The sequence below is a fragment of the Suncus etruscus genome, chromosome 14, assembly GCF_024139225.1.
Source record: "Suncus etruscus isolate mSunEtr1 chromosome 14, mSunEtr1.pri.cur, whole genome shotgun sequence".
Classification (NCBI taxonomy): Eukaryota; Metazoa; Chordata; class Mammalia; order Eulipotyphla; family Soricidae; genus Suncus; species Suncus etruscus.
Window position 1 is genome coordinate 81,700,039 of NC_064861.1, and position 114,183 is coordinate 81,814,221.

The 114,183-nt window shown below is 49.5% G+C and overlaps 6 protein-coding genes across 8 annotated transcripts; 4 read left to right on the plus strand and 2 right to left on the minus strand.

Moving 5' to 3' along the window:
* The first annotated feature begins 4,793 nt into the window (after positions 1-4,793).
* Positions 4,794-55,721, plus strand: WDR62 (WD repeat domain 62). Its single transcript, XM_049787464.1, has 30 exons — positions 4,794-4,973; positions 9,371-9,462; positions 10,670-10,732; positions 13,512-13,569; positions 13,779-13,949; positions 14,548-14,685; positions 14,986-15,168; positions 18,204-18,364; positions 19,560-19,734; positions 30,798-30,935; positions 32,359-32,537; positions 36,133-36,224; positions 38,419-38,544; positions 41,281-41,348; positions 41,435-41,556; positions 42,085-42,160; positions 42,600-42,711; positions 42,800-42,863; positions 43,309-43,431; positions 45,108-45,247; positions 46,369-46,421; positions 49,037-49,258; positions 51,172-51,287; positions 51,440-51,540; positions 52,062-52,184; positions 52,446-52,571; positions 52,720-52,825; positions 52,920-53,686; positions 55,241-55,374; positions 55,455-55,721. The coding sequence occupies exons 1-30, from the start codon at positions 4,794-4,796 to the stop codon at positions 55,719-55,721; spliced, it is 4,476 nt and encodes a 1,491-aa protein (XP_049643421.1).
* A 5,898-nt stretch (positions 55,722-61,619) lies between these two features.
* OVOL3 (ovo like zinc finger 3) lies at positions 61,620-64,106 on the plus strand. The gene is made up of 4 exons (XM_049787465.1): positions 61,620-61,713; positions 61,789-61,851; positions 63,099-63,305; positions 63,871-64,106. Exons 1-4 carry the CDS (start codon positions 61,620-61,622, stop codon positions 64,104-64,106), a joined length of 600 nt encoding a protein of 199 aa, XP_049643422.1.
* A 204-nt stretch (positions 64,107-64,310) lies between these two features.
* POLR2I (RNA polymerase II subunit I) lies at positions 64,311-65,632 on the minus strand. The gene is made up of 6 exons (XM_049786680.1): positions 65,287-65,632; positions 65,150-65,204; positions 64,903-64,976; positions 64,729-64,803; positions 64,593-64,644; positions 64,311-64,461 (listed from the first exon to the last, which is right to left on the minus strand). The coding sequence occupies exons 1-6, from the start codon at positions 65,376-65,378 to the stop codon at positions 64,399-64,401; spliced, it is 411 nt and encodes a 136-aa protein (XP_049642637.1). The 5' UTR covers positions 65,379-65,632; the 3' UTR covers positions 64,311-64,398.
* Positions 65,633-66,084: 452 nt separating this feature from the next.
* Positions 66,085-74,832, plus strand: TBCB (tubulin folding cofactor B). 2 transcript variants are annotated; one of them, XM_049786661.1, is made up of 6 exons: positions 66,087-66,251; positions 66,833-66,976; positions 70,228-70,324; positions 71,670-71,861; positions 74,277-74,349; positions 74,568-74,832. In XM_049786661.1, the coding sequence occupies exons 1-6, from the start codon at positions 66,138-66,140 to the stop codon at positions 74,680-74,682; spliced, it is 735 nt and encodes a 244-aa protein (XP_049642618.1). In that variant the 5' UTR covers positions 66,087-66,137; the 3' UTR covers positions 74,683-74,832. The 2 variants fall into 2 exon arrangements, with proteins under 2 accessions (XP_049642619.1, XP_049642618.1); XM_049786662.1 differs by lacking the exon at positions 66,833-66,976 and having other exon boundaries at positions 66,085-66,251.
* Positions 74,833-89,443: 14,611 nt separating this feature from the next.
* On the plus strand, positions 89,444-97,346 carry CAPNS1 (calpain small subunit 1). 2 transcript variants are annotated; one of them, XM_049786654.1, is made up of 11 exons: positions 89,444-89,504; positions 89,652-89,712; positions 91,383-91,416; positions 91,657-91,746; positions 91,937-91,994; positions 92,088-92,152; positions 93,410-93,478; positions 93,575-93,653; positions 94,192-94,308; positions 97,005-97,063; positions 97,204-97,346. In XM_049786654.1, exons 1-11 carry the CDS (start codon positions 89,459-89,461, stop codon positions 97,228-97,230), a joined length of 705 nt encoding a protein of 234 aa, XP_049642611.1. In that variant the 5' UTR covers positions 89,444-89,458; the 3' UTR covers positions 97,231-97,346. The 2 variants fall into 2 exon arrangements, with proteins under 2 accessions (XP_049642611.1, XP_049642610.1); XM_049786653.1 differs by having other exon boundaries at positions 89,444-89,712.
* A 1,467-nt stretch (positions 97,347-98,813) lies between these two features.
* Positions 98,814-100,432, minus strand: LOC126027687 (cytochrome c oxidase subunit 7A1, mitochondrial). Its single transcript, XM_049786692.1, has 4 exons — positions 100,362-100,432; positions 99,706-99,792; positions 99,514-99,598; positions 98,814-99,001 (listed from the first exon to the last, which is right to left on the minus strand). Exons 1-4 carry the CDS (start codon positions 100,374-100,376, stop codon positions 98,943-98,945), a joined length of 246 nt encoding a protein of 81 aa, XP_049642649.1. The 5' UTR covers positions 100,377-100,432; the 3' UTR covers positions 98,814-98,942.
* Positions 100,433-114,183: the final 13,751 nt, after the last annotated feature.

The following is a 114,183-nucleotide window of genomic DNA, read 5'->3' on the forward strand; positions in this document are numbered from 1 at the left end:
AAGGCACTGTAATTGCCCCCCAGACGGATGTGTTTGGAGGGGAAGAGTCAAAAGAAGGGTTAGTGGGCTAGGTTGGGGGACAGAGGAGCTAAAGGGGCTGGAGTGGTGGCGCAAGCGATAGGGTGTTTGCCTTGCACGCGCTAACCTAGGACGGATCTTGGTTCGATCCCCCGATACACCATATGGTCCTCCAAGAGAGGAGTAATTTCTGAGCACATAGCCAGGAGTAACCCCTGAGCATCATCAGGTAGGGCCCAAAAACAAAAAACAAAAAAAAGGTAAGGTCACAGGTCCAGCCCTCCAGTACTGCTACAAGTGCTGAGTTAGATCCTGGTAGTTCTGCTGGGTTTTTGTGTTGGGGATACTCCTAGTTCAGTGCTAAGGGGATCATGCAGTATAAAGTCATGAGTCCCAGCCCTTTGAGCTTTCTCTCTAGCCCTAGAGACTGCCTTATTTTGAGTATGTGTTATCACGGATCATGGATCGAACCTAGAGCCTCATACATGCAAGGCAAACCCTCTACATTGAGTTACAGGCCTGACAAGTGCTGCTGTGGTCCCTGACAGCTCTGATCTGAAACAGTAGGAGTAGAAGAATGGAGTACTAGGTGAACTAGGAAATCCAATTAATGATTTCAATATCCACCCACTGGAAAAGTAGCCAATCAAAGGAAATGCTGGACAGATAGAGGTGGGGAATAGCAGCAGATAAAAGGAACCCCCAACCAGGCAAGTCTTTGTGCCCTTCTCCTATGCCTGAACAGATGGCAGGACAGCGGGAATTCATGCACTTGGCTGGAGATTAAGGAAAGCCATGGGGACAGGAAGCCACTGGGTACAGTCCTAGAGAGGCCCAGCAGCAGGTTAGAGAGCAGCAGCCCCAACTAGGGGACCCAGAGACGTGGTTACAGCTGCAGATTTCAGCTAGGACAGTCAGTGTACACTGTATGGAGGATGGTATGGGGACATACCCAGGCCTTCAAGCCTGCCAGAAAGAGGTGGGAGTGCAATTAGGCAGAGAAGGGACAACTATGACAATAAGAGTGAGGAATGAGGGCCCGGAGAGATAGCACAGCGGCGTTTGCCTTGCAAGCATGGACCAAAGGTGGTTGGTTCGAATCCCAGTGTCCCATATGGTCCCCCGTGCCTGCCAGGAGCTATTTCTGAGCAGACAGACAGGAGTAACCCCTGAGCACTGCCGGGTGTGACCCAAAAACCAAAAAAAAAAAAAAAAAAGAGTGAGGAATGAGGGGCTGGAGAGATAACATGGAGGTAAGGTGTTTGCCTTGTATGCAGAAGGTCGGTGGTTTGAATCTCGGCATCTCATATGGTCCCCGGAGCCTGCCAGGAGCAATTTCTGAGTGTGGAACCAGGAATGACCCCTGAGCGCTGCCGGGTGTGACCCAAAAACCAAAAACCAAAACAAAACAAAAAAAAGTATTAAGAGTGAGGAATGATCACTCTAGACAAGCACTGGATGCTGAATAGATGTAAAGTGATACACATAATACCCCTTCAGTAAGTATTGCAAACCACAGTGTCTACAAGGAAAAAGGGGGATAAAAAAAGAGGCTGAGAAAAAAAAGTGTCTGCAGGGGCTGGAGAGATATAGCATAGAGGTAGGGCATTTGCCTTGCATGCAGCGGACATGGGAGGGACCTGGTTAGATTCCCGGCATCCCATATGATCCCCCAGCCTGCCAGGGACGATTTCTGAATGCAGAGCTAGGAGTAGCCCCTGAGCACCACTGGGTGTGGCCCAACAACTAATCAATCGATCAATAAAGTTAAAGAAAAAGGAATCTTGTTCCACCTCTCAAATTGAGGAGAAAATAATGGAGGGTACCAAGACGAAAGAGTTGTATGATCACTAAGTAGTAGTAAAAATGATCAGACTTTAACACCAAATCCAAAGCCAATGGCAAAAGAATCGATACCCAATCTACAACAAGCTAGACCAGAGGGGACCACTTATACTAGCAGCCCAGGAGGTAAGGGAGGGGGATATGGGATGCTACCAGGGAACAGGGGTGAAAGGAGAACAACTTTGGTGATGGGAATCCCCTGATTCAATGTTAATATGTACCTAAAATATTACTGTGAAAGATATGTAATCCACTTTGGTCAAAATAAAAATTATTATTATAAAAAAAAAAAAGAAAGAAAAGTGTCTGCTATAGAGGCAGCTTGGGGTGGGGAGATAGGAAGGAAATTGGGGACATCTGTGTCTGGAAGAATACACTGATGAACGGATGAGTATTGGAACATTGTATAACTAAAATTCAACTCTCAACAATTTTGTAACTGTGTATCTCACAGTGTTTTGAAAGTTAAAAAAAGTAACAGAAAAAGAATGGGACCAGAGTGATAGGGAGCTAGGAAGATCTAGATTTAACCACCAGCATCCCATATGGTCCCCAGAGCATGCCAGGAGGAGTTCCTGAGTGCAGAGCCAGGAGTAATCCCTGAGCATCCTCGGGTGTGGCTGAAATAAAGAAGTAAAAGACTAGGCCATCTAAAATTGGAGATAAGGGGATAGAGAGATACAGGGTTTAGGATGCTGTAACTGGACTGGGCATCAAGGGACAGCACAAATGATGTCATATGCAGGTAAAAGGTGAGGCCTGGACATGGGAAAAAAAACTGGACCATCTACTTCAACTGTGCAATAAACCCAAACTTTTTTTTTTTGGATTTTGGACCGCACACGGCAGCGCTCAAGTGCTCCTGGGTGCTCAGAAATCGCTCCTGGCAGGCTTGGGGGACCATAAGGAATGCTGGGGATCAAACCCAGGTCCATCCCTGATCATTTGCATGCAAGCAAACGCCCTATTGCTGTGTTATCATTCTGGCCTCAAACTCAAACTTCTTAAACTTCTGAGTTTGATGTGCAAATCTTTCCTATGATTCTCAAGAATTCATGAGCTCCATAAAAAGTCCATTTTCAGGGCTTGTGTGATAGTGCAGCGGTAGGGTGTTTGCCTTGCACGCGGCAGATCCAGGACGAACCTGGTCCGATCCCCCTAGCTAGGAGCCATCGGCACCCCAGATGGTCTCCCAGAAGTGACGTCTGAGCGCAGAGCCAGCAGTAACCCCTGAGCATTGCTGGGTCTGGCTCAAAATCCAAAAATAATAAATAGATAAACAGATAGATAATAGATAGATAGATAGATAGATAGATAGATAGATAGATAGATAGATAGATAGATAGATAGATGATAGATAAAATGAGGCAGTCATAACGAGAGCCAGTTGAGGCAATCACTGTCTCTTATCAGAGCCCGGACCACCAACCTCACTTCTCCCAAACCATCCTCCCGCCTTCCACTCGACCCGTTCACTACCTGCAGCTAATTCATATTCCCCCTTCTTTTTCTATCTTGGGTACCGCCCTTCATTTTTAGCACCAGGTCCTGGGCCAAACCTTCAGCCTTTAGGATTTTCCAGGGTGTCCTATCCCTATCCTGTACTCCATCCTCTGCACACTTATTTTTGGTTTTTTGTTTGTTTTTTGGGTCACACCCAGCAGCGCTCAGGGGTTACTCCTAGCTCTATGCTCAGAAATCGCTCCTGGCAGGCTCAGGGGACCATATGGGATGCTGGGATTCGAGCCACAGACCTTCTGCATACAAGGCAAATGCCTTACCTCCATTCTGCACATTTTATTTGACACTTTTTCTTCTCTTTTGACGCTTTTTTTTTGGGGGGGTCACATTGGCAGCGCTCAGGGGTTACTCCTGGCTCTGTGCTCAGAAATCGCTCCTGGCAGGCTCAAGGGACCATAAGGGATGCTGGGATTCGAACTACAGACCTTCTGCATGAAAGACAAACGCCTTACCTCCATGTTATCTCTCCGGCCCTCATTTTTTTTTAAAGCTTCTTACTTCTTCTTTTGTATGTCTGCATTTTGCATGTGCGTTATGTATGCAGCTGGAGCGCAGGGACTACCTCCTTTCCAACCCCACACAACTGACAGTTCGACCAAAAGACAGCACAACGGCCAAGATCCTGGATCTCGCCCACGACCACGCCCCACAAGGCCACGCCCACAACCATCATAGCCACGCCTCCAAGACCACGCCCCGTTAGGTCACGCCCCGCTCTCACACTCACTGGTAAAAGCTCACTTGTAGTCGCACCCGGGGTCGGAGCAGTTCGGACCACGAGCCGGGGACGGGGGGAGGAACGCCCACTACAGCAGGCTCTCGCATCGCTACTGCAACTACCACTCCCTCGTCGCGGGCTCTGGGGAAGAAAGCGAACATCCGCGCTTGACTTTATTCACGTGTGGAGAGAGAGCGGCGCCATATTGGCGGTACTGAGCAAGCGCCGTTTGGCCGGCGTCCGATTTTCTTTTTTTTACCCCGCCCTCCCCTCGGCGGGGCCGGTTACATCCGGGTGCCTGTCACAGCCCGAATTAAGTCGCTCTGAAGGGGGGCAGCAAGAGAAAGTGCGGGGAGAGGAAATTTGGGCGTCTGGAAAGGAAAAATCCAGTATTGAAGTTCCAGGAGTGAACGATGGCAACAGATTGAGTTGTGGGTTTTCGAGAACTCAAACGCTCCGCTCCATCAAAACATCCGGGCAACTAGCCACCGCGCTTCCGCACCAAGCCATTGCCCCCGCCCCCTGCGCTGTGATTGGTCCGAGGCACCGCCCGGCCGCTCTGTGATTGGTCAGATCGGCAGCAGCCGCGTCCAATAAGCAGCGGCGCCCGTTTTCCCGCGGCCGTTCGCAGTTCGAGTGGGACTTGGCGACGGCAGTTGAGGCTAACGACCGTCCCGGCTCCGGCGCGACGATGGCGGCGACCTTAGGGCCCGGCGGCTCTGCGCGGAACGACGTCGTGGAGAGGCTGCCGTCCATCCTGGCAGGAGTCCCGGCGCGGAGGGCTCAGAGCTCCCCGCCACCGGCCCCGTCTCTCTGCCTCCGGCGGCGGACGCGCCTCTCAGCGGCGCCCGAGGACACCGTGCAGCACCGGGTAAGGAGCGGGTGACCCGCCCTTCGGTTAGACCTGGCCGCTTCCGCCTCGGGCCGGGTCGATCCCGCCGACGCCACGCCCCCTGGTCACGCCCCTCCGACTAAAGCTCCTCCCAGTTCCCCCTTCATTTTTAGCACCTGGTCCAGGCCAAACACACCTTCAGCTCTGGGGTCGGAGAGAGCATGGAGGTGTGGGGTGTTTGCCTTGCATGCAGAAGGACGGTGGTTCGAATCCCGACATCCCATATGGTCCCCCGAGCCTGCCAGGAGCGATTTCTGAGCATATTTCCAGGATTAGTAACCCCTGAGCGCTGCCGGGTGTGACCCAAGAACAACAGCAAAAAACCTTCAGCCCTTAGGATTTTTCCAGGGTGCCCTCCTGTCCCTATCTTGTATCCCAGCCTCTGGGCGTTTTATTTTTACTTATTACTTCTAGCTCCGCCTTCCCATAATCACTTCTCAGGTCCCTTTCACTGTTTCTTTCCTTCCTTTTCTTCCTTCCTTCCTTCCTTTCTTTTTGCTTTTTGGGCCACACCCGGTGATGCTCTGGGTTTACTCCTGGCTATGCGCCCAGAAATCGCTCCTGGCTTGGGGGGCCATATGGGACACTTGTTTACTCTTCCCTTCAACTCTGTGAATCCCCTTCCCGGCAGCTATCAGTCTGGATTAAATTCTCCTCGACCCATCCACATTTACCTACCTTAGTCATCCTCTTTCCTTCACTCTTAACCAAGGTGGGCCTCTTCGTCCGTGGTGTTATTTTTAATTATGTGAGTAAGGACCACATAGATCAGGTTCAGACGTTTACTTTGCACACACAGACCTTGGCTTGATTCTTTTTTGTTTGTTTGTTTGTTTGTTTTTGGGTCACACCCGGGTGTTCATGGGTTATTCCTGGCTCTGTACATAGAAATTACTCCTAGCAGGCTCAGGGGATTATATGGGATGCCGGAGATCGAAACAGGTCAGCCATGTGTGGTTTGGTTCTTGAAATGACATGTGGTCGCCCAAACACCAACTGTAAGCCATGAACATCAGTGGGGTGTGCTACACCCTACCTAGTATGTGGCTTGTATTTGTAAAATGATTATCATAACAAACACTATTTTCTTGTTTGTATTTTGGGAGTCACACCCGGCAGCACTCAGGAATCGCTCCTGGCTCTACTCAGAAATTGTTCTTGGCATGCTGGGGGGACCACATCGGATGCCAGGAATCAAACCGTTGTGTGTCCTGGGTCCGCCTTGTGCAAGGCAAATGCCCTACCACTGTGCTATCTCTCCGGCCCTAGCATGCTATTTTTAAACTTTTTGTTATGGGGCCACACTCTGTAGTGCCCAGGAACTCCTTGGCTCAGTGTTGGGGAAGAGAACTCTCTCCTTGGTGTTTAGGGGACCATGTTGTGCTGGGGATTGAAAACTGGACCTCCTTCATGCAAAGCAGTTTATAGAGCTCTATCTCCATTTAGCAACCATTTTAAAAACTGTTCAATCCTTAAAGCCACACACTCTCTTTATAAATTGGAGGTGTTGGTTTACAACTTGTTTTACCCAAGACAAAGCTGGCTTTTTTCCCCTTCCTTCCCTTCTTTACATGTCAAAGACCTACCTAAATCGAACTAATTCTTTATGGCCTTTTGTCTACCACTCTCCCTGCCATCCCAGTTGTGGATTGAAAATTTTAATAAAGGACTGCTGGTTTGGCAGGAATAGATCTCCATGAGGTTGAAAGCTCCCCTATGACACACGTTTCACCCTCAAAAAAAATTTTTTTCCCACTGATTGCAGTGGGTGGTGGGCACTGAACTCCAGAGGCTCCAAGTAAAAGGGTGTGGCCTCTGGGTTAGGGGTCATCGAGGAGGGTTGAGGGAAAGAGAAATCTTGATCTTATCTCGACCCCATAGATTTTGAGGTAGAGGGGCTACATATGGTCGAAGGTGGCTATGGGAGATAATAGCCTTACCTTGGAGTTTGAGGGCAGTGCAGATGGAATTTGATTCTGCTCTGGCTTGCAGCTGCAGGCTAATGATGTCAACTTCCCTTGGCTGCAAGATCCCTGGGCCAGTTGGCTCTTCCCTGCCTACCTCTCTGCCGGTTCTTGTTCTCTAAAGGTTTAGTCACACTGGCAGCTATGTTAAGGCGCTTACTTTGCAGGCGCCTGACCCTGATTGGATTCCTGAAAGGACACATGGTTCTCCCCCTTGAAGACTCCAGCTCTTTCTTGCCCCCCCTTCCAGTGTGGTTAAAGAAAGTACTTAATAAGAATTGCGGTTTTGGTGGGCAGCTCTCTTCACAAGGTTGAAAGCTCTCCTGACCACACATATTTTACCCTCCTCAGCTTGGCCTGGTTTATTTCTCATGACATCCCCCACTCCAGACCCCTCTTTCTGGGGTTGGATTACGGTATGTGAAGCCCCACAAGGGCTTACTTCTGGCTCTGCTCTCAGGGATCATTTCTGGTGCACTTTGGATCATACAAGATGCAAGGGATGAAACCCGGATTCTCTGCAAGGAAAGCACCCCCCAACCCACTGTACTATCCTTCCTACCCAATGTCATGTTTTGTTTTGCTTCTTATTTGGTGGCACAAAAAAATCATCTGGCTTGTGAAAATCCTAGTGTAAAAAAAAAAAAATCACCGTTTAACTAATTCCCAGCAGTATTTGTTTATTCCTAGACAGGCAGCCCCTCACTACCAACCTTCTGTTAATTTGATTGAGAATTGATGACAGGGTTATTATTGTGAGCATTAAATAAATAAACACAGTTACAGGCATTCAGGGGACAGCTTCTAGTAATAGACAATAAAACTTTAGCTTCCAGAGACCGGAGCAATATCACAGTGGTAGGTAGGGTGTTTGCCTTGCACGTGGCTGACCCAGGACAGACCTGGGTTCAATCCCCGGCATCCCATATGATTCCCACGCCAGGAGCAATTTCTGAGTGCAGAGCTAGGAGTAACCCCTGAATGTCACAGGGTGTGACCCAAAAACAAACAAAGAAAACCTTTAGCTTCCCCTCCAACACTGCTGCCCTTGCTGAGACAGGCATGAATCCCAGGACACATGCCCAGTCCAGGATTTTTTTTTTTTTTTTTTAGTTTTTGGGTCACACCCGGCATCACTCGGGTTATTTCTGGCTCCAAGCTCAGAAATCGCTCCTGGCAGACACAGGGGACCAGATGGGATACCGGGATTTGAACCACCATCCTACTGCATGAAAGGCAAACGCCTTACCTCCATGCTATCTCTTTGGCCCCCAGTCCAGGATTGATATAAATGGGGGTCTCTCATGATTCTCATCTGTCCAGCAAGGCCAGTGGTTTAATGCAGAGACCCAAGGAGATTGTGCTGTTCAGGTCTTGCATTTCCAGGACCCCCAGAGCCACCTTGGCAGTTTTCATAGACTACCAAGGCTACCACCAGTGGTGTTCTTCAGGAAATTTTAGGGCTACATTGGTATTGCTTGGGGGACCCCATAATGCCAGGGGTCAGACACAAGTCCTGGACTATTTCCTCAGGTCCAACATTGACTATAATATTTGTATGTGACTATTCTCTTTCTGTTGTAGTTTTTTGGGGGGAGTGGGCCACTCCTGGCTTTGTGCTTGCGGATACTCTTGGAGATACTTGGTGGATGGACTAGTTGGTGCCAGGATAGATGACAGGCATTCGTTCAGCCTTTTGAGCTGTCTTGCTTAATAGTGTTTATGATATTTAGAAAGTAATGTTCTTAGAATATGAAAATACTACGATTCTGTCAGTTCAGACTTTAAATGGTCAAGTTAGCTATGATAGCCACTGGTCCATTTCACTTTGCTTTGAGAGTTGTCAAGTTTCTTGTGATGGTTCCATTTTTCTGTGTTGACTAACATGGGTGAGGGAAATGGGTGTCCACTTACCTCCTGGCTGTGTTTCCCTTGCAGGCCGCAGGTGCTGACTTTTGAGTCACTACCTGGGCTTGCAACCTACTTCCAGCTCTACTGGTAAGGGACTCCAGGCCTTCCTGTCCTCTGTGGACTGGAGGTGATTACAGTGTCTTTCATTGTGTGGAGGTGGATCTTCAAGTCTTCCCTCCATATCAGATAATGCAGAAAAGTCCACAGAGGTGACCATCTTCCTTTCCCTGTCCTACCAGCCCCTCTTTTTTCCATTTCTAGCATCACCTGATCTCTTTACTACATTTTTCTGTCATTTTTGTGTCTTATGTCCTCTCCTTGCCAGGATGTAGGCTCCAGAGGGCAGGAATTCTGGGCAGTTTTTCCCACCACACTCCGTCTTCACAGAGACCTGGGTACAGGGAAAGCGGACTTGGCCGCTGGCTGCCTGGCTGCACAATACAAGAGTGTTGAGTGGGGCCTGCTGGGTAGGTGCTTCTGACTTGGACCTTTTCCCCACAGGTTTCCCTCGAGAAGGTGCTTGGCATCACAGCCCAGAACAGCAGTGGCATTACATGTGACCCTGGCACGGGCCACCTGGCCTACCTGGCAGGGTGAGTGAGCGGGGTGAGCCTCTGCCTCTCCATACTGCCCAGAGCTCAGAGTCGATCAGGCATGGCCAGGGACTCTGGGCTACAGCTTGTAGGTGATGCTCTTAGTGTGATAGACAGACAGAAACCCCTGGCTCTTTGAGAACAGGACCTAGCATGGAACGAGTGCTCTGAAAGCCTTCCTGTGCCTTTCTGTGATTGTGGAGTGACAGGCTGTGAGGATTCCTCTTGTGTGGGGTGTGTCATGTCCTCATCCCACCATGTGCCCCTCTCAATTCTCTATTCTGTGTCTGGCCATAACATAACTGCCGCTAGCCTCCTTTGGAGTAGCTGAGGGACCGAAGAGCATCCTACCACTTTGTTTGGTCCTGCTGATCTAGCGTGGCACTGGGCAGGTGCAAAGGGACTGCAGGCAAGAGACCCATAGTCACTCCTGATAGCAGTAGCTGTTATTAGGTTTTTGGGAAGATGCCCAGATGGGGACCATGGTGAGCTCCTTGGACCTGACAGGATGTATTCATATCCTCATTCTGCCTTTGACCTGCTGAGTGACGCTGGACAAAGGACTTGCCCTCTCTGGGCTTCAGTTTCCTCATCTATAAAATGGGACTGTGATTCATGATCTTACCTGGCTGTGATGAGAATTTAAGGAAACTTTGCACATAGTCTTTAGTAGATCAGGACTTTAGCAGACCAGGACCTTAGTAGACCAGCGCGAAACAGAATCACAGTCATTCCATCATGGAGGTTCATTCAGGTTTTCATTTAAGAATATATTCATAGGACTAAAGTGATAGTATAGTGGGTAGGGCATTTACCTTGCATGTGGCTGACCTGAGATCCCCAGCATCTCATCTGGTCCTCCTAAACTCATCAGGAGTAATACCTTATCATCACTGGGTTGGCCCAAAAACCTTAAAAGAATTTTATGCTGGGGCTGGAGAGATTAGGGTACTTGCCTTGCACATGGCCAAACCACATTTGATCCCCAGCATTACAAATGGTCCCTTAAGCACCGTCAGGAATAATCTTTGAGCAATGCCAGGTGTGGCTCCAAGAAAATAAAAGGCAAAAAGAATATATTTATGCTGCTACTACTAATGTGGTTTTTGGCTTAGACTTTGGACTGGGGTAGTCCCCAGTGGAAGTGGAATTGGCCCTTGACCTCGGTGCACTGTTCAGTTTGTGCATATTTTTTCTTTTTCCCTAGCTGTGTGGTGGTGATTTTGGACCCCAAGGAGAACAAACAGCAGCACATTTTAAATACTGCCAGGTAAGTTGTGGCCCAGACCCAGGCTTGGGGTAGCCCAGGGTACATGTTCCCTCCCCAAGGGCCTGCTGACTTTCAAAATTAGTTGACTCACACCTTCACTCAGCTGTCAGTGACACTCACCACAGGTCTGACCTTCACTGGGTATTGTCTATCCAGATGCTGGGGACATGGCAGTGAAGGCAAGACAAGAACCTTTGCTCTCACAGAGCTGACAGCTAGCTGAATGAGGGAGACAGAGGACACCAGTCAGCAGAAGACTAGCCCAGTCGTTATTATTGTGGGCGAAACTGGGGAAAAACTCTGGAAGAGATCTAGGGAAGGTGTCCCTAAGGATGATACCTGAAGGAAGCGAGGAACCAACTCCAGACTAAGAAGAACATGAGCAAAGATCCTATAGGGGTTAAGAATCTTAGATGGGTCTCATCTAACATCATGTACGAAGGTAAAATCCAAATGGATTAAAGACCTCGATATCAGCCCCAAAACCATAAGATATATAGAACAATACGTAGGTAAAACACTCCAGGACATTGAGGCTAAAGGCATCTTCAAGGAAGAAACTGCACTCTCCAAGCAAGTGAAAGCAGAAATTAACAGATGGGAATATATTAAGCTGAGAAGCTTCTGCACCTCAAAGGAAATAGTGCCCAAGATACAAGAGCCACCCACTGAGCGGGAGAAACTATTCACCCAATACCCATCAGATAAGGGGCTAATCTCCAAAATATACAAGGCACTGACAGAACTTTACAAGAAAAAAACATCTAATCCCATCAAAAAATGGGGAGAAGAAATGAACACTTTGACAAAGAAGAAATACAGATGGCCAAAAGACACATGAAAAAGTGCTCCACATCACTAATCATCAGGGAGATGCAAATCAAAACAACGATGAGATACCACCTCACACCACAGAGAATGGCACACATCACAAAGAATGAGAATCAACAGTGTTGGCGGGGATGTGGAGAGAAAGGAACTCTTATCTACTGCTGGTGGGAATGCCGTCTAGTTCAACCTTTATGGAAAGCGATATGGAGATTCCTCCAAAAACTGGAAATCGAGCTCCCATACGATCCAGCTATACCACTCCTAGGAATATACCCTAGGAACACAAAAATACAATACAAAAACCCCTTCCTTACACCTATATTCATTGCAGCTCTATTTACCATAGCAAGACTCTGGAAACAACCAAGATGCCCTTCAACAGACGAATGGCTAAAGAAACTGTGGTACATATACACAATGGAATATTATGCAGCTGTCAGGAGAGATGAAGTTATGAAATTTTTTTTTTTTGGTTTTTGGGCCACACCCGGTGACGCTCAGGGGTTACTCCTGGCTATGCGCTCAGAAGTCGCTCCTGGCTTGGGGGACCATATGGGACGCCGGGGGATCGAACCGCGGTCCGTCTCCTAGGCTAGCGCAGGTAAGGCAGGCACCTTACCTCGAGCGCCACCGCCCGGCCCCATGAAATTTTCCTATACATGGATGTACACGGAATCTATTATGCTGAGTGAAATAAGTCAGAGAGAGAGAAAAACGCAGAATGGTCTCACACATTTATGGGTTTTAAGAAAAATGAAAGACATTCTTGCAATAATAACTTTCAGACACAAAAGAGAAAAGAGCTGGAAGTTCCAGCTCACCTCAGGAAGCTCATCACAAAGAGTGATGAGTTTAGTTGGATAAATAACTACATTTTGAACTGTCCTAATAATGAGAATGTATGAGGGAAATTGAGAACCTGTTTAGAGTACAGGCGGGGGTCGGGTGGGGAGGAGGGAGACTTGGGACATTGGTGATGGGAATGTTGCACTGGTGATGGGTGGTGTTAAGAAAAAAAAATATTGTTATTCAATAATGGAATACAATGTATATACAATATATTATTATATACAATACATTGCATTATAAAAAAAAAAGAAAGAAATAAGGAAGGAAGGAAGGAAGGAAGGAAGGAAGGAAGGAAGGAAGGAAGAAAAAAAAAAGAATCTTAGATGGGGGGCTGGAGTAATAGTACTGCAGGTAGGGATTTTGCCTTGTGCACAGCTGACTTGGGTTCTATCCCCCTGTTTGAGCCTGCCAGGAGTGATCCCTGAGCACTGTTGGGTATAGCTCCCAAACCAAACCACCCCCAAAAAATCTTAGATAGGGTCAGGGAGAGAGCTAAAAGGTGTAAAGCATGTGCCCTTCCGGGATTGCCTCCAGCACTGCCGTATCTGAACAGCACCTCATTGCAGACCCAAGCATGAAATGACTTGTCCCCAGTCATCAGATGATGGGAGTGACCATCAGGGCCCCAGCACCACATGGAAGGCTCTTGTTGAAAAAAGGAAGAAGAATCTTGGGGCCATTGTGATAGACAGCAAGTAGGGTGTATGTATGGGTGTCTGCTTTGCATGTAGCTGCCACACTATTTGGAATGGCTGCATGCAATGCAGACCCCTCCCCACTGTGCTATGGCTCCAGTGCCATCCTGCACCTGTGCTTCTGAAAGTGTGGTTGTCTCAGATTCCCTTAGCCTATTTCTGCAGAGGGAAAGTAAGGGAGTCCTCATAAAGTGGATCTGGGTTCTTAGGGTACCTTCTAGCAGCAGGAAAGGCTTAAAAAAAACAGGCTGTGCAGATTACAGAAGTAGCACTGGTAGCTGAGGAGCTCACCCCTTTTGGTCTCCTTTAAGGCCTGGAGTCAGGGTAAAACTACTGGTTGCATAGTCATGGCAGTTACCTGCCCCTCAGTGGAACCAGTGATCAACCTCATTCCTTACCTCCAGGAAGTCCCTGAGTGCTCTGGCCTTCTCCCCCGATGGCAAGTACATAGTAACAGGAGAGGTGAGATGTGATCCTGATTGAGTGTGGGGTGGGAAGGTGGTCATGGGGTCATTCCTTCTGTCCCTAGCAGGCCCAGGGAGTCACTGGGCTGGAGAAATCCCTTGGTAAATGGGGAGGTTTACCCTGGGTGGTGCCAGCTTGAACCCGACAGCCCCTCTAGCCCTGCTTGGTGCTGAACCCTGCAGCGGTAATGGTGCCCCCTTCCCCAGAACGGTCACAGACCTGCCGTGCGCATCTGGGATGTGGATGAGAAGAATCAAGTGGCAGAGATGCTGGGCCACAAGTATGGTGTGGCCTGTGTGGCCTTCTCCCCCAATATGAAGCACATCGTGTCCATGGGCTACCAGCATGACATGGTCCTCAATGTCTGGGACTGGAAGGTGAGGCTTCTGGTGTGGGTGAGAGTTGAGGGGCAGCCACCTGCTTCTAGAGAACCCTGAGTCAACCAGGTGCTGGGAAACCTGAAAGAGACTCCAGCTCACGTGCTCCTTCATCCAGCAGATGTTTATTGAGCACTTGGCTCATGCCAGTCCCTGTTCTAGTGCTGGGAGGGCATTTGATAGCGCCCAACTTGTTCTGCTACATAATGGCTTCACAGCAGTCCAGGCACTGAGCAAGACTCTGAATCTCTCCTCTGTAAAGTCGATGGAATCATACCTGCTTCATTGAGTTTTAACAGTTTGATGCGCTTATAGGCACTGACAGGCAAGGGAGGACTTGGTGTCTCTGTCCGTAACTGATTTTGAACATCTCCCTCTGGGCCTGGCAGATAGGAAAGAAGCACCTTCCTTATAGTACTGTTGAGGGGGGACTCCTGGTTAGGCCCTAAGGTCCAGAGTGAATCATCTCTGTATCCAAGGGCTGGGTCCCCCTGCCTCCCAGCCAGAGCTGCCACCACCACCACATACAGTGCTTCGGTTGCAACATGAGCAGCCACACAGTCCCGCTGCTGTGAGCTTCTCTCACTGGTTCTTCCAGAAAGACATCGTGGTAGCCTCCAACAAGGTGTCATGCAGGGTCATCGCCCTCTCCTTCTCTGAAGACAGCAGCTATTTCGTCACTGTGGGAAACCGGCATGTGAAGTTCTGGTTCCTGGAAGTCTCCACGGAAACAAAAGTAAGTTTCTGGCCCTAGCCCTCAGCGCCCCAGGGAGGAAACAGCCAGGGAATCAGCTCCATCTTCACTTAGGCAGGCGAGGTAGTTGCAGACTGCGGGCTCAGGCTGGCTGACCGCTGGAGTCTGACTCTCCACTGACTGAGCCACCCCTGGTTCTGGAGCATTGTCTTCAGCCTTTCTACCCAGGAACATGCTTTCTGTTGGCTCTGAGTTGTCATTGCCTCTGATGAGGAGAGGCCTAATGTAACCTAAGTCCAGGCTGTGTGGACGGTGTTTCAGTATGTCCTGCCTTGCCTTCAGGTGACAGGCACAGTGCCCCTCATAGGACGTTCTGGCATCCTGGGGGAACTGCACAACAATGTCTTCTGTGGTGTGGCCTGCGGCCGGGGCCAGACAGCAGGCAGCACTTTCTGTGTATCCTACTCGGGCCTCCTGTGCCAATTCAACGAGAAGAGAGTGCTGGAGAAGTGGATCAACCTGAAGGTACTCACCCTTCCTCTATACCGTCCCCAGGGTGACTGTCACAGATTTGATCAGGGAGCCGTATGAGAGAATATCCAGTCCTGCCTGTAACTTAGTAAGGGAATCCAGATTGCAGCTGCTTCCTTATCTGTTCTGGGCCATTGTTTCTCTTGACTGAGCACTGTTAGTTGGTGGGAGGACTGCATTTGTGTAGGTGCCACACCCCAAATGCTGGGGAAAGCCGGGACTACACTCCCTATAGTGTCCAGGTGAGTTGGGGGCTTAATGCTGGGGATTAAGTGCAGGGCCTCCTGTGTGCTGGTATGTGCTCTACCACCTGCAATCTTTCATGCCCAACACTTTTTAAACATTGAATAATTTACTTGTTTATTTTTTCATTTAGACATCGTGATTTAGAATATTGTTAATATTTTCAGGGTTATAGTGTTGTAAACTCCCCCCAACTCCTAGAGCATCCCTTTCCCTTTCCCACTGTCTCTATGTTTCTCCCTCTTTCCTCACCCCCAAATTAGCAGATTCAGTTTTATAGGCAGACTTTCAGATGTTATCATTGACCATCCTAATTTTCTTCCCTCCCTCCCTCCCTCTCTCTCTTCTTGCCAATGTTCAGGGATTACTCCTCTCTCTGATGCTAGAAAATGAATTCAAATCAACCATGTGCAAAGCAAGTGCCCTCCCTAGTGTAATATTATTTCAGCCCCCCCTTTTTTTTTTTTGTTTCTTTTGGGTCACACCCAGTGGCTTCAGGGGTTACTGCTGGCTCTACGCTCAGAAATCACTCCTGACAGGCTCGGAGACCATATGGGATGCCGGGATTTGAACCACTGTCCTTCTGCATGCAAGGCAAATGCCTTACCTCCATACTATCTCCCCAGTCCCTATTTTTTTTTTTTTTTTTTTTTTTTTGGTTTTTGGGCCACACCCGTTTGACGCTCAGGGGATACTCCTGGCTAAGCGCTCAGAAATTGCCCCTGGCTTGGGGGAACCATATGGGACGCCGGGGGATCGAACCGCGGTCCGTTCCTTGGCTAGCGCTTACAAGGCAGACACCTTATCTCTAGCGCCACCTTCCCGGCCCCCCTATTTTATTATTTTAAGTCATTTTTTTTTAATGAAGTTACAAATTTTTTTCTTTTGATGTTTTTTCTTTTTGATGTTTGGGCCACAACCTAATGGTGCTCAGGGGTTACTCCTAGTTCTGAACTCAGAAATCTTTCCAGCCAAGCTTTTTGGGGATCTTACAGGATGTTAGGAATTGAATCCGGGTTGACCATGTGCAAAGCAATTGCTCTACTCACTGTGCTGTTGCTTTGACTCAACAAAGTTATTTTTAAGTACCTCACTAAAATAAAATAAAAACAAAAGTTAACAGGACCGGAGAGATAGCACAGCAGTAGGGTGTTTGTCTTGCAAGCAGCTGACCCAGAACCAACATTGGTTCAAATCCTGGCATCCCATATGGTCCCCTGTGCCTGCCAGGAGCGATTTCTGAGGATAGCACAGCAGTAGGGTGTTTGTCTTGCAAGCAGCTGACCCAGAACCAAAATCCTGGCATCCCATATGGTCCCCTGTGCCTGCCAGGAGCGATTTCTGAGCAGAGAGCAGGAGTAACCCCTGAGAGCCGCCAGATGTGGCCCAAAAACAAAAAACAAAAGTTAAGTGGCTGGAGCAGTGGCATTGTGATAGGGCCTTGCACACGGCTGACCCAGGATGGACCATAGTTCTACACACACAAACACACATAGTGGTAGGGCATTTGCCTTGCACACAGCTGACCCAGGATGGACCACAGTTAAACACACATGTGTGCCATACACACACACCTGTGAGACAGACACACACACACACAGCTGACCCAGGATGGACCACAGTTACACATACACACACACACACACACACACACACACACACACACACACACACACACACACACACACACACACGCCCATGTCCCATATGGTTCCCCAAACCAAGAGCAGTTTCTGAGCCACCAGGAATAACCCCTGAGCATCACCGGGTGTGGCCCAAAAACCAAAACAAAAAAAAGCTTTGGTTGTGGCCTCAATTTTAAGAAGCTGACCTGGGTCAGATCCCCAGTACCCTCTATGGACCCATCTGGAGTTGTCTGTGACTCAAAACAAAAAAGGTCTCAGGGCCGGAGAGATAGCATGGAGGTAAGGCGTTTGCCTTTCATGCGAAGGTCATCAGTTCGAATCCCGGCATCCCATATGGTTCCCCGTGCCTGCCAGGAGCAATTTCTGAGCATGGAGCCAGGAGTATCCCCTGAGCACTGCCGGGTGTGACCCAAAAACCACAAAAAATAAAAAAATTAAAAAATAAGGTCTCAAGTTTAACTGTCTGCTACAGGGAACCTACCTGAAACCAGATTCTGCTGTGCCAATAATTTGCACGCACACCTGAGTTCTCTGCAGACAGCAAAAACAGTTCTGCCCTGAGCCATACCTTTGCCTGCCTGCTGGGGCAGTTCTTCAGCAGTTGTTGCTATATTCCCATTTCTTTTTTTTTTTTTTTTTTTTTTTTTTGTGGTTTTTGGGTCACACCCGGCAGTGCTCAGGGGTTACTCCTGGCTCCATGCTCAGAAATTGTTCCTAGCAGGCACGGGGGACCATATGGGACGCTGGGATTCGAACCGATGACCTCTTGCATGAAAGGCAAACGCCTTACCTTATCTCTCCAGCCCCTCTTTTTTTTTTTTTTTTTTTTAATTTTTTTTTTTTTTATGGTTTTTGGGCCACACCTGGTGACGCTCAGGGATTACTCCTGGCTATGCACTCAGAAGTTGCTCCTGGCTTGGGGGATCGAACCACAGTCTATCCTACGCTAGCGCTGGCAAGGCAGACACCTTACCTCTAGCGCCACCACGCCGGCCCCTATATTCCCATTTCTAGGATCTGAAAGTGGGTAGCTTAGTCTGGGAGCTGCTCAGGCTCTTGGGAGGTCATGTTTGCAGCCCTCACTGCCCTTTGCTTGACCACATGAGTGCCAAATTCTTTAGGGTCTTCTTTGCCCCACAGGTCTCCCTGTCTTCCTGCCTCTGTGTCAGCCAAGAACTCATCTTCTGTGGCTGCACAGATGGGATAGTCCGCGTCTTCCAGGCTCACAACCTGCACTACCTCACCAACCTGCCCAAGCCACACTACCTCGGGGTGGATGTGGCCCAGGGCCTGGAACCCAGGTACTACTTGGTGGGAGGAGGAGATGGAACAGAACTGAAGTTTGCTGGCATCTATTCCCATCCATGCTTTCAAACACTTCTACCTATCTGCGCAGCCCTGACCTGTAGCAGGAGTCAGATATGAGGAGACAGCAAGTGCACGAGGTCTGCGGTATAATCAGGCTCTTAGACACAAACAAGGACACCTGGCAGAGCCTTTCCAATAGGCCTAAGTGCATATGTGATATCAAGCAAGGGACCCAGGAAGACAAGACTCGTAATGGGGTGGACACTCTTGATTGAAAGGCCCAGGGAAGGTGAAATGAAGGTGTGGGAAACTAGTGTGAACAGCAAGTGTACAGGCTTAAGCAGCTAGTATACTGAGTGTGTTATAGGAGGGGCTGGAGGCTATGTGACTGGAGCCCAGTGTGCTGGAGAGGAGGGGAGGACGCCGTGTCTGGACATAAAAGAAGCACTTAGGAGATCCTGTCCCTATGGAGATCAGCAGGCCATCTCAGTCCCTGTGAGATGCTCTTGTCTATTCAGCTGTCATCTTCTCTGGGTTGTGAGACTTTCTGGTGGGCTCTGGTGGAGGCCTCTTTGTACATTACTGGACACCAGCCCCTGCTGCTTTTTTCTCAGCATGAGCCTAAAGAAATGTTCCAAAGGGATAGGAAGGAGATAATCAGGGAACCCACAGACTATTAGGGCAGGCTGGCTGCCACCCTGCTACCTTCTCTGTGCTGGGTGGCATCTTCCATGTTCCCTTTCAGGCACTATTATCATGTTTACCTCTCCTAGTGATAGAGGGGATTCAGTCAGTGCCTCTAAAAGTCTCACTGTGGTTTACAGTAAAGTGTAGTGTTTGTAGCAGAGGCTCCAGACCCACAGAGGACTCCTAACCCCCATGCACAGGGTTTTGTTTGTTTTTTTAATCATGTAGGGGTTGGCTCAAGGAGACTGGAAAGCCAGAAGTATGTGGCCCTTATGCTCAGGGAGAGGAAGGACAGAGCCTGGATCTGGTGGAATGAGGGCAAAGAGATGTTCACAGGAGCCCAGAATTCACATGTTCTCCAAGGCCAGGCAGTCTTAGAGAGGAGGGAGGAGAGAGGAGGACCATCATGGGATTGCCAGATAGACACTGTGCATGTCACTGCTCGGAGGGACATTGATAGTGATCATGACCCATGTGACCTTGTCACTACCTCTACCACAGGAAGGCTGATGCGGTCTACCCAGATACTGTGGCGATGACCTTCGACCCCCTTCACGAGCAGCTGTCCTGCGTTTACAAGGACCACAGCATCTACGTCTGGGATGTCAAAGACATCAACAATGTGGACAGGTTGTGGTCAGAGCTCTTCCATAGTTCCTATGTCTGGAACGTGGAGGTGAGTGCTCTCTGCGCAGCCTGTAGGGCTCAGTTGAGGGAGCTGCTGTAGTATTTGGGGAACCCATTCAGCCAGTTCTTCAGAGATGCTTACTGCTTTATTCCAGGTGCTTTTGCAGGTACTGGGGCACAGCTGGGAAGGAAAGAGGCTCAAGAATCCTATCTAAGTAAAAGCAGATTGGGGGCTCTGGGTGTAGATAATAGAGTGGTCTGGCAGGGCCACTACAAGTACTTAACAATCAAGCAGAAACCGTCAGGTAGTGAGAAGAGCAAGAGCAAAGATGAGCCTCCCAGGGTGCCCTTTGTGGGATTGTGGTGTCATTAATTGAGGTGTTAGTATTGGAGAAGTTTGTATTTTCTGAGAATGTAGCATGCTTTTATTTTATTTATTTTTATTTACTTCTTTTTTTGGGGGGGTTGATTTTTGGGTCACACCCGGCAGTGCTCAGGGGTTAGTCCTGGCTCTATGCTCAGAAATTGCTCCAGGCAGGCTCGGGGGACATATGGGATGCAAGGATTCGAACCACCTCCTTCTGCATGGTCCTGGATCGGCTGCTTGCAAGGCAAATGCCGCTGTGCTATCTCTCCGGGCCCGATGGTTGGCAATGTGTAAGAACCAAGGTTCCCCGCTAAATCCATGATAAGGACCTTTAGACTAAGATAATCCCTACCTCCATGCTATCTCTCCAGCCCCTATATTATTTCTTTTTTTTTCTTTTTTATTCTTCTAAGAATGTTTTAACTCTGTTCTAAGTACTCCTTGCATCTGAGATGAGTGAAGAAAAAATCTCGTTTTTATGAAATTTTTTTAGTACTACTACTACTACTACTGCTGTAGTATGTCTTAGCAAAACTACATTCATCTCATTCAGAATTGAAAGGAAAAATATTGAACATTTGTTTGTTTTTGTTTTTGTTTTTTGGTCACATCCAGTGGCGTGCAGGGGTTCCTCCTGGCTATGCATTCAGAAATTGCTTCTGAGTTGGGGGACCATATGGGACACCAGGAGATTGAACTGCTGTCCGTTCTAGGCTAGCGCGCGCAAGGCAGACAGACGCCTTTCCTCTAGCGCCACCACTCCGGCCCCTGAACATTTCAATAAGCACCTGCCTTCATGAGTCTGGTGATTCTCTTGATAGCACCTTTCTTTTAACAAGAGTGCTTTCAAGTAACTTTTTTTTTTTTTTGGTTTTTGGGCCACACCCAGTAATGCTCAGGGGTTACTCCTGGCTATGCGCTCAGAAGTCGCTCCTGACTTGGGGAACCATATGGGATGCCAGGGGATCAAACCGAGGTCGTCCTAGGCTAGCGCTTGGCAAGGCAGACACCTTACCTCTAGCGCCACCGCGCTGGCCCCTCAAGTAACTTTTTAAAGTTTGCATTGGGGGGCCAGAGTGATAGCACAGACAGTAGGGCATTTGCCTTGCATGCAACCAACCTGGGATCGATCCCCAACATCCCATATGATCCCCGAGCCTGCCAAGAGTGATTTCTGAGCTCAGAGCCAGGAGTATCTCCTGAGTGTCACTAAGTGTGGCCTCCGATAAAAATTAGTTTGTGTTTAGTGTACATTGAATACATTCACAGAAAAGGTGAAATATTATAGATAGGCTGAGATCTATTCTGAGTCCTTTTCTGTTCCTTTTTCTGTCATCCTCACCTGTTATCAATTCTGTATTGTTCCAGTTTCTTTCCTTTGTCATCTGCCTGTTGTCTTTTTTTTTTCTTTTTTTGGGAGGGGTGTTGGGTCACACCCAGTGGTGCTCAGGGGGTACTCCTGGCTCTGTGCTCCTCAGAAATCACTTCTGGCAGGCTCCAGGGACCTTATGGGATGCTGGGAATCGAGCCGGGTCCATCCTGGGTTGGCTTCGTGCAAGGCAAACACCTTACTGCAGGGGTCTCAAACTTACGGCCCTCCGTAAAACATTTTGTGGCCCTGCCCTAGAGGAATCTTTTTTTGCTTTGTTTTGTTTTAGTTGTTTGGGTCACACCCCTCAATGTTCAAGGCTTACTACTGACTTTGCACTCAGGATCACCCCGACTTTGCCTCCTGCGGCCCCCAGGTAAATTGAGTTTGAGACCCCTGCCCTACTGATTTCCCTCCAGCCCTGCCTGTTAGAGTCTTAATAAGGATAGCTAGAATGAATCTTTTTTATCAGTTTTACCATTTAATACTTGCCTTTACCATTCTGTCTTCTTTGCTAACTAATGTCTTGTTTTTCTCTAGCCTTCAAATTTAAGAAACTCCAAGGAAAACCATACTCCCAAAATAGTGATATCAGTTATTGATAGCAGCTGCTAAAATTCAATGTATAGATTCATGTGTCATTGGGGTTTGCAATATGGTGATATTCTATTTCTATTATTTCTTTTGATTAGTTAGACTACTTACATGAAGGGCCACTTGTCCTCGACATTTGGTCTCAGTGGTACACTTCATGTAGGAAAGGCAGAACATATGCTTGATTATTTCCTCTTGTCAGTTCTCAAGATAATGAATTGGTTTGCTGTCATCTAACGATAATTAGTTTATTTTATGAATATCATTATAAACTCATCTGTTGGCTGTGTTCTGATCCTTTGCAATTATTGACATTTTTGTTCTTTTTGTTTTTGGGCCACACCCGGTGACGTTCAGGGGTTACTCCTGGCTATGTGCTCAGAAATCGCTCCTGGCTTGGGGGACCGTATTGGACGTCAGAGGATTGAACCACAGTCTGGGTTACTCCTGGCTCTGCGCTCAGAACTCACTCCTGGCAGGCTCAGGGGACCATCTAGAATGCCGGATTCCTTTGCAAGGCAAACGCCCTACCTCTGTGCTATCGCTTAGGCCTCCTATTTTATTTTTTTAAGTTATGGCTTTTGTTCTGTTTGTGAAGTTTACATACCACATTGTGTTTTGTGTTTCTAAATTTATTGCGGTGGGGGGAAGAAATCTCCAAGCACTGCTTAGGAGTCCAAAAATGTCTCCAGGTGATACTGAACCCACCTTTGGGAGCTGAATTTTCAGGGATTGATCTGGCAGCACTGGAGGCACCAGGATTACACCCAGCATGCTGGGGCAGAAGAGCCTATGGTGCTGGCACCAGACTGGGCATCTTGTATTTTCCATGCTTGTGATTCATCTTTTACTGTATCTCCTAGCATGCCATATTGTAGGTTGCTTCCTGTTTTGTTGGCAGTGGTTTGTTGGTGGATTCTGGTTTTGGTAATAATCAAGGGACCATGCAATCCCAGGGAATAAATTTAGGGTTCCCACATACAAGGCATGCATCCTAGCCCGTTGAGCTATGGGCCTAACCCTTAATGTTGTTTTACAATGTTGTTTGGTTTGATAAAACTCATTTTCTCAATTACCTGGGTTTTTTCCTTGAGTTTCTTTCATCTTTGGTATCATAGCTAAGAAGCCATTGCCAAACTTACAATCATGAGGTTTTTCTCTGAGTTTTTTGTTTTTGTGCTATCTTTGAATTCTTCTGAGTTAATTTTATATTTGATGTGAGGTAAGAGTTCAAAGTCATTGTTTACTATATGGTGGTCTGTAATCCCAGCACCATTTAAGCCATTTTATTTAAAGTAATTTTATGGTAAGCTTACTCTTGGAATTTTTCTATTGTGTTTTTTCTGTGCATTCTTTAATTCCTCTATGGCTTCCTTTTGTGTTTAATTCACTTTTTATAGTGTTCTGTTTGGAATCTTTCTCATGCCATCTTTGTATATTTTATTTTTAAATCGGGTGGGGTAGTTTTGGACAATAACCAGTGGTGCTCAGAACTTACTCTTTGGCTCTGTGCTCAGGAATCACTCCTGGCAGGACTTGGGGGACCATATAGGATGCTGGAGATTGAAACTGGGTCAACAACATACAAGACAAGTGCCCTACCCGCTATCTTTCTGGCCCCTTTATACATTTTAAAGCTAATTTGTTGTTATTTGGGGGCTACTACACCTGGTGTAGTGCTCAGGGGGACCACATGGGATGCCGAGTTTTGAAACCTAGGTCAACTGTGTACAGGGCAAACACCCTAACACTATACTATTGCTCCAGGCCCTAAAACTAATTTTATTAATAGAAGATTATAGGATGTATGTTGAATTTATAACAAACTAGTTTAAAGTAACATCAAGTTAGGCGAGGAATAGAGATAAACCAAAAAAATACAGTAATACTATCATAATTACCTGTATAATTACCTTTACCAGTATCAAGAGTATATTTTTTCTCATATAGCATCAAGTTAACTTTCTTGGGTTCTTTTACTTCTCCTCAAAGGATGACCTTTATCTTATTTATTTATTCAAATTCAGAAGAGATTTTATTTAGAAGGACAGAAATGAGGCAGGGCTGAAGAAATAGTACAATGTGTAGGGTATTTGCCTCATGTAGTTGGCCTGGATTAAATCCTCAAAACCCCGTATTGTTCCCTGGGTCCTATCAGGAGTGCTTCCTGAGCACAAAGTCAAAAATAACCACTGAATGTGGCCCTGGTTAAAAAATAACCTAAAAACGGGGCATGGATTTGTCTTGCATGTAGAAGGACGGTGGTTTGAATCCCGGCATCCCATATGGTCCCCTGAGCCTGCCAGGAGTGATTTCTGAGCTTAGAGCTAGGAGTGGCACCTAAGAGCTGCCGTGTGACCCCCCCACAACAACAACAAAAAAAAAAGAACTAAAAACAAAATAAAGCAAAAATCAAAAGATTAGTAGGAAGTGGGAAGAGCAGGAAGGCTGCTGAGTAGGATTTCAGAGACAAACAGGAGCTGTGCTCCTTTCCTGTATTTCTATTAAGGAAGTGAGCAAACCTGTAAAAGTGAGGGGTTTGTGCAGTAAGACAAAAGGCAGGGAAGAGCAGAAGGTTGAGATGATTATTATTTTCAGATTGTCTTGTGTATCAGCCTCACCCTAGCACACCACCTGACACACCAGTCTAATCTTGTTCCACCCCATTTTCTTCTCCCTCTATCAGAATAGACAGTGTGAAGGGAGTGAGGCTGCCTCAGTGCTTCCACCTCTGCTCGGCCCACCTCAGCCACCTGGGGAAAGGCCTGGCTTGGGTCAGGACTGGGAAAGTCCACTACGTGACAACAGACACTCATGTCCTGCCAGCTGGCAAGCAGTGCCTGGAATCCATTTGTTCTATACTTCCTGGGAGATGATCCTGTGACCTGATTTTTCTGGGAGCCGTGGACTCAGCTTGAGTGTTGAATTGTTCTTTGCAGGAAAGGAAAAGTCTTAACCTTAGCACAGGCAGTCCAGGCCCATCACCTTCCCTTGCAGAAAAAGAATTTCAAGGGCTGGACTGATAGCACAGCAGTAGGGTATTTGCTTTGCACCCGGCCAACCCAGGACAGACCCAGGTTTGATTCCCATTATCCCATATGATATGGTCCCCCAAGCTTGCCAAGAGTGATTTCTGAGCACAGAGCCAGGAGTAATTATTCTGAGTGCCACCTTGTGTAGCCCAAAAATAAAAACAAAAAAAGAATTTCAGGAGGTTTTTTGTTTGTTTGTTTCTTTTTGGCTTTTGCTTTTAGGACCTCACTGGTGATGCTCAGAGGTTTCTCCTGACTATGCACTCAGAAATTACTCCTGGCTTGGGGGACCATATGGGATGCTGGGGGATCAAACCACTGTCCGTCCTGGGTCAGCCGCCTGCAAGGCAAATGCTCCACCGTTGAGCTATCGCTCCAGCCCCGCAAAATAGTTTTGATTGGAAAACATTTTACTTAGAAAGACATAGGAGGGGGGCCGGAGAGATAGCATGGAGGTAAGGTGTTTGCCTTTCATGCAGAAGGTCGGTGGTTCGAATTCCGGCATCCCGTATCCCTGCCAGAAGCAATTTCTGAACGTAGAGCCAGGAGTAACCTTGAGGGCTTTGGGTGTGACCCCCAAAAAAAAGAAAGAAAGAGGGGGGGGGGAGGGAGGGAGGGAGGGAAGGAAGGAAGGAGGAAGGGAAGGAAGGAAGGACGGACATAGTAGTATGGGGGAAAAATATGTGTTCAAGAGAGAGAACAGGAGTTTCTCCGGAGAGAAAGAACCAACAAACAATGAGAGAGGGAAGGAGGGGGAGATATGTTCAGGGGAAAACAAAGGCTTGAAAGAGCAAGCCAAAGGAGGATGCCCTTTAATGGTTCCTGTAGGACAGGAATTCATTGTCTGCTGACAATGAATTTCTTCAATTTGTTTTGACCAACTTGTTTGCCAGCTACAGAACTGTTGATTTTTTTTTTTTTAATAATGTACTTATTTTGCTTTGCTGAGGAACAGTTGAAAGTGTTGGTTTTAGGGGCCGGTGAGGTGGCGCTAGAGGTAAGGAGTCTGCCTTGCAAGTGCTAGCCAAGGAAGGACCATGGTTCGATCCCTGGTGTCCCATATGGTCCCCCCAAGCCAGGGGCGATTTCTGAGTGCTTAGCCAGGAGTAACCCCTGAGCATCAAATGGGTGTGGCCCAAAAAAAACAAAAAAGAAAGTGTTGGTTTTACCTGCGTCATATCCCTGTACCACTCCCAGCAGTACTTAACCATTGGGGGCTAACAGTGCTAGGATACAAAGATAGCCCTACAGAGTTCGGGACCACCAGGGACACCGTAGCAATAACACGAAGGGCTAAACTTGGTGATACTCGTGGTTCTAGGGATTGAACCGGGGTTACGGTTCTGTACCCTGACCCTTGTAACTTTTGGAACCACACCCAGCAGTATTTAGGGCTCAGGGATCACTCCTGGCTCTGCACTCAGGAGACTAACTGGGGTACCCAGGCTCAAACCCAGGTCAGCTGGGTGCAAGGCAAGTGGCCCTGCCTGCTGTCCTATTTCTGCAGCGCTCAACTATTAATTTCCTTTTTTGTTTTTGAGCCACACTCAGTGGCACATTGGGGTTACTCCTGGCTCTGCGCTCAGAAATCACTCCTGACTCGGGGACCATGGGATGCTGGGAATCGAACACGCGTTTGTCCTGGGTCAGCCGTATGCAAGGCAAACGCCCTACCACTGTGCTATGGCTCCAGCCCTCAACTGTAATTTTTTCTCTTTTTTTGTGGGTTTTGTGGGGTTTTTTTATTTTTATTTTTGTTTTGTTTTGTTTTGTTTTTTGTTTTTGAGCCACACCCAACGATGCTCAGGGGTTACTCCTGGCTGTCTGCTCAGAAATAGCTCCTGGCAGGCTCGGGGGACCATATGGGACACCGGGATTCGAACCAACCACCTTTGGTCCTGGATCGGCTGCTTGCAAGGCAAACGCTGCTGTGCTATCTCTCCGGGCCCTATTTTTATTTTTTTTTTAAGTCGTACCCAGCAGCCCTCAGGAGTTACTCCTGACTTTTATGCTCAGAAATCGCTCCTGGAAAGCTCCAGGGACCATATGGGATGCCGGGATTCGAACCACTGTCCTTCTGCATGAAAGGCAAATGCCTTTTGTCCATGCTCTCTCTCCAGCCCCTCAACTGTTAATTTTTGTTTTGTTTTGTTTTTTTGGGCCACACCTGTTTGATGCTCAGGGGTTACTCCTGGCTAAGCACTCAGAAATTGCCCCTGGCTTGGGGGGACCATATGGGACGTTGGGGGATCGAACCACTGTCCTTCCTTGGCTAGCACTTGCAAGGCAGACACCTTACCTCCCCAACTGTTAATTTCTTAAGAATCTTTTGTACAGGGCCGGGAGAGATAGCACAGCGGTGTTTGCCTTGCAAGCAGCCGATCCAGGTCCTAAGGTGGTTGGTTCGAATCCCAGTGTCCCATATGGTCCCCCGTGCCTGCCAGGAGCTATTTCTGAGCAGACAGCCAGGAGTAACCCCGGAGCACCGCCAAGTGTGGCCCAAAAAAAAAAAAAAATCTTTTGTACAGAGCAAATTGCTTATCTCTCTGCTTTCAAGATTATTTCATTGACTTTTTTAGGAGTGGAGGGGGCGGGGTGTGGCATGAAGGGAGGGAGGGAGAGCAACTTTGATTTTCAATAATGTATCATGTCTCTATGTTTGTCTCTATGTTTATTCTAACTTGGAACTTTATTGTTTTGAGCTTGAACATGTTGATTTACATCTTTCATCAAGTTTATAACTTTTCATTTTCTTTGTTATGTTTTGGGTCCCTGGACTCTTAAATCTGCAAACAACTGTTGCTTCTCCTTATGTTGATATCTAGTTATTATTAAGCTCAATCTGAAAATTTACTTTTTTTCCTCCTGGCTCTATGCTCAAAAATCGCTCCTGGCAGGCCGGGATGCCGGGATTCGAATCACCGACCTCTTGCATGCAAGGCACCATGCTATCTTGCCGGCCCAGTGTCTTTCCCTTTTAAAGCATTTTTTGGGTCAGGTGAGAGAAATAATGCATCTGATAGGGTGTGTGCTTTGCACGGAGGAAGGTCAGATTTGATCCCCAGGTTCACATTGTCCCGCAGGAAACACTGAGAGAAACCCTAAAGTACCGCCAGATGTGACCCAGAAGCCAGAACACACGCATGTACACACACAGATTAACACACTACCACTTGTTGACTTCATTTTATATTTTAGAAGCTGAAGGGAATATTTTTTCCTAATTTTAATTGGTCTTTTTGTTTGGTTTGGGAGCCAACCCAACAATGCTCAGAGGTTTTCTGGTTTTGCACTCAGAAATTACTCCTGGCAGGTTCGGGGGACCATATGAAATGATCAAACCTGGGTCCATTACATAAAAGCAAATGCCCTATTTGCTGTGGCCTCGTGATCTTTTTGCTTTTTGGTAGCCACATCTGGTAATGCTCGGGGCTTACAGTTTGCGCTCGGGGATCACTCCTGGGTGCTGAGGATTGAGCTTGGGTTCACTAGATGCAAGGCAAGTATTCTTATCTACTTTACTATTGCTCCAGTCCCTAAGAAATTAATCTTGGTGTAGGCTTTTATATTTTGAATTTTCTATTAGATCATTTGTGTTTTATATTCCCTTGATTTTTTTTTTCTTTATGGATTCCTATTATTTGAGTGTTGAATCATCACTGCCTACCTTTAATATATATTTGGGGATTTTTTTCTACATCCTTTAACCTGAATGGTTTATCATTAAAAAAAATTGTTGTTTGGGGCTGGAGAGATAATAATGCAGGTGGGGCATTTGCCTTGCATGCAGAGGATGGTGGTTCGAATCCCAGTATCCCATATGACGCCCCCAGCCCCCAGGAGCCATTTCTGAGCACAGAGCCAGGAGTAACCCCTGAGTGCTGCCAGGTGCAACCAAGAAAACAAAGAAAGGGACTGGAGAGATAGCGTGGAGGTAAGGCATTTGCCGTGCATGCTGAAGGACAGTGGTTCGAATCCTAGCATTTTATATGGTCCCCCAAGTCCCCAGGATTAATTTCTGAGCATAGAGCCAGGAGTAACCCCTGAGCACTGTCTGGTGTGACCCAAAAAAAAAAAAATCTTGTTTAGGGGCTGGAGAGATAGCACAGCAGCATTTGCCTTGCAAGCAGTCGACCCAGGACCTAAGGTGGTTGGTTTGAATCCCGGTGTCCCATATGGTCCCCCGTGCCTGCCAAGAGTAATTTCTGAGTGTAGAGCCAGGAGTAACCCCTGAGCGCCACCAGGTGTGATTCAAAAACCAAAAAAAAAAAAAAAAAAAAAAAAAAAAATCTTGTTTATTCTTTGTTTTGGGGTCATAGCCAGCAGCACTCAGGAGTTACACCTGGCTTTGCACTCTGCACCAGGGATCACTCCTAATGGTGCTCAGGATCCATAGAAGGATCAAACCCAGGTCAGCTGAGTGCAAGGCATACAGATCCTACACACTGCTATTGCTCTATCCCCTCAGTTGTACTTTTATCTGTTTTATGGAAATGCATTTCTGTGTGCTTTTTTATTTTTTGGCTTTAAAAGCATAACTTTGGGATTTAGCCTTGTTCCTTTCTATTGTTCATTTCTTTGGTGATTCTAGTTTTTTCCTGAATATTTTAGAAGTTTGTATGGTTTGGGAAAGGTTTACACACTTGACAGAAAACCACTTCATCTTCTGTTTTGTTAATTCTTTTCAAAGTTATGATACATCACTTTCAGTGAAGTTCCACATTCACCCTTAACAGCCTTTCCTCATGGGGGACTTTTGCTCTGGAAAAAGTCCCCAGCAGGTCAGTTTTTTGTTTTTGTTTTTACTTTGGGGCCACTCAGGGATCACTCCTGGCGGAGGTCTAGGGACCATATGTGGTGCTGGAGATCGAACCTGGGTTTGCTGCATGCAAGGCAAGCACCCTTCCTACTGTACTGTCTGTCACTTTAGCCTCCCAACAGGTCAATTTGAGAGGCCACAGGGAAGACCCTAACTGCTTAACCACTTCCGGATCATACTACCGAACACTTTCGCTCAGTTCCTGTAGGAGTGAGTCAGAACCCTTCCTTTTTTGACTGCTGCTCAGTTTGACTCTGTACTTCCCTTTCTTTTTTGTGGTATTAGGGGTTGAATCCAGGGCCTCTCACATGCAAAGCATATATGCTCTGCCACTGCACCACATTTCTATCCCCCCCCCACTTAAAGATTTCTTTTATTTTTCCAACACACTCTATTTATAATGTCTGATACTGCTAGTATTTAGAGCTGTACACTCTTCCTGCTGCTTCTTGCTTATAGTACCTTATTTCCTTTTGTGCTTAGTGATTCTTTTTTTAAAAATTGGCTGCCCATTCTAGTGGAAATTTATTTGTAGAGATGTTTTTATAACTCCCAGAAGATGGAATATAAACAATCATGACAGCACTTTGTCTTTTCCCTTATTTATTTATTTATTTATTTATTTATTTATTTATTTATTTATTTATTTTTGGTTTTTGGGTCACACCCGGTAGCACTCAGGGGTTACTCCTGGCTCTATGCTCAGAAATCGCCCCTGGCAGGCACAGGGGACCATATGGGATGCCGGGATTCGAACCCACTGTCCTTCTGCATGCAAGGCAAATGCCTTATCTCCATGCTATCTCTCCGGCCCCATCTTTTCCCTTATTTTTAACATAGATGGCATTTTATAACTTTTTTCACCCAAATGTCACAGAAATATTGAGTGGTTGTAATAAATCTTCCTTTGCTTGTTCTCTGGGAACCACAGGTGTATCCTGAGTTTGAAGACCAGAGAGCTTGTCTGCCATCCGGATCATTTCTGACTTGTTCCTCAGACAACACCATACGCTTCTGGAACATGGGAAGCAGACCTGACTCTCACTGGCAACAAAACATTTTCAGTAATGTGAGTGGCTTCATGTGAATATTTTAGGAAAAAAAAATAGAGTTCTACTTTAAGCCTGGACCTGAGGACATAATGGAGTACCCTCTCTTTTTTTTTTTTTTAAGGACTCAGCACTTGCTTTGTATTTGGGAGTCCTAGCTTAGATCCTCAGCACTACATACCGTATTTTCCGGCGTATTTTGAAACAAAAAAAGTCAACCAAAAATCAGGGGTCGTCTTATATGCCGAGTATATCCCGAAAAATGTTTCAATATGCCGCTAAACGAAAATTGTCTGAATATTGCCACAAAACGAATTTTCCAACTTGATCCTGCACCAATCACTGCCAGGCTGCTCGGACTACCTCTGTAACTCAGCCAATCCAAGCAGGCTTTATATGCATGCAAATTAGACAATGTTCTGGACCCGAATCTATACTGTAAAAAGCCTGCTCAGATTGGCCAGAGTCAGAGAGAAAGTCTATTACAGTAGAACCTTTGAACCTTTTCTTGTTGTGATTGGCTCACTGTGGAAGATACAGTTGCAGCACAGGAACATTCTGTCTTATACAGCAAATATAGGCCTAAACCTATGTTTTAACTGTAAAATTAGGGGGTCGTCTTATATGCCGGAAAATACGGTAATTGCTTAACACTGCCAGATGTGGGGCCAGAGTGGTAGCGCTAGAGGTAAGGCATTTGCCTTGCAAGTCTAGCCTAGGACTGACCACAGTTCGATCCCCCAGCATCCCATATGGTCCCCCCCAAGCCAGGAACAATTTCTGAGCACATAGCCAGGAGTAACCCCTGAGTGTCAATGAGTGTGTCACAAAAAAAAAAAAAAAACACTGCCAGATGTACCCTTCACATACACAGAATAGCGTGCACACACACTATATATATATTTTGGTTGGTTGGTTGGATGGATGGCTTTTTTGGTTTTTAGACCTCACCTGGCAGAGCTCAAGAGTTATCCTGGCTCTGCGCTCAGGAATCACTCCTGGCAGGCTTGGGGAACCATATAGGATGCTGGGAATTGAACCTGGGGTAGACGCATATAAGGTAAAGCCCTTCCTGCTGTGCTGTTTCTGGATCTTGTTTGTTTTTTTTATATATACCTCCAGCTGCTTTCCCTTATGGGGGGACATTTGTCTGGAAAAAGTCCCCAGGACATCAGTTTTTTGTTTCTGTTTTATGTTTTTTTTCTTTTCTCTTTTTTTTTTTGGGGGGGGGCACATTGGCTGTGCTGAGCATTGAATCCTGGTCAGTCATGGCCAGCAAGCAGGCCTTGCAAGGCAAATTTCCTACCCTCTGTCCTATGGCTCTAGCCTCAGCATAAGCATTTTTTTGAAGTAGCATTGTGCTACTAATGAAGAAGGAGAGACTCAGGAGACAGCACTGCAGGGAGTCTCCAAGCTCCTCGCAACACCCACGTCCTCTTCCAGACCCTGCTGAAGGTCGTGTATATAGAGAATGACATCCAACACCTGCAGGACCTGTCACACTTCCCAGACCGGGGCAGCGAGAGTGCCACACCCATGGAGGTGAAAGCTGGGGTGCGAGTCATGCAGGTCAGTCCTGACGGCCAGCACTTGGCTTCAGGCGACCGAAGTGGAAATCTGAGGCAAGTGGGCACCTCTCCCACTGGGTTCGGGTCATGGTGACAATGATAGATTCAGGCTGTGTCCCCATTGGGAATTAGTGGTGGTGTGTAGTCTTTTACAACCGGCCCCTTTCGGTCAGCTAGGAAGGAGCTTCCAGAAGGCTGGGTAGGGTATCTGGCAGGATCACCATGCTGGGCAGGGGTCATGACAACAGTGGATGGGCAAGAGAATGTGACACTCTTTAGACCCAGGTATCCCCAATGAGGCCTCAGAGAAGATGCCAGTAGGAGCTTGGAGAACCCAGTGGTCTCAGGGAGGTGCTAAGAGGATGGGGCATTTGAAAGCTAAGACTAAGACTCTGCTTACCAGAGAATTAAGGTGAGGTTTTTGTGCTTTGCTCGCAGTTAGGACCACACCTGGGAGAGGTGAAAGGGCATGGGGGCATGAGGAGTGAACCCAGACATGCACATGTGTTCCACCACTCGAACCCTCTGCATGGGCTTTGCAGATCAGAGGAATTTGGTTTTTGAAGGTTTTTGTTTTGGCTTTGTTTCCAGCTCTCTGGGGTTACTATGGGGGTTGTTCTGATGATAGTCAAGGGGCCATGCAGTACCCCATACCTCTTGCATTAAGAATGTGGTCTGGGGGGCCGGGAAGGTGGCGCTAGAGGTAAGGTGTCTGCCTTACAAGCGCTAGCGTAGGACGGACCGCGGTTCGATCCCCCGGCGTCCCATATGGTCTCCCCAAGCCAGGGGCGATTTCTGAGCTCATAGCCAGGAGTAACCCCTGAGTATCAAACGGGTGTGGCCCAAAAACCAGAAAAAAAAAAAAAAGAATGTGGTCTGGGCCCGGAGAGAGAGCACAGCGGCGTTTGCCTTGCAAGCAGCCGATCCAGGACCAAAGGTGGTTGGTTCGAATCCCGGTGTCCCATATGGTCCCCCGTGCCTGCCAGGAGCTGTTTCTGAGCAAACAGCCAGGAGTAACCCCTGAGCACCGCCGGGTGTGACCCAAAAACCAAAAAAATAAATAAATAAAAAGAATTAGTCTTTTGGGGCCCGGAGAGATAGCACAGCGGTGTTTGCCTTGCAAGCAGCCCATCCAGGACCAAAGGTGGTTGGTTCGAATCCCGGTGTCCCATATGGTCCCCGAGCACCGCCTGATGTGGCCAAAAAAAAAAAAAGAATGTGGTCTGACCCAAATGGTAACAGTGATGGTGTGGTATCTGCAGTGACCAGCCTTCGCTCAGCAGGCTCACATTGCTCAAGGCTGCTCAGGTTGCAGTGCTGCTGAGGTTTGCCGTTTGTGTGTGCTGCTCCAATGCCTCAGGTGTAGCTGTAGTGCTCACTGAAAGTCTCACTCTAATGTTGTGTCTGGGATCCTGAATGGCAGTGCTTGGCTGATGGACATGTGGGGTGATGCCGGAGAGATCAAAGCCTTGTGCTTGCAGAGCAAGGGCTAGATCACTCGGCTTTACTGGGGCCCTGCAGTAATCTTTCATGTTATCCCCAAATTTGGGGCCCGAGTGATAGAACAGTGGTAGGGCATTTGGCCTTGCATGTGGCCAACCTGAGGTTGGACCCGGGTTTAATCCCCGGTATTCCATATGGTCCCTGAGCCTGCCAGGAGCAATTTCTGAGTGCAGAGCCAGGAGTAAACTCTGAGCATCACCAGGTATGACCCAAACCCCCCACACTAAAAAAAAATATATATATATATAGCCCCAGCCTGTAAGTGCTGGCCCAGAGACCAGATTAATGATGACATATGACAGCTGTGTGACCCTTTGGATGCTGGGATTTGTGAAGGATGGAGGACCTCCCCTTAAAGAGGCAGCTCCCAAATAGCATTGGGAGTTCAGGATCTAGTTGTCTTATCTTCTGTTGTTTTTTCCTGTGAAATTCTTGAGGGAATGGAGGTTGGTTTGTTTTTTGGGTTTTGGGGCCACATCTGGCGGCGCTTGGGTTACTCCTTACTCTTTTTTGGGGGGGTCACACCTGGCAGTGCTCAGGGGTTACTCTTGGCTCTATGCTCAGAAATCGCTCCTGGCAGGCTCGGGGGACCATATGGGGTGCCAGGATTTGAACCACCGTCCTTCTGCATCTAAGGCAAATGTCTTACTGCTGTGCTATCTCTCCAGCCCCACTCCTTACTCTTTGCTCACAAATTGTTCTTGCAAAAAAAAAAACAAACAAAAATACAGGGGGCTGGAGAGATAGCATGGAGGCAAGGCATTTGCCTTACATATAGAAGATTGGTGGTTCAAATTCTGGCATCCCATATGGTTCCCTGAGATTGCCAGGAGCGATTTCTGAGCATAGAACCAGGAGTAATCCCTGAGCGATGCAGAGTGTGACCCAAAAAACAAAAAAAAAAAAGAAAAAGAAAAAGAAAGAAATTTTTCCTGGCAGACTCAGGGTACCATACCTGATAGCACCATACGGGGATCGAACCCGGGTCTGTCCCAGGTTGGCCACATGCAGTGCAAATGCCCTAAATCTGTTCTATCACTATAGCCCAGACTTGTTTGTTTGGTTTGATTTTGTTTGGTTTGGGGCCATACCCTGCAATGATCAGGGCTTATACTCGTGGCTCAGTATTCAGAAACTAGACTACTTCTGGCAGTATTTAGGGGCCCTTATCCACTGTACTGTCTCTCTGGCCCCTTTTAGTTTTTTATTTGTTTTTTAGCTTTTTTTAATTTGGGGGTTTTTTGGGGGGGGATATTACACCCAGTGGTGCTCAGGAATTATCCCTGGCTCTACACTTGAGGAACTTTATGGGATACTAGGGATCTAATCTCTGTTGGCTACATGTAAGGAAGTGCCCTACCTGCTTTACTATTGCTCCAGCCCTGAAATTCTAATTTTTATCTTTGTATATAAGTGGGTGGGGGGGGGTTGAGCACACCTGCCTGTGCCCAAGGATCATTTTTGGTGCAACTCAGGAGGATTGTCCTGTTTGATGCCCCACTGTACCTCTTTACCCTAGTTGTTCCATCTCTCTGGCCCAAATTCTCGTTTCTGAATGCTGGTGACTGTTCTGCTTATTATTGGCGACATGAGGCCAGTCAGCTGGTGATGCTTTGTCATGAGTGGATACCAGTGAGTGACAGAAACTTGAGTAGCTCGCTCACTCTCGCCAGTTTGTAGGAGTTGTAATGTAATATGATATAATGCACTCTCTGACCTAGTGCTGTCTGTGGTGGGGGTCCCTGTGTTTTCACCTGGGTTCACCAAGGCAGGAGAGACTGTCCGGCAAGGTAAGGAGCTGTTGTGAGTCTCATTCAGTCCTGGTAGTCTGTTGACTGGTCATGTTTGCAGAGAACTAGTGAAGTCTAGGTGGGAGACTCTGGGAATGAGAGATCAGATCACAGCTCAACACCTAAAGTATCACTTTGGACACTTGTCCCCGGTCCCCAGACAACTGACAGGTCATGGATCCTCAAGGTTCTGGGAGCCCCTGAGTACACCCAGGCTTGGTGCTTAGATGAGACACCCCTGACAAGCTGCTCTTGGGTTTTCCAAACTGCCTGCCTGGCCTCTCTGATCTTTCCTAGTATTGGGGCTAAGGGCTGGGGACTCCGGGCGGGGAACAGTAGGTGCTGTGTGTCTCTAGGATCCATGAGCTGCACTTCATGGACAAGCTGATCAAGGTGGAGGCCCATGATGCTGAGATTCTGTGCCTGGAGTACTCCAAGCCTGAGACAGGTGAGCTACTGCTGGGCAATGCCAGGGCGCTAGGGTGATGGCCTGGCAGAGCCACAAATCAAGGCTGACTGGCTGAGCTTGGATGACAGCTGGAGTTCTGGTTAGTGAGGTACCTGGGCCCAGGGGACTGATTGGGCTCCAGGGAGCATAGCACCTAAGGTAGGACAGTTCGGCATATTACTTAGCAGAGATTGGCACCTCCAGCAAAATTGCAAGAATAGTAGGCAGGGAGCAGAGTGATAATATAGCAGGGAGGGTATAATGCCTTGCACTCAGCCAACCAGGATTTGATTCCTTGCACCCCATATGGTCCTTCAAGCACCACCAGGAGTGGTCCCGTGCAGAGCCAGAACACCATCTCTCCCACCCTGGATTTCCTTCCTCCTTGCTTCTTTTTTTTCCTTGCAGTTCCAGAGATTGAACCTAAGACTTTATGCATGAAAGGAAAGTGTTCTGCTACTAAGTTACAGCTCTACAGCTCTGATTCTTTCCCCTCTGTTTTCCTTTACCCCAACATTTATACACCAAATTTTATTGTTTTTGTTTGTTTGTTTGTTTTTTGGCTTTTGGGACATACCCGGCACAGCACCAAGGGGTGACTCCTGGCTCTGCACTCAGAAGTTATGCCTGACAGGCTCAAAGGACCATATAGGATGCCAAGGATCAAACCTGGGACAGATGCAAGCAAGGAAAAACGGTCTTCCCACTGTGCTGTCGCTCTGGTCCTTATTTTATTTTGAGGAACCTATATCTGGTTGTACTCAGGGTCTGTTCTTGGTCTGTGCTCAGGAGCAAGCCCTGGCAGTGCTCAAAATGTGGTATTACCAGGGATTTGAACTGGAATTAGCCACATGCAAAGCCAACACCCTAATTCCTATCTCTCAGGTCCTACTATCAAATTTTCTTGAAATCTCATTTAGGGGCGGGAGTGATAGCACTGCAGTAAGATGTTTGCCTTGCACGCTGCCAACCTGGAATGAGTTTGGGTTAGATCCCTGACATCCCATATGGTCCCCTAAGCCTGCCAGGAGCGATTTCTGAGCACAGAGCCAGGAGTAACCCCAGAGCACCACCAGGTATGGCCCAAAAACAGACAAATAAATCTCTCATTTTGTTTACCTTTCCTGAACTCCCATAGACCTCAGGTCTCATTTTAGGCCTCAAACATAAATATACTAGATATTTGTGTTTTTGTTGTTGGGTTTGTTTTTTGTTTTGTTTTGTTTTTGTTTTTGTTTTGAGTCACACCTAACAGTAGTCAAGGTTTACTTCTGGCTCTGTTCTCAGGGATTACTTATGGTGAGGCTCAGGGGACTAGATGAGGATGAGGTCCTAGGGATTGAACCCAGGCCAGCTATGTGCAAGGCAAACACCTATCCACTGTACTATCTCTTCAGCCTCCTTTTTTTATTTGGCATCATGGTAATTTATAATGCCAATAATGATTGTTTCATTCATAGCACAATCTCTCATCACATCGTCCTATTTTTTTTTCTTTTTTGTATCTGTGATGCCAGGGATCAAATCCAGACAGAGCCTTCTGCATAATTGGCCTCTGCCCTTTTGCAAATCATATCCCCCACCCTCCAAGCCTCAGGAAGTAGCTTCAGGGTCAAGGACTCAGGGAAAGCTGACTGCAGAAGGAAGAATCCATGGGGTCAGTGGGGCCAGTAGTCTAAGCAGAGAGGGATGTGAGGGAGCAGTGTCCTAGAGGACAGATTTCACAGGCCAGGTAAACGGACCTGCAGCCAGCAGTGCTGGGGACTGCAGAGCAAGTACTTCCTGTAGGTGTTAAGATTCTACTCCTCAGGGCCAGAACTATAGCACAGCAGGTAGGCTGTTTGCCTGACACACAGCCAACCCACGTTCAATCTCCAGCATCCCATATGGTCTCCATAGTCTACCAGGAATAATTCCTGAGTGAAGAGCCAGGCGTGACCCCTGAACATTGCTGGGTGTGGCCCCAAAGCAAAAGAATTGGGTCCTCAAGAGTGGTGGCATGGGACATGAGAGGTCCAGGTTTGGAGGCTTGGGGAAGAAGAGACACAGAACAAAGGAGATGTCTCTTCTGGAAACAAGCTGGCTACAGTTCTGGCCCTGGCAATTTTTTTTCTGCAAGGCCTGGAGAGTCAATTATGGGGCCATGGCAGTAAGCATCGTTCCAGGAATCCAAGTCTGTGCTTTGCACCCACAGGACTGACCTTGCTGGCCTCAGCCAGTCGAGACCGACTGATCCACGTGCTGAACGTGGAGAAGAACTACAACCTGGAGCAGACCCTGGATGACCACTCGTCCTCCATCACCGCCATCAAGTTTGCTGGTAAGCTCCTGCCACCTTTGCTGCTGCAGAGAACAGCAAGATTTCCATTTCACTTAAACAAGGCTCCAAAGAGTCGACTTTGGCATTATAGTGCTCCCACACAGGATTTCACAGGATTATTACTCACAGGATTTCATGGTGCCAGAGGGATGAGATTTGTCCTCATTCCTTCAAAGACCAGAGAGTTAGTACAGCTGTGGCCGACCTCTCCTGGTCCAAGCCTTCAGCACTGCTAGGAGTGAACCCTGAGCACTGCTGAGTGCAACCCAAAATGAAATCTTTTTTTTTTTTTTGGTTTTTGGGCCACACCTGGTGATGCTCAGGGGTTACTCCTGGCTATGTGCTCAGAAGTCGCTCCTGGCTTGGAGGACCATATGGGATGCCAGGGGATGGAACTGCGGTCCGTCCTAGGCTAGCGCTGGCAAGGCAGGCACCTTACCTCTGCGCCACCTCCCGGCCCCTAAACCTTTTATTTTTATTTTTTATTTATTTTTTTGTTTTTTTTTTAGGCCACACCCATTTGGTGCTCAGGGGTTACTTCTGGCTAAGACACCTTACCTCTAGCACCACTGTGCTGGCCCCCCAAAATAAAATCTTAAGAACTATATTCATGGGGCCGGGAAGATAGCATGGAGGTAGAGTGTTTGCCTTGCATGCAGATGGATGGTGGTTTGAATCTTGACATTCAGTGTGATCCCCTAGCCTGCTAGGGGCGATTTCTGAGCATAGAGCCAAGAGTAACCCCTGGGTGCTGCCGGGTGTAAACCCCCCCCCCCAAAATTATATTCATGGTCGGAACGGTGGTGCAAGCGATAGGGCATTTGCCTTGCATGCACTGACCTAGGATAGACTACTGTTTGATCCCCTGGCATCCCATATGGTCCCCCAAGCCAGAAGCAATTTCTTTTTTCTGTTTTGTTTTGTTTTTTGGGCCATACCCGGTAATGCTCAGGGGTTACTCCTGGCTATGCACTCAGAAGTTGCTCCTGGCTTGGGGGACCATATGGGACACCAGGGGATTGAACCACGGTCCGTCCAAGGCTAGCGCAGGCAAGGCAGGCACCTTAACCTCTAGCGCCACCGCCCGGCCTATTTCTAAGCGCATAGCCAGGAGTAAGCCCTGAGCGTCACCGGGTATGGCCCAAAAAGCAAAAGCAAAAACAAAAACAAACAAACAAAAAAAAAACCAAACACACATATATTTAGGCAGCGTCTTCATGGATAGAATATATTAGGAAAGTTTGTCACATTGTTGATGTGGATTGACTCAGTGAGCATCATTTTCCTCTTTCCTGGCCTGCCTTAGCTGAGGCTAAGGAAGCATGATTTGATGTGTTTCTGTGTGTTTTGGGCCATCTCCAGCAGTGTTCAAGAGTTCCCAGCTCAGTGGTAGGGACCATGTGGTGTTAGAGATGGTACCCGGGTCTAAGCTGGGCCCTCCGAGCCATCACACTGGCCCAGTTTGAATGATGTGCCTTCCTCAGAGCCGTGGGCAGATACACACAGTCTGTATACCCTGCAGTGCCAGGCTGTCTCTGCCAGAGCACTGGTTATGTAAACTGGGCTCCTGAGCGCCATCTCTTAGCCTGTGTGGTGCTGCCTGCTAAGGAAGGAAAACAGCCCATCATTCTGATCTGCAAACTACAGAGGAAGACAAGACCTCTGTATCAGAGTCAGCAAAGGAGGTGTGACTTGAGCCTCATGCCCTTACTCATTGGAAGCTCTTCTGATTGCTCTGTTCCTCACTCCCATTCAGCCATTATTATTATTATTGATATATAAGATTCTGCTGGGTCCCTCCCTGGACACCCTCAACCATGCCAGACTCTCCTATAATGACCTGTCTCATTTATTTTTGGGGGGCGCAGGGGGCACAACCAATTATATTAAGGGTTTACTCCTGGCTCTACACTCAGGGATCACTCCTGGCTGGTTTGAGAGACAATATGGGATACTGGGAATTGAACCCAGGGTTGACCACTTGCAAGGCAAGCAAACTTCACAGTACTATACTATTGTACTGGTTCAGGAGCTTTTTTTTTTTTTAATGAAGAAAGAAAATTGATAGGGTCAGAGAGATGGCTCAAAGGGCTAGAGTTGGTGTGTGGCATGCAGAAGCTGGGGGTTTAATTTTTGGTGCTGTGGGGGCCACCAGCATTGCTGGGAGCAGCCCTCAAGCACCCAAAAATCAAAAGAAGAAAAGGGCTGGAGTCTTAAGTCTTCAGTACTGCGGGGAGATTGCCTTGTATGTTGCCAATCTTCTGCATTCGATGTGATTCTCCTGTCACCACCAGGAGTAATTCCTAAGTGTAGAGTAACCCCCTGAGCATGGCCAGGTATGTCCCAAAAATCAAAAAAAGAAAAGGGGGTGCCAGAGATATATCATGGAGGTAAGGCGTTTGCCTTTCATGCAGAAGGACGGTGGTTCGAATCCCGGCATCCCTTATGGTCCCCTGTGCCTGCCAGGGGCGATTTCTGAGTACAGAGCCAGGAGTAACCCGTGAGTGGTACCAGGTGTGACCAAAAACCAAAAAAAAAAAAAAAAAAAGAAAAGAAAAGGGAATCCAAAGCAGGGGCATTGCTGGCCTTCAGCGATGATAGCAGTGGCAGTGCAGGCACTACTTTTGGGCTTTATGCAAACCTCTGGCCTGTTGTACATGTGCAGATTTCCATCCTCGTTCAGGCCCGGCATGGTTCAGCCCTGCCTGAGGTTCAGCTCTGCCTCTTCTTCTGCAGGCACCAGAGACATCCAGATGATCAGCTGTGGGGCCGACAAGAGCATTTACTTCCGAAGTGCCCAGAGGGTAGAGCAGGGTGAACTGGGGGGTGGAGGGGTGCGGAACTTAGGGCTCATCTGGGGTGTCCTCTGAGGCCCTGCCTACCATGCTAGTCCTCAGATGGTCTGCACTTTGTGCGCACCCACCACGTGGCCGAGAAGACCACCTTGTATGACATGGACATTGACATCACACAGAAGTACGTGGCTGTGGCCTGCCAGGACCGCAATGTGAGGTGAGTAGAAGCCCCTCACTCAAGCTGGCCTCCTCTGCTCTCTGTTAATTCAACAGGCCTCACCTCCTGCCATCAGAGAGTTCCTGCCAGTTCCCTGTGGCCTGGGGGTGGGGGGTTTGTGACTGGTGTCGGTGACTCAGACTCATCCATCTCTTCAGTTGCATTCCTGGAACCACCCCTCTGCAGGCCCAGTGCAGGGGTCCCCAAGGAAGCAAGGCAGTGACAGCAGGTGTGCTCAATGGGATAGGGGAGCCCAGGAGGACTCAGGGATCCTGGAAGACAGGAGCCTGTTGGGGATCCCTGGTGCATAGGATATCTGAACAGACAGAAAAGATCAGGGGGAGAAGAGGGGAGGTGTTTCTCTGTTTCCATTTGCCCATTAACTGGGTATGTCATTCAGTCTGCACTGCCAAATCATGCTCTGAAGGGAAACCAGGTATTTGGGGAAGGAGTAGGAGTAGTAGGGGAATTCTGGGACTGAGGGTGGTGTAGCCAAGGCCCTGGGCCCACATTTGTACTCCCTCCCAGGGTCTACAACACCGTGAATGGGAAGCAAAAGAAGTGCTATAAGGGTTCCCAAGGTGATGATGGGTCCCTGCTGAAGGTGAGCGGAGGTCCCTCCCCTACTGTCTGCCACCCATGGGCCACCTGGAACTGTGTCTTTATCAAAAAGCCACACTGCGGCGCACCCCCATGGGCCTCACTGATAAGGCTGTATGAGAATAGGGAGAGCCCTTCCATGTTAGTGATTTCAAGACAGGCCAGACCTCCTCAAATCCAGGGTCAAAGCCCTTCTCTGTCTCGGAAGTGGCAGCTCCTTTTGAATCTGTTTTGTGGACTGTCAAACGCACATAGCGGGACTGAGCTCCGGCACGGCAGAGCTTAGCACATAGCTCTGTGCTGTCACCAAGGCCTGGCCGTGCTTGCAGGCTTCCCCTGGAGAATGGGCCAGACCTTTTAGTTGGGCCAAGCTCCAGGCAATAGCATTGCCTGGAGAGGGAGAAGATGGTGTTCCGGGTGGCCTTGACCCCTCTCTTTGTCAGGTCCACATTGACCCCTCAGGCACCTTCTTGGCCACAAGCTGCTCGGACAAAAGCATCTCAGTGATTGACTTTTACTCGGGCGAGTGTGTTGCAAAGATGTTTGGCCATTCAGGTGGGTATACCTCCTGCTTGTAGGCCCCTGCTCCCCCTGCCACCCCACATAGTCTTCTCACCAACCAGCACCTCTGCTCTGCTTGCAGAAATCATCACTGGCATGAAGTTCACCTATGACTGTCGTCACCTGATCACAGTGTCCGGAGACAGGTGGGCCCAGCTTCCTCTGGGGCTGTGGGTGAGGAACAGTCCCCATGCCTGCTGGGAACCCCGAGTTCAGACCTGCCACCTGTATTTCCTCTCAAAGGGAGGTGACACCAAGGAAACGTGGGTGAGAATCAGGGGAGGCAAGACAGCTACGGGACTTCAGATTTACCTTCGTCTCCCTCTCCGAGCCCACGGTTCTTCACACACCACTTCCGTTAGGTCTAGAGGTCTTCAGAACAGGCTTAGGTTTGCAGGGTACTCTGGCCTTCTCCCAGAGTGTCAGATGGGCAGACTTTGGAGTCCCAGTGTTAGGCTTTGTACGTGGTGTTCTCCAGGAGGGCCAGGGATTGGGGAGGGCCCTGATTGCGCTGACCCAAGTGACACCAATCCAATTAGATGGCTTCTCTAACACACTTTGTCACCCTTCTTTTACTCCTGGTCTCTGTAGCTGTGTGTTTGTCTGGCACCTGGGCCCGGAGATCACCAACTGCATGAAGCAGCACTTGCTGGAGATCGACCATCAGGAGCAGCATCAGAGCACTAAGAACTGGAAGTGGAGCAGCCAGCCCAGGTTCCTACACCCCTGTCCTGACTAGCCCTGCCCCTCCACCCTAGGTGGGAGACAGGCTTGGTGTAGAAAATGTTGATAATACATGAAAAGGGCTTTGACATGGCAGAGTGGAGTGTGGGGAGTCTGGGAGAACCTAGTGTTCTGTGAGCACCAAGGAGCCCTTCAGGGATGGGGCAATGGTTGGGTAGGTTCCAGGAGTGAAGATGTCTTCTTACTTGTTATTCGTGAAGTGAAAGCTACTCACCCTGGTTTGAGTCTAACTGACTTTTTTCTTAATTATTTATTAGTGGGGCCGAAGCGATAGCATGGAGGCAGGGCATTTACCTTGCATACAGAAGGACGGTGGTTCAAATCCCGGCATCCTATATGGTCCCCCGAGCCTGCCAGGAGCAATTTCTGAGTGTAGAGCCAGGAGTAACCTTTGAGCGCTGCAGGGTGTGACCCAAAAAACAAACAAATATTTATCAGTGAGGCTGAAGACATAGTATAGGGGGTAGGGTGTTTGCCTTACACACAGCCAATCCATGTTTGATCCCTGATGCCTCATAGGATCTCCTAAGTACAGAACCAGGAGTAACCACTGAGCATTGTTGGATGTGGCCCAAAAACAAATAAAACTTGTAACTCACTTATATAAGTCAGTTCCAAAAAACAAATAGCAGCTACCCTTGGGCTTTGTTGAGGGCAATATTTGTTCCTGACATATTTCTTGGGTTTTTTAATTGAATCACAGTGAGATTTACAGTTACAAAGTTGATGATGATTGTTCTAACACCCATCTCTTGACCAATTCACACTTCCCACCACCAGTGTCCCCAGTTTCACTCGCATCCCCACCTCTACCCCAACCTGCTTCTATGGCAGACACTTTTCCTCTCTTTTTTCCTTTTAGTTACCATGGTTTACAAACTGTCACTGAAATAGTATCATGCTTTACCTCCTTTCAGCTGCCAGTTCTTGTTTAGAGTGAGTGTTTTCAACTCTCATTGTCATAAAGGATCTAGCCACACTCCTCCCATCTTTATGGCAAGCTTCCTATCATGGGTCAGTTCACCTCACCCTCATCTCTCTTGTCTTTGGATATTATTACCATACTATCTTTTGTTTGTTTGTTTTATTTTTCTGAACCCCAGCAGCATGGAGGGGTTACTTCTGGCTCAGTGCTCAGAAATTGCTCCTGGCAAACTCAAGGGTCGATATGGGATGCCGGGGATCGAACCCAGGTCGGCTACGTGCAAAGCAAACACCCTCACTTTGCTATTACTGCAGACCCCTACCTTTTGTTTAATACCCAAAAATGATTATGATCATTCTATACCTATCTCTCTTCCTCTGACTCATTTTGCTCAGCATAAAATTCTTTCCATATCTATCCATATATGAACACATTTCATGACTTCATTTTTCCTAACAGCTGCAAAGTATTCCATCGTGTACCATAGTTACTTTATCCACTCATCTGTTCACAGGCACTTGGGTTGTTTCCAAATTCTGACTGTTGTGATTTGTGCTATAATGCCTTCTCTGCATTGTCCAAAGGCCCTTCACCAGCACACATTTCCCACCACCAGTTTTATGGGAGCACTTGAAAGGTGAATTCCCAGGAGCCTCTGAGTAATTCTCTTACTATCTTGCTCTCAAGAACTCTCCTTTTCCCTCTTCATTCCTGGCTGCAGGCAGGCGACCTTTGTGTCTGCGCCCAGCCCCAGCGAGATTGGCTCCTTAAGCCCCGGAGAGCAGACAGAGGATGAGCAGGAGGAAGAATGTGAGCCCGAAGAATCATTGAAGACGCCCTTCAAAGAGAACTTGGACCCAGGTAGACCAAAGGGCCCTTTTGGGGACTTTGTTGGGTGGGGAGCCTTATTGGGATCTGCCTGCTGCTTTGTTTTCAGACCTGCCCCTGTTGAAGTTCAGGACTCCAGATAAGCACTGTAACACCAACCACACACACTCATTGGCTTTAGCCTGAAAATTGGCTAGCTCATCAGTCTGTTGACTCTAGGCATGGCTGGACCCAGGTGGTGCTGAGGGAATTCACTCCTCCCACCCCCATCCCTTAGCTTTTCTCCACGTAGGCAGAGAATGCCCCAGCACCCCTTAGCTTATTAAAAAACAGAGAATGAATGAGAATATGAATCTCTCTGCTCTAGCAGGATAGCAAAGTACTGAGGGTTGAGACTCAGATGCCTGGTATACCTCAGGCTTGTCACTGAGACAGACAGATTTGGCTGCCTCTGGTTATCTCTAAGGCTTAGTCTGCTTCACTGAATCCCCTGGGCCCTTCAAGGATATCCTGAAGGGGGGTATACAGAACCACAACCTAGAACCAGAGCAGAATAGATTATGTTGTTCATGCAAAAGGGAGAGCAGCAGCTCAGTGACCCTAAAAGCCAGGCCCACTTACACATTTTCTTGTTTGTTTTTGTCTTGGGGGGAGGGGGTCACACCCAGCCAGTAAACTCTGAATGATGGACAAAGCTGTGAATTCAGCTCAGCAGGAGAGAGCTCGTTCTGTTGCTTTCCTCGTCTACTTCTTTGTCCTTGGTTTCAGTTGGGCAGGAAGTTCTATAGGTCTTTTCCTCTGTATTGACATGTAGCCTTGTATTTGGAGGAGTATATTTGCATCCCTAAATGATGCTCTCTCCCACACGCTGTTCTGTCTCTTCTCTCACGATAGTTTAACAGCCTGAGGTTGGTGGGTAAAAGCCAAGGCTGGTGCCCCAGAACCTACCACAGCACCACTGATAGTGTCCTATACTTGGGCCAACCACACCTTGTTTTTCCATTTCTGCAAGAAATGTCCTGTCCTGTTGTGTAGTCCACCACTGCCCACTAATTATAGGGCTGCCATATATTGCCTGTATTGCCGCTTGGGATGCTCAGGCATGTTACCTTTTTGTCTGTTGGGTAGTTCAAGAGTTCTGTCTCTCTCTCCAGATCCTCAGTGCCTGCTGACCAATGGCAAGTTGCCACTCTGGGCCAAGCGGCTGGTGAGTCTGCCAGAGAACCCCAAGGGGCCCTCAGAGTAGGGGCGCCTTCCTTCATGATCTTTGTTCTGGGTACCCTTCCTTCCTCACCTCACTTCCCTCCCTGGATGGCTCCCATCATCTTTCCTGTCTCTGTTCAGTCCTTCATACAAACACAGCACGGACTTGCCCTGCCCTGCCTAGCCATTAGATACAGTGAGGTGACCAAAGCCTCTGACTTCATGGGCTCATCTTTAGTGTGGGTGTGGGCACCAGCCAGTCAGCAACTAGACATATCAAATGTGAGAGCTGGTACTATGGATAAGAAAAATAAGGGAGAAGGGGCAGCCATTTTCGAGTAAAAAGAAGAGTGGTACTGAGAAGCCTATTTTTGAGCAGAGATGAAGCAAGTAGGAAATACAGGTACTGGGAAAGAATGTTTCAGGCAGACTAGGTGGAAGGCACAGAGGGTACCAGGGTTGTTGGAAGAAACCCCAGGAGTAGGTGTGAATATGACGCAGTGTACAGGGACAAGGGCCTAAAGCCAGAGTATTACCTTGTTTCACATCCTCCCCACACACAGCACAGTGAGGTTCAGCCAAGGACCCCTCCCTGAGGATGGCTAGAGCTATGCCAGGGAGGAAGTGATCAGATTCTTGATGCATTTGGAAGGTGGGGCCAGATAGCAGATGTTTGTGCAAGAGAGGGACCAAGGTGATGATCCAGTTGGCTGAACTTGGGAAGGTTGAGTTTCTTTGGGAGAGGGGCTTGGAGGAGGTGTTAGAAGCTGGCAGCAGAGTCCTTAGCCCTAGCTTGAGAAGTTTGTCTTAAGAGAAACATGGTAGCTCTGGGAGTATCTGGTGCCTACTCCTCTCTGCAGACCATGTTCTCAGGCCCCACGAGCAGCCCTTCGTGGTTCCTGTCAATGGAGGGAACCTCACTCAGCCAGTCTGCACAGCCTGACTCTCTTCACTCTCTTCCTTCTTTTTACCTGATTGTCATCTTTCAGTCTCGTGAAATTATAGAGCTGTGGCTTTCCCCATTTCACAATGGGGAAACTGAGTTCTACAGAGAAGGAACTGCCTCTGGTCACCCAGCTGGGCCGTTGAGAGTGGAGTCCCTGTCTGGGCAGGACTTGGGTGGGCCCTGAAGAAAGGTGGCTGTGGATGCTTTTGGATGGCAGAGTGACAGCAGGGGCTGGACCACAGGGTGGACTGTGCGGGATGGACGAAGAGCGGAATGAAGGGTGACCCCAAGTGGAAAGAACTGAGGTGGTTGGGGTCGGAGATAGTACAACAGAGAGGGTACAACAGAGAGGGCGCTTGCGTTGCACGCATCCAGTCCAGGTTCCATCCCCAGCACTCCATATAGTCCCCTGAGCACCGCCAGGAGTGATTCCTGAGTGCAGAGCCAGGAGGAAGCCCTGAGCATCTAAGGGTATCCCCCAAAAAATAAATAAAAAGAAAGAGTTGAGGGCCCGGAGAGATAGCACAGCGGTGTTTGCCTTGCAAGCAGCCGATCCAGGACCAAAGGTGGTTGGTTCGAATCCCAGTGTCCCATATGGTCCCCCGTGCCTGCCAGGAGCTATTTCTGAGCAGACAGCCAGGAGTAACCCCTGAGCACTGCCGGGTGTGGCCCAAAAACCAAAAAAAAAAAAAAAAGAAAGAAAGAATTGAGGGGGCAGAGTGGTGACGCAAGCCATAGGGTGTTTGCATTGCAAGTGCTAACCTAGGATGGACCTCAATTCAATCCCCTGGCATCCCATATGATCCCCCAAGCCAGGAGCAATTTCTGAGCACACAGCCAAGAGTATCCCTTGAAGGCCACTGGGTGTGGCCCAAAAATCAAAAAGAAAGAAAGAATTGAGGTTGTTGAAGAGTGGGTGTGGGTTGGTTTGGGATTTGGGGCCATACTTGGCAGTGCTCAGCGAAGTACACTAATTCTATTTTACTTTTGATTTTGGTTGGTTGTTTTTGTGAGTGGTGGGAGGAATTTGGGCCATACTCAGTGGTACTCGGGTTACTCTTAGTTTTGCATTTAGGATTTACTGATGGCTGGTTTGGAGGACTAGGGTGCTAGGGATTAAACCCAGGCCAGCTACATGCACTGACCTGTCTCCAGCCCTCCTGTTATTGGAGGTCCCTCCAGATACTCCTTGAGGAGGGAGCACCTTGTCTTATCAGGATTTGAACATGGGCCTTCTGCATGTGTGGAGCTCACCCTTTGCCCCCTGAACTGGGATGAGCAATTTGGGAGGAAAGGTCAGAGAGTTATTCCCAGCCAGAGCAATCAAGACAGCAGGCGGGATCTTCAGTACCCAAATTGGTCCCCTGAGTACTACCTGGAGTGAGCCCCAAGCACAGAGCAGGGATGAGTAGTGCTTTGTGATAAAATTTAAGGGAACAGGAATGATTTCCAGCATCACAGCTATGACATGTGAGCTGAGCATCATGTCTACACACTCGGTATGGGCAGGTCTCAGGTGGAGGAGAAAGGTGCCAGTAGATGGGTCTCTCTGGAAGCAGTTTCAGAAATGCCATTTCAAGCCGAGCAGTGGGGTGAGGTCTGGGCAGTATTCTAAGCCCCTGTGGGAGCCAGTGAGCTCTTGCCAAGCTGCCTGACTGCTCTGTCACCCTCAGCTAGGAGATGATGACGAAGTGGGAGATGTCTCTGTCTTCCGCACGAAGCGAAGTTACCAGCCACATGGCCGCTGGGCAGAGCGTGCTGACCAGAAGCCCCTTAAGACCATCCTGGATGCCCAGGACCTGGACTGCTACTTTACCCCCATGAAGCCCGAGAACCTTGACGACTCCATTCTGGACACAGTGGAGCCCAAGAACCTGGCAGGCCTCCTGTGTGAGGTAGGTACTACCCACTTGCCAGCCTACTGCTCTAAGGGAAAAAAAAGATTTAAAAATCTTTATTAGGGGTGGCAAAAGAGATAGCACAGTGGTAAAGCATTTACCTTGTATGCCGCCGATTCAGGACAGATGGTGGTTCAAATCCCAGCATTTCATATGGTCCCCCATGTCTGCCAAGAGTGATTTCTGAGCACAGAGCCAGGAGTAACCCCTGAGCACCTCTGGGGTTTTTGGGCGCCAAAAACCAAAAGAAAAAAAATTGTTTTAATAGGGCCAGAGCAGTAGCACAGCGGTAGGGCATTAGCCTTGCATGCAGATCACCCAGGACAGACCCAAGTTCAATCCCCGGCACTCCATATGGTCCCCCGAGCCTGCCGGGAGCAATTTCTGTACGCACATCCAGAAATAATACCTGAGCGCTGTGTTTCAAGGGAAGGATATGAGTTTGGGGTTTTTAGACTTTCTATTTCTGGGCAGTAGAATTTTGTTTGGTTCTGTTTTGTTTTAGGGCTGTACCCAGCAGTACTCAGGGTTTACTCCTGATCCTGCTATTAGATCATTCCTGGTAGGGATCAGGGACGATAAGGGATGCCGGGGATTGAACTGCATTGGCCACATGCTGTATCACTCTAGGTTTTATATTGTTTGTGTTGGTGGTACTCGGGGTTACTTCTGACTGCGCTCAGCGATCACTCTTGTCAGGTTTGGGGGAACTACATAGAATGATGGAGCTTAAATCCATTAGGCCATTTGGAAGGCAAATGCCAAACTGGCTGAACTAGGCCTCTGGGCCCAAAAGAGATCTTCTTTTAATTATCATTAATAAAGCTCTCAGAACTAGAGAGATAACTCAGCACCCAAGTGTGTACTTTGAATGCAAAGACCCTGGTTAGATCCCCTGTAACATACAGTGTCCCAAATATAGATCCAGTAGTAGCCTGAGTACCTCCAGGTGTAACCCCCCAAAACCAATCCAACAAAAGCCTGTGGGAGGCTGGAGATAAGATGTACCATACAGCAAAGTGAGGTGCTTGTCTTGTAGTAGCTGACCCTGGTTTGATCCCCCAGCATTCCCTATGGTCCCCAAGCCTTTCCAAGAGAGATCCCTGAAAACAGAGCTAGGAGTAAGCCCTGAGCACTACTGGATGTGGTCCCAAAATCAAATAAACCAAAAAAGAAGTCTGAGGGAGGGGGACAGGAAGATTGTTCAAGTATTGGAACACATGCTTTGCATTCGGAGGCCTGGGTTCCCCAATCACTTGGTGGGCCCTGCCACCAAAGTTGTCAGGCCCCATGTCTGGGCATGTGGAGAGAGCCCCTGTTGGGAGAGTCCTCAGGGGCCTGACTGGAACCTACTGCCAGCTACCTTAGCTTATATCCTATTGTTTTCCAAGCAGTTTTGTTTTTTTAATTCTGTGGGGGTTTTTTTTGGTTTTTTTGGTTTTTTGGTTTTTGGTTTTTGGGCTACACCCGTTTGATGCTCAGGTGTTACTCCTGGCTACGCACTCAGAAGTCGCTCCTGGCTTGGGGGGACCATATGGGACGCCTGGGGATCAAACCACGGTTCGTCCTACGCTAGTGCTTGCAAGGCAGACACCTTACCTCTAGCATCACCTTCCCGGCCCCTTTAATTCTGTTTTATAAGTTTTCTTTTTTACTTGTCATTGTTTTCTGCCTTGAGTGTGTAGCCTGATGAGTTATTCTCTGTGTACCCACCGCTGAGGTTCAAGTACTGCCTGGAGCCCCTCATGCCTGTCTTGGTCAGCCTCCCACCAAAGCAAGCTGGTGTTTTGGATCGGGCAGCAAGAACGCTCAGGCGCCATTACCCTCTCAGCCATTCTATTCCCCATGAGTGGGCTTCATGTTCCGTAACTATCCTTGAATAAATGTGTTCCCCACTCCCTACCCCGCAGTTCGAGAGCCCCCAGGAAGGAGGCCACAGATGCACCTCCTTCCCGCCCCAAAAGGAGTTGTCTGAGGCCAGTGACATCAGTTTCCCAAAGGAGGTGACAGTTTCAGCAGCAGGCAGGTGAGTGCCCTTACTTGGTTGGAGGAAGAACTGGAAGAACTGCTCTCACTCTTCTTTCCAGATTGGGAGAGGTAAGGAGCAGTGCTCCCCAGGGGCCGGGGGCCCCCTTGACTGGTCTGTCTTTCCCTTGCTCCACCCCACTGGCACTGCAGTGAGTGCCACAAGGAGGCAGAAGGGAAACCCCGAGACCTGCGAGACGACTCATACCTCAGGGCCTCCTCTGTGAACTTCAAGGACCAGAGCCTGCATGAGGGTGAGTGAGGGCTGGTGCCAGGCCCGCCACAGTGATGGGAACCTTGACTCTCAGACATTCTTCACCAAGCTCAGAATCTGGCATGTCCTCTGTGTAACCTTGATGGGTCAGGGCTGGATTTCACAGAGCAGAGGACAGAGAAGAGCCTGGGCCTGCACCACATGCCCCCCAGCACCATTGGTCATGGCCCTACAACTATAAAGGACTGTGGTCTGCAAAGTTAAAAGGGGTATTATAGCCCTCATTCTGAGGGGTAAACTAGAACCCAAATAAATCATCTCCTGGAGGTGGGCGTTTTGCCTTACATGCAGAAGGACGGTGGTTCAAATCCTGGCATCCCGTATGGTCCGATCCCTCGAGCCTACCAGAAGCGATTTCTGAGTGTAGAGCCAGGAGGAACCCCTGAGCGCTGCCGAGTGTGACCCAGAAACCAAAACAAAAGAGAGAAATCATCTCCTGACCTGACTTGCCCAATAATGCCCAGCTTTGGGCCCTTTTGACTTTCAATTCTCTTCCTTCAGATTCAGGGGAGTCAGAGATCGAGCTGGAGAGTAACTTAGGAAGTAGCTCCACTAGCCTTCATTTGTCCCCCCCACTGGTGGAACCGGACGCTCAGTTTCACACCACAGTGACTTCCACCCCAGGTAAGTGGGACATGCAGCCCATGGCTTAGCTGTGACTCCTGGACACAGAAGCACCGGCAGCCACTCAGGAACCCTGCTCTTGGCACCCATTGGGCTGCGGTGTCCCTCTCCAAGGACGGGGAGTGGCCCTGTCTTCTCGCAGGTGGCAGTGGGCGTGTGACAGGCGAGTCCCGCGTCTCTCTCAGGGTGGTGCCATGACTCATGTGTTGATGCTTCTCCCGCCCACCTCCACCTTGCCCTGTGCCCTCCCCGTCTGCCCAGGTACCACAGAAGAGCCCGCCCGGCCCGAGGTGCCAGGCCTGGCCAGCAGCTCCCTGCCCCAGACGCCGGAGCAGGAGAAGTTCCTCCGAAACCACTTCGAGACGCTCACTGACACCCTCCCCCAGGGTAGGGCTGCCCGGAGCCTGGCTGGGCTAGGGACACAGGTTTTTCTTAACTGAGCCCCATTTTCTCTTTTCTTTCCCTGCTCTACTAATATGGGTTTTGTCTTGGGCGTGACGGGAGGGTTTCTGAAGCACCCTGGCGTCTTTCCCAGAGTCCTTCCATGGATCACTGCGAGATGAGCACTGTGACGAGGACTTCTTCAACCCCCGCCTGAGCATATCTGCCCAGTTTCTCTCTCGCCTCCAGAAGACATCCACGTAGGTGCTAGGAAGCGGTGTCACCTCTCCCTTCCAGCTCTGGGTCTCCCAGGCACCCTAAGAAGATGCGCCTATCCCTGCTTCCTCCCCATAGGTTCTCCCACATCTTTCCGAGAAGGCTGCCTCTCCATCTTTTGGAGTCCCCAGATGCCACACCCACAGCCCACAGCAGGAGCCATCCCAGAGCTGAGCCCCTGCAAACAGGTACCAGCTACAACAGCCCTGACAGCAGCGACGTCCTCTCCTCAGTGCTGTCCATAGAGAGGAAGCCTCTGTTACCCGCAGCCGTTCCTGCTTGCAGTGTGGCCCGGACTATCCATACCCCTTCCACCTGTTCTTCCATGGAGGCCACTGCCAGCTTCTGTGTCAAGATGTCACACAGCACATCCCCAGAGGACAGAGAGGCCCCTGTGCTCCCTGAGTTGGCCCCCCAGGGTCCTTCATCCTTGGAAGAACTGCTCCCTCACAGCCAGGAGTACCAGCCCCCTGCCACAGTAGCCCCTGACTCAGATAGTGATGGTCCAGAGCTGCCTCGGCGGGGCAACCACGAGGCTCGTGCCAGCCTGAAACTGACCCTGCCAAGCATCTGTGACAGACTATTGCTGCCCTCTCCTCCCCTGGAGCCACGCCCCACGTGTACCTGGACCTCACAGCCTGTGGACACACAGCCCAATATCACAGACACTGCAGCCCATTTCTCAGCCAGCAGCTCCATGGATGGAAGAACCCCCAACTCTCCTATTTTCTCAAGGCTCCTGGTACCTGAACCCCTCAATTCCCCCGTCTGCCCCAGCACCACCTTGCATTCAGAGGCCAGACCTGGAGCCCCAAGAAGCTCTCCCTCCCTGGAGCCCACCCCTGGTGAGTACCACCCCTGGGATGAGGCTGGGGCCTCTGAGCCCACCTTGTGACCCCACAAGAGTGCTCCAAAACATAGGCATTGGCCTTCCACAGCGGCCTTGTCATTTCCTCACTCATCCACTTTAGCATTTGTGAGCACTTTTTTTGTTTGTTTTATTTTTGTTTTTGGGTCACACCCAGCAGCGCTCAGGTGTTACTCCTGGCTCTACGTTCAGAAATGGCTCCTGGCAGGCGTGAGGACCATATGGGATGCCGGATTTCGAACGATCATCCTTCTGCATGCAAGGCAAACACCCTACCTCCATGGTATCTCTCCAGTCCCTGTGAGCACTTTCTGTGCTCTGGGCTGTCCCAATTCCTTGGGGCCTGGTGATAAACAAAGGCCAGAGAGTTCCCACCATGAGTGGGCAGGATGGGGGGGCTGCCAGGAAACTGTGGAGTGTCTCAGTAACTGGTCTGTGCTCTGGAGAGAAGAAAGAGAAAGTGGTGGTGTAGGTGTAAGGGGGTAGTGAGAGATGACTCCCACATGGGCAGCTCCAGTGTGATATGCACAGCAGCACTCACAAGAAGAAGGGGAGGACGGGGTTTACAGACATGAGAAGTGGGGATTGCAGGCTGCTTTAGACAGCATGAGAACTCATTCCTCAGCCAATGGGCTCAGATCAGCTGAAAACAAAACGATAGGCGCCAGAGTTCAGCCCTTCCCTTGCACTTGACTGACCCACGCTCAATCCCCAGCACTACATGTGGTCCGTTGGGACTGGAGAGATAGCACATCGGTAGAGCATGTGCCTTGCATGCAGCCAATCCAGGACAGATGGAGGTTTGAATCCTGGCATCCCATATGGTCCCCCAAGCCCCTGGGAGTAACCCCTGAGCACCACTGCCAGGCGTGATCCAAAAAGAACCTACATGTGGTCCCTTGAGCACATTACCAGGAGTAAGCCCTGAGCTCTGCCAGGTAAGGCCCCCAGAACAGAAATACCATGAACAGAATGCTGAGAAAGGGTGTCGGGGAAAAGGTAGCCTTTGAGCAGAGATGTAAAAAGAGAATGGGAGGGCTGTAGAGACATCATGGAGGTAAGGCGTTTGTCTTTCATGCAGAAGGACGGTGGTTCGAATCCCAGCATCCCGTATGGTCCCCTGTGCCTGCCAAGGCGATTTCTGAGCATAGAGCCAGGAATAACCCGAGCACTGCCGGGTGTGACCCCCAAGAAAAAACAGAGAGAAGGAGGGAGGGAGGGAGGGAGAGAAGGAGAGGGAGAGGAGGAGAGAGGAGAGGGAGGGGGGAGAGAGAGGGGAGAGAGGAGAGAGAGAGAGAGAGGAGAGAGAGAGAGGAGAGAGAGAGAGAGAGAGAGAGAGAGAGAGAGGAGAGAGAGAGAGAGAGAGAGAGAGAGAGAGAGAGAGAGAGAGAGAGAGAGAGAATGAGAATGAATGAGAAAATGAGAATGAATGAGAATGAATATGGGAGGGTGCAGGACAGCAGATGTTTCAGGCCATGGTTGCAGACAGGTTAGAATGTGGGTCTTCTAATTTCCCCCCACCCTGCTCCAGGTTCACTCGGAATGATCCCTACCAGCCCTGGACACTGCAGGGAGCCCCCCAGTCCCTCGGAGCTGAGCAGTGTGGGGAACGTAGTGCACAGGCTGCAGACGGCCTTCCGGGAAGCACTGACACTCTACCACCGGGTAAGCTCTGCCCCGGCACAGGAGTGGGGAGGAGATAGGTGGGCTACCTGGGGCTGCCTCTCACATCTGGCCCCCCACAGGTGGCCCCAAGGGACCAGGACTGCACCGCTGAGCAGCAGCAGGCATGCACTGAGCTGATGTCCACCTTCCGATGGATCCACAGCCAGTTAGAGACCTACGATGGACTGATGAAGACTAACAGGACCCTAGACCAGGTCCCAATCAACAGGGGCTCCCCATCCCTACCCCTGTTGTGCCCCCTGGCCAGCCCAGACTTACATGCCCTCCTGGAACACTACTCGGAGCTGCTGGTTCAGGCAGTGTGCAGGAAGGCACGGAGGGACTGAAAGAAGGCAGAGCTTCAAACAAATAAACAGACAGCTTAGAGAACAGCCTGGTGCTGGTGCACAACGCCCTTGGGATGGATGCAGGGAACCCATGTTCCCGAGAAGCAGAGCCACAGTGTTGTTACTGCAGGGATGAAGGGATGACATGAGCTAGTATAAAGCAAGTTGGGCATTTGTCTTGCACATGCTGACCCAGATTGGATCCCCAGCACCCCATATGTTCCCCAAGCACCACCAGGAAGGACCCCTGAGCACAGAAGCAGGAGTAAGCCCCAAGACTGCTGAGTATGACCCAAAACAAATATGGGGAGTGACCTAAACAGTTGGGCACAGCTTCACCTACAGTGGGACCTGTCCTTCCTGCCATTTACTGGCCTGCTTGGTGGCATGTGCCAATCACCACAGACTCACACACTGCCCTACCTCTGGTTTCAGGTCCCTTTGTTCCCCTCTGCAACAGGGACACAGGAGAGACGACAGCTTCTAGTCAACAATCCAGCATGCCCTGGCACTTCTTCCTAGTTAATTCACTGGGGTGTCCAACTTCTTACCCTGTGGTCTTAGGCAGCTTGGTCATTCATGTTAAGAAGCTAGCTCACGGGGCTGGAGAGATAGCATGGAGGTAAGGCGTTTGCCTTTCATGCAAAAGGTCATCGGTTCAAATCCCAGCGTCCCATATGGTCCCCCATGCCTGCCAGGAGCAATTTCTGAGCATGGAGCCAGGAGTAACCCCTGAGCACTGCCGGGTGTGGCCCAAAAACCACAAAAAAAAAAAAAAAGAAGCTAGCTCACTTTTGGGACTGGAGAGATAGCATGGAGATAAGGTGTTTGCCTTTCATGCAGCAAGTAATTGGTTCGAATCCCGGCATCCATATGGTCCCCTGAGCCTGCCAGGAGCGATTTCTGAGCGTGGAGCCAGGAGTAACCCCTGAGCTGCCAGGTGTAACCCAAAAACCAAAAAAAAAAAGATCACTTTTGTCTGTGGGTAAAGGGAAGCAAACTTTATTTTCAATGTTAGAGCAGTGTTAGGCAGTGCTTGGTACTTTCCCATTTGTATGCCCAGCCTGGCAGTGGTCAGTACAATGCCAAGATGGAACCCAGGCTGTTTGCATGCCGACTGGTGCTGCTGCTCCAGCCCAGGAGCTCACGCTTGTAATGCAAAAGAAAGGACTGAAGGAGGGCCCGGAGAGATAGTACAGCGGTATTTGCCTTGCAAGCAGCCAATCCAGGACCAAAGGTAGTTGGTTCAAATCTCCGTGTCCCATATGGTCCCCCGTGCCTGCCAGGAGCTATTTCTGAGCAGACAGCCAGGAGTAACCCCTGAGCACTGCCGGGTGTGGCCCAAAAACCAAAAAAAAAAAAAAAAAAAAAAAAGGACTGAAGGAAGCACAGATGGGGAGATTTCACTTGCACAGGTTTGACCTGGGTTAGATCCTTGGCACTGAATATGGTGTCCCAAGTCCCACCAGGAATGAACCCTGAACATAGTCAAATGTGGTCCCTCCACCCCTCAAAAAAAACACTAGCTGAATCAGAGAGGGAAGGAGTTTAGGGATTCTCCACTGTAAGCGCCAGCTCCCCTCCTCCACTCAGTGTGGGTCACATGGCCCTCAAGGCTTGCCTGGTGGCAGGGCAACCCTGTGAGCACTGGAGCCTGCCACCTCCATGATGACCATTGGCTATGCTGCGCACCAGCTGCAACAGTGGAGAATCCCACTGAGGGGAGGGAGGCACTGCAGGCCAGGGCCATTCTTGGGTGATACCTGAGCCTGGAGCTGAGACTTGAGAGGTCACAGGCCCTGGGACACTTCAGAAGTCGCCAGTGCAGTGGCCCAGTGGGGGACTGACTGAACGTCCAGTGGTATCAGGAGGGGCCAAGGGAATAGGCTCATGATGATGAAGTTTGTGGAACATTTACAGCACATTCCGTTGCCAAGCAAAATCCCTGATCTCAATGTTGGCAGACTTTTCTTCCTCAAGGCCCTCTCTTTGTGTCCTGGGCGAAGGGGGGGAGGGGGCAGGAGGTACAACTCTAAGGTGGGGTGCATCTGTCCAGACTCCCCATCTGCCCCTATATGCCACACTCCCTCTCCTGCTTGGCCTGGTTATAGCTAAGAGCCCTGGAGGAAGTCTTGTGTCCAGGTGCCAGGACTGCTGAGGGAGCTGCTGTTACCTCTGGCCCAGAATTCACTCTTGAGGTCAGCCTTCACCTCCACATGTGGCCCAGGCTGCAAGGAGGACTCTCCCTTCAGCTTATTCTCACAGGTGCAGCACCCCCTCATTTGAAGGAGCAAAAGCCCAGAGCCAGCAGGTGCCAGCCTTCACAATGCCTCCCCCTTGGCAGTCCTAGCAGGAATCAGATGGATTTGGAGGGGACAGTCAGCTCTGCCTGGCCAGTACATGCTGCTCAAATAAGATTGGGTTTTTGGCACAAAAGCATCTGCCACTCTGCTGCCCAAGCTCAGCTCTCCTGCCCTGGCAGGACCAGCATTTCCTCACAAGCCAGCTAGTGGAGGGTCAACCCTCACAGGGCTGATTTTAGCACTTGTGCAGGAAAAGGCAGGATAGCCCAGTGCCCCCGCTGTCCTGGGCACAGGCATAAAATAGACCCAAGTTCTGATAGGAGCTGGTGCCCAGGCAACCTTGCGAAGGGTTGAAGGGATACACCACTATTGTGGGGTCCCCCACTAGAGGGCAGGGAAGCACAGGTGATGGCTGTCCCTTTCCAGGACACAGCAGTGGGAAGCAGTACAGAAAGGATTGGTCAGATGCAGGCAGATGCTCTACTGCTTGTGCCACCACTCCGACCCCTCAGCTTCCATTCTTGATATCACATCACACATGCACACATGAACTGCCTAGTTGTGTAGCCTAACGCTGTGAGCTTTGGACCATCTCTAGGATGGCTCTAATAAAGTGGGGTCTGAGAGAGCCCATGATAGGACACCCTCCACCAGGGGTGGCAAACAAGTTCAACACAAAGAGCCAAGATTTCAAACTGAGAGTCAGAGAGCCACACCACACAGTGACCTGCCAAAACAGACAAACCCTCACACAAAAGCATATAATTTTGACAATATGTTTAAACACATTGCATTTTGCCATTTTGAGTGAAGGTAAAAATCCTGCAGTGATGGTGAGGATGTGCTGTGTCCTCCACACTAAGAGCTAACGGCAAGATGTGACACAACATGTGACACACGGGTCCCCTGCTTGCTGGCCCGTGCAGTTGTTTCTGAAGGATGGGAGACGGGATTCCACGCTCAGAGATCTCTCCTCAGAGGTCCTTCCTCAGAAGCAGCAGAACAAAATCCAAACTTGGCAAAAAGCCACAGTATATAAAATAATGGTAAGAGGCAAAGAGCCACATTCATTTTGACCAGGAGCCACCTTTCAATGGCTGTGAAAGCTATTATTAAGCAACTAAAAAAAAAAAATAGACATCCCGTGGTCGCTGCCATTTCAGCTCATTAGACTCAGTTTATTCTCATAAGGGACGTAAGCCAAACTGCAAAAATGTATTGGTACGCCAATCTCACTGATGAAAACTTTGCAGCTCTTTGAGGGGTGACAAAGTGGGAAGGAAGGCAGGCAAAGAATCTGCCCTGCCAAAGCCTTAGAAGCTACATCCACACCCCACAACTGCAGCCATAGCAATGGCTCAACCTCACTGCATTTCCATTGAACTCTGATGAAATACCTAGTAACCACACTTGACTAATAAATCTCCTGAGTTTGGGGCTGAGAACTCTGAGGTCTTGGGAGTGGGAGTGAGCAGCTTCCCTTTGCCCCTCCATACTTCTGGAAGCCCCGACAGCCAAACATGTCCCCCAGCAGCTCATCAGCCCAGCTCCACAGATTGCAGAATTTCTGAAGCCCATTGTCATGTATGCAGCTGTACAACACTTCCAAATTTCTCATTACTGATTCTTCAGCAGGAACATACCAGATTAGAAGTCAGGTTAGCGGGGGCCGGGCGGTGGCGCTAAAGGTAAGGTGCCTGCCTTGCCTGCGCTAGCCTTGGACGGACCGCGGTTCGATCCCCCGGTGTCCCATATGGTCCCCCGAGCCAGGAGCAACTTCTGAGCACATAGCCAGGAGTAACCCCTGAGTGTTACTGGGTGTGGCCCAAAAACCAAAAAAAAAAAAAAAAAAAAGAAGTCAGGTTAGCACAGAAGCCACCCAAAGACAACAAATGAAACGAGTAACACTGAATACTCAAACTAGTACAAAATAACTTCGTAAACCTAGACAATGATTTAATGACTCTACTGTGTGATAAAACAATTTCCACAAATTTTCTTATGAATTTTTTTCAATAATTCCATTGCTATCTGTAACAAGCAATATAAATTACTTCATACCTGTCAAGGGGGCAAACTTGGAGATGGGTGGGGAAAATGGTGCAGGAAATGTTATGCTTTAGTGGTGGGATTGGTGTTGGAACATGGAATGCCAGAAATAAGTATTGGGGCCAGAGTGATGGCACAAGCTGTAGGACGCTGTGGTTTAATTCCCTGGCGTCCCATATAGTCCCCCAGCCAGGAGCGATTTCTGTGTGCATAGCCAGGAATAACCCGAGCTTCACCGTATGTGACCCAAAAACCAAAAAAAAAAAAAAAAAAAAAGAAAGAACTGTATTATGAGTAACTTTGTAAGTCATTGTGTTGAAATGAAGTAAAATAATTTAGAACAAACCCAGAAAAGTGGGCTGGATCCAGTAAGGTACTTAACTTTGCACAGCTAACCCAGTTTTGGTCCAGGGCACCTCATATGGTCCCATGAGCCCAATCAGGAGTGATCCCCGAGTGCAAACCCAGGAGTAAGCCCTGAGCACCTCCAGATGTAAGCCAAAATAAAAAAATAAACCACAAGCTAGAGAGATTGGTAGAGGTTAAGGCATTTGCCTTCCACAGGTCTGAAGGTCTGAATCCTGACCAAATACTTTTTGCCACTGAGCACCACCAGGTGTGTCCCCAAAACAAATTGTCAAGTTTGAGTTTTAAAAGGAAGTAAACGAGAGGTGGAGAGATAGCACAGCAGTAGGGCGTTTGCCTTGCACAAAGACGGACTGTGGTTCAAATCCCAGCATCTCATATGGTCCCCTGAGCCTGCCAGGAGCGATTTTTTTTTTTTGGGGGGGTGGTTTACACCCAGCGGCATTCAGGGGCTACTTCTGCCTGTTGTATGCTCAGAAATCGCTCCTGGCTGGCTCAGGGGACCAGCTGGGATGCCGAGATTCGAATCACCGTTGGTCCTGGGTTGGCCACATGCAAGACAAACACCCTACCGCTGTGCTATCTCTCTGGCCCCAATCAGAAGCAATTTCTTAGTGCAGAGCCAGGAGTAACCCCTGAGTGCCCCCAAATGTGAACCAAAAAGAAAAAGAAGTAAACTTGAACCGGCCTTTGAAGGCACCCTTTTGCAGGCACCCTGGGCCAATCCTGGCCCGGACCCTCCTGCAAGGCTGTGATTTGAATAACCCGAGCTGGCAGCTGCAAGGTGAGTCCTGAGTCTGGGGCGCTGATTTGCTTGGCAAACACACCTGAGCACCTCCCAGGCTGGTACATTAGGGGCACACAAACCCCCTCCCTCCATTATGGTCTGGGTTTGGTTCTTGTTCTCACCCCACAGTTTCCTAGGATCCTACCTCGGGCCACCTGTGGGGGGCCTGGCACTGGTGTGATCCTAGAGAAGGGAGAGCACCTCAATACTGACAGAGTAGGAGGAATAGTGGGACCCCCTGGGACACAGGCACCAGCTCCTCCACCAGGCAGTCCCCGAATTTGCATGGAGAGAGAATGAGGTGCCTCCATATTCGGGCCCTCCCCACCTGGGATCCTCACCAGAGCCTGAGTTGAAAACCAGAGGCGCCCTGCGCAGAGCCTTCAAGAGGTGATGCCCCGTGCCTTTTTGGTCAGGAGTCGGCGCCCGCAGCCCCCCGACTGGGGTCACCTACCTGACCAGCTCCGGGGAGATGCCTATGTCCCAGGTGGGCCCCTTACTGGGCCTGGAAGGAAGGGGCGGGGGAAGAGACCGAACCTCAGCATCTGCCTTCACTCCTCAGACTGCAACAGTCTCCGGGGTCTTCCAGCACACCAGTCGTCCAGCCTGGGGGACTCGTGGGTGGCGGTGAGTATGTTAGATGACCCACTCTAGCTCCCCACTGTGCCTGTTCAGCTGCCCTGGAACCACAATGCTCCCTCTCTGCCCTTCAGCACCTGTGGTCTCTGTAGGGGGTATCTTGCCCTGCTCAAAATTGATCTAGGGAGGTGCCTAAGAGATAGCACAGCGGTAGGGTGTGTGCCTTACACGCAGCTGATCCTTGCACGAAGCTGATCCAGGGCTGCCGAAGGTTCAAATCCCGGTAATCTATATGCTCCCTTGAGCCTGCCAGGAGCGACTTCTGAGCGCAGAGCCAGGAGTAGCCCCTGAGCACTGCCGGGTGTGACCCAAAAATCAAAACAAAAAAGAGCTGAGGGGATTTGGAGAAATAGCACAGCAGTGGGGCGTTTGCCTTGCATGCAACTGACCTGGGATGAACCAGGGTTCAATTCCTGGCATCCCATATGGTCCCCCAAGCCTGCCAGGAGCGTTTTGAATGCAGAGCCAGAAATTACTCCTGAATGTAATAAAAAAAAAAAAAAAAAAAAAAAAAAAAAAAAAAAAAAAAAGCACCTCGGTGCTTATCCAAGCCTCACTTGGGTTTTTTGGGGGTAGCCTCAATTCCTGAGATCTCTGTCAGGACAGAAGAGGATTCGAGCCCCTCAGGTGGATGATTTGCTTTTGCAGGGTCAGATACAGTAGAGAGGGTGGACAGCATTGGGGCAGCTGGAGTTCTTGGGCTGTGCCTGGCCAGGAAGAAGGAATGTGTTGGAGTCAATTCCAGAATTTGAGAACCTAAAATCATTCTAGGTGACAGATATTAAGAGCAAAACAAAAACTCCTTTCTGTCCCTCCGTATTTGGTGGGGGTGAAAAGGATAGGCAATCTAATTAGAAAACTAGTAATCATGTTGCCAGATGGTATGTGAAGAAATACAGATGACCCTTTTGAACTTGGAACTTTGTGAACTTTAGGAACAGCAGTTGGTTTTTCTGTCTGAGGATGTCAGTTAATTTCATCCTCAGACTCAAGGGCCTTGGGTGAGTTGCACTGGTTTCCTGCCACACATAAACATGGACATGCCACCCCATGTTCCAGAATCAAATAAGCACAAGGTAAGGGTGACTGGGGAAGGGTGATGGGGATGAGCCAGGGACTCCTGTGGTGCCATTTGCATGCACAAAGGACAAGCTCCTGATGTGACTAGACCCCCTTGATTCTGGCTACAGACCTATAGCCTGGCCCATCTTCCCCATAACTCCTGTGCCTCCCCACAACCCACGCAGGGTACTCTGGCTGCCACTCTCAGGGGCACAAGGACACTTGGCTGCCCCCTCTGCCCCAAGGCCTTCCCACTGCAGCGCATGCTGACGCGCCATCTCAAGTGCCACAGCCCAGTGCGCCGCCACGTGTGCCGCTACTGTGGCAAAGGCTTCCATGACGCCTTCGACCTCAAGCGTCACATGAGGATTCACACTGGTGAGAACAGGCCGAAGGGGCCTGATTGTACAACTTCTACTGCTTGGGGGGAGGAGGGGGACGACGACAACTAAGTAACCTGGAACTCATTCAGATCCCTGTGAGTGGGCAGAGGGCAGGAGTCTGGAGTGGAAAACGAAGACAGAGGGGCAAAGCAATAGCACCAAGAAAGGGAGTTTGCCTTGCACGCAGTCAACTGAGGTTCAATTCCCGGCATCCATACAGTCTGCCAAGAGTGATTTCTGAGTGCAGAGCCAGGAGTAACCCCTGAATGCTGCTGAGTGTGGCCCAAAAAAAAAAAAAAAAGTGAAGACAGGGCTGGATCCAGGATTCAATAGTCTCCCCTCTTCCAAAGGAAGAAACAGCTGATGGGAAGGATGGGGTACAGAGCACCTCCATGCAGCAAGAATCTGGGCCAGTCTGCAAGGGCTGGGAAATAGCATACAGTGGATTCTAGGTAGAGAAGGATGAGAAGCTCGAAGTAGGAAAGAGAGCAAGCACAATCTTGGGAGTGCAAAGTGAATTGGGGACCACTGTCCTCTCTGTCCCCTCCCTGCCTGCACAGGGATCCGGCCGTTCCGCTGCGGAGCTTGTGGAAAAGCATTTACACAACGCTGCTCGCTAGAAGCGCATCTGGCCAAGGTGCACGGGCAGCCGGCCAGCTATGCCTACCGTGAGCGCAGGGAAAAGCTGCACGTCTGCGAGGACTGCGGCTTCACCAGCGCCAAGCCCGAGGTCTATGCTCAACACTGCGTTCTGCACCGGGCCCCTGGAACCCAGCGCCCCAACTCCTACCCGTGAGCGAGAAATAAACACAAGAGAGGTGTGCACAGGAAGAGCTTTTTTTTTTTTTTTAATTAAAAAAAATTTTTGTTTGTTTGTTTTTGGCGATACCAGTGATGCTCAGGGGTTACTCCTGGCTCTGCGCTCAGAAATCGCTCCTGACTGGGAGAACCATATGGGATGCCAGGGATCAAACCCAGGTTCTTCCTGGGTTGACCACGTACAAGGCAAACACCCAACAGCTGCGCCGTCACTCCAGACCCATAACAGAGCCTTTATGTCACACTAAGGGGAAATGGGTGTAGAGGGTTCATTCAGTCCATCGGTGGCCACAATGAGGGGCTGTGCACACGTAGTACAGGCGCATGGCGTCCTGGCAGAAAGGAGGAAAGGTTAGAAAAGGGGTCACTGTGCTCCACGAGTAAGGGTCCCGCTCAGGCCCGCAGAAGGGGCTCCGTCCATGCAATACCCCCCATGAGGCTTGGCCTTCTTTTTCATTCTCACCTCTGCCCGGGCACTGTGCGACTGGAAGAACACGGCCTCCTTGTGGCCACACCTGCGGGGACGGTTGCTGCTCAGAATCCGCTAAGCCCTTTCTCCTCCCACCCCCATCCCCGCGCCCACGGCCAACTCCGCTCACTTCTGGCACGGGTGGTCCTCGGTCCGCGGCAAGGTGGGGTCCTGGGACACGTCGGCGATGATCTGGGTCAGTTCGCTTAGGGGAGAGAGAGTGGGGGGATCAGACCCGGCCCATGGGGGGTCAAGGCCATCACCACCACCACCACCCTCCCCATGAACTGGTGTCCCCACTCACTCCACTTCGTGCGTGATTTTGTTGACGTAGATGCAGCTGTTGTCGGCTTCCTGCTGGTAATCGCAATTCCTGCACTGCGAGAGAGGAGAGAGAGAAGAGCGGGGTCACGGGTGGAAAGGGGGTGTGTCGGGTCCCCCGATGAGTGGCAGGATGGTGAGGGGCAAGGACCGGCCGTACTGGGGTGGGATGAGGGGTCGGGACCCCGAAGAAAGGGCCAACGGCTGAAGCCCCGGGGGGTTGCACTCACCGCGTAGAGCAGAATGCGGTTCTCCTTGTCTTCTTTGGGGTAAAGCATGTTGTTACTGCGGGGGAGGAAGGTCAGAGGTCAACCCTGGAGTTCCTACCCACACCATCCGCACGCTGGCTTCCCCCCTCCAGTCTCACCATTCTTGGCAGAATCGGATCCCCACGAAGCCCGGCTCGTATGTCCCGTCCGGCTCCATAGCGACGTGCCGCCCGCTGAGCCGAATGCGCATGCTCCGTCGCGCGACGACGGGTCGCGGAAAGGGTCATGCCGAGGAGCTTCGCCAAAAGGGGGCGGAGTTACGCGCATGCGTAGCTTCGAGCTCGGCATGTTGATACTTTTCATCGACCTCTTGATAGACTAGAGTAGCTACTTACTATTTATGGGCCTCGCTCCCTCCGTTTGAAGGATACTTCGGCGCGAAGGCCAGAAATAGGATGCTTTAGGAAATTCACAAGGTGCTCAGCATACACGGGAAACGCCATTGCTCTCCGGCTCGCCGAAGACTAGCCAGTGCGCATGCGTACACGGGGCTCGCTTGCCAGTTCTTCCGCTCGGCTTCAGTCTGCGACCGCCCAGGTCGTTTTCCCATAATACTATTGGAAGAGCGAGGGGAAGGCCTCTTGGGATTGGCTGGGCCGACTCAGGCCCTCTGGAAAAGCGACGGCAGCGACTGGTGAATACTCCTTCCGGGAGGCCTTTGATTGGCTAGAACGATTGAGGGGGCGGAACTAATCTCCCAGAAGCTGCGGCGGCGTCTACGGAGCCGGTGTGAAGCGGCAGACGAAAAGCGACGACGGCGATTGGTGGAGGCTCCTTCCGGGTGGCCGTGGATTGGCTAGAAACAATTGAGAGGGCGGGACTAATCTCCCAGAAGCAGCGGCGGTGGCGTCTGCAGAACCGGGGCGAAGCGGCATACCTGACTGACTGACTGACTTGCGGGTCCGTCCCCCCACCCCCACCCCACCCACCCCCGGCAGGGCGCGGCAAGATGGAGTTAGCCGGGGTGTCGGCGCCCACGGTGACCGTTTTCATCAGCAGCTCTCTCAACAGCTTCCGCTCCGAAAAGCGGTTCAATCGCGGCCTCACGCTGGCGGAGTTCAAGGTGTGGCGGGGGGAGGGGGGGCGTGATCCGGAGAGGGTGGGGCCAGCGGGAGAGGGCGTGGCTTCTATGATTAGGGGCGAAGAGGGCGTGGCTTCTATGATTAGGGTCGGGGTCACGGCAATCGGCGGGTGGTGATTGGCCCTGCGGTCTCGGCGGGGCGGAGCCAACGGGAGCAAGTGGTCGGGGCCAAGGGGGCGGGGCCCTGGAGGGTCTGGGCCGTAGAGAAAGAACCTAATGAATGGGGTTTCTGTTTTTTGGGGGGGGTTGTTTTGAGGCCACACCCGGTGACGCTCAGGGGTTCCTTCTGGCTCTGCGCTCAGAAATAATTGCTTGGGGGGACCCGATGGGACACCCGGGGGATCGAACCCAAGCCCGTCCTAGGCTACGCTTGCAAAGCCAAAGCGCCACCGCTCCAGCCCCCTAATGGGTGTTTTTGATGGCGGCTTTCCTGATGGGGGAAGAAAGGAGCTGGGGATGCTTTGATACAAAGGCACGGAGGGAGCCAAGCCAGAATGCGGGGCCACTGACAGCTTTTCCCCCTATCTCATCTTCCTTCGGTTCCCCCCTTCCTCACCCTTTAGTGTAAACTCGAGCTGATCGTGGGCAGCCCCGCTTCTTGCATGGAACTAGAGCTGTACGGAGTAGACGACAAATTCTTCGGCAAGCTGGATCGGGAGGATGCGCTGTTGGGCTCATACCCTGTAGATGACGGCTGCCGCATCCACGTGAGGCTCTTCCTCGGACATCCTAATCCTTCCTTTCCTAATTTATTCATTTAGAAATGCTCGCTGTCCTTAACTAGTTGTGATAACCAAGATAGATACACACACCCCGACCCACCCTCCTCCCTGCTCCCCCGGTCCAGGATGGAGAGAGATATAAAGCATCAGCAGACAGTAACAGCCAGTGTGTTCTAGACTGGGTTGGAGAAAGCCCAGGGCGTCAGAAGAAGTGCCCCTTGCAGATGGGGATCTTGAGGGAATCCCGAACTGAGACCTGTAGGATGTAGCAAGGGTGCAGAGGTGTGCAAGGTGAGGAAATGGGGGTACAGAAGCTCAGAATGTGATGTAGCTGAAGATGAGCCATGAAGGTAGAAATGTGGAGAGAAGCCAACACAGGATCTTGGTGTTCCTCAGCTCATGACACCCTACTTTTCCCTTTCCCCACCATTCCATAGACACCCCAAAATCATTCCAACTCAGGGCCTTTACATATGCTATCCCCCGCCTGACTGATTTTTTTTTTTGGGTGGGGGCACATCTGTCAAGTCTTAGGAGTGACTCCTGGCTCTGTGCTCAGAAATTGCTCCTGGCTCTGGGAACCATATGGGATGCTAGGAATCAAACCGGGGTCTGTCCTGAGTCAGCCAACATGTAAAGCATACACCCTACCACTGTGCTACCACTCTGGCCCACCTGATTGAGTCTTGTTTTGTGGTGCTGGGAGTCCCTAAATGGTTCTTTTGTTTTGGGGCCACACCTGCTCCTGCTCAGGTGCTATTCCCAGCTCTTCGGGGGACCATGTGCTCAGGTGCTATTCCCAGCTCTGCTCTGCGAGGGACCATGTGATACCAGGGATTGAACTTGGTCCTCCCATATGCAAAGTATAACCTATTGTGCTGTCTCTGTTCCCATGAATGCTATTTATTAGAGGCCCATCAGTCTTTGTTGAATGTGATTTTCCATGGGCTAGTCCTGCTTTGACCTCAGGATACAATTGGAAACGCCTCCCTTTTCTGCGTCGATTTTTGTGCTTGGCTATTATTACCCTGTAACATATTGTGCTTTTTTTTTTTTTTTTTTTGCCCCAGAAACAATTCCTGGCACAGAGATCTCAGTGGATCATTGTTGAATGCTAAGTCTACACCATAAAAGCTTGCCTAATGAAGGCAGTTTTGTAGAATAGGAAGCTTAGTTTCAGGATAGATTTTCACCTTTACCTCAGATAGCATTAATTCCAAAGCTCACTACCTGGAGATCTGGCCCTTTTTTCTTTTTCTTTTCTTTTGTTTTCAGTGTTTCAACTCGAACCCAGGGTCTCACAATGTTCACTGAGCTCCATCCTCAGCCTGAGAGCTGGTTCTCGCATCTCATTTATTTAGTATCTGTTCCTTGAACATCTCTATTATGTCGGATGCAGCTGTGAGCAAGTTGAGAAGGTCGGTGTTGGCTCTGTCCAGTGAATGAGGTCAATGTTGGTTCAGTAGTTACCTGAACAAATGTGGAGTTAGTGAGCTGAAGGTTGTGCAGGAAGAGATCATGTTGCTGGGAGACCCGATGCTCAGGGGGCCTGACCTACCAGGGGTCTGGGAGGACTTCCAGAGAGAAGTGGCTGTGTGAGGAGAAACCTGAAGAAAAAGAAGCAACTCCTGGTGGAGGGAAGCAGGTGCCAGTGAGGACTACACTGGGGGTTCTGGTCTGGCTCGGGTATTCATGGGTCCCTTCAGAGCTGAGCACAGAGAACAGGTGGGGTCCAAGGAGATAGCTTCTCTCATCATTCTGAGATGGAGGCCCAGAAGAAGCTTAAAATCCTCAATGATTGGGGCCAGAGCAATAGTGCAGTGGTATGATGTTTGCCTTGCACGTGGCTGACCCAGGACGGACCTCGGTTCGATCCCTGACATCCCATATCGTTCCCCAAGCCAGTAGCGATTTCTGAGCGCAGAAGTAACCCCTGAGTATCACCAGGTGTGGCCAAAAAAAAAATACCTTCTAGTGCATGTTTTGTATACGGGAGTGCTTGGTCTGATCTCTCTCCCTGTATGTTTCCCCAAGCACTGAGCTGATAGTAACCCCAGAGAGGACTCTACAAAGAAACAAAAAACAACCTAAAAAACAAAAACAGAAAGTGAAGAGGGACTAGGTAGATAGGAGAGCAGATAGGGCACTAGCCTTGCATGCAGTTCATTTGGTTCAATCCCTGTTACCCCATAGGTAACATAGGATCCCCTAAGCCCTTTGGAGTGATTCTGAACACACAACCAGGAATAAGCCCTGAGCACCCATGGATGTGGCCCCAAAACAAAATGAGTTAGGCGACTAGAGAGATTATAAAGGGGATAAGATGCTTGACCTGCATATAGCTGACAAGTATCCAAGTATCCCCTGAGCACAGAGCCAGAGTAGTAAACCCTGGGCATCTCTGGAAATGACCCCAAACCTAAAAATAATAAAAAAAGAATGTCTAGATAGAATGTGGAAGAGGTTGCTTAAAGGGCTAGATGAAGTACATATTCTGCACTCAGGAGGCCCATGTCCATCCCCAGCACTGCAGGGTCCCTCAGATACTCCCAAGTCATCTTTGATAGGTGGGAGTAATCCCTGTGCATTGTCAGATCTGAGCCCCACCGATACCCTCCCACCGAAAATATGTGTTTTTCAGACCAGAGAGAAGATACACTTGCCCTGCATTCTGCCAGCCCCGATTTGAATCCTTGACACCACAATATGGTCCCCAAAGCACCACCAGGGATCACTCCTGAGCACAGAACCGGGATTTACCCTGTCCCCAGCACCTCTGGGTGTGACCCAAAAACAAACAACAACAAAAAATCCAGTAGAGGGGTCAGAGCGGTAGGGCATTTGCCTTGCACTCAGCCAATCCAGGACCAATTGGAGTTCAATTCCCAGCTTTCCATATGGTCTCTCGAGCCTGCCAGGAGCAATTTCTGAGCACAGAGCCAGGAGTAACCCCTAAGCATTGCCGGGTGTGCAATGGCACAAAAACAAAAAGAATCCAGGAGAGGGACTGGTACAATGGGTAAGATGTTTCACATGACTGACCCTTATGGTTCCTCCAGCCCACCAGGAGCAAACCCTGAGTGCAGAGCCGGGGTTAAGCCCTGAGCATTACTGGGAGTGGCACAAAAACACACAAAAAACAAACAGGAGAGGCTTAATTGGCCACCACTTTCTCCCCACTGTCTCGAAGCCTTGTGAGCCACTCCCTCTGCCCACTGACCACCTTCTCACTACAGGTCATCGACCACAGTGGCGCACGCCTGGGCGAATATGAGGACGTGTCCAGGGTAGTGAAATATGACCTCTCACAAGAAGCCTACGACAAGAGGGAAAGTACGGCAGGGTCTGGCTGTCAGGGAAGGGGTGCTGGTGGATCCAGGTTTGGGTGGGGGCTGACAGAGCAATTCTGGGGGAGTCTGGTATGCATGTCGGGGTACAGACAGTCCTGGGAGGAAGGATGGTTGGTGTGTGCCTCCCCCCAGGACTCGAGTGCACAGGGATTGGGGAGCAGACAGAGGCCAGGAAAGATGAAGGGCTTTGGACAGGTGGACACATGGAAAAGTGTGATGGGGTGTGATCGAAGGCGGACCGGGGTGTAGGAAGTGACTGGAGGACAGAAAATTTGTAAAGTTTATTAAGGGAGCAGGGGAGGGGCCGGAGTGGTGGTGCAAGTGGTAGGTCATTTGCCTTGCATGCAACTGACCTAGGACAAACTGGTTTGATCCCCCGGCGTCCTATATGGTCCCCCAAGCCAGGATCGATTTCTGAGCTCATAGCCAGGAGTAACCCAAAAGAAGGGAGCTGTGTAGTGACTACCGGGACTGAGAGAGAGAAGAAAGAAGTAGAAACCAAGTATAGTTTTTATTCCTCTTGGAATCTGAGGCCTGCCACCACTGGTTTCTGAGAGAGAGGGAGAGATAGATGGAAATTCACCAGCAAAATGTGGCCCAGGGTAGGCCTGGGTTCAAAAAAGAAAAGAGGCCAGAGTGATATCACAGTGGTAGGCCGTTTGCACGCAGCCAACTCAGGACAGACCTGGGTTCGATCCCCAGCATCCCATATGGTCCCCCAAACCTGCCAGGAGCAATTTCTGAGAGCAGAGCCAGGAGTAACCCCTGAGCAGCCCTGATTGTTGCCCAAAAGCAAGAAAAGATACAAAGCTGGCAGCAAATCTCCAATGCTTTATCTCTAACACCCTACCCCACCCCATAGACCAGCAGGTGGTGCTCTGGTCACTATTCTGGGCCCCACCCCCTGAAAAGGTCCAAGTTTTTCCTTTTATACCCATCATGACAAGGGAGCATGTCCAGGTTCAACTGTCATTACAGTAGGGGTACCTGAGGAGTGTGTGTCAAGTCCAATTGCCATTACATCAACAAGGCAGGGTGTGGGAATCAGTGGGAATGTGGAGGTAGAGCAGAATGTGCAGTGGACAGGACAGGGTGGAGGGTGTTTGCATAATTGGACCAAGGAATTGAGAAGCTGCTTGTAAGGAAAAGGCTGAGGCGGCGCCTTGTTTACTGGGTGGTAGGAGCCCAGGTGTTATGGGGGAGGCCAGTGCTGCTGTGTATGAGTTGTGAGGAGTAGAAGGGAGCTGTGTATGGTGAAGCCAGAGCGGAAGTGTTTAAATGTGGATCTTGCACGGGTGGAAGGTCATTTGTGCCCCTTGTCCCCCCAGACTCTGCCCGAACCTTCCTGAAGCGCAGCAAGCTGGGCCAGTACAACGAAGAGAAGCGAGCACAGCAGGAGGCCGAGTCATTGCAGCGCCTGGCTGAGGAGAAGGCTCAGGCTAGCACCATCCCCGTGGGCAGCCGCTGTGAGGTGCAGGTGCTTGGGCACCCCCCACGCCGGGGTACCGTCATGTATGTGGGTACGTGTCCACAGGACCTCAAACCCTGCCTTGAACACACTGTGTTGAGGACCCAGCACCCATATCTCCCAGTCCAGCAGGAAATCAGACCCAGCAGTAACGACCTGAGTTCTATCCCCAGCACCGTAGATAGTCCCCAGAGCACAGAGTAAGCCCTGAACATCCTGGGTATGGCCTCTAAACCCATCTATTCCCAAAATAAACCTAGAGGCTAGGAAGCCAATTTAATAATGTAAGCTCAAGCCTCTTATGAAGAAGGTCTGAGTTCAATCCCAGACATCAGATGCTCCTCCAAAGACATTTATGAGTAATCCCAGAGCACTTGAGAGTAGTAGTCTTGAGCACCTCCAAGCGTGATCCCTGAGCACAGAGTGAGATAGGGGTAAACCCTGCGCCTGCCTGGCAGTCCTCAGACTTTTCCTGGCCCTTCACTCCTACTGGTGCAACATGGACCATGTATGGTGCCAGGGATTAAACCACGGTTAGCTACATGCAAGGCAAGAGCCCTGCCTTCTATGCTATCTCTCTGGCCCCTTGTATAAGATTTTGGGGGGACGGGGGATAGCAAATTTTGGGCCACACCTGGCAATGCTCAGATGTTACTTCTGGCTGACTTGAGGACCATTTTGGATGCCAGAGATCAAACCTGGATCAGCCACATAATTCTCTGCTGACCTATCACTTCCACCCCACACCTTATCCTTTTGGAAAAATCCATTCTCGGGGATTTTTTTTTTTTGGGAGGGTCGGGTCACACCCAGCAACGCTCAGGGGTTTCTCCTGGCTCTGTGCTCAGAAGTCGCTCCTGGCAGGCTCGGGGGACCTCATGGAATGCCAGGATTCGAACCAGGGTCCGTCCTGTATTGGCCACGTGCAAGGCAAACACCCTACCTCTGTGCTGTCTCTCCTGCTTCAGGAGTAACTTTAGAAACACATGCAGTGGTGCTCTGGGCTGTTCTGGCTCAGTGCTCAGGGCTAGGTCCAGACCATGCTCTGGAGACCAAGTATGGGGCTGAGGATTTCAGCCAGAGACGAAGCCGCGATAACCACATGCAAGGCAAGTGGTTACCCCTCTGCTGCGTCTCCGACCCTATAAATTCTTATACCTAATACAGTTTTGTTTTATTGCCCTTTAAGTTCTTTATGTATTCTATATGTAGTTTCTGTTTTATTGCCTTATAAATTCTTTATATAGTCTAAATACAGCTCCTGTTTGGTTCCGTTCTGGGACCCCTCCGTAGCATTGGCAGCCGCCCAGCAGTGCTCAGGAAGCTGCTTTTTTGGAGTTCAGGGCTGGAGCCCTGTGCATGCCAGGTGTATGGTCCAGCTCTTTGAGCATCTCTCCCTTTATCAAACACATGATCTGCAGATATTTCTGCCTACCTTATGCAGTGGTTCTGTTCTTTCTTTTTTTCTTTTTCTTTTACTTTCTTGGCTGGGTCCTTTGAAACAGGAGTGTTTCATTCTTACAAAGTCCAATTTAGTGTTTTTCGTGTGCTGCTGAAGCTTTTGGTATTATATCTAAGGAACCACTCACTGCTTAACCTATTTTTTCTTTTTTGAGTTTAAAAATATTGAGCAAGAGGGTCAAAGCGGTGGCGCAGCTATAGGGCTTTTGCCTTACACGCAGCTGATCTAGGACAGACCTCAGTTCGATCCCCCGGCGTTCCATATGGCCCCAAGCCAGGAGTGATTTCTGAGCGCATAGCCAGCAGTAACCCCTGAGTGTCACCAGGTGTGGCCCAAACCCCCCCCCCCCAAATTGAGCAGGGCTGGAACAATAGCACAGCAGTAGCCTTGCATGCAGTCAACTCCGATGGGCCTCAGTTCGATTCCCGGCATCCCATATGGCCCCCCAAGCCTGCCAGGGTCAATTTCTGAGTGCAGAGCTAGGAGTAGCTTTTACCCATACTCCCATCTTGGTGCTGGGGTGAGGGTAGGGGTGCTAGGACTCAAATGCAAAAAATATGCTCCAGCCATTAGGGCCCACCTCCTGGCTGAGTGGAATGTTTGGGACAAGGCCAAGATGACTTATCCTTTAGATTTCTACAAAGACCCTCTAGATTGAGTGAATAAGTGGCAGGAATTGGAGCAGAGAGGCAGCGAAGAGGACTGCTGTAGTTGATGGGCACTACCTGATTTCTCCCAGGACAGGAGAGAAATCCTCAGCAAGAAGTTTCACTTTGGGGGTCGACTGCATGCTGTGGTTTCACTGTGGGGTAACCTCAGATTTTCTTTTCTTTCGCCACTTTGGTTTTTGGACCACACCCAGCAGTGCTCAGGACTTACTCCTGGCTCTGTGCTCAGGGATCAGTCTTGGTGGGGCTTAGTGGACCATATGTGGTACCAGAGATTGAACCTGGCAGGCCCCTTGCAGAGTAGGGCCTTACCCACTGAACTCTGTCTCTGGTCCAGGAACCACAGATTTCAAGCCCGGCTACTGGATTGGCGTCCGCTATGATGAGCCTCTAGGGAAGCATGATGGCAGGTAATAATTCTCCCAGGGAGAGAGAGAGGGAATGAGTGAGAGAGCGGGAAAGATAGTGAGGGGAAGAGAAAGAGAGTATATGTGAAGAATGATGGCAGAGGGGAGAGAGAGAGACAGAGAGAGTGAGTGTGTGTGTATGTTCTGGACTACCTTCTGGGGTGGGGCCACATTGGAACCCCCTCTAATCACTGCCTTTCCCATCCCATCATGCCCTGCAGTGTAAATGGAAAACGCTACTTCGAATGCCAAGCCAAGTACGGCGCCTTTGTCAAGCCATCAAAGGTGACAGTTGGCGACTTCCCCGAAGAAGACTACGGGCTGGATGAGATGTGACAGACAAATGGCCCAAGCCGTCAGCTCCTGCCACACCCTCCCTCCATGCCCCTGGCCCTCTTCCTGTTCTGGGGTTTATTTTATTTCATTTTATTTACATTTTCCTTGCCATGGACTTTTAAGACCCGTGCATTAAATTCTCTAAAAGTGCTGGGAGACTTGATGATCATAATGGGGAAGAGTTAGTGAGGGGAAGGCAGGGCATGGGGCACAGTAGAGGTTGTGCAGGCTGGAATTTTGTGTCACAGTTGATAGCTGGAAGCCCCCCAGACTGTCTCTGAACTTGATTCATTTATATGACCCTGCTGCTGTTCAGTTAAAGTCAGAATTCTGTGACTTAAGGAAATGGAAGTTTACTTGGAATCCCTAACAGACAAGCCTAACAGGTACCGGAGCGATAGCACAGTGGTAGGGTATTTGTCTTGTACATTGCCAACCTGGGTTGGACTCGGGTTTGATTCCCAGCATCCCATATGGTTCCCCCGAGCCTGCTAGGAGTGATTTGTGAGAGCAGAGCCAACAATAACCGCTGGGTATGGCCCAAAAACAAACAAAAAATGACAAGCCTAACAAAGGATTGTCTCCATGGGGCCGGAGAGATAGCACGGAGGTAAGGCGTTTGCCTTTCATGCAGAAGGATGGTGGTTCGAATCCCAGCATCCCATATGGTCCCCGGTGCCTGCCAGGGGTGATTTTCTTTTTTTTTTTTTTTTTTTTTTTTTTTTTTGTGGTTTTTTTGGGTCACACCCGGCAGTGCTCAGGGGTTTTTCCTGGCTCCAGGCTCAGAAATTGCTCCTGGCATGCACGGGGACCATATGGGATGCCGGGATTCGAACCGATGACCTTCTGCATGAAAGGTAAATGCCTTACCTCCATGCTATCTCTCCGGCCCCCCAGGGGTGATTTTCTGAGCATAGAGCCAGGAGTAACCCCTGAGCACTGACTCGTGTGGCCCAAAAACAAACAAAAAAAAGATTTGTCTCCAGCTTTTTTTTTTTTTTTGTCCCCCCCCCTTTTTTTTTAATTATATTGGGAAGTAGGTTTACACAAACTCAGCAGTGCTCAGGCCTTACTCCTGGCACTGAGCTCAGGGATCACTCCAGGTAACACTTGAGAAATCTTTTGGGATGCCAAGGATCAAGCCTGGGTCCAGAGTTGCAAGGCAAGTGCCCTACCTGCTGTAATACCTCTCCAGCCCCAATATTAGCATTTCTTTATGAAAAATGTTGCTGGCCATAAGGGGAGGGCAGAAAGTGTGAGGTGCTGCTGAGCTCCGGAGCCTATTTGAATAGGAACAAAAGAACACAAGGCTTTTAAGCTTGAGGTTATTCCTTTGGTAATTCATTCTCGAAACCTGATCTGTAAACACAAATTTATGCTTAGTTCAACATTGGACCTGGAGGTGAGCCAAAGCACACTCAAGCTGGTGGTTCCTGTGCTAACTGAGGAATGATTCAGTGGATTGGGGGGTAAGAGAGTGGTCAGGAAGCTGGCGAGTAGGTCTGGAGAGAGTGCCTTGCAGGTGAAGACCCTGACTTGACCCAGAACCACATGGAGGCTTCAGCATTGCGAAGAGCCACTCCAGCGTACCGGATGTGGACCCAAACAAAACCTGAGCCAGCTGTACGGTAGTACAGCTATAGGACATTTGCCTTGCATATGGCTGTAACAGAAGCCTTAACTTATAGCCAACCCAGTTTCTATCCTAGGCATCCTGTCTGATCCCCTGAGCACAGCGGAGTAACTCCTGAGCATTGCCAGGTATAGTCTAAAACCAAAAGGCAAGGGATTGGGCCAGAGCAATAGCTAGCACAGCAGGTAGGGTGTTTGCCTTGTACACGCCTTGCAGACACACACACATTCTTGATCGCAGAGACAGGAGTAAGCCCTGAGCACTGTTGGGTGGCCCCAAGCCCCCCGCAAAAAGAGAACAAGAAAACGTATGCATCATCCTTGTCCTGTTGGGAATCTCAGGTTGCCAGGACAACATAGCCAACCGTGTCCTCCGAGTCCTGCGACCCTCGGGCGTCTGAGCTGAGCTGCTCCCAGACAAACACTAACGCTCAGTCGCCGCTTGGGGGCAGCAGCCTGCCGCTCGGAACCTGGATTTGATCCCCAGCTTCCCAGATGGTCCCCAGAGCCTGCCAGGAGCAATTTCTGAGGGCAGAATCTGGAGTAACTCTTGAGTGCAGCTGGGCGTGGCTACAAAACAACAACAAACAAAAACAATGCAAAGTAAGGGACGTATCTAACCCCTGCTGTGACACCGCTTTCTGGGCTAAAACCTCCTTCCTACAAATTGGCCACTGGTGAGCATGAAGTGAGCAAGTATGGTGCTTATATCAGTGCCAGGCAGTAGATAAATGCTAAGTCAATATTAGCTAGTGATTATGTGCACCAGTATTATGCTGGCCCTTCATATATAGGCCTTGCTCCCAGTTTCTTAACCCTTTTCTCTTCCCTTATCTTTCCGGACTCAAATCGGATATCTTGAGGATCAGAGACAGCTAAGAAAGATCTCTCAACCTAAGTGAGCACCTGCTTTGTATGCTGGAAGTTGGGTTCCTTCTCAGCAGCGCATGAAAATCAAAACAAGGGACCGGAGCCATAGTACAACGAATAGGACACTTGCCTTAAACGAGGTGGATCCGGGTTCGAGTTTGATCCTCGACACCCCATATGACCCAAGGAGCCCCCCATCAGGAGTGATCCCTGAGCACAGAGACAGGAGGAAGCCCTGGACTGGTGTGGTCCCAAACCCCAAACCCCCCACCCAAAAAAAGAGAGAAACAAGAAAAAGTCTGCGTCATCCTGTTGGGAATCTCAAGTTGCCAGGACAACAAAGCACCCGCGTCCACGCGACCCTAGGGCGTCAGCAATGCCCCAGACAAGCACTAACGCTCAGCCGCCGCGTGGGGGCAGCAGCTCGCCGCTCGGAACTCAGCTCGCGAACTGCATTGCGGGGCTTGTAGTCCCCGCGCCACTTGGGAGGTAGGTCCAGCCTGGCTTGTAAACTACATTTCCCAGAAAACCATGCGGCAACCTCAGCTTCGCCTCGCTCACGGGAGCGATGGGGATAGTGTGCTTTGCACGCAGCCGACCTAGGAAGGACGGTGGTTCGAATCCCGACATCCCATATGGTCCGCCGTGCCTGCCACGGGTGATTTCTGAGTACAGAGCGAGGAGTAACCTTTGAGTGCCGCTAGCTGTGACCCAAAAAATAACAAAAAAAGAGACTTAAAAAGTGTGGGAGTGGGCCCGGAGAGATAGCACAGCGGCGTTTGCCTTGCAAACAGCCGATCCAGGTCCAAAGGTGGTTGGTTCGAATCCCGGTGTCCCATATGGTCCCCCGTGCCTGCCAGGAGCTATTTCTGAGCAGACAGCCAGGAGTAACCGCTGAGCACCACCGGGTGTGGCTCAAAAACCAAAAAAAAAAAAAAAGTGTGGGAGCAAGTATGGTGCCCCCTCAGCTGAGAAAAATCGTGCAACCCCAGGAGGTGCAAAGCGATCTACGAGCCAGGCCTCTCTACGCGTCAAGGAGGGTTTAGCAGAACTAAAGTAACTGTGGCCTAATAGAATAGAGAGACCTGCACCCCTTAGCATAATGGCCTGCTTCTCCACCCCACCCCAGTCCCACAACTGGCCACAACCACCCCAAGTCCCCTCCGCCCCATTCCTGGCTCTGCATTCATTTCATTTCCCCCCGTTTATTCGCCACACCTGGCAGTGCTCCTCAAGGCTTACTTCAGCTCTGTATTTCAGAGATTACTCCTGGAGGATTTCAGGGGATCATAAGGGGTACCAGATCTCCTGATTGGCAAGCACCCTACCGGCTATATCTGTCTGGCGCTTCAGGTTTTATTTGTTTGTTTTATTTTGTTTTCTTGTTTCTATTTGCAGGAGGAGGTCAGCCCTCGATGCTACCTGGCTCTGTGTTTAGAAGTTACTCCTGGCTGAGAGACCAGGATAGAGACAGCACTTGTATACTATCTCTCCAATCCACCGGATTCATCCTTTAAGGAAAATATATATGCCCCTTTACCGTCTCCTCCGTTAACTTATTCGAAGGGAGGGAGTGAGGGAGGGAAGGAGGGAAGGAGGGAGGGAGGGAGGGAGGGAAGGAAGGAAGGAAGGAAGGAAGGAAGGAAGGAAGGAAGGAAGGAAGGAAGGAAGGAAGGAAGGAGGGAGGGAGGGAGGGAGGGAGGGAGGGAGGGAGGGAGGAAGGAAGGAAGGAAGGAAGGAAGGAAGGAAGGAAGGAAGGAAGGAAGGAAGGAAGGAAGGAAGAAGAAAAGAGAAAGGAAGGAAGGGAGGAAGGAAGGGAGGGAAGGAAGGAAGAGAAAGAAAGAGAAAGGAAAAGAAAGAAAGAAAGAAAGAAAGAAAGAAAGAAAGAAAGAAAGAAAGAAAGAAAGAAAGAAAGAAAGAAAGAAAGAAGGAAGGAAGGAAGGAAGGAAGGAAGGAAGGAAGGAAGGAAGGAAGGAAGGAAGGCCCGGAGAGATAGCACAGCGCCGTTTGCCTTGCAAGCAGCTGATCCAGGACCAAAGGTGGTTGGTTCGAATCCCGGTGTCCCATATAGTCCCCCGTGCCTGCCAGGAGCTATTTCTGAGCAGACAGCCAGGAGTAAGCCCTGAGCACCGCCGGGTGTGGCCCAAAAACCAAAAAAAAAAAAGAAGAAAGAAAGGAAAGAGAAAGAAAGGAAGGAAGGAAGGAAGGAAGGAAGGAAGGAAGGAAGGAAGGAAGGAAGGAAGGAAGGAAGGAAGGAAGGAAGAAAGAAAGAGAAAGAAAGAAAGAAAGAAAGAAAAAGAAAGAAGAAAGAAAGACAGACAGAAAGAAAGAAAGAAAGAAAGAAAGAAAGAAAGAAAGAAAGAAGAAAGAAAGAATGAAAGAAAGAAAATGAAAGAGAGAAAGAGAGAACGAAAGAAAGAAAGGAAGAAAGAAGAAAGAAAGAAAGAAAGAGAAAGAAAGAAAGAAAGAAAGAAAGAAGAAAGAAAGAAAGAAAGAAAGAAAGAAAGAAAGAAAGAAAGAAAGAAAGAAAGAAAGAAAGAAAGAGAATAGAAGCAAAAGAGCTGGAGCGATAACACAGCTAGTAGGTTGTTTGCCTTGCATGCCGCTGACCTGGACCGACCAGTCAATCCCTAACGTCCCACATGATCCCCAGAGCCTGCCAGGAGCCATTTCTGAGCAGAGAACCAGGAATCCCCAAAACAAAAGAAAAAGAAAAGTCTACCCAGCTAGAAAAGCCAGGAAGAAAAGTCTTTGGTGTGGAGGAGTGTGCCTCCTAAGCAGTCTCAGATGGCCGTGGGGTCACTTTCAGCAGTATTTGGGCCAAAGGGACAGATAGTCAGTCCTATGCTTGTCTCTAGTGATACTGTTTCTACACTGTCACCAAGTCTACACTGGCCTTGGAGGCACCATCGCTAAGGCGGTTGGATTTGGACACGTGCCTTGGAGAACCCCACTTAGCAGTTAGACTTAGACACACCCCTTGGATACCCACGTCTGTGATGACTGTTTAACCTGGACACGCCCCCTGGACTCACCCCTTGGATACACTCCTCGTCGTGGCAGGTATAAAAGGAGAAACTTGGACATTGAGGGGGTGGCCCCAGAATAGTGATCAGAGAGCAGTGCCTGCTGGGTCGGAGGTTGGAGGGGTCGGAGGCTGGGTTGGGGTTGAAGGGGACAGAGATAAAGCATCGGATAAATGCTGCCTGCTTTGAATCTATTCGCTTTTCGAATTTTTTTTGATTTATTTTTTTTGTTTGTTTTTGGGTCATACCCGATGGGCGGGCGCTCAGGTGTTACTCCTGGTTCTGCGCTCAGAAATCGCTTCTGGCAGACACGGATGATCATATGGGATGTTGGGATTGAACTATCTTTTGTCCAGGATCTGTTGCGTGCAAGGCAAACGCCCTCCTGCTGTGCTATTTCTCTGACCCCTAGAATCTATTTGCTTTTCTATCTTATTTGAACAGGAGTGTTTCTCCCCCCACCCCACCTTTGGACAGTGTATTTCCATCAAACTCTCTCCCTCTCTCTGACACCCCTGGGCAGCAGCAGACCTCAGACACCAGGAGGAATAAAACATATACTTTGTTTGTTCTCTCCTCTCTCAGTCCCTGGCTTTTGGTCTCTACATGTTGGCGACCCTGGGTGGGCATGAGCCTTGCAGCACTGGGCCCTGGTAGTCTTGGGCCTTTTAGGCTTCTGCATAGTACCACACCCAATGGTGCTAGGGGAATCATGTAGTGCTGGGGATCCAACTAGGGGACTTGAAGGCTTGTGTGTGTGTGCCTGAACTACAACCCAATTTTTTGTTTATTTTGGGGTCACACCCGGCGGCATGCAGGGGTTACTCCTGGCTCTGTGCTCCGAAATCACTCCTGGAAGACTCGGGATACCATATGCCAGGGTTCGGACCACTGACCATCCTAGATCAGCTGAGTTCAAGGCAAACGCCCTACCGCTGTGCTATCTCTCGGACCCCATCTCCCACTTTTTTGCTGTTTTATTTTGGGGTGGCACATAGCAGTGTCATGTATTAGAGCTTACTTGAACTCTGCTTAAGGGTTTCCTGGTTGTGCTCTGGGAACCATAATTGGTTGCTGGATGGGACTGGGATCAACCACCTGCAAAGCAAGTGCCCTAACTCCTTTCCTATCTGGCCTCAAACCTGCCATTTTTCTGAAGTGAGAAAGAGCAAGAGAGGGGACCGGAGAGATAGCACAGTGGTAGGGCATATGCTTTGCATGCAGGATGGACGTGGTTTGAATCCCGGCATCCCATATGGTCCCCCGAGCCTACTAGGAGCAATTTCTGAGCACAGAGCCAGGAGTCACCCAAGCACTGTTGGGTGTGGCTCAAAAACGAAAGGAAGGAAGAAGGAAGGAAGGAAGGAAGGAAGGAAGGAAGGAAGGAAGGAAGGAAGGAAGGAAGGGGGAGGGAGGGAGGAAAGAAAAAGAGGAAGGAAGGAAGGAAGGAAGGAAGAAGGAAGGAAGGAAAGAGAAAGAAAGAAAGAAAGAAAGAAAGAAAGAAAGAAAGAAAGAAAGAAAGAAAGAAAGAAAGAAAGAAAGAAAGAAAGAAAGAAAGAAAGAAAGAAAGAAAGAAAGAAAGAAAGAAAGAAAGAAAGAAAAGAAAAGAAAAGAAAAGAAAGGGGGGCCGGGCGGTGGCGCTAAAGGTAAGGTGCCTGCCTTGCCTGCGCTAGCCTTGGACGGACCATGGTTCGATCCCCCGGTGTCCCATATGGTCCCCCAAGCCAGGAGCAACTTCTGAGCACATAGCCAGGAGTAACCCCTGAGCGTTACCGGGTGTGGCCCAAAAAACCAAAAAAAAAAAAAAAAAGGAAGGAAGGAAGGAAGGAAGGAAGGAAGGAAGGAAGGAAGAAAGAAAGAAAGAAAGAAAGAAAGAAAGAAAGAAAGAAAGAAAGAAAGAAAGAAAGAAAGAAAGAAAGAAAGAAAGAAAGAAAGAAAGAAAGAGAGAAGAGAGAAGAGAGAGAAGAGAGAGAAAGAGAGAAAGAGAGAAAGAGAGAAAGAGAGAAAGAGAGAAAGAAAGAAAGAAAGAAAGAAAGAAAGAAAGAAAGAAAGAAAGAAAGAAAGAAAGAAGAAAGAAAGAAAGAAAGAAAGAAAGAAAGAAAGAAAGAAAGAAAGAAAGAAAGAAAGAAAGAAAGAAAGAAAGAAAGAAAGAAAGAAAGAAGAAAAAGAGAAACTTCTATCTAGTGAGGTAACTGGGTGGCTCCTGATGGGTCTGACACTGAAAATCCACAGGGAAAAGTTTGAAAGTTTCAGCCACAAGTCCAACTGCTGAGTGGAGATGACTCTGGAGCGGAGCAGGAGGTTGGTCTTGCCCGGAGAGGAAGTTTCCAGAACAGGGTGCAGCAGGTGGGTGGGGATATCCATACTGGAGGGTGAATGATACAACCCGCTTCTTCTGCACCCCACTCCACAAACTCTCCACACTAAGGACCCTCAGACATCACCCATGCACTCTCTTTATCTGCTGGTCACCTGCTTCCACTGTCCTTCAAGAAACCGCTGTGTCCTGAGTCCTGTGAGCTGTTCTAGCAAAGGACTTGGACCTGGGGTGGAGGGGAGCACTGGTACCTCAGTATCTGTAGTTGTTTGTTCATAAGCACAAGTGAGCACCTGCTATTTTGTCTATTTGTAAGGGGGCCATACCCAGCTGTGCCCAGGGTTTATTCCTGGTTCTGCACTCAGGGATCACTCCTGATGGTTCTTAGGAGACTATAAAGGATCCTAGGGATCAAACCAGATCAGCTGCATGCAGTGGAAGCATCCTACATGCTGTACTATCTCTCTGATCTGAACTTGGGTTCTTTTCTCTCCTCCCTCCCTCCTTCCCTCCCTCCCTCCCTCCCTCCCTCCCTTCTTTCTTTCTTTCTTTCTTTCTTTCTTTCTTTCTTTCTTTCTTTCTTTCTTTCTTTCTTTCTTTCTTTCTTTCTTTCTTTCTTTCTTTCTTTCTTTCTTTCTTTCTTTCTTTCTTTCTTTCATTTTTTGGTGTTTGGGCCACACCCAGTGATGCTCAGGGGTTACTCCTGGCTATGTGTTCAGAAATCACTCCTGGCTTAGAGGATCATATGGGACGCTGAAGGATCAAACCAAGGTCTGTCCTAGATTAGCACCTGTAAGGTAAATGCCCTACCGTTTGTGCCACAGCTCCAGCCCTGAACCTGGGTTATTTTTTGGTGTGTTCTGGGGCCACACTCAGCAGTGCTGGGGTGTTACACCTAGTATTGTGCTTAGGGATTGCTTCTAACTGTGCTTGAGCGATCAAGTGAGCATCGAATCAACCCTGCTAGTACAGCAAGTAGTTCTAAGAGTACAGCTGGCTTGCCTTGCATGTGGCCGACCCAGGTTCAATCCCGCAACCCAGATAGATGCTCCCCCAATTCCTGCCAGGAGTGATCCTTGATCACCATTAGGTATGGTCACAAAACAAAATACAGTGAAATGTTTCTGGGCACAAGGAGGTGATTCAGGCCTCGCCTGTGGGAGCCCAAGGTTAGAGTTCCATCTCTGGTTCCTAGTGCCACCTGGTTTCCAAAACACTTCCAGGTGAGGCCCCAAACAGAACAAAAAACAGCTCCATAATTGGAGCTGGAGATAATAGCACAGAGGGTAGGGATTGTGTGCCTTGCACACACTGACTAATACGGGTTCTCTCCCCAGCATCCCATAGGATCCCCAGAGCCTGCTAAGAATGATTTCTGAGGGGCCGGGCGGTGGCGCTGGAGGTAAGGTGCCTGCCTTACCTGCGCTAGCCTAGGAGACGGACCGCGGTTCGATCCCCCGGCGTCCCATATGGTCCCCCAAGCCAGGAGCGACTTCTGAGCGCATAGCCAGGAGTAACCCCTGAGCGTTACCGGGTGTGGCCCAAAAACCAAAAAAAAAAAAAAAAAAAAAAAGAATGATTTCTGAGCACAAAGCCAGGAGTAACTCCTGAGCGCCACCTGGTGTGGCCCAAAAACAACAACAACAACAACAACAAAAATCCAACATAATTGTATGGGCCATTTCCTTATAATGAATTTCTTCCTCTCACTTCCCCTGTCTGACTAACTGGCAAACTTTGATTCACCGTCCACAGGCAATAGAGGACAGTCATCCAAATTAGTCATCACATCATCACACAACTATTTGGCACCAACCACTATTTGACTTGCAACCAGGTTCTGCCATGCTCACAGGCAAGCGAGGCCACTTCTGAGAACCTCTTCCTGTCAGCTCCTCTCTCTGAAGGAAGGCGAGGGTTCCCACCTGCAAAACGGTGGCCTAGCCAGGTCCAATGTGCTATCGCTCCAACCCCATGGACTCAAATTTGTGTTTGTTTGTTTGTTTTGCTTTTGGGGCCACACCTGGTGATGTTCAGGGGTTACTCCTGGCTCTGCACTCAGAAATCGCTCCTAGCAGGCACGGGGGACAATATGGGATGACAGGATTTGAACCACCATCTGTCCTGGATCGGCTGCTGCAAGGCAAACTCCCTAAAGCTGTGCTATCTCTCCAGTCCCAATGGGTTCACATTTTAATATTTAACCTTGCTATGTGGTCTCAAATGAATCATCCCATTTCTCTGCTTTCCTTGTGGAAAGAATAACTGGTATAGGCATCAGTTGAAGGATTATGTTTTGGTAACAAGTAGCCCAAGACCTTCATGGACTAAGACCTCAAAAGTCACCTTCTGCCCGGAGAGATAGCACAGTGGCGTTTGCCTTGCAAGCAGCCGATCCAGGACCAAAGGTGGTTGGTTAGAATCCCGGTGTCCCATATGGTCCCCCCGTGCCTGCCAGGAGCTATTTCTGAGCAGACAGCCAGGAGTAACCCCTGAGCAACGCCGGGTGTGGCCCAAACCCCCCCCCAAAAAAAAAGTCACCTTCTAGGGGCCGGAGAGATAGCATGGAGGTAGAGCATTTGCCTTGCATGCAGAAGGGTGGTGGTTCAAATCCAGGCATCCCATATGTTCCCTCGAGCGTGCCAGGAGCGATTTCTGAGCATAGAGCCAAAAGTAGCCCCTGAGTGCTGCTGGTGCTGCTGGGTGTGACTCCAAAACAAAACAAAACAAAACAAAACAAGTCACCGTCTAGGGGCCGAGAAATGGCACAGTGGTAGGGCATTTGCCTTGCATGCAACTAATTCAGTACTGATAGTGGTTCGAATCCCAGCATTCCATATGGTCCCCCGTGCATGCCAGGAGCTATTTTTTGTTTTGTTTTTAGGCCACACCTGGTGACGCTCAGGTTACTCCTGGCTATGCATTCAGAAATTGCTCCTGGCTTGGGGGATCATATGGGATGCAGGGGAATCAAACTGTGGTCTGTCCTAGGTTAGCAAGTGCTGTAGTGCCCTACCTCTTGTGTCACTGCTTGGCCCCAGCTAGGAGCGATTTCTGAGCAGAGAGCATGAGTAACCCCTGAGCCGGGTGTGGCCCCAAACCAAAAACATAAATAAATAAAAAGGTCAAGGAGACAGCTCTAGAAGGCGATGGGTACAATTGGCAGTGACTGTTGGAAAACACTGTGTTACAAGCACTCAACACCATTTATTCTCAGTGTGGGTGAAAAAAGGATGGCTCAGGTGACTCCTGAGCTGACACCCAAAACCTGAATTGAATAGTCAAAAAACCAGGAAGACAGGTACTGGTGGGAGTGTTCCAGGTAGAGGGCAGAGCCTAAGCAAATGTCTTACAGCAAATGATGTCTGGAGGGGACTGAAAACAGAAACTGTTGAGCATGGCAGGAAGGGGTGTGTGAAGAGGAAATCCACATTAATCATCACTTTAAATTTTGACATCAGCCAGGCCCGGGTTTGGACCTGGTTCTGCCACCCTCTTTGACTCCAAGCATGTTGCCCTGCCTTTAAAGTCTCCCTTTCCTTCCTGTTAAGTCCCTGCCTCAGCAACAAGACTGTGCCTACACTGTCTTGGCCGGGCCCCAGCAAGCCCTCAGGAAGCAGAGGCTGTGGTTTTATCTGGGCTGATCTTGTTATTTGAGCTGATAGTCTATTCATTATAGTATGGAAGAATCCATACGGGAGGATAGTGCCAAAGAGTTGAGATGAGGGCGTTTAAATCAGAGACTGTTTGGTAAAGCAGAGAAATTACTCATCTTTCCTCCCACTGGACTGAGGGTGCTTGTGGCTTTTTTATTTTTGAGCCACACCCAACGGTGCTCAGGGTTTATTCCTGGCTCTGTGCTCAGAGATCACTCCTATGTGGTGGTGTTAGAGACTGAATCAGGGTCAATCTCACGAAAGCCTTTTGTTGTTGTTTTTGGGGCCACATCTGGCGGTGCTCAGGGTTTACTCCTAGCTCTCCTGGTTACTGTAACTCAGGAATCACTCCTGGTGACTCAGGCTATGAAATGCTGGGGATCAAACATGGGTCAGCCATAAAAGGCCTAGCCGCTATGCTATCCTTCTGACTCCAACAAAACAAGTTGTTGTTTTTGTTTTGTTTTTTTAGCTCTGTACCTTGGCTGATAGAGAAGATTTAATAACCTGGGAAATTCAGGTGGGCTGTATCACAAAGAGCCAGCGAGGGAGCCAGAGTAAGATAGCACAAGGTGTTTGCCTTGCAAACAGCCAACTCAGGACTTACCTGGCATACTATCTGGTCCCACGAGCCTGCCAGGAACTATTTCTGAGCGCAGAGCCAGTAGTAAACTCTGAGGGTCATCTGGTGTGGCCCAAAACAAAACAAAAAACTCCAGGTACAGACACAGTAGCACAGTACTACTTATTAAATTTTTGTTATCAGTTTAGTCTGCTTTTCCCTTGTTGCCATAAAAGGCAAGGATAAACACACAGGTTGCAGTGCTCATCGATGGGGGGCAGCAGAGGTGAGGGTATCTCTTTCCTCAATCCTGCAAAGCCAGCATCCTAGTTGACAGTTAAGACAGGGGCCTCGGGACCGGAGAGATAGCATGGAGATAAGGCGTTTGTCTCCCATGCAGAAGGTCGGTGGTTCGAATCCTGGCGTCCCATATGGTCTTCCACGCCTGCCAGGAGCGCTTTCTGAGCATAGAGCCAGGAGTAACCCCTGAGCGCTGCTGGGTGTGACCCAAAAACAAACAAACAAACAAACAAAAAGGACAGGGGCCTCGAAGCCAGAGCGATAGTGCAGCGGTAGGCACGGGTCTGACCCAGGACGGGTCTGACCCAGGACGGACATGGGTTCGATCCCCAGCGTCCCATATGGTCCCCCAAGCTGGGAGCGATTTCTGAGCGCATAGCCAGGAGTAACCCCTGAGCATCACCAGGTGTGGCCCTAAAACAAAACAAAACAAAAAAGACAGGGGCCTGGTAAGGGAAGCCTGGGAGCCCTGGACTTGTTTTAGTTTGAAAAGTCGTTGCTCAGTGATCTTCAGTGGGGAGATCCAGAATTCAGACCCCAAGGGCTCTGTGGAGGGCCGGGCTTGGCTTCCTTTGAGAAGTTTTGGTATCAGAAGGGCTCAGGGCTGAGGATGGAACTACGGAGCCAACCAGAAACGTCTAAATCTTCTCTCTGCCCCCCACTCCGCCCTTGCCAGCTTTGCCCGGAGGATTCTTTGGAGACAGCACACTTGTTGAGCCAATGCAGGAAAAGTCAATGCGACTTTGACTGGCGGGTGGGAAGAATACAGCCAGGAGAAAAGTGGGGAGGGGGGCAGAGAAAACCCAGAGGGGCGACGTCCTACCCTGTAATCATCACTAGACTGTTTGCAGGATCCCCGAAAAATTGAGGCTAACCTCAATCTCTGCTACAAGTGGAGGCTTTTGCTACTGAAGTAGCTACTGGGCAAGGCTAGGGAACCCAGCCAACAACTCTGGGGAGAAATTCCATACGTGGGAGCTGGAGAGACAGCACACCGGTAGGGCATTTGCCTTGCACGTGACCAACACAGGACGGACCCGGGTTTGAATCCCAGCATCCCATATGGTTCCAGGAGCCTGCCAGGAGAGACTTCTGTGCGCAGAGCCAGGAATAACTCCTGAGTGCCACCAGGTGTGACCCCTTCAAAAAATTACAGAAGAGAAAGAACGAAAAAGGAAAGGAAGGAAGGAAGGAAGGAAGGAAGGAAGGAAGGAAGGAAGGAAGGAAGGAAGGAAGGAAGGAAGGAAGGAAGGAAGGAAGAAGGGAGGGAAGGAAGGAAGGAAGGAAAGGAAGGAAGGAAAGGAAGGAGAAAGGAAAGAAGAAAGAAGAAAGGAAGAAAGGAAGGAAGAAAGAAAGAAAGAAAGAAAGAAAGAAAGAAAGAAAGAAAGAAAGAAAGAAAGAAAGAAAGAAAGACAGACAGAAAGAAAGAAAGAAGAAAGAAAGAAAAAGGAATTCTAAAAAGAAAAGAAATTCCAAAAATAAATAAATAAATTCCATAGGATCATGCTAGGAGACACCAGCGGGCAGGGCGACTGCCAAGTCACTGGGGAGTTTTCCCCGGGTGACTTCACCTGGGCGGGAAAAGGGCAGGCAGGGGACCTCAGAACAATGCCACAGCACGGCAGGGCAGGACAGGGCAAGGCGTGATTAGCACCCCGGGAGCCTGATTCCCAGCAAGGCGGAGCAGGCCCGAACGGCCGGCCATAAACCCTGAAGGAGAAGGGCCGCAGCGCGCAGGCGCAGTGGACGCAGCTCGGCGCTAGGACCGCGCGGACAGGCCCGGAGGGTCCGGCGGTGCCTCCCGGGCAGCCGCGCCTGAGTCACGGCCCCGCCCTGCCGAACGGGACGCGGCCGGAGGTCCCGAAGCAGCTCGGACCATCGGCCCCGGACGCGTAAGTGGGGCTGCGAGCGAGCGATCGGGGGGCTCGGAGCTCGGCCCCGGAGCACCCCCGACCTGACGGGACCTTAAAGTCTCGGCTTCAGGGATTTCCCCCGCTACCCCAGCCCAGCCCCCCGTTATCCCATCCCGGCCCTAAAAAATGAACCCCGGATTTGGGAGAGGACCGCACACGCTGCGGGGGCCTGCAGCTACAATCGGATTACCGTTACCCGGTCCCGGGGTTCAGACCCACGCCCTCTGATCTTGCGTGACCGGCTCAGGACCCCCCAAGACCAGGCCCGGAGCTCTGGATCTCAGATCGGGGCGGAATTTCAGACTTGGGGTCCCAGAACTCTCCCCAGCAAGGCCAGGACCCATCTGGGGGGATAGACGCCCCCCAGGTCCAATCCTGGGGTTGGATCCCCGCCTGGGGGGGAGTGATCCTCAGATGACTGCGCCACGTCCAGCTGTCGGGGATCCCGACCCCTGACTGACCCTTCTTTCCTCCCCTCTCAGGCATCTTGAGCCTCGACCATGTTCCTGGTTAACTCGTTCCTGAAGGGCGGTGGCGGCGGCGGCGGTGGCGGCGCCGGCGGGGGCCTGGGGAATGTGCTTGGAGGCCTGATCAGCGGCGCCGGTGGCGGCGGGGGAGGCGGCGGGGGCGGAGGGGGCCTGGGCAATGTGATCGGAGGCCTGATCGGCGGTGGCGGTGGCGGTGGCGGCGGAGGAGGCGGCGGTGGTGGCGGAACGGCCATGCGCATCCTGGGCGGTGTCATCAGCGCCATCAGGTAAGGCGGGGCCTTGTTGACAGATAGGCGTGGTCTTTGGGGTCATATGGGCGTGGTCTTGGCTGACTGCCTTGCACTCCTGGGCAAGGTCAGGGGGCGTGGTCTTTGCAGGCAGCCCAGCGCGCATCCTGGGCGGGGTGATGGGAGCAATCTGGTGGGCGTGGCCTCGTTTGTATATGGGCGTGGTTTGAAGGAGGGGCGTGGCCTGAGGGGTAACCCGGGTCTTGTCTGTCCCCTGGGCTGACCTGGATGGAGTCTTCCAAGTCTAGGAGACTGAAGCCGCCAGAGCGATTGTACAACGTGGTAAGGCGTTGGCCTGGCACGCGGTCAATACAGGACAGACCCCGGATCGAATCCCGGTATTCCACATGATCCCCGAGTCTCCTGCCAGGAGCGATTTCTGAGAGCAGAGCCAGGAGTAACCCCTGAGCATCGCCGGGTGTGGCTCAAAAAGCAAAAATAAATAAATAAGCAAGTCTAGGAGCTGGCTTTTTGCGGGCTCAGCTTTTAGGGGTGGAGTTTGACTATTAAGGGTATGAGATCTGGTTGGATCCCGCGAGTTTGGGAAGGTAAGGCTTTCTGGAAGTGAGTGCAGCATGCTCTCCTTGAATAAAGAAGCACCTGCAGAGGGTGGAGCCTTATGAGTCTGGTAGAAAAATAGAGGGGTTAGGGCCAGAAAGATAGCACATCGGTAGGGCATTTGCAGCTACCATGGGACAGAGCAGAGTTCGGTCCTCGGCAGCCCATATGGTCCTCCGAGTCTGTCAGGAGCGATTTCTGAGCTGAGAGCCAGGGTAACCCCTGAGCACTGCCGGGTTGACCGAAAAACAAAAAAAGAAAATGGAAAGAAAAATATAGGGGCTGGAGAGAGAATTCAGGCACTAAGCTACTTGACTTGTACCTATTTGAGCCGTGTTCGATCCCTGGCACTACTGATCCCCCAAACACTGCCAGAAGTGATCCCTGAACACACATCTAGGAGTAAGCCCTAAGCATCGCTAGGTGCAGCCCCAAACCCATATCACTCCTACCACTCCCAAAGCAGAAGGATGCCCTAGTGGAAGTAGGGTGGCCTGTCCAGCGGAGCCTGCTGTCTGCCTTGGCTATGATCACCAGAAGGGCGGACTGATTGTCCTGGAGCGGGATGTAGGGCAGACACGATAATGGGGGGTCGTGAGTAGGTTAGGATGCCAGGCCCTGAGGAGATCAGGCTGAGAAAAATCTGGTGGAGCTGCTCAGAAGGGCGCTCTTGCAGGGATTTGGATCTCTTGTTTTTTGTTTTTGTTTCTGGGCCACTGGCTTCGAAGCTTAGGGCTTATTATTCCTGGTCTGTGCGCTCAGAAATTACTCCTGACAGTGTTCAGGAAATGCCGGGGATTGTACCTGGGTCTACTGCGTGCAAGACAAACACACTACCTGCTGTCCTATCGCTTCTGCACAGGCACTGGGTCTCTTGGGGCATCCGAAGATGTGCTCAGTACATCTGGGTAGAGTGAAGCCTACTACTGGGGGTACAGATCTGTGGGTACAGGTGAAGACAAAGAGTGAGAAGGAGGGCTGAGGTTTAGAGCAGGCCTGGAGGATGCTGGGAGGAGTTGGGGTGTGGGTTCTGGTCCTGACCGTTGGAGACCCCACCCCCTCGTTCTAACGCCCCTTTGTTTCCCCTCCAGCGAGGCGGCTGCCCAGTACAATCCAGAGCCCCCGGTAAGCAGCCCAGCAACGCTCCTCTCACTCTGAGATATTGGGGTACCATCCTTGGCCCTTTGGAGAAACCTCCTCTCTCCCTCTTACCCACTTCCACATTAAGACTCACCCGGCGCTAGGCCTTTGACTTAGCCGAGTCTCAGCCCTGTCCCCTCAGCTCTTAAACCCTTGGCAGTCGACCCCCAGCCTTTTCGGACGTTCCCCCACACCCACCCACTCAGAGATCGCCTCCTTCTGCAGCCCCCACGCACCCATTACTCCAACATTGAGGCCAATGAGAGTGAAGAGGTCCGGCAGTTTCGGAGGCTTTTTGCCCAACTGGCCGGAGATGTAAGTACCTTGGGACCCCCGCCCACGCTCCCCCACTTTTTCCTGCCTCCCCGGGATTGCCCCTGCTCTCACAGATACACCCACTCAGCCTTGGCAATCCCACAATTTCACTCTTCCTTTATGGCACTCCCCACCCCACCCCCCGAACCCCTTTAAGTCATCGCTGACTCAGCCTCTGACCCCCATGCAGGACATGGAGGTCAGCGCCACAGAACTCATGAACATCCTCAACAAGATCGTAACGCGACGTGAGTGATCAGGGCTGACCAGGGTTAAGGGGGGAGGAGGGGCACAGGGTCCTTGTGACTTATGACCTCTGACCTTCCGCCTGCCCCCCACAGATCCGGATCTGAAGACAGATGGTTTTGGCATTGACACATGTCGCAGCATGGTGGCTGTGATGGACGTATCCTTGGCTGTGCTGTGAGGGAGGCCTGGGGTGAAGGAGCTTTGCTTTTTCTTTTCTTTTTTCTTTTCTAATCCTAAAGGGGGGCCTCAGAGATAGCAAGGTTAATAGGTCTCTCATTCCTCAGTTTACCCAGAATCTAACCCAGTATTTTTGGTGGGGAGGACCACACCAGCAGTGCTCAGGGGTTACTCGTGGCTCTAGGCTCAGAAATTACTCCTGGCAAGCTCGGGACCTTATGGGATGCCAGGGGTCAAATCTGGGTTGGCTGCATGCATGGCAAAGGCCCAACCCATTGGTCATTTGGCCCTAACCAAATGACTTTATAGCAATATCTCATTTGAGCTTTATGCCAAAGTTTAGCATAATGTATAACACGTTGTAAATGATGTTTTTGCTACTATTATCTTATTCAGATAGATTTTTTTTTTTTAGTTTTGGTTTCTGGGCCATACCTGGTGATGCTCAGGGGTTACTCCTGGCTATGTGCTAAGAAATTGTTCCTGGCTTGGGGGACCATATGGGACTCCAGGGGATCGAACCACGTTCTGTCCTAGGTAGTGCCGGCAAGGCAATTTACCGCTTGCACTTCCGCTCCGAACCCCCCACCCCCGAAACTTTTCTTTTTTTTTCTTTTTTTTTTTTTTTTTTTTTTTGGTTTTTGGGCCACACCCGGTAACGCTCAGGGGTTACTCCTGGCTATGCGCTCAGAAGTCGCTCCTGGCTTGGGGGACCATATGGGACGCCGGGGGATCGAACCGCGGTCCGTCTCCTAGGCTAGCGCAGGTAAGGCAGGCACCTTACCTCCAGCGCCACCGCCCGGCCCCTTTTTTTTTCTTTTTTTTTTTTTTGTGTGTGTGTGTTTTTTGGGTCACACACGGCAGTGCTCAGGGGTTATTCCTGGCTCCAGGCTCAGAAATTGCTCCTGGCAGGCACGGGGTACCATATGGGGCGCCGGGATTCGAACCGATGACCTCCTGCATGAAAGGCAAACGCCTTACCTCCATGCTATCTCTCCGGCCCCCCGAAACTTTTCTTTTTTTTTTTTTTTTTTTTTTTTTGGTTTTTGGGCCACACCCGGTAATGCTCAGGGGTTACTCCTGGTTATGTGCTCAGAAGTTGCTCCTGGCTTGGGGGACCATATGGGACACCGGGGGATCGAACCACGGTCCGTCCAAGGCTAGTGCAGGCAAGGCAGGCACCTTACCTTTAGCGCCACCACCCGGCCCCCAAAACTTTTCTTAACCCTCCCCCCAGAGCGACACTACAGGCAAGCTGGGTTTTGAGGAATTCAAGTACTTGTGGAACAACATCAAAAAGTGGCAGGTATGTGACATCTGGCACTAGCCCGAGGTTCCCCAAGCCATGTGGTCACCGTCCCTCACAATACTCAGTGGAATCGCGACCTCTTGTTTCCCACAGGCCATATACAAGCAATTTGACACAGACTGTTCTGGGACCATCGGCAGTAGTGAACTCCCAGGGGCCTTTCAGGCAGCAGGTATGACAGATGGCGGAGGGCAGTGTGATTCTTTTATTTATTTATTTATTTATTTATTTGTTTTTTTGGTTTTTGGGTCATACCCAACAGTGCTCATGGATTATTCCTGGCTCTAAGCTCAGAAATTGCTCCTGGCAGACTCAGGGGACCATATGGGATACTGGGGATTGAACCCAGGTCAAATGCGTGCAAGGCAAATGACCTATCATCTGTTGTGCTATCACACTAGCTCAGAATGGGATTCCTGGGACAGCCCCCCAGAGCTGTCTTGCACCTGAATCTTGGGGTCACAAGGAGATTGGGCTGCGAAGCTGCCATACAAGAATCTAAATCTCTTTAGGGTTCCAAGTTGGTTTGTTGTTGTTATTTTGGGGCCACACCCTGTGATACTCAGGGGTTACTCCTGGCTCTGCACTTAGAAATCACTCCTGGCAGGGTTCCAGGGTAGAGACCATATGGAATGCTGGGCATCAAACTGGGGTCGACTGCAAGCAAGGCAAGTTCCTTACCCACTATGCTATCTCTGTGGCCCCTTTAGGATTCCAACTGAATGACCATCTCTACAACATGATCATCCGCCGCTACTCAGATGAAGAAGGGAACATGGATTTTGACAACTTCATCAGCTGCCTTGTCAGGCTAGATGCCATGTTCCGTGAGTTTTTTCAAGCTCTCTTCTTGGCTGGGGATGTGACTAGGGTCACCTGTGAACCTGACCAGGAGCTGGGTAATGTCAGCGGCACAGCAATAACCCCAAAAAGCCCTGTTCCTGCCCTCCCCGTCTTCAGCACAGGAGAGGCAAGTTCCTGCTGGGATGGGATACTAGGAGTTGAGGCAGTGAGAGAAAGGATGGGGTTTGAATTTGGAACTGAAGCCCAGAGGACTAGTTGAACTTTGAAGTCTTGAAGGCACTTGATATATATAGTAAAGGATCAAAGAGTGGTGTTCGAGGAGGCAGGGAGAACCATATGAGATGTCAGGGATCAACCCTGGGTCTACTACTGTGTGGAAGGCAGATCCAGACTTGGCTTTAGTGGTGAAAAGAGGCAGTAACAATGAGCATAACCAGATCATGCAGGGAAGTAAATGTCAAGCTAAGGGATATTCAGACTCTGAAGTCAGTGGAGCGCCTGCAGGTCTGCAGGTTTCTAGAAGGGACATGATTGGGTTTGGTTCTTTTTTTTTTTTTTTTTTTGGTGGCTATACCCACTAAGCCTCAGGGCTTGTTTAATCTTGGCTCTGAACTCAGGATTCACTCCTGGTGGGACTCAAAGGAACATATGAGATTCTGGGGTTTGAACCTGGGTTGACTGCACACAAGGTCATTTCCCTACCCACTGTAGTACTATCCATGCCAGCTTCTTGAATTTAGGTTTAAGGAAATACCCAGAATGAGAATAGAATTAATAAATACTAGGGGCCGAAGAGATAGCATGGGGCCAAAGAGATAGCATGTCAATAGTGCGTTTGCCTTGCACACAGCTGATCCAGGACAGACTATGGTTTGAATCCTGGCATCCCATGCCAGGAGTGATTTCTGAGCACAGAGCCAGGAGCAACCCCTGAGTGATACCAGGTGTAACCCAAAAAACAAAAAAGAAACTCCAAAAAATGATAAATATGTGAACAGGAGCTATGGTTATGACTCAATGGTAGGCATTTACCTTGTATGTGTGAGGCCCTGGATTCAACCCCTGGTACCACAAACCCCCAAAATCCAAGAACAAAATGTGAAAATGGGGGCAAGAGAGGCAGCACAGGAAGTGAGGGGGTGTGCTAGGACGAAGGTAAGTTATGATGAAGAGGCCCAAGAAATGGCCATTAGGTTAACAGCTAGAGGCCCAAATAGCAGGATCATGGGCAGGAGGAGGCAACACAGGCCTTGATCTGTAAAACTACATGGATACACCCCTGAACACCAACTGCATGACTCTGCTGGCTCCCTATACTACTGGGCCTGTACATTGCTGGGACGATAGTCCAGTGGTTAGGGTTCTTAAACACTGCCTGGATGATCTGGGAAATTCTAGGCATTGCAGGGCTCTCATATTGAACCTTTGTTGGTTGTTTTTTGTTTGTTTTGTTTTGTTGTTATTGTTTTTTGGCCATACCAGGTGGTGATCAGGGGTTTATTCATTTCTGGCTTTGTGCTAGGGGTCATTCCTGGCAGTGTTCAGGGGATCACTTGGGATGCCAGGAACTGAACCTGGGTTGGTTGTTTTTCAAGGCAGGTGCCATACCCACTGTGCTATAGCTCTGGCCACATTGAACCTTTGGACTACTGAGTCCTACTGGCTCTTCTGAGCACTGATTGGGAGGCCTCCACTTCCCTTCCCCATAAAGCGCCCATCAGTAACTACATGCTCGCAGATAACAGTATCTGCATCATGTGATGTGTAGGTCTGTGAGATGGTAACTGGGCAAGAGGAAGCAAGGGTTGTCACTCAGTTACTTTAGCTGATTTTAGTTGCCTTTCTGGGCGGAGCAGGAATCACACCAGATTGCAGGCAGGAAGGGGGAGCCTATTGATCCAATTTTGGCTGGAACTGGGGCTTGTGGAAGCTGCTGGAGTCTTGGTTCCAGGGTGATGGAGTGAGGTGGAGCCATCACTTGGCACTTTATTTTATTGGTGGGTATCACACTCAGAGGTCCTGAGGCTCCTGGCTCTGCACCCAGGAATCCCTCCTGGCAGGCTCAGGGGACCATATGGAATTAGAACCTGAGTTGGCCTCCTGCAAGACACACTCTACCCACTGTACTATCTCTGCTATCACTCTGGCCCCACTGAGCACTTTCTTGCTCTGTGACCTGGGGTACCTTAGCTTTGTACCTTGTTTCAGAATGGCACTCGCCTCACATTATTGGATTAAATGAGAACATAGAGAAAACACATCATGCTGAATCAGTACTCAGGGAAGGGCTAGCTTTGGAGAGAGGGAATATAGCACAGGGGTGAAGGCTTGCCCTTCTCTGACCTTGGTTTATCGCTGGCACTACGTGAGGTCCCCCGAGCACCACCAGGGGTCACTGTGGAGCCCAGAGCTAGGAATAGCCCCTGAGCACTTGGGCGTGACTGACTATTATTATCATCATCCCATATATATATCCTATATAGACATATCATCTTTCCACTTTTTTTGGGGGGGGCCACACCCGGTGACGCTCAGGGGTTACTCCTGGCTATGTGCTCAGAAATCGCTCCAGGCTTGGGGGACCATATGGGACATTGGGGGATTGAACTACAGTCCATGCTAGGTCAGCGTGTGCAAGGCAAACGCCCTACCATTTGCACCACCGCTGGGCCCCTCATCTTTCCACTTTAAAAGCTAATCCCTAATTCTTTCTTTTCAGGTGCCTTCAAATCCCTGGACAAAGATGGCAGTGGCCAGATCCAAGTGAACATCCAGGAGGTAAGTACCCCCAAACTGGGCTTCGTCCCAATGAACCAGTTTGGAACATGGGCTCCCTCCAGCATTCCCAGCAGCCCCTGGATGACAGCAGAGGAGCTGGTGTCCTGTCCCTGCTCCTTACAGTGCCTTTTTCTCTGCAGTGGCTACAGCTCACCATGTACTCCTGAATGGATCCCTCCCTGCCTCTTCGTCATCTCGCTAAGGCGTCGCCTGGACCCTTCTGGTCTCTCCCAGAGCTGATCCTGCCTGCAGCCACATCTTACTAAATGCTGTTGAGACTCATCAGCCTTTCCAGCCCTTGGCTGTTGGTAGTCAGGGCCCATCCCTCCCCTACCAGCCCTGTCCCAAGATTCCCCTTTGTCCTCCCCTGCCCCTGTCACACTCCCATTTCCTCTCCCTCCCCTGCACCTGTGCACCTGTGCCAAGCCCTGCCCTGTGTGGCTTCCACACCCTACGGGCCTACCTGCCTCCTTTGGGCTCCCAACAATCACTCCACACCTCGGCACACCCAGTCAGTCCAGGCACCACCCAGGCAGCCCAAAGCTCCAGTCAGTGCCTTTGTATTCTGCTCCGGCCTGCCAGGCGCAGGAGGAAATAAAAGCACCCCAGTTGCTGCTCTTTCTGGAATCTGCTTCTTATTTTTGGGTTGGTTTGTGGCCTCACCCGATGGTTGGTGTTCAGGGGTTACACCTGCCTGTGCTTGGGGGTTGCACCCAGCAGTCCTGGGGAAACTGTAGCCAGAGATTTATCCAAGCTTCCTGCATGCAAAGCATATGAGCAGGTTCATGAGTGACCCACCTCCCCCATCTCTCTATTTCCTTTTCTTTTTTTTTTTTTTTTTTGGGGGGGGGTCATACCCAGCAGCACTCAGGAGTTACTCCTGGCTCTACGTTCAGAAATCAATCACTCCTGGCAGGCTCAGGGGACCATATGGGATGCTGGGATTTGAACCACTGTCCTTCATCTAAGGCAAATGCCCTACCACTGTGCTATCTCTTCGGCCCCTCCATTTCCTTTATTTTTATTGTTTGGGGGAGGCACATGCCTATGGTACTCAGATGTCAGGGTACCCCATAGTGTCAGGGATTGAACCTAGGCCTTACACATGCTTTTGGAGCTATAATCTTGGCCCTTGTCGGTTTTCTTTTTTTGGGTCCCTAATGAGCCTTTCTGCTTTTTTACTGTTGCTCATTTTTTCAGGTCTTGTAGAAGCTGAGGATGAGAAATTACCGCTTCTGTTGCATAGCTAGGCTGGGGGCTGGGGGGGGGTCAGTGCCCCCCTGGTCCTCAGTTTGACCCTTAACTTTAGTCTTGGGTTGAGGCCAGCTTCACTTGCTCTTGGTCTGCCTCCTTTTATTATTTATTTATATTTTGTGGGGAAGGCCACACCCGGTGACACTTGGGGTTACTCCTGGCTATGTGCTCAGAAATCGCTCGTGGCTTGAGGGACCCTGGGGGATCGAACTGCGGTCCGTCCTAGGCTGGCGCGCCTTACAGCTAGTGCCACCGCTCCGGCCCCTGCCTCCTTTATATTATGGACCTTCCCTCAGGCTGTGGGGAGAGGCCCCCATCCCAGAATATCACCCCAGTTCTACCTGAGGGCCCCACCGCAGGTCCCCATCCCCTAAGAGGCAGCTATGGAGCCTTATAGCTTTACACCCTAGCCACAAGCCTGATCCTGCCTAAGAGCAGTTGGTGAAAAAGGGGGCTGGAGGATGTGTGTGTGTGTGCAAGCCAGAAAAGAGCTGGATTCCTGAGGGGCCAGCACATTTATTTATTTTGGGGGTGCTGGAGGTGGAACCCAGAGCTTCAGAATCCTTGCAGTGCCCAGCCCATACTCCAGCATGGGTTCATACTTGTCCTCTGCTCCTGCAGGTTCCTAGCTCTTCTTGTGGGGGAAGGAGGCCCAGCCAAGGAAGTACAAGGTGTAGATGGTACCTAGAGCGGGAGGGGGACAGAGTGAGACCCTAACTGCCTCTCTGAACCCCACCTTTTGCTTTGAAAGCCCCAACAGACTCCCCAACACCCAACTGACTGACCCCGGTCCCAGAATGTCCACCAGTTTCAGTGCCAAAGTATACCTTGGGTAGGGGGATTGGAGACCTCAATCTTTTTTTTTTTGGGGGGGGTTTGGGGTCATACCCAGCAGCGCTTAGGGGCTACTCTTGGCTTTTACGCTCAGAAATCGCTCCTGGCAGGCTCGGGGGACCATATGAGATGCCGGGATTCGAACCACTGTCCTGCATGCATGGCAAACGCCCTACCTCCATGCTATCTCTCCGACCCCGGAGACCTCAATCTTGATTCAGCCCAGGCTATGAGGTTTCACCCAACTCTAATTTGCACCCCGAAGTGGACAAGAACAAGTCCTAGAGGGAGATCTGTTAGATGTCTCCCTTCCCCTAGCTTTGGGAAGTGGGGGGCCGGGGCTGGGGAGGGCCAGTACTCACCCCCTGTGCAAAGCAGCATAGTCAGTCTGTACAGGAGATTGTCCATTCCACCGCCTTTCAAGTGCACGGGGATGTCATTGTCCTCCTAGGTTTAGGGGAGTGGAATGAGAACCAGGAGCCCCCCAGCTGCAGCTACGTGGCCCAGCTCCTGCCCCAGTGACCCAGGGTGCCCTCTCCCTGGCCCAGCCTTACCTGGAAGAGTTTCTGTTTCTCTGCCACTCGGTTCTCAAAGCGGTTCCGGGCGCTGTTGCTGAAGCCTCGAACCAGTGCCTGGGAGATCTGGGGAGAGCAAAGTGGACAGTCGGGTTGGGAAGGGGGAGGGTGTCTGGGGGGGCACCCCAAAATGGGTACAAGAGAATTAGAGTCTCAGATGCCCTGGGGACCATCTAGTTTCTCTCCTAATCCACGGGAGCATCTCAAAAGCAAGTTTGAAATTGCAAGGGGGGGATATGGGGGGACGATACCCCCAATCGTCCCCTGGAGAAGCCCCGAAGGGCAAAGGAGAGAAGGCCTGGCCTTTGGGGCCTATGCTCCAAGACTGTCAAATCTGGCCTTTTAAGGGAGGGAAGATTCTGGTACTAACGGGAATGGCTCAGACAGAGCTTGAATGCAGGGAAGGGGTGCTTAGGGGCCCCCCAGCCTGCCTCAAAAACCCGGGGGAGAGAAAGTGGGTGTTGTATTTCCAGGGCAGGGCCTACATTCCGGAATTAGGGGTGGTGGGAAAAATCAATGTTCAAACCCGGGGCTTTTGTCCTGTTGGGGATCCCTGCTGTCAGGAGGGAACCCCCTTAAGCCAGAGGGAGTCTCGATGCCAAGGTGCCTGAGCCCAGAGATGTGGGGATCCTCACCCGCAAGGCCCTCATTGTGCGTCCTCCTCCGGCCCGATCACCTCCCCTCTCCGCCCAAGGGCAGACAATGACCTCCCAGGCCACGCCCGAGGGTGCTAGGCAGCCAATGAGGGTTTGGCAGGGCGGGGCCAGAGGCGGATCGCGGCCAATCATCTCTCGCCCCACCGCTGCTGGCCGCCCCGCCCCTCTGCGACCTTCGGCAGCTCCTCCCCAGTTCCTGCAAGTCCTGATGAAAAGGGATAAATGAAACAAATTCTAGGACTTTGTTTCTTTGTTTTTGGGGTTGTTGTTTTTTTTTTTGTTGTTGTTGTTGTTTTTTTGCTTTTTGGGCCACACTCGGTGTCGCTCAGGGGTTCCTTCTGGCTCTGCGTTCAGAAATCGCTCCTGGCTTGGGGGACCCTATGGGAGGCCGGGAATCGAACCCAGGTCCGTCCTAGGTTAGGCTACCTCTTGTGCCACCGCTTCGGCCCCTGGGAATTTGTTTTTGTTTTCTTTTGTTGTTTTTTTTTTTGTTTTGTTTTGCACGTTTCTGCGGCGAGATCTACCTGATGTCTCAGATAAACTGGATATTCCTGTCTCTACAATGGGACAACGCTTCTGAGCCTTGGTATCCGTGTTTCTTTTTTTTTTTTTCTTTTTTCTTTTTTTTTTTTTTTTTGGTTTTTGGGCCACACCCGTTTGACGCTCAGGGGTTACTCCTGGCTATGTGCTCACGAACCGCGTCCGTGACACGGACACCTTACCTCTAGCGCCACCTTCCCGGCCCCTGGTATCCGTGTTTCTAAGGGAACTGCTAACCCCAGATCTCCAGCAAAGTTTAAGGACAGCTAGTGACCCTATGTGAGTGCACGAAGGACCGAGCTGTTATTGCGCAAAAGCAAAGCAAAATGGAGCAAAACAAATCCCAAGGGAGTGGACTGATGGGACAACGGCTGGGGCTCTTGCCTTGCACATAGCCAACCTGGGTTTGATCTTTGTCATCATCCCCTATGATCCTCCCCATCCCAGGCCCCACCAGGAGTGATTCCTTAGTGCAGAGTCAAGAGTATAAAGCACCCTGAGTATAGCAGGATGTAACCTCTTCCCACCCCAAAAATAAAACCATGCATGACCAGTACCTTATCCACTCTACTATATCTTTAGCCCCATGACATTTTTTTTAATTTTGAACCAAAATTTAAAACTAAGTGTATTAAATTTAATAACTAATGCGTTATTATCATTTCACTATTTTCAAGCGGTATGTTTCTTTATAGTTATTTTTTGCTTTGGATCATTTCAGACAGAGTTCAGAAGAATGTGTGTGTGTGTGTGTGTGTGTGTGTGTGTGTGTGTGTGTGTGTGTGTGTGTGTGTGTGTGTGTGTTTATTTTAGGGCCAGGCCGCACTCAAGTCTGGTGCTCTGGGTGGTGCCTGGGTCTTTTTTTTTTTTTTTTTTGGTTTTTGGGCCACACCCAGTGGTGCTCAGGGGTTACTCCTGGCTGTCTGCTCAGAAATAGCTCCTGGCAGGCACGGGGGACCATATGGGACACCAGATTCGAACCAACCACCTTTGGTCCTGGATCAGCTGCTTGCAAGGCAAACGCTGCTGTGCTAACTCTCCGGGCCCGGTGCCTGGGTCTTATGTCTAGTACCATCCAATCTTTAAAACGTTATTTATTGAGGGGCTGGAGAAATAATAGCACTGAGGTAGGACATTTGTCTTGTACACAGCCAACCAGGGTGGATCCAGGTTTGATTTCCGGCATCCTATATGGTCCCCCAAGCCTGCCAGGAGCGAATTTTGAGCACAGAGCCAGGAGGAACCCCTGAGCACCAATGGGTATGACCCAAAAAAATTTTTTTTATTTATTGAGTTAGAGGGAGAGGGACAGATATAGAATAATCACACTTGGCCGGAGAGATAGCATGGAGGTAAGGCATTTGCCTTGCATGCAGAAGGATCGTGGTTCAAATCCCGGCATCCCATATGGTCCCGTGAGCCTGCCGGGGGCGATTTCTGAGTGAGCGTGGAGTCAGGAGTAACCCCTGAGCGCTGCCGGGTGTGACACAAAAACCAAAAATAAAATAATAATCACACTTATAAGTGAAGATAGCATGGAGATAAGGTGTTTGCCTTGCATGCAGAAGGATGGTGGTTCGAATCCCGGCATCCCATATGGTCACCTGAGCCTGCCAGAAGCAAGTTCTAAGCGTAGAGCCAGGAGTAATCCCTGAGCGCTGCCGGGTGTGACCCAAAAAAAAAAAAAAAGTAAAACAAGACATTATAATATAAGAATAATACCCAAAGATGACAGAGACAAGAGCCAGGAGGACTGATTCATGGTGGAAAACTTGTAACAAACAGGGGGGAGTGCAGTTAGGGCAGAGAAGGGACCACAATGACAATGATAGCTGGAAGTTATCACTGGACAAAAACTAGATACTGAAAGGAGGTAAAGTTACTATGTGTGTTATCCCTTCAGTAACAATATTGCAAATAAAAAGAGAAAGGAGGACAGAGAGAGAGAGAGAGAGAGAGAGAGAGAGAGAGAGAGAGAGAGAGAGAGAGAGAGAGAGAGAGAGAGAGAGAGAGAGAGAGAACGAGAGAAACTGCCATAGAGGCAAGAAGAAAACTGGGGACATTGGTGTTGGGAAATGCATGATGGCAAATGGGTATTGGAATATTGTATGGCTGAAACTTAACCATCAACAATTTTTAATTGTGTATTTCATGGTGATTCAGTAAAATAAATAAGTTTTTTGGAAAAATTGTTGTTTGGGGCCTGAGCAAGAGTCTTGCAGATACATTTATCCTCATCATCCTATATAGTCCCCCTCAAGCACCACCAGGAGTAATTCCTGAGTGTAGAGTCAGGAGTAACCCCTGACCATTGCTGAGTGTGGCCCACAAATAAACAACCAAGAGAAATTAATGGGGTAGGGCAGAAAATACAGTGAGTAATCACTTGCATGTGTCTGACATGGATTTGATCCTAACATTCCACATGGTCCTTGGAGCCTGCCAAGTGCACAGCAATGAGTAACCCCTGAGCTCTGTTCAGTGTGGTCAAAATTTAAAAAAAAAAATGTCATGGGGCTAAAGATATAGTCAAGTTGGATAAGGTACTGGTCATGCACCAAGCAGAACCAGTTTCTTTCCCAACACCATTTGAACCCCCTGAATACCTCTTAGACAAGTAAAAGGTTTTTGTTTATTGTTTTAGTTTTGGTTTTTGAGTCACACCCGGCAGCTCCTGGCAGGCTGGGGGATCATATGGGATGCCAGGATTTGAACCACCAATCTTCTGCATGAAAGACGAATGCCTTATCTCCATGTTATCTCTCCGGCCCCCAAGCAAAATGTTTTTTGTTTTTTTTTTTTTTTATTTTTGGGCCACACCCGGTAATGCTCAGGGGTTACTCCTGGCTATGTGCTCAGAAGTTGCTCCTGGCTTGGGGGACCATATGGGACACCGGGGGAATCGAACCGCGGTCCGTCCAAGGCTAGCGCAGGCAAGGCAGGCACCTTACCTTTAGCGCCACCGCCCGGCCCCGCAAAATGTTTAAACCAATTTCTTTTTGTTTTTTTCTTTTGGGGGAGGGGGTCACACCTGGCAGAGCTCAGGGGTTACTCCTGGCTCTGCAATCAGAAATCACTCCTGGCAGGCACAGGAGACCATATGGGATGACGGGATTCGAACCACTATCCTTCTTGAGTCGACTGAATGCAAGGCAAATGCCCTACCACTGTGCTATCTCTCTGGCCCCAATTTATTTATTTTTTTTTTAACAAGGAATCATTGCTTTACTTCATTGCATGTCACAGGAGTGATTTTTCACACCTCCTCAAAAATAGGCTGGAGGCCAGGATGTGGCCTAGGCAGTAGAGCTGCTTACCTGAGAGAATTCTCAGTATTTCCAGGAGGGGCTCCTGAGCTCGAGTCAGGAGTAAGCCCAGAGGGACCAGAGCAATAGTTCAGTGGGTAGAGCATTTGCCTTGCACGCTGCCAATTCAGATTTGATCCTTGGCAGCCTATAGGTTCTCCCCAGCCTGCCAGGGGTGATTATTGAGTGAGAGTCAGGAGTAACCCCTGAGGACTGCTAGGTGTATCCCAAAACCCACCCACCTTCCAAAAAACAAACCCAGAAGTAAGCCTTGAGCACTGCTAGGTATGTTCTCCATAAAAAAAAAAAAATGACTCCTCTATAAAGCAACTGACTTCAGTGCTGCTTAGGTTACTCTACCACTTCATCACTCACCCCAGAAAAGTGTGTATGCTCCATTTATCTATTTTCTAATTTATTATTATTATTATTATTATTATTATTGGTTTTAGGTCACACCCAGCAGCGGTCAGGGTTTACTCCTGGCTCTAAGCTCAGAAATCACTCCTGGCAGGCTCGGGAGACCATCTGGGATGCTAGGATTTGAACCACTGTCCTTCTGCATGCAAGGCAAATGCACTACCTCCATGCTATCTCTTATTATTTTGTTTTGTTATGTTTTTGGGTCACACCGGCAATGCTCAGGGGTTAATCCTGGCTCTACATTCAGAAATCCCAATTCCTCCCAGGGGCCGGGAAGGTGTAGAGGTAAGGTGTCTGCTTTGCAAGCGCTAGCGTAAGACGGACTGCGGTTCGGTCCCCTGGCGTCCCATATGGTCCCCCCAAGCCAGGGGCGAATTTTGAGCACATAGCCAGGAGTAACCCCTGAGCGTCAAACGGGTGTGGCCCAACCAAAAAAAGAAAAAAGAAAATCCCTCCTGGCAGGCTCAGGGGACCATATGGTATGCCAGGAATTGAACCGGTGTCCTTGTTAGCCATGTGTAAGGCAAATGCCCTGCCACTATGCTATCGCTCCAGCCCCTAATATTTATTATTTTAAAATAAATTTAAGGGCCCGGAGAGATAGCACAGCGGTGTTTGCCTTGCAAGCAGCCGATCCAGGACCAAAGGTGGTTGGTTCGAATCCCGGTGTCCCATATAGTCCCCTGTGCCTGCCAGGAGCTATTTCTGAGCAGACAGCCAGGAGTAACCCCTGAGCACCGCCAGGTGTGACCCAAAAACCAAAAATAAATAAATAAACAAATAAATTTAAGTTTTTAGGGCTTGGGGCACACTCAGTGGTAAGCAGTTACCCTCCCACTGTCGTATCTCTGCAGTCCCTTATCTCTGTTGACTTTAGATTCTTTTATTCCATTCCGAGCATCTGGTATGTGGGTAGACCTGATAAATATCTGTTGAAGAAATAATATTATCCATATGACACCATCCTATTTACTTCATCCTATTTACACTGGGACTGGAGTGATAGTACAGCAGGTAGGGCACTTGCCTTGCATGCAGCCAACCTGGGTTTGATTCCTGGTATCACATACAGTCCCCCCAAACCTACCAGGAGTGATTGCTGAGCTCAGAAAGCCCTGAGCGCATCCAGCTGTGGCCCAATAACAAAAACCAAAACAATTTAAAAAATGGAAAAAAAATCTTTCTACTTCAGCTGATTTATCTCCTGGGTCTTACTGGGTACAGTAGCAGGAAGAAATAATTAACTTGAATTAGGCTCCAGGTCTCTAATACACGCACTATTGGCCCAATACATCTCACAGGTGTGAATTCAGGGGCCTGGAAGATAGTTGAGGGGTTATGTGCTTGCCTTATTTGCAGTCAAGCTGGGTTCAATCCTGGACACTACATATGATTCCCCAATCCCTGCCAGAAGTCATCTCTGAGCACAGAGCCAGAAAAGCCTGAAAAAAAAAGCCAGAAAGCCCTGGGGCCAGAGTGATTGCACAGCGGTAAGACATTTACCTTGCAAGCTGTTGATCTGGGTTCAATTCCTGGCATCCCATATGGTCCCTTAGCCTGCCAGCAGTGATTTCTGAGTGCAGAGTAACCCCTAAGCACAGCTGCGTGTGTCACAAAAATATAAATAAATAAATAAATATAAAAAATATTTATAGAAGAAAGCCCTGACCACACCACCTCCTAAAAAAACATTCCCACAAATTCAATGATAGCATTATAAGATTTTCTAGATAGTAACACGAGAGATATAGTACAACAAGTTGTCAGAATCTCAAGATTTGATCCCTGGCCTGGTCCCTTAAAATCTCTGGTAATAACTCTGAGTACTGAGTAGTTTTAATTTTTTTTTTTTTTGGTTTTTGGGTCACACCCGGCAGCACTCAGGGGTTACTCCAGGCTCTATGCTCAGAAATCGCTCCTGGCAGCCTCGGGGGACCATATGGGATGCCGGGATTCGAACCACCGTCCTTCTGCATGCAAGGCAAATGCCATACCTCTCCGTTATGCTATCTCTCTGCCCTGTTTTAATTTGTTTTGGTATTTGAGCCACACCCGGAATTAAGCAAGGGTTACTTCTGGCTCTGTGCTTAGGAACTACTCCTGCTTAGGGGACCATAGGAGATGCCAGGACTGAACCCAGTTTGGTCAAGTGCAAGGCAAATGCCCTACATGCTCTCTGAGCTCTGAGCACTGTGTTGAGAGTAGCCACCAAATACTGCCAGGTGTGGTCCCACTAAACCCCCCAAATCTTGGGGCTAGAGAGATAATATGGGGGTTAAGTGCTTATCTTGATGCAACTGACCCTTTTTCAGTCCCCAGAACTGCATAGAGTCCCCTGAGTACCGCCATGGGTCACTCCTGGTCACAGAGCTAGGAATAGTCACTGAACACTCCTGATTTGAGCACCGACACCTCATGGTTTTTGGAGTCCTGAAAGATGGTCCCAGTTGCCCCCCCCCTCCACCTCGAGGGAGATCCAACAAAGGAATCAAAAGGGCCAGAGTGATAGCATAGTGGCTAGGGCATTTGCCTGGCACATAGCCAACTCAGGATCGACTTGGGTTCAATCCTTGTCATCCCATATATTTTCCTGGCCTGCCAGGTACAATTTCTGAGTATAGAGCCAGGAGTAACCCCTGAGCACTGCCAGGTGTGGCCCAAAAAACAAAAACAGAAAAGAAACCAAACAAAAACCAACTAGCCAAATAAAAAGACTTTGCTTCTGTAACAAAAGTGCCCAGAATGTGGGTTAAGAAACATGTGACTTCTATAGCAACCTACCTCAATATGTGGATCTTATTCCGATCTGACTATGAATAAACAATGAAAAAGATTGTCATTGGGAGATAAATTGGGAAATTTAAACCCAAGGTTGACATGTTTCCTTCAATATTTATTATGAGGTACTTCAGAGTTACTGAAAAGGCAAAGGAATTTTGGAGTGAACCCTTGATCTAGCCACTCCAAGGGTTTCAGTTTGCTTCATTTGTGCTAAAAGTATAAGGAGCTATCTCTGCTTTGATCAATCTACGAATCCATGACATTTCAGAGTATTCCCTTACTAGATACATGTGGGCGGCATGTCACTAATCATACAGCTTAGTTATTTATTTTTGTTTGTTTGTTTTTGGGTCACACTCGGCAACACTCAGGGGTTACTCCTGGCTCTGTGCTCAGAAATTGCTCCTGGCAGGCACAGGGGACCATATGGGATGCCGGAAATTGAACCAGGGTCCATCCTGGGTCCGCTGCAAGCAAGACAAATGCCTTACCGCTGTGCTCTCTCCGACTCCTTATTTATTATCTTTAACTTTTTCCTTTTCTTTCTTTCTTTTTTTTTTTTTTTTTTTTTGATTTTGGGCTACACCCAGCGTTGCTCAGGGCTTACTCATGCCTCTTGGCTCACCAGGATCACTCCTGGTGGTGCTCAGGGATGCCTGAGTTAACCAGGGTTAACTGTGTGCAAGGCAAAAACCTTACCTGCTGTATTATCTCTCTGGCCTGGTTTTGGTGTTTTGTTTTTGTTTTGAAACTGGGAATCAAACCTAAGTGCTCATTCATCCCAACACTGTTCTAGGGCCCTGCATCAGTCCTAGCAGCTACCTTTGCTATGCTATGCTGCCATCTTGTGGCAATTCTGGAACAATCACCCCTTTCACCCGAACCTTCTCACATTGTCATGTCTTCTACCAGCCCTTGGAGCTTCTCTCCAGGGAACACTTCTTTTTTTTTTTTTGGTTTTTGGGTCACACCCGGCGGTGCTCAGGGGTTACTCCTGGCTGTCTGCTCAGAAATCGCTCCTGGCAGGCACGGGGGACCATATGGGATACCGGGATTCGAACCAACCACCTTTGGTCCTGGATTGACTGCTTGCAAGGCAAACACCGCTGTGCTATCTCTCCGGGCCCGAACACTTCATTTTTATGTACAAACAACACATATTATATTTTGAAGCATCAAAAAGTACATATAACCCTGAGAGGAACAGTGTCCACTGATCAACTACTAAATTATATTAAAGAATCGCTATTAATTGTTGGTGTGACACAACATTGTCAATTATTTTCATTTATTTAGTTTGGGTAACTCATGAGCACATACTCCTGGCTCTGCACTCGAGGATCACTCTTGGCTGGCTTGGGGAAACTTAGGGAGTATGGGGGATCAAACTCAGGTTAAACAGGTGCCTGTTGGGCTGTTGCTCCAGCTTCTACCCTGTTGCTGTAATGAAGGCAGCTCAGTACTGACTGAATGAAAAGGGATGCTTGAGGGTTCAGATCTGGTGAATTGAGCCATGCTAATCCCAGAACCGGTCTTCATCCAGCCTGCCTCAGCAGCCCAGAGCACCTCACAGCTACTTACCGCCCCCTCCTTGCTTTTCCTTCCCCCCTCTTTCTTTCTCCTTTCTCTGTGATTTACACCAAGTTGTTAGTAATAGTCATTTCATGCATTAAATAATCAAATGCCAATTGATTACCAGTGTGACCTTTCCTCCACCACTGTCTCATTTCCCAGCCACTACCCTAGTCTGCCTCCGTGCAGGCACAAACAAATTTATTTCATGTTGTTTGGTACAACACAAAGGCAAATAGAATTTCCAAAACTTAGATCAATAAGTCCATTTGAAATGATTGATCTCTCTCTCCACGGTGTTACTAAAGCCAGTGTCTGACGATGATTTATCTGGCTGTGGTTGGTGCTAGTTGAATCTTGTTACTGTTTAGACCAGGGGTCCTCAAGCTTTTTAAACAGGGGGCCAGTTCATAGTCCCTCAGACCATTAGAGGGTCTGACTAAGCTAAAAAAAAAACTATGAACAAATTCCTATGCACACTGCACATATCTTACTTTGAAGTAAGAAATCAAAATGGAAGCAAATACAGTATTGAAAATGAAGAGCAAGTAAAGTTGAATCAACAAAATAATCAGTTTGGGGGTTCTTAGTTTGAGGACCTCTGCCTGAAACTGAGAGGAGGAGTTGAGAGAGAAGTTGAGAGGCAGAGAAGAATGGAGTCAGAGAGTGCGGTGCACTGTGGGCCAGGGATGAGTTGGCTGCTAAGCAGGACAGATAGCTGCAGTAAAAATACCCAGAGGGCTGAATAAATGTCTTCAGTGGGCCACATATGGCCTGTAGACCATAGTTTGGGGACTCTAGGTTTGACTCACTGAGCTTGGTGTTCTTCTATGTAACTTACCCATAAGGTTTCCTGTGATCCTATGGAACTGACATTACCATGAAATTTTTGAGATTGTGCAGCTGCTTTGGCCTAGGATCAAATTTAGTGACTTGGCAATTTGATAAGGTTAAGTTGTGGGGCTGGGGACCGTAGTGTTAGCACAGTGATAAGGCATTTGTCTTGCACGTAGCCAACCCATGATGGACAGGGTTCGATTCCCGGCATCCTATATGGTCCTCTAAGCCACCAGGTGTGACCCAAAAACCAAAAAAAAAAAAAAAAAGTTGTGAAGCTGGGTTGTTTCTGTTGGAGACTATAAGGTGTGGTGCTAGGCTGCTTTGGTTCATGCAGAAAGGGGAATCTGTCTTTTCTAACCCCCTCAATTCTGAGAAGGCCCCAGAGGGATCAGCTCAGACAGACTGCCTGGAAGAAACCAGGATTCATCGTTTTGTCAGAACTCAGCAGAAGAGCTGGGCCGTTTATCTGGTGGGAAGATGCGGGTGTGGGTGAAGGCAATTTCCCTTTCTTAGGTTTGTGAACTATTTATTGTCCTGTTTCCTGCTTCTAACCATTGATATCTTATTTTTCTCTTTAAAGGTTGCCCTATGAATAGTATTTATCATTCTTCTTCCTGCTCCTAGCTATTTATAAGTTGTTTTTCCTCTAAAAAGGTTGTACTGTAAGCAGTAGCTATTATTTTATTTCCTGTTCTCAGCTGTTTCTATTTCTTTGGAAAGTTCACCCTGGATGGTAGGGAAAGTTTCTCCAGATATGATATGAATTGTCCTTTGTTGTTATAGAGGAAATTGAATAACAGAGGTTCCTTGGCTCATATTCACTTGTTAAAAACATTTTTTTGAGAACTGGAGATGCACCCCTGGCTTGTGTTTATGGCTTGGTTCCATGTCCAGGGATCACGCACTCCTAGCAGTGTTACGATCTATCTGGAGGGGCCGGAGAGATAGCATGAAGGTAAGGTGTTTGCCTTGCATGCAGAAGGACAGTGGTTCGAATCCCGGCATCCCATATGGTCCCGAGCCTGCCAGGAGCGATTTCTGAGTGTAGAGCCAGGAGGAACCCCAAAACCCAAAAAAAAAAAAAAAAAAAAAAGATCTATGTGGTGCCAAGGATTGAGCCAGAGTGTGCCACACACAGTGCCTTAAGTCATATATTATCTAAAAATATTTTATTCTATTGGTTGGTTTTAAATTCTCATAAATGTATACAGTTGATTCTTTTGATTTTATTTCTTTGGGCCACACCCAATGACACTCAGGGGTTACTCCTAGCTATGTGCTTAGAAATCACTCGTGGCTTGCAGGACCATATGGGATGCTGGGAGATTGAACCGTGGTTCTAGTGCGGGCAAGGCAGACGCTCTACCGCTTGTGCCAGCCCCTACAGTTGATTTTTGTTATCATTTTTTGGGGGTACACCTGCTGGTACTGGGGGTCGATGCTACCTCCTGCAGTACTCAAGGGACCATATGGTACTCAGTTAATTCCATATGGCATGGAAGTAACTTCCCATGTACAAAGCATGTGCTCCTGCTCTCTGAGCTTCCTGAATCCCCTTTCATAGTTTTTTGTTTTTTGTTTTTTGGATATCGGTTTTTGTTTTGGGGCTACATCTGGAGGTGCTCAGGGGTTACTCTTGACTCTGTACTCAGAAATTATTCCTGGCAGGCTCGAGGGATATATATATATAGGATGTCAGGGATCGAACCTAGTTGGCTGCATGCAAAAGGTAAACACCGGGCCGGGAAGGTGGCGCTAGAGGTAAGGTGTCTGCCTTACAAGCGCTAGCCAAGGAACGGACCGCGGTTCGATCCCCCGGCGTCCCATATGGTCCCCCCAAGCCAGGGGCGATTTCTGAGCACATAGCCAGGAGTAACCCCTGAGCGTCAAATGGGTGTGGCCCAAAAACCAAAAAAAAAAAAAAAAAAGGTAAACACCATACCCCACTGTGCCATCATTTTTTAGCAGACATGGGCTTGATCTCCAGCATCCTATATGGTTCTCTTGGCATGCCAAGACTGCTTCCTGAGTGTAGAGCCAGGAGTAACACCTGAGCATGGTTGGGTGTGGGACCACCTAAAAAATAACTGAAGTGGGGGCAGATAGTATATAGGCCCTATGTCTCAAACTCAATTTACCTGGGGGCCACAGGAGGCAAAGTCGGGATGATCCTTGAGTGCCAAGTCAGTAGTAAGCCTTGAACATTGGGGGGTGTGACCCAAACAACTAAGACAAAACAAAACAAAAAAAGATTCCTCTAGGGCAGGGCCACAAAATGTTGTACAGAGGGCCATTTGCGACCTGCCGCGAATTTGAGACCCCTGATAGGGTAATGTACTTGTCTTTTTTTTTTTTTTTTTTTTTTTGTTTTTGGGCCACACCCGGCAGTGCTCAGGGGTTACTCCTGGCTGTCTGCTCAGAAATAGCTCCTGGCAGGCACGGGGGACCATATGGGACACCGGGATTCGAACCAACCACCTTTTGGTCCTGGATCGGCTGCTTGCAAGGCAAACGCCGCTGTGCTATCTCTCCGGGCCCTAATGTACTTGTCTTACTCACAGCTGACCATTTCAGTCATTCCATATGGTTCCATGATTACTGCCAGGAGTAATTCTTGAGTACAGAGTAAGGAGTAACCCCTGAGCATCACCAGATATGGCCCAAAACAACAAAAATTAAAAGATAAAATAAGGAGAGATTACCTATTTTTTCCCCTGATGCTTTGTCAGTAATGAGTAGATAAGAGGATGTCAATAAGCTGTATGTCATGGTGAAAAGCAGTTGTAATTGCTTTTTTGGAAGGACCAGACAACAAGGCAAGGGCACTTGCCTTGCACACGGCCACTCTGGGCTTGATCCCTGACACCCCATATAGTACACAAAGAACGAGGGGCTGGAGAGATAGCACAGCAATAGGGCGTTTGCCTTGCATGCAGAAGGATGGTGGTTTGAATCCCAGCATCTCGTATGGTCCTCCAGCCTGCTGAGGCCGATTTCTGAGCGTAGAGTCAGGAGTAGCCCCTGAGTGCAGCAGGGTGTGACCCAAAATCCAAAAAAAAAAAAAAAAAAATACCAAAACCCCTAAACCAAAAAAAAAAAAAAAAAAAAAACCAACAACAAAAAAATACCAGGAATGACCCTTAATCAGAGCCAGGAGCAAGTCCTGAGCACTGTTGGATGTGGGCTCCCCCCAAATTATTGATTTTTGAAGCTATTCCTAGTGGTGCAGGGATTATAACTGGGGCTCCTGAGGGATCTCCAACCTTAACAGAGTCATGTTTCTGTTTTGCTTTGGGGGTCACACAATACTTAGAGGTTATTCATGGCTCTGCAAGAATTACTCCTGGCCGTTCTTGGGGAACTTAAGGGATGCTGGGAATCAAATCCAGGTCTGCTATGTGCAAGTAAGTGCCCTACTCACTGTACTATTGCTCTGGCTCTAAGGTGACATTTCTATTTTTTTTGGTTTTTGGGTCACATCAACAGCGCTTAGGGGTTACTCCTGGCTCTACGCTCAGAAATTGCTCCTGGCACACTCAGGGGAGCATATGGGATGTCAGGATTCGAACCACTGACCTTCTGCATGCAAGGCAAACGCCTTACTTTTATGCTATCTCTCTGGCCCCTAAGGTGACATTTCTATTGGGAATTCTGAGAATCTTAACAGTTTGAGTCATAAGTGATAAGACATTTTAATATTCACATTAATTGGGAGACTCTTAAGCATGCACTATATAGCCTGCTATATAGTTCAGCTCCTATATATGTGTGTGTGTGTGTGTGTGTGTGTGTGTGTGTGTGTATTTTAGTATAAGCTCTTTGATGATTAGTAAACAGTGTAAGACATAATACAATTCCATACTTATTGAAATTTTATTCTGGCATGTTATTTTCATATTGGAGTGGCACATGAAGGTATTCTGACATAAAGTACCCTATATCAGACATGATGTAATTGAGTCAGCTATGAATGCTATGTAAAGATTTTCTAGCAAAGGGGCCAGAGCTATAGCACAGCGGATAGGGCATTTGTCTTGCACATGGCCAACTTAGGTTCAACTGGCTGAGCCTGCCAGGAGCCTGTATGCAGAGCAAGGAGTAATTACTGAGCACAGCTGGGTATGCCAAACAAACAAAAATATTATTTTTCATGAAGGATTAAAAAATTCTTTTTAGGGGCCTGGAGAGATAGCACAGCGGCGTTTGCCTTGCAAGCAGCCGATCCAGGACCAACGGTGGTTGGTTCAAATCCCGGTGTCCCATATGGTCCCCCGTGCCTGCCAGGAGCTATTTCTGAGCAGACAGCCGGGAGTAACCCCTGAGTACTGCTGGGTGTGACC

Coding starts and splice junctions, on each gene's coding strand:
- TBCB (XM_049786661.1), top strand. CDS start 66,138: ATGGAGTTAGCCGGGGTGTCGGCGCCCACGGTGACCGTTTTCATCAGC. Junction 66,977..70,227: donor ATGACGGCTGCCGCATCCAC/GTGAGGCTCTTC, acceptor TTCTCACTACAG/GTCATCGACCACAGTGGCGC. Junction 71,862..74,276: donor GGGTACCGTCATGTATGTGG/GTACGTGTCCAC, acceptor TCTCTGGTCCAG/GAACCACAGATTTCAAGCCC.
- WDR62 (XM_049787464.1), top strand. CDS start 4,794: ATGGCGGCGACCTTAGGGCCCGGCGGCTCTGCGCGGAACGACGTCGTG. Junction 15,169..18,203: donor AGAAGTGGATCAACCTGAAG/GTACTCACCCTT, acceptor TTTGCCCCACAG/GTCTCCCTGTCTTCCTGCCT. Junction 45,248..46,368: donor CAAAGAGAACTTGGACCCAG/GTAGACCAAAGG, acceptor CTCTCTCTCCAG/ATCCTCAGTGCCTGCTGACC.
- LOC126027687 (XM_049786692.1), bottom strand. Junction 99,599..99,705: donor AGAAACAGAAACTCTTCCAG/GTAAGGCTGGGC, acceptor CCCTAAACCTAG/GAGGACAATGACATCCCCGT. Junction 99,002..99,513: donor TATGCTGCTTTGCACAGGGG/GTGAGTACTGGC, acceptor CTCCCGCTCTAG/GTACCATCTACACCTTGTAC.
- CAPNS1 (XM_049786653.1), top strand. CDS start 89,459: ATGTTCCTGGTTAACTCGTTCCTGAAGGGCGGTGGCGGCGGCGGCGGT. Junction 94,309..97,004: donor CAGGCTAGATGCCATGTTCC/GTGAGTTTTTTC, acceptor CTTTCTTTTCAG/GTGCCTTCAAATCCCTGGAC. Junction 97,064..97,203: donor TCCAAGTGAACATCCAGGAG/GTAAGTACCCCC, acceptor TTTTCTCTGCAG/TGGCTACAGCTCACCATGTA.
- POLR2I (XM_049786680.1), bottom strand. CDS start 65,378: ATGCGCATTCGGCTCAGCGGGCGGCACGTCGCTATGGAGCCGGACGGG. Junction 64,645..64,728: donor GAGGACCACCCGTGCCAGAA/GTGAGCGGAGTT, acceptor CCGTCCCCGCAG/GTGTGGCCACAAGGAGGCCG. Junction 64,462..64,592: donor CGCACAGTGCCCGGGCAGAG/GTGAGAATGAAA, acceptor CCTTTCTGCCAG/GACGCCATGCGCCTGTACTA.
- OVOL3 (XM_049787465.1), top strand. CDS start 61,620: ATGCCCCGTGCCTTTTTGGTCAGGAGTCGGCGCCCGCAGCCCCCCGAC. Junction 61,852..63,098: donor CCTGGGGGACTCGTGGGTGG/CGGTGAGTATGT, acceptor CCTGTGCCTCCC/CACAACCCACGCAGGGTACT. Junction 63,306..63,870: donor TCACATGAGGATTCACACTG/GTGAGAACAGGC, acceptor CTGCCTGCACAG/GGATCCGGCCGTTCCGCTGC.